A 133,654-nucleotide genomic window follows, 5' to 3' on the forward strand; every position below is an offset into this window, starting at 1 on the left:
TGTTTCATTTTAAAACATTTATCTTACAAAGGAGTTGATTAATCTAACTGCTGAACTATTTATCTGTACATGGAATTGTTTTTTTTTTACTCTTTTTTTTCTAATCTTTACAGGAAAATGCCACGGTTCAGCATCTGATGTGTGGGGACATTTCACTGCAGCTAATGTAGAAGGAAAATCTCTGTACATTTGCAAATACTGTGCCAAATCATATGTGAAGAATGCAACAAAGATGCAGAATCATCTGGCCAAATGCATAAAGTTCCCTCAGCGCTCACAAAAAGCAACCTCTGACAAAAGTCCTCTACTTCTATTCGTGGTGAAAATGATGAATCAGACACCTTATCGATAGCAACAGCTCATGGTCCTCCTGGAATCAGAAGTTTTTTTTACTCAATGGAGGAACGTAGTCAGAGAAATGCTGATGAATGTCTTGCTCGAGCTGTGTATGCAACTTGTTCACCTCTGATGCTCACAGGCAATGTGTATTTTTAAGAGATTTCTGAATGTTCTTCGCCCAGCATACACCCCTCCAACCAGACATGCTTTATCTAGTCATTTGCTGGATGCAGAGTTCAAGTGAAGGTCAAGCAAATCATAGAGAAAGCAGACTGTATTGCAATCATCTCTGATGGGTGGTCGAATGTTCGTGGGCAAGGAATAATTAACTACATCATCTCCACCCTTCAACCAGTATTCTACAAGAGCACAGACACAAGGGACAACAGACACACCGGTCTCTACATTGCAGATGATCTGAAGGCAGTCATCAATGACCTTGGACCACAGAAGGTATTTGCACTGGTGACAGACAATGCTGCGAACATGAAGGCTGCTTGGTCTAAAGTGGAGGACTCCTACCCTCACATCACACTCATTGGCTGTGCTTCTCATGCATTGAATCTGCTCCTCAAGGACATTATGGCACTAAAAATAATGGATACACTCTTCAAGAGAGCCAAGGAAATGGTTTGGTATGTGAAGGGTCATCAAGTTATAGCAGCAATCTACCTCACCAAGCAAAGTGAGCAGAATAAGAGCACCACATTGAAGCTGCCCAACAACACCCATTGGGGTGGTGTTGTCATCATGTTTGACAGTCTCCTGGAGAGGAAGGAGTCTCCAAGAAATGGCCATATCACAGTCTGCCAATATGGACAGCCCCATTAAGAGGATCCTCCTGGATGATGTATTTTGGGAGAGAGTGGTAAGAAGCCTGAAACTGCTGAAACCTATAGCAGTAGCCATTGCACTGATTGAGGGAGACAATGCCATCCTGTCTGATGTTCAAACTCTGCTTGCAGATGTAAGAGAAGAAATCTGTACTGCCCTGCCCACTTCACTGTTGCTCCAAGCAGAGGAAACTGCAGGTCTGAAATACATCAAAAAGCGTGAAGACTTCTGCCTGAAGCTGAAGACCTCCGCCACAGCGTACATGTTGGACCCCAAGTATGCTGGCAAGAGCATCCTGTCTGGTGCAGAGATCAACAAGACCTATGGTGTCATCCCTACCGTGTCTCGCCACCTTGGCCTGGATGAGGGCAAGGTTCTTGTCAGTCTGGTGAAGTACACTTCCAAGCAAGGGCTTTGGGATGGAGATGCAATATATATCCCTCCCAACATATCTCATCAGCCACCTGGTGGAAGGGACTTTGTGGATCTGAGGCTCTTTCCCCCGTTGTCTCCATCATCCTCCAAATCCCACCAACATCAGCTGTCTCAGAGCGCAACTGGTCATTGTTTGGGAACACGCACCCTAAAGCACGTGGTGGCTATCCAGGCAAATTTGAGGCTTTTTGAGAGTGACAGTGAAGATGAGACCTCAGAGTCTGATGTTCAAGAAGTGGACATTGAGGAGGTCCAGGGAGAAGACATGGAAGCCTGAGAGGAAGACAACCAAAGCTTTAGTTTCTAGACTATCATTTTACAGATGTATGTTGAAAAACGTTTTTGGGAGATGGATCATTCAATATTCCCTTTTGTTGTTCAGTGAAATCATCCCATGTTAAGAGTCAACTAATTTAATTAAAGTTCAATTCGGAACTAAATTGTTAATTTCTATTTGAAGGATTTAATAATTTGCAATTATGTCTACTTATGATAAGGTAAAATGTTTATGTTTCTGTCTCCATATGATATGGTAAATATATCCAATGCAAAAAAACATCTACATTGAAATGGTATTAATATTAATTTGCATATATTCCTGTTAATTCCCACGGAAAGTTTCCACCTCTGAATATTCCCCAAAATGTACAACCCTAGGCCTGATCACTGACAACGATGAGACAGCCTATAGGGAGAAGGTCAGAGACCTGGTAGTGTGGTGCCAGGACAACAATCTCTCCCTCAACATGATCAAGACAAAGGTGATTCCCATTCTCAATGACGGGGCTGCAGTGGAGCAGGTTGAGAGCTTCAAGTTCCTTGGTGTCCACATCACCAACAAACTATCATGGTCCAAACACACAAAGACAGTCGTGAAGAGGGCACGACAATGCCTATTCCCCCTCAAGAGACTGAAAAGATTTGGCATGGGTCCTCAGTTCCTCAAAGTTATACAGCTGCACCATCGAGAGCATCCTGACTAGTTTCATCCCCGACTCGTATGGCAACTGCTCGGCCTCCGACAGCAAGACACTACAGAGGGTAGTGTGTACAGCCCAGTACATCACTGGGGCCAAGCTTCCTGACATCCAGGACCTCTATACCAGGCGTTGTCATAGGAAGGACCTAAAAATCGCCAAAGACTCCAGCCACCCGAATCATAAACTGTTCTGTCTGCTACCAACCGACAAGCAGTACCGGAGCGTTATAGCCAAGAAGACTCGAGGCTGTAATCGCTGCCAAAGGTGCTTCAACAAAGTACTGAGTAAAGGGTCTGAATACCTATAAAATGGGATATTTCAGTTTTTTTTATATAAATTAGCAAAAATGTCTAAAAACCTGTTTTTGCTCTGTCATTATGGGATATTTTGTGTCGATTGATGAGTGGGAAAAAATGATTTAATCCATTGTAATGGGAATTTGAATGTTTGTGCTTTTACAATGACCAATTTCTGTGTTCTATTCATGTGCTGTTCTAAAAACCAATTTCTGTGTTCATGCAAGTGGCTGAATGAACGAATCCTCACTATCAGCAGCTGCAATTTGGCAGTATGCCCAGACCTTGTTTTGGGAACGAAAGATACAGTTGAAGTCGGAAGTTTACATACACTTAGTTTGGAGTCATTAAAGCTTGTTTTTCAACCACTCCACAAATGTATTGTTAACAAACTATAGCTCTGGAAAGTCGGTTAGGACATCTACTTTGTGCATGACACAAGTCATTTTTCCAACAATTCTTTACAGACAGATTTCTTCACTTATAATTCATTGTATCACAATTCCAGTGGGTCAGAAGTTTACATACACTAAGTTGACTGTGCCTTTAAACAGCTTGGAACATTCCAGAAAATTATGTCATGGCTTTAGAAGCTTCTGATAGGCTAATTGACATAATTTGAGTCAATTGGAGGTATTTCAAGGCCTACCTTCAAACTCAGTGCCTCTTTGCTTGACATCATAGGAAAATCTAAAGAAATCAGCCAAGACTTCAGAAAAAAAATTGTAGACCCCCAAAAGTCTGGTTCATCCTTGGGAGCAATTTCCAAACGCCTGAAGGTACCACGTTCATCTATACAAACAATAGTACGCAAGTATAAACACCAGGGGACCACGCAGAAGTCATAGCGCTCCCGAAGGAGACGCGTTCTGTCTCCTAGAGATGAACGTACTTTGGTGCAAAAAGTACAAATCAATCCCAGAACAACAGCAAAGGACCCTGTGAAGATGCTGGAGGAAACCGGTACAAAAGTATCTATATCCACAGTAAAACGAGTCCTAAAACGACATAACCTGAAAGGCCGCTCAGCAAGGAAGAAGCCACTGCTCCAAAACAGCCATAAAAAACACAGACAACAGTTTGCAACTGCACATGGGGACAAAGATCATACTGTTTGGAGAAATGTCCTCTGTTATGATGAAACAAAAATTGAACTGTTTGGCCATAATGACCATTGTTATGTTTGGAGGAAAAAGGGGGAGGCTTGCAAGCTGAAGAACACCATCCCAACCGTGAAGCACGGGGGTGGCAGCATCATGTTGTGGGGGTGCTTTGCTGCAGGAGGGACTGGTGCACTTCACAAAATAGATGGCATCATGAGGTGGGAAAATTATGTGGATATATTGAAGCAACATCTCAAGACATCAGTCAGGAAGTTAAAGCTTGATCGCAAATGGGTCTTCCAAATGGACAATGACCCCAAGCATACTTCCAAAGTTGTAGCAAAATGGCTTAAGGACAACAAATTCAAGGTATTGGAGTGGCCATCACAAAGCCCTGACCTCAATCCCATAGAAAAGTTGTGGGCAGAACTGAAAAAGCGTATGCGAGCAAGAAGGCCTACAAACCTGATTCAGTTACACCAGCTCTGTCAGGAGGAATGGGCCAAAATTTACCCAACTTATTTTGGGAAGCTTGTGGACGGCTACCCAAAACTTTTGACCCAAGTTAAACAATTTAAAGGCAATGCTACCAAATACTAATTCAGTGTAAACTTCTGACCCACTGGGAATGCGATGAAAGAAATAAAAGCTGAAATAAATAATTCTCTCTACTATTATCCTGACATTTCACATTCTTAAAATAAAGTGGTGATCCTAACTGACCTAAGACAGGTAATTTGTACTAGGATTAAATGTCAGGAATTGTGAAAAACTGAGTTTAAATGTATTTGGCAAAGGTGTATGTAAACTTCCGACTTCAACTGTATATGTTTCAAGGTCTCAGCTTAGAGAGAAGAAGCCTCGTGAGGTATTGGTCTGTCACATGTTATGAACCAGTATTGGTCAATCACATGAATAAAACAGAACGGTAATGATAAATTAATTATGCTTAATCATGCGAATATAACTTGTCTGTGTAAAGCTGTATATAAGACAACAGCTGGGACTGCCCAAGCAGAGCTCCTGATTGACGTGTACTATGGTGCATTAAGTTGACTTTGAGTGTTCCTGTGTAAGAATTTACACAAAAGCACTTTAGAATAAGGCTGTAACGTAATTTCTTTTTCAAAAAGTCAAGTGGTCTGTATATTTTCAGAATGCACTGTATATATACAGTGGCAAGAAAGAGTATGTGAACCCTTTGGAATTTCCTGGACTTCTGCATAAATTGGTCATAAAATATACTGCTCAAAAAAATAAAGGGAACACTTAAACAACACAATGTAACTCCAAGTCAATCACACTTCTGTGAAATCAAACTGTCCACTTAGGAAGCAACACTGATTGACAATAAATTTCACATGCTGTTGTGCAAATGGAATAGACAACAGGTGGAAATTATAGGCAATTAGCAAGACACCCCAAATAAAGGAGTGGTTCTGCAGGTGGTAACCACACACCACTTCGCAGTTCCTATGCTTCCTGGCTGATGTTTTGGTCACTTTTGAATGCTGGCGGTGCTTTCACTCTAGTGGTAGCATGAGACGGAGTCTACAACCCACACAAGTGGCTCAGGTAGTGCAGCTCATCCAGGATGGCACATCAATGCAAGCTGTGGCAAGAAGGTTTGCTGTGTCTGTCAGCGTAGTGTCCAGAGCATGGAGGCGCTACCAGGAGACAGGCCAGTACATCAGGAGACATGGAGGAGGCCGTAGGAGGGCAACAACCCAGCAGCAGGACCGCTACCTCCGCCGTTGTGCAAGGAGGAGCAGGAGGAGCACTGCCAGAGCCCTGCAAAATGACCTCCAGCAGGCCACAAATGTGCATGTGTCTGCTCAAACGGTCAGAAACAGACTCCATGAGGGTGGTATGAGGGCCCGACGTCCACAGGTGGGGGTTGTGCTTACAGCCCAACACCGTGCAGGACGTTTGGCATTTGCCAGAGAACACCAAGATTGGCAAATTCGCCACTGGCACCCTGTGCTCTTCACAGATGAAAGCAGGTTCACACTGAGCATGTGTGACAGACGTGACAGTCTGGAGACGCCGTGGAGAACGTTCTGCTGCCTGCAACATCCTCCAGCATGAACGGTTTGGCGGTGGGTCAGTCATGGTGTGGGGTGGCATTTGTTTTGGGGGGCCGCACAGCCCTCCATGTGCTCGCCAGAGGTAGCCTGACTGCCATTAGGTACCGAGATGAGATCCTCAGACCCCTTGTGAGACCATATGCTGGTGCGGTTGGCCCTGGATTCCTCCTAATGCAAGACAATGCTAGACCTCATGTGGCTGGAGTGTGTCAGCAGTTACTGCAAGAGGAAGGCATTGATGCTATGGACTGGCCCGCCCATTCCCCAGACCTGAATCAAATTGAGCACATCTGGGACATCATGTCTCGCTCCATCCACCAACGCCACGTTGCACCACAGACTGTCCAGGAGTTGGCGGATGCTTTAGTCCAGGTCTGGGAGGAGATCCCTCAGAAGACCATCCGCCACCTCATCAGGAGCATGCCCAGGTGTTGTAGGGAGGTCATACAGGCACGTGGAGGCCACACACACTACTGAGCCTCATTTTGACTTGTTTTAAGGACATTACATCAAAGTTGGATCAGCCTGTAGTGTGGTTTTCCACTTTAATTTTGAGTGTGACTCCAAATCCAGACCTCCATGGGTTGATAAATTGGATTTCCATTGATTATTTTTGTGTGATTTTGTTGTCAGCACATTCAACTATGTAAAGAAAAAAGTATTTAATAAGATTATTTCATTCATTCAGATCTAGGATGTGTTATTTTAGTGTTCCCTTTATTTTTTTGAGCAGTGTATGATCTGATCATCTAAGTCACGACAATAGACAAACATAGTGTGCTTAAACTAATAACACGCAAACAATTATACGTTTTCATGTCTTTATAGAACACACCGTGTAAACATTGACAGTGCAGGGTGGGAAAAGTATGTGAAACCTTGGATTTAATAACTGGTTGACCATCCTTTGGCAGCAATAAACTCAACCAAATGTTTTCTGTAGTTGTGGATCAGACCTGTACAACGGTCAGGAGGAATTTTGGACCATTCCTCTTTACAAAACTGTTTCAGTTCAGCAATATTCTTGGGATGTCTGGTGTGAACTGCTCTCTTGAGGTCATGCCACAGCATCTCAATCGGGTTGAGGTCAGGACTCTGACTGGGCCACTCCAGAAGGTATATTTTCTTTTGTTGAAGCCATTCTGTTGTTGATTTACTTCTGCGTTTTGAGTCGTTGTCCTGTTACATCACCCAACTTCTGCTGAGCTTCAATTCGCAGACAGACATACATTCTCCTGCATAATGTCTTGATAAACTTGTGAATTCATTTTTCCGTCGTTGATAGCAAGCTGCCCATGCCATGAGGCAGCAAAGCAGCTCCAAACCATGATGCTCCCTTCACCATACTTTACAGTTGGGATGAGGTTTTGATGTTGGTGTGCTGTGCCTTTTTTTCTCCACGCATAGTGTTGTGTGTTCCTTCCAAACAACTCAACTTTAGTTTCATCAGTCCACAGAATATTTTGCCAGTAGCGCTGTGGAACATCCAGATGCTCTTTTGAGAACTTCAGACGTACAGCAATGTTTTTTTGGGACAGCAGTGGCTTCTTCCGTGGTGTCCTCCCATGAACCCCATTCTTGAACCCCATTCTTGTTTAGTGTTTTACGTATCGTAAACTAGTCAAAAGAGATGTTAGCATGTTCCAGAGATTTCTGTAAGTCTTTAGCTGACACTCTAGGATTCTTCTTAACCTCAGTGAGCATTCTGCGCTGTGCTCTTTCAGTCATCTTTGCAGGACGGCCACTCATAGGGAGAGTAGCAACAGTGCTGAACTTTCTCCATTTATAGACAATTTGTTTTACTGTGGACTGATGAACATCAATGCTTTTAGAGATACTTTTGTAACCCTTTCCAGCTTTATGCAAGTCAACAATTCTTAATCTTGGGTCTTCTGAGATCTCTTTTGTTTGCGGCATGGTTCACATCAGGCAATACTCTTCCCAACCTACACTGTGAAATGTTTAAATGATGTATTCAATATAGAGAAAATACAATAATTTGTGTGGTATTAGTTTAAGCAGACTGTGTGTCTGTTGTTGTGACAAATGTTATGAACAATTTATGCAGAAATCCAGATAATTCCAGGGTTCACATACTTTTTCTTGCCACTGTATATATGTATAGTACCAGTCAAAAGTTTGGACACACCTACCCATTCATGGTTAATTTTTTATTTTGTAGAATAGTGAAGACATTAAAACTATGAAATAACACATATGGAATCATGTAGTAACCAAACAAGTGTTTATATTTGAGATTCTTCAAAGTAGCCACCCTTTGCCTTGATGACAGCTTTGCACACTCTTGACATTCTCTCAACCAGCTTCATTAGGTAGTCACCTGGAATACATTTCAATTAAGTATGCCTTGTTAAAAGTTCATTTGTGGAATGTATTTCCTTCTTAATGCGTTTGAGCCATCAGTTGTGTTGTGACAAGGTAGGGGTGGTATACAGAAGATAGCCTTATTAGGTAAAAGACCAAGTCCATATTATGGCAAGAACAGCTCAAATAAGCAAAGACAAAATGAGTCTATCATTAATTTAAGACATGAAGGAATGCGGAAAATGTCAAGAACTTTGAAAGTTTCGCCAAGTGCAGTCGCAAAAACCATCAAGCGCTATGATGAAACTGGCTCTCATGAGGACCGCCACAGGAAAGACCCAGAGTTACCTCTAAGTTCATTAGTTACCAGCCTCAGAAATTGGCAATTAACTGCACCTCAGATTGCACATCACAGAGTAACAGACACATCTCAACATCAACTGTTCAGCGGAGACTGCGTGAATCAGGCCTTCATGGTCGAATTACCTCAAAGAAACCATTACTAAAGGACACCAATAAGAAGAGATTTGCTTGGGCCAAGAAACACGAGCATGGTACAGATTTGCTTTGCTGGTGACAGTCAGTGATTTATTTAAAATTCAAGGCACACTTAATCAGCATGGCTATAACAGCATTCTTCAGCGATACACCATCCCAACTGGTTTGCGCTTAGAGGGACTATCATTTGTTTTTCAACAGGACAATGACCCAAAACACACCTCCAGGCTGTGTAAGGGATATTTGACCGAGAGTGATGGTGCAGCATCAGACCTGGCCTCCACAATCATCCGACCTCAACCCAATTGAGATAGTTTGGGATGAGTTGGAATGCAGAGTGAAGGAAAAGCAGCCAACAAGTGTTCGGCGTGTGTGGGAACTCCTTCAAGACTGTTGGAAAAGCAGTCCTCATGAAGCTTGAGAGTGTGCAAAGCTGTCATCAAGGCATGGGTGGCTACATTGAAGAATCTCATACATTTTTGTTTAACACTTTTTTGGTTACTACAGTACATGATTCTGTGTTATTTTATAGTTTTGATGTCTTCACTATGATTGTACAATGTAGAAAGTAGTAAAATAAAGAAAAAAACCCTTGAATGAGTAGGTGTCTAAACATTTGACTGGTACTGTAAGTACATTACATTTAAGATCAAATTCACATGAAGTTTCACATAGAACATCCCCAGAATACTGCATTGTAAATACAGCATTTATCCAATTGTTTAACTTTGTGACCTGAGGGGAGGGTTTCACAGAACAGGATCCTTTGGTAAATGTACATATAACCTAAAACTGAAATATGGATATCCATGCCATCTAGTGGCCATAAGGAATGAGACCGTGTTGGAATCCATCACTAGAACTGCAATGCATGAACAGACTGGTAAAGTAGATACAAACAGGTTCAGAGGTCTCATCCTTGAAGCAAATATGTGTGTGTGGTAATACAGGACAATGATAATCATTTAATTGCAGACATGCAGATATCTGTATTCATTGCTAGATAGAGTTAAATAATGGATATTAATTGGCGAATCCATCTGAAAACACATGTCCAGATGATCTAGTCCGTAGAACAGTGGTCAGAATAGTTCAGCGGTCAGTCAAAACACTATTTTCTCATTCCTCCTTTTGGCAGCAACACCAAAGCTTGTGCAGATATCTTTATTTTCAGGTAAACTTTCATGATCTTTTGCGTTGGCAAATAAAAAGACATACACATGAAAATAATTACCCTATATCCTTGAAATTCCCACTATGATAATGTGACTGTTTTTTTTAAATGGAACAATCCTAAGGTAAATTGTATAATCTCCCTTCGATTTGTTAATATTAATCAAGTAAATCATTAAAAAAACACATGGACATGTAAAAATATCAAAACAACTTCACATTTTGCAAGTATAATGCAGTTGCAGTCTTGGCATACATAAAATAAATGTAGTTGAAGTCAGAGTGTTCCTGTGTTACCAAGACGTTGCAGAGGACATATATACTGTAGTCAATATAATTTATTTATTATACCTTTCCCTGCTGTCTCTGTTTCAGTCCTGTCTGTAACCAGCACACTGGATCATCTAGACCAGATTCCCTTAGAGAAGGGAACCTCTGCCAACGCTGGTGTCTTGGGCCTCCCACCCCTATGGGGCGTCAGCTCCCACTCAGCCCAGTCAAAACTGGGCTTCCCCCTAACGTCAGGACAGCAGAGTCCCTGCCAATTTCATGCTTATGCACTTGTGTTTTCCTACTAGCACTGACTTTTGCTGATAACTTCTTTGAGGAAAAATGTACTTACTATGACTGTGATATGTAGTTGTCTGACCTAGGTATCTCAAGATGAATGCACTAATAGGCATCTCAAGATGAATGCACTAACTGTAAAGGTGCCTGCATGCTTCCCATCCGAAACAGTTTTATGACTTTTTTCTTTGTTTTGGTCTTTAGCAAGGTTTTTTTGGGGCTGTTCGTGCACACAAACATTTTTCGGTAGCCAAAGTTGGTAACCAAACTTTACGCTCCTTCGTCGGTGATTGGTCAACAGTAGGGATTCTTCAAGGCTGTCATTGTTAATGCTTCATGTCATTCAACTAGAGATGAATTGTTTTCATGCTAATTATTTAACTTGAGAAATACTGCACCAAACATCTTAGATGTAAAGCTGAGCAACTAAGATCTCCTCAGAAAAAAATTTCAAAATTAATGAAACATTTCTTGAGTTATCATTAATTTTGGACTATTTTGAGAAAGTGTATACTGGCTATGGCGTTTCAATATATTTTTTTAAGATCTTTATTTTTTTTACCCCTTTTTCTCCCCAATTGATAGTTACAGTCTTGTCCCATCACTGCAATTCCCATACAGACTCGGGAGAGGTGAAGGTCGAATGCCGTGTGTCCTCCGAAACACGACCCAGCCAAGGCGCTCTGCTTCTTGACACAATGCCTGCTTAACCCGGAAGCCAGCCGCACCAATGTGTCAGAGAAAACACTGTGCACCTGGCAACCGTGTCAGCGTGCATGTTCCCGGACAACCACAGAAGTCGCTAGAGCGTGATGGGACAAGGACATCCCGGCCGGCCAAACCCTCCCCTAACAGGGACAACGCTGGGCCAATTGTGCACCGCCCCATGGGTCTCCCGGTCGCGGCCAGCAGCGACAGAGCATGGACTCGAAACAGGATCTCTAGGGGCACAGCCACTCGGGAGGCCAAGCGAAGGTCTTTTAAGGGAGTATATGAACACTTGTTCTGCTAAGCATCAGCCGAACCAAAGCATGCGGAAGGCTTAAGTCTCTCTGGATAAGAGCGTCTGCTAATTTATATTAAAAAAAATAGGGTAGTATAAACAGTTCCTGGGTCTAAACATAACCAATTAAAAATATAGCCAGCTCAAGCTGACCATCTGACGTTATTATGGTTTGTGAATATGCTAAAGTATTATATTGATTGTTGTAATACATACACTAATATAATGTACATGTGTTTTTATGACTATTGCCTTTTTTCCTAATCATATTCCAGAAAATATCCATGTTCGGGCAGGGCAGTTACATATATCTGCATCGACATACTACATGTACATTAATGCATTCAAAATGTTTGAGAACTTAAACAAAAACACTACAACATCACCATGAAAATCCGATTGTGATCAATGAAAGAGAAAAATCATTCCATATCAACTCTCAATGCTATGCTGTACTTGGCAAATCCACACAGTGCGAAACAAAAGGGTCCCTGGAGTGGTAGGTTGGGGGGGGTGACCTGCCAGACCTCTGGTAGTCGGGTGTACAGTATGTGTCCCATAGACAGCAGAAGGGGAGTTGGCAGACTGGCAGGTCAGGTCCCTTTGCTGATGCCTGTTGTATGGTAGTCACCCTCCTTCATGGTCCCCAGCCACTCAGCTTGTCTTCTGAGCCTCCATGTGCAACATGGGCCACACTCCACATATAAACTGATTCAACACATTGTGGACAAGTGTTAGGTTATTGTTGATATTGTGGTGCCATACAGATGTAGGATCTTAATTTGAAAAACCTTTTGTGTATCATAACCTGAAGGCAGTTCTGATTCTGAATGATCTTCAGGTATGATGAGTATTAGAGAAGGATGGAGGAGGGCTCTCCCAAACCTACTGCCCAACAGTGGGCAGGCATACATACACCCCCGGATGCAGCCGTTATGTATATGAAGGTAGCTATTGTATAGAAATTGCATCCCAAACAATGTCCTTATCGTAACCCTCAGTCCATACCATAGAACTTGAGTTATGCCTGATTCTGAATGTCACACTCCACATACTCAACTATCTTTTCTATTCCCAACATAAATAATCTACTTCTTCAAGAGGAATGTTCAGTATAAATATTGTTGGACTGTACAGGACAACTTAACAACAACGCACTGAAGAGGGGAGATAGCAGAGTCATCTTCTGCTCAAAACCTCACGCTCTCTAGGTGTGGGGTCTTAATTTGATCACCCTGTTGCAAGTAAAACTTGTAGAGCCTACATCTGTATACACAAGCATAGAACTGGGATGTGTTAAAGAACTGGGAGGATGAGAGCACACTGACCTTTACTTTTGCTCTGTGTTTGAGGTAGATTGACCGTATCTGCAGGCTACATGACAACAGAACATATTACATTTTTCAGTAACACATTCTTGTAGAAATCATCTGACCATATCCCTACTCAAGATACCAGTCTGTTCTTAATCTAATTATGTTCTTCAAGCAGAATAAATCAATTTTAGTGGGAACAAATGCAATGAGCAAACAAACACAGTAAAAGCTTTATAAGACTTATAGAATATAGACGGTTCAGTGGATAGTTTACCTGAAGAGTATGTGTAGGTAGGAGCCCAGGCCTGTGAGGATGTGCCACCAGGCATGGAACTGTGTCACCGCCCCAACAACAGGGGGCAGTCTCTGTCTGGTGGATCTAAAGGAGAGTGTGGAGTGGAGAGTTTTACATTTCATTCTGTCTACAAATGTAGAATCTTAATTTTAGACAGTTTGCTACAACAGGTAAATAATCCTGCAGCAACAGGAAATAGTCATTATTATGTGGATTATAAATAATCTGACATTTTTGTAGAGATTGATAAAAAAAATGTTAAAGGAAATTCAAGTCTGAAATTTTAAAGTGGAAATTACAAACTTCAGAAGTCTTTTTAAACCTCAAATACAGGCCAAGTTAAAAACATTTTTGCATTACAGGAAAGTTCTCCTTCAACAGGATGATCAAATTAAGATCCTACATCTAGGGAAATGGATGTCCATATTCTGATGTCAGCGTGTGCAAATTGTTTGTATATTTACCTGAGTGAGTCACATGCCAGATTATCAATGTTCCACAACAGGAACCCCAGCAGGAAGACACTCAGGGAGATGTAACACATAGGTTTGAGCCAGGGGTACACCCTGCAGGTAAAAGACAAAGTCAGATGAGATGTATAAACAATGTTATAACATAGCCCTACTTCAGAGGAGGCTGGTGGGATGAGCTATGGGAGGACAGGTTCATTGTGATGGGTGGAATGGAATCAATGGAATGGTATCAAATGCATCAAACATATGGAAACCACGTTTGACTCCGTTCTATCCATTCTTTTCCAGCCATTACAATGAGCTTGTCCTCCTACAGCTCCTCCCACCAGCCTCCTCTGCCCTACTTCGTATTGTGGTTTCTGAAAACGTTGTCATCCAGAACCACAAATATCTGCATAATAGCAGTATCCAATGGTGAGTGGCTATTATACAATTCAAACTTTGTAAGGATAACAAATGTACTGCTGACCTCTTAGTTATCAGTTAGTTTCCCAAACTACTGAGCCACGATGCTACCACATACCATGTAACTATGAAGATAGAACGCATCACCAAGCAGGCTACAAGTGCACCATACATGACCTAAGGACACAAAAAGAAGAATCTTTAGTGTTGAAAAGCAACCAAATTCAGATCTGTGTCATATTTTACAGTAGCCCTAATTCTGGTGTTTTCACCAGAACAAAGGTGAAATGAAGTATGAGGTGTATAATGCACACGTTTTCAACCAGACTGCTCAACCCCTAAAAAAGGAAAACACTACAGTACAGCATGTACAAGGTTCAAACATGAGGTTGTGCTAAATCCATGCTCAAATAAACACTGCTCTTTTGTGATGGTTGATGAGACGTATAAATGAATGGTCACAGTTGGTGTATTGTATCTAAATGAGTAGCAAATCAAACTACATATATCAGCTTGGTGTGAAACACTAATTAGTTGAAACAATATGCTGACAATATAACGTTCTCCAAAACAGACTGTTGAGGGCATGTTTATGACTAAACGTGTGCCACTGTCATGCCCTGACCATAGAGAGCCTTTTTATTCTCTATTTTGGTTAGGTCGGGGTGTGACTAGGGTGGGTAATCTAGTGTGTGTACTTCTTTGTTGGCCTGGTATGGTTCCCAATCAGAGGCAGCTGTTTATCATTGTCTCTGATTGGGGATCATATTTAGGCAGCCATTTCCCCACTGTGTTTTGTGGGATCTTGTTTCGTTTGTTCCTTTATTGTTTTTTGTATTTGCTGAAGTTTCACTTTATAATAAAGATGTGGAACGCTACGTACGCTGCACCTTGGTCCAGTTCCTACGACGATGTTGACAGCCACCATGGAGCAGTGGGGTTTAGTAGGCTAAGCAGAGAGGGCTCTGAAGTGTAAACAAAGGCTGCTTTGTCACTTTGTTTCTGTTGTTGTCGAGCAACACAGACACTTCTCTAGACTCTCAATATCCACAGCAACACTGGCTATTGTGGTGGTATGCTAGAGAGGAGTTTATATAAGTGTAACCTGGGCATGTAAGATTAGACTAAGCGATAGTCAAAAAGGTGGTGTATGACATGTTGTACGACAAGTGACAACGCTGAAATATATTGTATTGCTGAATACAATTGCACAGAGACATCTGAAGTGACATGCCACAATAGCAATCTAACAGGACCTCATGTCTGGCTGTTTCCACTTTTAGCCAGGGGCAATATTTACTAATGAAACAGTGAAATCTAATACCAAACAAAGAGCATGCTCACTGAAGAGTGCAAATGTACTCTCTCACCTGGTGAAATACTGGCTCTTTCCATTGTAAATACACCTGGGAACAAAATAGAAAAAAAAAGAATGCAGATAGTGACATTAATTATTGACATACAGTAATGGAATGAAAATGGACAGTTAGTCAGGTCCAAAATTATTGGCACCCTTAGTAAAGAAGAGGGAAAAAATACTTTATAATAGAAATAATACAAATACTGAGCTATATTCTATTATACTAATACAGTTGCTCAGAGAAAGATTTTGTTCAACAAGCAAAAAATAAAATTCTAAAATAATCTGCATATGGATCTTTCTTTCGATGCCAAACCCACCACTGGTGTGCGTGGCCAAAGAGCTCTATTTTCATGTTATTTGACCACAACACCAGTTCCAATCCAAGTGCCAATGCATTTTAGCAAACTCCAGGTGTTTACATTTGTTGTTCGCTCTCAATAAAGTATTTTTTCTGGCAACCCTTCCAGAGAGCATGGAGGTGGCGTAAACTTGGTCACCGGAAGATGCATGAAAAAAATTCTGTAATTCTCCAACTTTGGCCCTTTGCCTCCCAAACCATCTTCCTTACTGTACGTGGGGACAAGAGACACTTGCGTCCAATACCAGGAAAGTTTTAAACTTAATCGTTGCCCTAATAGTGGTATAGATGTAGGATTTTAAATATAAACCAGTTTGCTACAGCAGGAAAATAATCCTGCATCAACAGGAAATGTGAATTATTATGTGGATTATAACTAATGAAAAAATGTTGTTGGGGTTGATACATTTTTCATTAGGGCATATCAAGTCTGCCATTTTAAAGTGGAAATTACAAACTTTAGAAGCCTTTTTAAACCTTGAATCCAAAACACGTTTGCATTTCCTGCTGTGCACGAAAATTCGCAGCAATAAAATAGTGATCAAATTAAGATCCTACATCTGTAGTGGTGTGTGTGTGTGTGTGTGTGTGTGTGTGTGTGTGTGTGTGTGTGTGTATGTATGTATGTATGTATGTATGTATGTATGTATGTATGTATGTATGTATGTATGTATGTATGTATATTTATCTGTCTGAGCAAATATATTACAATAATATAATTTTTATCAAGGGCACCAATCATTTTTGACCTGACTGTGGGATTTATGAGACACTCACCACACTGACTGAGACACTGAAGAACAATAACAATGTGATAGGAAATAAACTCAGAGTGTTTTCTTGCTTGAAGCATTCATATCTGTAACAAAACATGAATTCAATTATCATTCCTCTCATGAAACACATTTGTAATTATAGACATACTGTATACAGTAAGGCTTTTGAGAAGGATGGAGAGCAAGATGAAGAAAGATGCCCCAGTTAAAATGGAGGAAATCTAAGTGCCGCTGAATCCATAGACATCAGCTTAGTTACATGGCATCTACAACCACGAGAGACACAATATGTGCTTTCTTAGGGTGGATCAATTTGAGGGTTGGATTCACTTTTCATTGATCACATTACATTTTATATTGCCCTCAAATTACTTTCAGTGAGCTTTTGACCTGGGCTGCTCAATGGCATTGGCACTGTGAAAGCTGAAGAAAGTAAATCCATTATGTCGGGTACTTACAGACAGTAGACAAAGACACAGGTGCTGTAGATCATTGGCAGCTCATCCAGCAACTGTGGGGGGGGTCAGACAGCAGAGACAGAGAGTGATGTATAATGGGATGGTCGGCACGAGCCAAGACAGGACTATTGTTTTCTGTTTACGCTAGTGTCTGACCGAACTGCATGTGCATTTTTCAGGAAATGATGAGGTATCATTTTTTATGTCCTTAACAGCTGAAAAGGTCCATGTGATTATGAGAACACAACTCTTCAATGGTGGATGCATACAGTGTGCTGACGAATCACAATTTATTTTTAGATACTAAAAGTCAGCTCACCTGCATCTCATATTGCAGCGTCATATGGAAGCACCAGGAACCAATGCCAACAGCTGGAACAGAAGAAGAGATCACATCAAACAAACAGCAGGAAGCACAGACATTCAAACCATTCACTCAAATAAACAGGAAGGCATCTTGATGATGTTCTTTTAAAATACTATGAAGTAGGAGTAAGTTCTGTAAGTAGCCTTGGCTTGTACGAGCCGGAACGGCTCATAGGCTCCTGCTCCCATCTCCTGTTTCTGGAGCATGAGGCAGCTTAATGTACAAGTAAATCAAATAAAAATGTATTGGTCGCTTACACAGATTTGCAGATTTTAATCGCAGGTGCCGCGAAATGCTTATGTTTCTAGCACCAACAGTACATTAATATCTAGCAATACAATAACAATACACACAATCAAATTAAGAAAAATAATATTAAGAAATATCAGAGCGAGCAATATATAAAATAAATGGAATGTATAGACAGTATATGAATAGAAAATGTGTGTACAACAGTAGTTATAAGATGAGCCATGACTAGAATACAGTATATACATACTGTACACTTAGTATACAAAAAATTAAGAACACCCGCTCTTTCCATGACATAGGCTGACCAGGTGAATCCAGGTGAAAGCTATCATCCCTTGTCTATGTCACTTGTTAAATCCATTTCAAATCAGTAAAGATGAAGGGGAGAAGACAGGTTAAAGGATTTTTAAGCCTTGAGACAATTGAGACATGGATTGTGTATGTGTGCCATTCAGAGGGTGAATGGGCAAGACAAAACATTTATGTGCCTTTTAATTGGGTATGGTGGTAGGTGCAGGGCGCACAGGTTTGTGTCAAGAACTGCAACGCTGCTGGGTTTTTCACGCTCAACAGTTTCCCGTTGGTATCAAGAATGGTCCATCACCCAAAGGACATCCAGCCAACTGTGGGAAGCAGTGGAGTCAACATTGGCCAGCATCCCTGTGGACACCTTGTAGAGTCCATGCCCCGACAAATTGAGGTTGTTCTGAGGGAAAAAGGGGGAGGTGCAACTCAATATTAGGAAGGTGTTCCTTATGTTTGGTATACCCAGTGGGTAAAATAGTATGAAAAAATTAAAGTAGACCCGTGTTCAATGACTCTAGGTACAAAGGGCAGCAAGTCTATGGTGCAGGGTAGAGTACCAGGTGGTAACCAACTAGTGACAGTGTAAGGTTCAGGGCAGGTTACCAGGCGGAGGCCGACTCGTGATGACTGTTTAACAGTGTGATGGCCTGGAGATAAACAGCTTCTATCAGTCTCTCGGTCCCAGCTTTGATGCACCTGTACTGTCTCTGCCTGGTAGCAGGGTGAATAGGCCGTGGCACGGGTGGCTGAGGTCCTTGATCTTCTTGGCCTTCCTGTGACACCGGGTGCTGTAGGTGTCCTGGTCCTGGAGGACAGGCAGTGTGCCCCCGGTGATGCGTTGGGCTGACCGCACCACCCTCTGGAGAGCCTTGCGGTTGCGGACAATGCAGTTGCCGTACCAGGCAGTAACACAGTCAAACTGAATGATCTCGAAGGTGAATCTGTAGACATTTGTGAGGGTCTTAGGGGCCAAGATGAATTTCTTCAGCCTCCTGAGGTCGAAAAGGCTCTGTTCAGGGCTCTACAGGGCGACCTTATTACTCGCAAATGGCCTAAATATTTTTCTGTGCGAACTGGAATTTTTATTTAGGCGCACCAGTGCCCCAAGAAGAATTAAGGATTCTAGCTTTATTACCTCATATTTTTCATTGAAATCCTCAATTTCTTTGTGTGCGCCTACATTTTCCAACTTAGGCACATGCATGCTCCTTGTAAAAAAGGTCAGCGTAGAGCCCTGCTGTTGTGCTTTCTTCACCACTCTGTCGGTGTGGAGGGACAAGTTTAGGTCCTCAGTGATGTGCACGCGGAAGAACTTGAAGCTTTTGACCCACTCCACTGCAGCTCCATCGATGTGGATGGAGGCGTGTTCTCTCTGCTCTCTCTCATGTAGTCCACAATCAGCTTTTTCGTTTTGTTGACGTTGAGGGAGATATCTCTCTCACGCAGTCTCCTCTGAACAGTTGATGTTGAGATGTGTCTGTTACTTAACCTGTTATGGCTAGGGGGCAGTATTTTCACAGCCGGATAAAAAACATACCCGATTTAATCTGATTATTACTCCTGCCCAGAAACTAGAATATGCATATAATTATTAGCTTTGGATAGAAAACACTCCAAAGTTTCTAAAACTGTTTGAATGGTGTCTGTGAGTTTAACAGAACTCATTTGGCAGGCCAAAACCTGAGAAGATTCCATGCAGGAAGTGGCCTGTCTGACAATTTCTTGCCCTTCTTCATTATCTCTATCCATTACAGAGGATCTCTGCTGTTACGTGACACTTCCTACGGCTCCCATGGGCTCTCAGAAGGCGGCAAAAAGCTGAATCGTGGCTTTGCAGGCTCTGGTTGAAAAAAAGTAGCGCGTTTGGGTAGTGGCTGGTTACAGTACTGTGAGACTCAGGCGCGTGCCCGCGTCGACCCCATGCTGTTTTCTTTCGTCTGTTTACCGTTAACGCAGATTCCCGGTCGGAATATTATCGCTTTTTTACGAGAAAAATGGCATAAAAATTGATTTTAAACAGCGGTTGACATACTTCGAAGTACGGTAATGGAATATTTAGACATCTTTTGTCACGAATTGCGCCATGCTCGTGACCCTTATTTACACTTCGGATAGTGTCTTGAACGCACGAACAAAACGCCGCTATTTGGATATAACGATGGATTATTTTGGACCAAACCAACATTTGTTATTGAAGTAGAAGTCCTGGGAGTGCATTCTGACGAAGACAACAAAGGTAATCAAACTTTTGTAATAGTAAATCGGAGTTTGGTCAGGGCTAAACTTGGTCGGTGTCTAAATGGCTAGCCGTGATGGCTGGGCTATCTACTGAGAATATTGCAAAATGTGCTTTCACCGAAAAGCTATTTTAAAATCGGACATATCGAGTGCATAGAGGAGTTCTGTATCTATAATTCTTAAAATAATTGTTATGTTTTTTGTGAACGTTTATCGTGAGTAATTTAGTAAATTCACCGGATGTTTGCGGGGGGTATGCTAGTTCTGAACGTCACATGCTAATGTAAAAACGCTGGTTTTTGATATAAATATGAACTTGATTGAACAAAACATGCATGCATTGTATAACATAATGTCCTAGGGTTGTCATCTGATGAAGATCATCAAAGGTTAGTGCTGCATTTAGCTGTGGTTTGGGTTTATGTGACATTATATGCTAGCTTGAAAAATGGGTGTCTGATTATTTCTGGCTGGGTACTCTGCTGACATAATCTAATGTTTTGCTTTCGCTGTAAAGCCTTTTTGAAATCGGACAGTGTGGTTAGATTAACGAGAGTCTTGTCTTTAAAATGCTGTAAAATAGTCATATGTTTGAAAAATTGAAGTTTTCGGATTTTAGAGGAGTTTGTATTTCGCGCCACGCCCATCATTGGATATTGGAGCAGGTGTTCCGCTAGCGGAACGTCTAGATGTAAGAGGTTAAACTCTGAAGAATTTATTTGGGCTGCAATCCGAGGTGCAGTTAACCCTAAGGAACTTAACCTCTGCAGCAGAGCTAACTCTGGGTCTTCCTTTCCTGTGGCGGTCCTCATGAGAGCCAGTTTCATAATAGCGCTTGATGGTTTTTGCGACTGCACTTGAAGTTCTTGAAATGTTCTGTATTGACTGACCTTCATGTCTTAAAGTAATGATGGACTGTCATTTCTCTTTGCTTATTTGAGCTGTTCTTGCCATAATATGGACTATTTTACCAAATAGGGCTATCTTCTGTATACCCCCCTACCTTGTCACAACACAACTGATTGGCTCAAACGCATTAAGGAAAGACTTTCCACCATTTAACTTAACGCACACCTGTTAATTGAAATGGATTCCAGGTGACTACCTCATGAAGCTGGTTGAGAAAATGTCAAGAGTGTGCAAAGCTGTCAAGGCAAAGGGTGGCTTTGAAGAATCTCAAATATATTTATGTTTAACACTTTTTTGGTTACTACATGATTCCATATGTTTTATTTCATAGTTAAGGTCTTCACTAGTATTCTGCAATGTAGAAAATAGTAAAAATATAGAAAAACCCTGGAATGAGTATGTTTCCAAACTTTTGACTGGTACTGTATATGTTTGCCCTCAGAACTGCCTAAATTCGTCAGGGCATTGACTCCACAAGGTGTCGAAAGCATTCCACAGGGATGCTGGCCCATGTTGACTCAAACGCTTCCCCCAGTTGTGTCAAGTTGGCTGGATGTTCATTGGGTGGTGGACCACGGGAACCTTTTGAGCGTTTCAAACCCAGCAGCGTTGCAGTTCTTGATACAAACCGGTGCATCTGGCACCTACTACCATATCCCATTCAAAGATCCCATTCAAAGGCACTTGCATTTTTTTGTCTTACCCATTCACACTCTGAATGGCACACATACACAATCCATGTCTCAGTTGTCTCAAGGTTTAAAAATCATTCTTCAACCTGTCTCCTCCCCTTCATCTACACTGATTGACATGGATTTAATAAGTGCCATTAATAAGGGATCATAGCTTTCACCTGGTCAGTCTATATCATGGAAAGAGCAGGTGTTCTTAATGTTTTGTATACTCAGCGTACAGGATCGAACATTCCATTCCAGCTAAACAATGGATATAATGTATAGCGTAAAAATAAAAATACATATCTAAAATGTATTAAATAAAAATCAGAGATCAGTAATATTTTACACACACATGAAGGTACCCATAAGCAACGATTTCTGATGAAAAAACACAAATGGAAAAATTGGTGGATATAGATAGCATTTAGGAAATAAACTCTTCATTTGTATTATAAAATATTAGTAAATCATACTAATAATTCCTGATGTGTATGGAGCACCTACCTGCCAGTCCCAGAAAAGAGTAGACGTAGCGGAACTCTAGGCCGTCTTTATACGTCTGGATGGCACCGTAGATGGGAGGCAGGATCATAATCAGGTTGCTGACAGTGTTCCCTGTACAACAAGATAAACAGAGCAACTGTCAGAGGAAGACGAGACAACATGTAGTGTATGATAGCAAACAGCAACCACAATCATTTGATGTCTGATAGAATTTGTAATAGTGTGTCTCTTAGCAGATGGAAAACTAGAGAAAGAATAGTGTTTACATTCTGTAAGCAGGTCCAATTTATAAAATCAGTAAGATTCAGACTGGTGAAATGAGTTTTTATTTATAAGGCCATTTTATCTATGCTGTCTTCTGTCTCGAAAGGAAAACGCATAAAAGCATGGTCCTTTAATTTCTCAGCCCCCTGGTCTTGGAATTCCTCCAAGCCAACCTAAAACTACAGGACCTGGTGTCCCTGGACGAGGTCAAAGGACAAATAGATGAACAGGTTGTTAAGACATGTAGTTGTTTCTAGATGTCGCTAGTTACTTATGTAAGAAGCATGTTGTTTTACTTCACACACACCACATCGACTGTTTGTTTGCTGTTGTATTTGTGCTGTTGCCAGTGTCTTCTGTCTGTGTTGTCTGTGTTGTCTTCCATAGTTTTTTTTATCCCAGCCTCCGTCCCCACAGGAGGCATTTTGCCTTTTGCCATCATTGTAAATAAGAATTGGTTCTTAATTGACTTGCCTGGTTAAATAAAGGTAACATACTTAATTTGAAGATTTCACAACACCAAGTGATGGTTGATGATCAATGATCAATGATGCTAATGATTAGAATGTTGTTTCAAGTTGGGGCTTATATGCAAGAGGCAAGAGCTCTGAGGGCTAACTCAGTTCTTTGTTCAGTTAACATTGCTACACTGCTGTACTGAATTTGTTGCTTGCTTAGCTGCTGGATACAAAAGTAAAGGATTCTTGAAATCATATTCTTACAAATATATGTACAAGACTAAGGAATATTGGATGTCTGTTGCACAATATTTATGTTTAACATTAGGCTGGTGCCCTACATTAGTAAGTTGTGTTGTACATTAGGCTGACTGACTTCAGGTCAAATAGCATTAGGCATTCCCCAAGGTGCTGTAGTCAGTAAAATGCCAAGAACTTTCCTGTATAACGTTTTCATTAGTTTAACTTTAAGCAAAAGTGAGGAGAATCTCCTGTTTAATGTATTCTGACCTCCCTCGATGCTGCAAGCAGCGCTACTACTGTTCAGCTCTGCTGAGGTTTTGAGAACTGAGATATAGCACATGTATGCCACACAATGAGGGGAAGAAAATTGTGGTTGCCTCTTTGTCTGTCTTCCACATTAGATTTATTGGATGTTGCACATTCCAGGCCTTTTATTCTACAACCTGGGACCCAATTTAAGAGCCAAACCAACCATTGCTTCAAACTCTACTGGTTGTGTGGAGTATCAGTGACATGGTCACTTTAATAATACAGTGTTCTACACATTTATAAGAGCTACGTAAGAGCAAGTGTTCTGTTATCAGAGTATTAGTTCTAGGTTAGATGCTTTTTAATAATGCTTTTTTTTCATTTCAATCTAGTGTTTTCACCTTTCCAAGGTCAAGGAGAGAAGACGAGTGTTGGGTCATTCAGTGTAATGTGGGTCATGTGTGAGTCAGAGACAGCGAGAGAAAACTAAAAGAGCAGTAGTTAAACATAGCTAATTCTGACCCACTTGGCATAGTTCCACCTTAATACACTGTTGCATCATAAAGTGCCTTCTGTAGCAACATATGCATTTTGACATACCAGTTTCGAAAATTGGCATCATTAAAAACATAATAAAGCCAACTGTATTATCATGGAGTTTTGCCATAACAGGACAGTGGGCGTGGGATTCTCCTGTAGGGCAGAGTTTCTCAAACTTTTTGGGGCCAGGGATCTCTTTTGTCAAAGCAAATTCACCAAGGACCCCCTCATAACTCGAGTGGGATAGAACTAGCATAGGAGTTTTACTGCTGCACTTTATCACTCATATCATTCAACAGGGTACCCAAAAGAAAATTACGAATGCTGAGTTGCAGGTTTTTATCTTGCAATGGAATGGAGCTCTTAGTGTTAAAGATAATTATCATGAATAGAAAAATGTTGCGATGCCTGTGTAACATGCTGACTAAACCAGCCCCGCATGTGCGTCCGTGTGTGCCATCGCGTGGATGTTGATTTTGTCCATCCACACCAGACGCGATCATGACACGCAGATTAAAATATCAAAACCAATTGTGAACCAACTATATTAATTTGGGGGCAGGTCGAAATGCACAGGAAACATTTATAGACATTAGCTAGCTAGCTGTTTCTTGCTAGTTTGTCCTGGGAGATGAATATTGAGTTGATATTTTACCTGACATGTATATGGTCCACTTTCTAGCAAGTTTTTTGTAGAATTTTCACCCAGAGTTTATTTTAGGGCTTGGCTACGCAGATGCTCGTTCACACATACAAGTGTGGTTGTGTGGTGTGGTTGAAACCATGATTTATATTAACACTAGATGAAAAGCAGGGGACGCTGTTTTGAAGCTACAGTGCCTCCATCTTGGTACTCCCCCACCAATGTAAAAAGTATTTTAGAAGCTATATAAAATGCATTTTTTAAATATACAAAAACATTTTCCTTAAAGTATATATATTTTTAAGTACTAATGCTAATGTCCACACTACAACAACAAAAATGCTTAAATATATGTACTTTTGTCCTTGAAACATTTTATTTAAATACTGTAGAATTTCAATCATTCCTACAGTGCCTTCAGAAAGTATTCACATCACTTGACTTTTTTCACATTTTGTTGTGTTACAAAGTAGGATTAAAATGTATTTAATTGTCTTTTTTGTCAATGATCGACACAAAATACTCTAATGTCAAAGTGGAAGAAAAATTCAAAAGTTTGATTTTAATTTTTATAAAACACTAATATTTCTTCATTAAATAAGTATTCAACCCCCTTGAGGCAATACATGTTAGAATCACAATTGGCAGTGATTACAGCTGTAAGTCTTTCTGGTTAAGTCTCTAAGTCTTGCTTTCCATACTTGGATTGTGCAACATTTACCCATTGTTCTTTTCAAAATTCTTCAAGCTTTGTCAAATTGGTTGTTGATCATTATTAGACAAACATTTTTCAGGTCTTGCCATATATTTTCAAGTAGATTTAAGTCAAAACTGTAACACGGCCACTCAGGAAATGTCACTGTCTTTTTGGTAAGCAACTCTAGCCTTGTTTTAGGTTATTGTTGTGCTGAAAGGTGAATTAATCTCCCAGTGTCTGGTGGAAAGCAGACTGAATCAGGTTTTCCTCTAGGATTTTGCCTGTGCTTAGCTCCATTCCTTTTTTATCCTGAAAATCTCCCCAGTCCTTAACGATTACAAGCATACCAATAACATGATGCAGCCACCACTCTGCTTGAAAATATGGAGAGTGTTACTCAGTAATGTGTTATATTGGATTTGCTCCAAACATAGCACCTTGTATTCAGGACTAATAGTGAATTGCTTTGCCACATCTTTGGCAGTATTACTTTAGTTCTTTCTCGCAAACAGGATGATTGTTTTGGAATATTTGTATTCTGTCCTTCTTTTCACTCTGTCAATTAGGTTAGAATTATGGAGTAACTACAATGTTGTTTATCCATCCACATGTTTTTCCTATCACAGCCATTAAACACCAACTGTTTTAAAGTCACCATTGGCCTCATGGGGAAATCCCTGAGCAGTTTCCTTCCTCTCTGGCGACTGTGTTAGGAAGGACGCCAGTATCTTTGTAGTGACTGGGTGTATTGATACACCATCCAACCTTCACCATGCACAAAGGGATATTCGATGTCTGCTTTTTCATTTTCCCACATCTACCAATAGGTGCCCTTCTTTGAGAAGCATTGGAAAACCTCCCTGGTCTTTGTGGTTGAATCTGTTTGAAATTCACTGTTCAACTGTGGGACCTTACAGATACTTGTATGTGTGGGGTACAGACATGAGGTAGTCAGTCTAAAATTATGTTAAACACTATTATTGTGTCCATACAACTTATTATGTGGCTTGTTTAGCACATTTTTACTCCTGAACGTATTTAAGCTGCCATAACAAAGGGATTGAATACAGTACTTATTGACTCAAGATATTTCAGCTTCTCATTTTTTTTGCATTTGTAGAACAAAATCAAAAAACATCATTCTACTTTGACATTGTGGATTATTGTGTGTAGGCCAGTGACAAAACCCCTAATTGAATCAATTTTAAATTCCGACTGTAACAATAAAATACGGAAAAAGTCTAGGGGTGTGAATTAGTGATGCGTGGGTTGACTCATAACCCGCAGTCCCCCCAGTTATATCCGCGGGGCTGACGGGTTTAGGGTCATTCAATATTGTTTGGATGAAGGGCGGGTGTGTGGCGGGCAGGTTGAATAAAGAGAAAACAGTACCTTAAAAAATCCATAAATGTATATTTCTTGTGCAATTTATATCTATAGGCTACATTGAGGTTTTGCTTTCATTATTTTAGGCTATCTGGCATTAGTGCGTAAGCCTAAGGTTTAGTGTCAAACTGTATGCAGGCCAAATAGTCCACACGCCTATCGCCAAATGTTTTTGGGAACGGGCAGAAAGAGTTTACGTCAATCCACAGAGGCAAAAGGGAAAATGTCAGAGTTTAATACAATAAGAGAAAAGCTGAAGAGTTGAAAATAAAAGAGGGCCAGAAAAGTAATGTTTGGGAAAGATTTGGTGAAGTGGTAAAAGAGGATGTGTGATAATTGTGATGGCTATACAAACTCGACAGTCACAAGATAGGGAACTGTAGCCTACTGTTCAGATGGGTTAAATGGAAAATGAAATCTAGTCTTTAACCACTCGCTAGCCTTAATATTAACTCCTGCAGAATTAAGTATTTCTTGCAGTACAATTATACACCAAATCTAGGCAAAATGTTTACTTGGGAACATGAGTGGAGAAATATGATTTATTTCTTTCAGCATCTTGAGAGAATGTGAATGCTCAGTTAGATACCATCTGTAGAGGTGCTATCTTTATCAGCAACAAAGCTGATAGTATTTCAACTACATATGCATCCAAGCCAAACTGAAATCTTATCAGAAAGATGTTGGGTCGTTTTCACAGCTTTCTATTTGCTTACAACCAGTCAAACTGACGTAATTTGGAAATTTTGCACAGGAAATATTTCCCTTTGTTGTTAGACTATTGCATTTTCTCCACGGTCCGTAACACCTTTGCTCTGTGAAAGATGACATGGAAAACTGTCAACTAGATTGAAGCATTCATTCATTCTATTAATTTAAGCTATTAATCTGCTGAGCAAGGATTTATTTAGTCTTCTAGGTCAACATATACATCACAGAAGAGAAGCTGCATGTATCTCATTATTGACTAACAATTAGCCTACCAAAAATATCAGAAATATCAGAAATGAATGCAGAAACATATCTAAATCAGACAACAACAATAAATACTGCATCCCCAAGTAAAAAAAATAGTTCCACCATCTTTGTAGCCTACAGAGCATTTTCAATTTTAGAGGGTTGTGGTCAGGTTGTGGATGGGTTTTTAGCAATTGCTGGTGGGTGCAGGTGAACATAAAGCTGACCCTCAGGCGCACCACTAACTAGTGTAAATACTTTCTGAAGGGACTGTATGGAGGACTACTCCTTCTGGGGAATGCCAATATGGCCAACCGGTGGCTTCAAAGCCTCTGATTGGCCAAAGCATATCCAGGGTTTATATACATCATTAGGGTGAAATTATTGAATAGCATGTAGGCTATGTGCGCGCAGCTGGTGAGGTTTGCAACTGAATGCATTCAAATTAAATGTGTCTTCGCATTTAACCCAACCCTCTGAATCAGAGAGGTGCGGGGGACTGCCATTATCGACATCCACAGCGCCCCGGAACAGTGGGTTAACTGCCTTGCTCAGAACGACAGATTTTTACTTTGTCAGCTCTGGGATTCGATCCAGCAACCTTTCGGTTACTGGCCCAACGCTCTAACCACTAGGGTACCTGCCGAAAGAGTCTGTATACTGTCCCAGAATTAAGCTGAAGCTATCTTGTGGCGCATTTCACTGTACACATGCGCAAAGCGCCAAACTAGCGACTTTTTATGTGCCGTATAGATAGCCTTTAACAGTAGCATACTTATAAACAGTTAGGCCTACTTGAAAGAGCGCGGTGCTGCTGCAGGTGCAAGTGAAGTTGTGACTCATTAGCGGGTCTGGCATCGCCATAGGCAAGAAGCACGGTCGAGGTAACGACACTAATGGTAACTTCTACCTTACCGGTATAAAACGTCAAAGCTGTATTTAAATGTAGAGATAAGATGCATGATCTAGCCTTCTGGCGCGAGCGTACGGGAATGGCACCACCGGCATAATGTTTACGCTATTTCTGAGACGGCTTTCCGCACGGATCCACAGCCGTATTTATTGCATTCATTTTTGTTTTCTATTACTAGTTTTGCAATACGCATGGTGTCAGCTGTACTTACAGAATTCTGCGATGTAGAAAGAGACGACATAATTATCCTCACACCAATCTAGCGTTGAGGTTGGCCGCCCCCAGTATCCCAGCCTGTCTGCGGATGGAGCCATGATGGAAAATGATCGGGGAGTTCTGTGTGTTTGCGGTCCAAACAATTAAAAGACACACCCTATCCCCTCAGCCCTCAAATGAGATGGACACTTCTGATGACGTATCATGACGTCTGACGAGTATACACTTACAGGGCGAGGGAGGAAGGAATGATTTTTGTGTGCGTGTGTGATAAGGAGTGCAGAATCTTTAGTACTAACGATTTATGACCGAAAGGCTCCCTCCAACCCCTCAGTTACAACCAATTATATGTATTAACCCTAGATGACTGACAGGGGGTGCTGTTTTGAAGCCACTGCGCCGCCATTTTGGTTCTCCATAGTCAAATATATACCGTACCAGTCAAAAGTTTGGACACACCTACTCTTTCCAGTGTTTTTCTTTATTTTTACTATTTTCTACATTGTAGAATAATAGTGAAGACATCAAAACTATGAAATAACACATATGGAATCATGTACCGGTACCCCCTGTATGTACCGGTACCCCCTGTATATAGCCTCGCTATTGTTATTTTACTGCTGCTCTTTAATTATTTGTTACTTTTATTTCTTATTTTTTACTTATCAATTTTATTTTTACTTAGGAGGTATTTTTCTTAAAACTGCATTGTTGGTTAAGGGCTTGTAAGTAAGCATTTCACTGTAAGGTCTACACCTGTTGTATTCGGTATTTGATTTGATGTAGTAACCAAAAAATTGTTAAACAAATCAAAATATATTTGAGACTCTTCTCCACCCTTTGCTTTTTCCTTTATTTAACTAGGCAAGTCAGTTTTCAATGACAGCCTAGGAACAGTGGGTTACATGCCTGTTCAGGGGCAGAATGACAGATTTGTACCTTGTCAGCTCAGGGATTTGAACTTGCAACCTTTTGGGTACTAGTCCAATGCTCTAACCACTAGGCTACCCTGCCTTGATGAGAACATTGCACACTCTTGGCATTCTCTCAATCAGCTTGAGGTAGTCGAATTTCTGCAAATAAACCAATACTAAAGGATGCCAATAAGAAGAGACTTGCTTGGGCCAAGAAACACAAGCAATGGACATTAGACTGGTGGAAATCTTTCCTTTGGTCTGATGAGTCCAAATTTGAGATTTTTGGTTCCAACCGACGCGTCTTTGTGAGATGCAGAGTATTTGAACGGATGATCTCCACGTGTGGTTCCCACCGTGAAGCATGGCGGAGGAGGTGTGATGGTGTGGGGTTGCTTTGCTGGTGACACTGTCTGTGATTTATTTAGAATTCAAGGCATACTTAACCAGCATGGCTACCACATCATTTCTTTTTCAGCAGGACAAAGCTCTCCACTTCACAGAGACAGCCCGGGTGGCAGTCCATCACTACAGCCACGTAGTGGAGGATGAGCAAGAACCAAACCCTCACACCCAGGAGACTGGACATTGCAAAATGTTTTAATGAATTATGTTTTAATTTAATTAGTTCATTACATTCCTCTTCAAGTATTTCACAAGAGTTTGGTTTTTTAGGAGTCTATGAAGACATACATTATTACGCTTTTTAAACCAGCACTTTTTCTCTTAGAATTAACTGAATGTCAAGTTCAATCAAATGTTCACATGTACAGAGATAATTAACATTAAACGTTTTTATATTTCTGTTGTCAAAGGAGATATGAAATGCTAAGGAAAGTAGGTTTTCAATAGAAATTGTGATATGGTATTTGGTCAGAGTAAATAACTTTATCTGTGAGTGAAGCAGGAGCTTAACCTGATGGTTGTAAATCATACAAGCGTCTGTGTTCATTCATCCATCATATATGCAGCTCTCATAATCTCACATGGAGGGATTACATTTAGAGCCACTAAATCTTTTTTGTTAAAAGAACACATATCAGTCTAATATCATCAATTAACACTAGCAAATATTTTTACTAATATGCTGGCTGTCAATGTATCTTAGGTTGTTTTCAAACGTGGTCCCTTTCAGTTAATTATTTTAACTCAGTCCGGTTTGCTTACTTTTTTGTGTAGTGTGAACACTCCAAATGGAACTTAGACCCCTCAAAAGAGGAAAAAAAACAAACTGAGACAATCGCCAGAGGTGGTCTGAATTCAGTTCGCTTGAATTCCACGGTCGGGTCCCTTTTTTAGCTCCCCAGGTTCGCTTGTCATTATTCCCGTACCACACTAGACTACCGCAACACCATTTCCCCTGCCGTAAACCCTCACATTGGTGCCACAAAAGAGAGAAGTTGATGATGTGCAGGTTCCCTGAAAAAAATGCATGCCGTTTCTAGATATTGATTAGAGATTGTCAAGGATACACAGAAATTCCAAAATGTATGGAGTTTTTAGTTCAGATTATTTGTTTGCCATATGTGATCTATAGCCTAAGAGAGCGTCATAAACTGTTTATTGATAGTGGGGTTTGAATAGTGTGAGAAGAAAACAACATATTTGGAGAGATTCACAACATAGGGTACAAAATCTATTCTAGCTCTTAAAGGGGCAGTAGTCTACTTTGGGTGTACAATTTTCAGTTACAGCATTATTTATTCTCAAGTTATTATTTTGCTATGTATTCTGTTACCAATCAAATGTAAATGTTAATAGTATCTTCTGATTACAATTATTATGTCTCATATTTTAACATGGGTATATCTAGCTGTCCGATAACACATTCTAATTGAATGGCTTGTCCTGCACTTTGTAAAAGCCCAGTGAACTGGCAAAAGAGTTGAGTCCTCATTCAAAGGCAAGGGCAGTGTGAATAAAAAGCACATTAGACATGTGTCATTCTTGTGGCCCTGTGCTCTAGAGAACGTCACACTGCTCAGATGTCTCATGTCAACCAGAGAGGTCACACCTGTCCCAGTCTCTGTTCCTGGAAGGGATCAGCTGTGCAGTGTGTGTGTGTGTGTGTGTGTGTGTGTGTGTGTGTGTGTGTGTGTGTGTGTGTGTGTGTGTGTGTGTGTGTGTGTGTGTGTGTGTGTGTGTGTGTGTGTGTGTGTGTGTGTGTGTGTGTGTGTGCGCTCTGTGGCGTCATGGTGAAATACCTGCCCAGGGGGCAGCATGGGGTACCAGGTGTGGCTGTACAAAGCACAGTTTATTCACTGAAATCTTCCATATACTATAAGCCAACCAACCCTATCTTAACTCTGGGACTTGAATGAGCTCTTCCTAAATTCACCTAGTATTTTTGCATTAGCAATTAAACTACTTTGTGTATTATTTGGTTACATATTAGATCAAAACGTTGGTACACTCAAACTGTTGTAATAATACACACATAGGTCTAAAGGCCTTTTTCCTTTTCTCTTTCAATAGAATATTCCTACTTGGAAACCTTAAACCACACTTGGCAGTGAAATTGCTAGAGAGAACATAAAACAGGAGGGTTTTGTTCTAAATGTTGGGGGGACAGATTTGTTGCCAGCATGACTAAGACAATAACTGCATTTTGGTTTTATTTAGGAAATGGACACAGTATCTTTGTTCACTAATTTTAAGCGCAACCTTATCTTTGACTTTGAAGGGTATAAATTCATTTAATTAATTAACAGACTTATTTGAAACTGAGTGCATATACAGAGTGCATTATCTTGACTGTCCTGACAACATTTCTCCTTTCACAGCCTCTACAGATAGATGTGGAGTAAGCCAGTAATTTACCACAATAGAGGAGACCCGTTGTTATCACCTCATCTACAATTACCTCATCCCTTTCCTTTCTCTGCTCTACCATTCTCCCACCACCACCATTTGATTTCACATGTGTGCACAGCATCACTAATTTAACCTACATCCTGTATCCTTTCTTTAAGGATCAAAAGTTGTGTATGGGCCATTGTATTATCATCTTCACAGATGGATGTTGCTTTTTGGTCATCAAATGAAAGGGAACTGCATTGAGAATTCTGCATTAAATGATTCACTTGACAAAAAACTAAATCCTTTATTGCAACACAGTAGTAATGTAAGCCATGTAGTCTATGGAATCTCTCATGTTCAGATCGTTAGCCTACAACAGGGAATCACAGACAGAAATTTTATGCTTGTGATCACCGATCCGTTACAATGTTTTTGAAATTATATGCTATCCGTTATAGCAGGGGTTCTTAAACTTTTTCAGCCTGGGACCCAAATGAGAAATTATGTGTTTCCCTGGGACCCAAGCTTAGGAAAATATGCAACTATAAGTAAATATTCGTACATTTCATTGTCATTATGCCTAAAAAAAAATGCAATATAGACAAAAACAAATAACAATGAAATACCCATGAATATATTTTCATGTTTATTTTTTCCCCGTTAAAAACACTCTTACATACCTGTCTAGGTTGGAACTGTTGCTGTTAAAATACAATAAATAATTTCATTCTAAACTGGAATAACGGATTAATCACATCACACAGATGTATAACAGAACACACACACACAGGCTTTTTGATCGTGCAACCCAAAGTATTCTGTATACATCTGGCCCTTCTGTGTTAAAAAACCTCCAAACGAGCTTCAACGCCATACAACACTCCTTCCGTGGCCTCCAACTGCTCTTAAATGATGGTAAAACGAAATGCATGCTGTTCAACCAATCGCTGCCCGCACCCGCTCGCCCGACTAGCATCACTACTCTGGACGGTTCTGACTTAGAATATGTGGACAACTATAAATACCTAGGTGTCTGGCTAGACTGTAAACTCTCCTTACAGACTCACACTAAGCATCTCCAATCCCAAATTAAATCTAGAATCAGCTTCCTATTTTGCAACAAAGCCTCCTTCACTCATGCTGCCAAACATACCCTCGTAAAACTGACGTGTTCTGTTATACATCTGCGTGATGTGAATAATCCGTTATTCCAGTTCAGAATGAAATTATTTATTGTATTTTAACAGCATTATCATTTACAAAATAGCCTCCAACACTCTACTTAGCAAATTGGATGCAGTCTATCACAGTGTCATCCGTTTTGTCACCAAAGCCCCATATACTACCTACCACTGCGACCTGTATGCTCTCGTTGGCTAGTCCTCGCTACATATTCGTCGCCAAACTCACTGGCTCCAGGTCATCTATAAGTCCTTGCTAGGTAAAGCTCCGCCTTATCGCAGCTCACTGGTCACCATAGCAACACCCACCCGTAGCACGCGCTCCAGCAGGTATATTTCTTGACTGTACGATTGTTTTATCCCATGTGTAACTCTGTGTTGTTTTTGTCACACTGCTTTGCTTTATCTTGGCCAGGTCGCAGTTGTAAATGAGAACTTGTTCTCAAATGGCCTACCTGGTTAAATAATGGTGAAATAAAATAAATAAAAAGTAAAATGTACAGTAGGCCAGATCATTTTTAATCTTCATCTGTACTGTTTCTTGGGGTTGCTAGTTAGCTTGATTTGGCTAACGTTGGCTATTTGCTGTGTAACGTTATGAGGCCAGGGACTTGTTTGAAAGAGAAACTCACATCTACTACTATGAGAGATAGTACTCCCTTATTTCTGCTTATCGTCACCTGTTCTAAAATGACAACAATGCCTTGCTAGTTGACTTTTCTACTTTCGTAGCACAGTTCCCTGAAGCATTCTGCCCTGTTCTGAAAGAACTCCCTGGGTTTACCGTCATGTTGTGCCTGGATGTGTGGTCAGGACGTGTCGTTTTATTAATTTGTTCGTTTTGAGAGACTCATTACTATGCACTTCCCTACTAAGCACTTCCCCACACGAAACACATTGTGGGCGCTCATCGTTATTTCTCTAAGTTTGTATGAAACCAAGAGAGATAGTAATCGTTGTATTTGCGTTTCATGACGATTGAGCTCAGTCAGAACATGTGGCTAGCTTGAGTCCATTTGATGACAGCAGTGAGTGATGGCGAGTGGGAATAACAAGTCAGTGGCTGACAGCGCATCATCTGCTGCTGAACGACAGCGCATCATTTGCTGCTGAACGACAGCGCATCATCTGCTGCTGAACGACGGCGCATCATCTGCTGCTGAACGACAGCGCATCATCTGCTGCTGAACGACAGCGCATCATCTGCTGCTGAACGACAGCGCATCATCTGCTGCTGAAAGACAGCGCATCATCTGCTGCTGAAAGACAGCGCATCATCTGCTGCTGAACGACAGCGCTGCAGCGTGTGGGTCGCGGAGTGATCTTCAAGAAAACTGCAGAAAAAAGATCCGGTAAACGGCAAAGCACACGGGCATCTTCCTCTACCTCTCCCACTCGCGCAGCTGCCAAACTGAGCAGAGACCGCTGATAAGCAGAGAGCGCACTGAACCGAGAGCGCAGTTGCACTTGGCCAAATCAATTACAGTTATTATTGAAATAATTAGACATTTACGTCGCGACCCACCATTAACAGATGGTCCCTCACCCACTTTGGATCGTGATCATTTGAAAGCAAATTACAGTCTCCTCTATGAATTTGCATATTTCTCCAAAGCTCAGAGTCTGCACACAACTACCAGGACCTAGGATTGATGGAGACACTCCATTTTTTAATGCTGTATCTCTTGACACATTCATTTATGAAAATAGTCATGGCCTACTTCCTGTGCTTGGCCCTCCTATGTTGAAAATAATAAATGGCTCCCTGTCCTCCTGATGTGTACCAAACTCACTAAAAGTGGCAGAAATAAGGCCTCTCTTGAAAAAGCCAAACCTTGAGCCTATATCCTCTACAAATGTATTTAAAAAAGCTTTTGCGCAGCAACTCACTGCCTTCCTGAAGACAAATAATGTATACGAAATGCTTCAGTCTGGTTTTAGACCCCATCATAGCACTGCACTCGTGAAGGTGGTTAATGACCTTTTAATGTTGTCAGACCAAGGCTCTGCATCTGTCCTCGTGCTCCTAGACCTTAGTGCTGCTTTTGACACCATCGATCCTCACATTCTTTGGGAGAGATTGGAAACCCTAATTGGTCTACATGGACACATTCTTGTCTGGTTTAGATCTGTGGATGGTTTGTCCTCTGACAAATCAATAGTAAGTTTCGGTGTTCCTCAAGGTTCTGTTTTAGTATCACTATTGTTTTCACTATATATTCTACCTCTTGGTGTCACGTTCGTCGTAAGAACTGGACCAAGGCGCAGCTTACGTAGCGTTCCACATGTTTATTAAATGAAACTCTCAAAAAACAATAAAGAATAAACGAACACGTGAAGCTATGGAGTGCTCACAGGCAACTACACAAAAACAAAACAAGATCCCACAGAACACAGTGGGGAAATGGCTGCCTAAATATGATCCCCAATCAGAGACAACGATAAACAGCTGCCTCTGATTGGGAACCATACCAGGCTAACATAGAAATAGAACAACCTAGATTACCCACCCTAGTCACACCCCAACCTAACCAACATAGAGAATAAAAGGCACTCTATGGTCAGGGCATGACACTTGGTGATGTCATCCAGAAACACAATGTCAACTTTCACTGCTATGCGGATGACACACAGTTGTACATTTCGCTGAAACATGGTGAAGCCCCAAAATTGCCTACCCTGGAAGCCTGTGTTCCAGATAAGGAAATGGATGGCGGCAAATGTTTTACTTTTAAACTCGGACTAAATAGAGATGCTAGTTCTAGGTCCCAAGAAACAAAGATATCTGCTGTTGCATCTGACAATTCATCTTGATGGTTGTACAGTCATCTCAAATAAAACTGTGAAGGTCCTTGGCGTTACTCTGGACCCTGATCTCTCTTTTGACGAACATATCAGGAATATTTCAAGGACAGCTTTTTTCGCCATCTTCGTAACACTGCAAAAATCTGAAACTTTTTGTCCAAAAATGTTGCAGAAAAGCTAATCCATGCTTTTGTCACTTCTAGATTACTGCAATGCTTTGCTTTCCGGCTACCCGGATAAAGCACAAAATAAACTTCAGTTAGTGCTAAACACAGCTGCTAGAATCTTGACTAGAACCAAACATTTTTGATCATATTACTCCAGTGCTAGCCTCGCTATACTGGCTTCCTGTTATGGCTAGGGCTGATTTCAAGGTTTTACTGCTAACCTACAAAGCATTACATGGGCTTGCTGTCACGAACGTTGTAAGGATTGTGTCACAACATCCGCCGAAGTCGGCCCCTCTCCTTGTTCGGGCGGCGTTCGGCGGTCGACGTCACCGGCTTACTAGTCATCACCAATCGATGTTTCCCTGTTTGTTTTGTTTTGTCTTTATTATACACACCTGTTTATGATTCCCTGATTATGTTCATTATTTAACCCTCTGGCTTCCCTGTTTGTCTTGTCCGTGATTGTTCATGTTTTGTGGTTGTTGGAGGTGTTTCTCCCAACCCTGTTATTTCGCTGTGGGAGAAGTTTATTGTGGTTTTGAGTAAACACGTTTTGTTTGCACTCATTCCTGTGTCCTGCGCCTGACTCCGCTACTTCTCCAAACATATTCGTTACAGATTGGACCAAGGCGCAGCGGGTAAAGTGCTCATCTTCTTAATTTATTTGATGAAAACACTTAAACAAAATAAATGTACGACGAAAAAAAAACAGTTCCATAAGGCGCACAGGCTATACAGAAAATAACCACCCACAAAACACAAGTGAAAAAACAAATAAAACAAATAACCCCTTTACAAATAACCCCCAAACTAAAATAACAAATAACCCCTTTACTGGTCAGGACGTGACACTGACCCTATTATGGGGACTGAGTCACTGGCTTACTAGTGCTCTTCCATGCTGTTCCTAGGAGGGCTGTGTCCCTTGAGTGGGTTGAGTCACTGACGTGATCTTCCTGTCCTTCCTGACGTGATCTTCCGGTTTTGCACCCCCTCGGGCTCGTGTGGTGGAGGAGATCTTTGTGGGCCATAGGACCATGCCTCAGAACTACCTGGCCTGATGACTCCTGGTTGTCCCCAGTCCACCTGATCGTGCTGCTGCTCCAGTTTCAACTGTTCTGCCTGCGGCTATTGGCCCCTTACCTGTTCACCGGAAATTCTACCTTGTGCCGGACCTGCTGTTTTTGATTCTCTCTGAATGCTCGGCTATGAAAAACCAAATGACATTTACTCCTGAGGTACTGACCTGTTTCACCCTCTACAACCACTGCAATTATTATTTGACCCTGCTGGTCATCTATGAACGTTTGAACATCTTGAAGAACAATCTGGCCTTAATGGCCATGTACTCTTATAATCTCCACCCAGAAGAAGATTGGCCACCCCTCAGAGCCTTGTTCCTCTCTAGGTTTCTTAGATTCCTGCCTTTCTTGGGAGTTTTTCCTAGCCACCGTGCTTCTACATCTGCATTGCTTACTGTTTTGGGTTTTAGGCTGGTTTTCTGTACAGCACTTTGTGACATCTGCTGATGTAAAAATAGATAAATACATTTGATTGAATATGATTGATTCAATGGCAACAACTTCTCCCTGGGCGCCAATAGCTTGAATTCCGATTAAGGCAGCCCCCTCTCCGCACCTCTCTGATTCAGAGGGGTTGGGTTAAATGCAGAAGACACATTTCAGTTGAATGCATTCAGTTGTGCAACTGACTAGGTATCCCCCTTCCCTAACATTTTGCCAGTCCCTTCCGTGTAACCACTGTGACTCAAGCAGTGTACCCGTACTGTCTAGCTTCAACCCTTTGTCTTTTCAGATCTTTTTTTGTCAGATTACTTTGGAGCAGAGTTTCGTGGCCTCGTGCCATGGTTGATTAATGCAAAAGTCAGCCTGTGGGACCGACGCTCAACAATACACAGAAATTAACTAAAAATAAGTCCAGGCCCTGAAAAAACACGTTTCATGAGATTGATGTGTGATCATAATTGCATTTTAGCTATTTATATTGTATATGTTTTCATATAGCCTGTACGAGAACCAACTATTTAATAAGTGAAGATGTCAAAAGCATTTTTCATCATTTGAATTTGTATGAAAAAAATACAAACTGGATACATTTTATCCGCATAAAAAAATATATAAATGTAAGCAAAACAATACTTATTCTTGATCTAAGGGAGAAGTCATGGTAGGCCCATTGAGCCCATGGGATGTTACATTTTGTCTGCCTACAATGTAAGCCACTAGATGGAGAGAGATGCCTAAATGATCCCCAGTGCCACATGATTACAGATAGGCAGGCATGCAGCCTATTAGAATTATAAAACACATGGACTTACTGTAGATTTAGCCTTACCCCTTTGACCTACTAAGAAACACTTGCTCTTATACCTGTTTAATAACTCAGTAATGAATTACTACAGTAGCAACATATTTCATGTTAATACACAGGTGTAGGAGCAACTCATTAAATCCCAACAACTGGCTGACCTGATAAACTTACAGAGAGCCGCAGGATGCAAACCTAACTTGGGTCCAATAATATGTGAATGGTCCCATAACACTCAATTGGCCCATGGTGGGAATCCTGTGGGCTTCTTGCCTTGGGCATCCCACTCCATCTGACCAATAATTATCTAAGGCTATGATCTGGACATAGTAGCTGCTACAGACATCTGCATAGTTTGTCACGGTTTGGAGATGTGGCACTGGAGAGTATGACATGCACTGTTATGCAAAGCCACTCACAGTACACACAGTAGATGGTGTTTTAGCATAACATTTGAAAGGTATGAATTTCCTTTGGTAGCACTTCCTTGTGAATTTTCTAAAGTCCTATAGCTGGAATTAATTTTGGCCAATCAGTTGGCAAATCCTATTGGCTCCTGCACTTGACCTCACAAACCCTGCCATTCCATCCTAGTTGTCACCATAAGTTCGCCCTCGAACCAAGTCACATTACAACATTCTTTTGTTTTACCATTTTATTGGAAAAAGAGAAAACTTCTATCTGATACCATTCCATTGTTCCAAGAAAGCATATTTTTTTGTGGCAAAACGTGACAGTGTTGAGACAGGGCTAGGCTGATTAATCAAAAGTCTTCCACAGATATCACCTTTCTTTCTTTCTTTCTTTCTTTCTTTCTTTCTTTCTTTCTTTCTTTCTTTCTTTCTTTCTTTCTTTCTTTCTTTCTTTCTTTCTTTCTTTCTTTCTTTCATTCAGAGGTTAGTTAGCTAAAGATTACAGAGCAGTGCTTTCAGTGCGGATCAGTAAAAAGCCAAACAGAGTAACAAACAGAGGCGCGTCCCCTTGGTCATAGATTAATGTGTTTCGGGGGAGTGAACAATAGGCTAGCACCAGGTAGTAAGATTGTGAAAAAGCTTGTGAAAAAAAATATTTTAATTTAGATATTAAAGATACTGGAACCCACACGAATTTCACAAACTAAAAATGGGATATGTGGTGACGGGTACACGGTAATCATAGCAAAACCTGTAAAGAAAACAGAAACAGTTTACTTGCTCAGCACATTTGAATGACATTATCACACAATTAGTTATTTTTGGAATAAAGAGTATGAATACCCCGACAATAGTAATTTGATGTTGACTTAATCTCAAGTAAACTGTTAGAAACAAATAGTCTGGAATTCAAAGTGAAGTGAAACAATAGTGAAACAGAGTGTGCATTCAGTTGGGATCGCAGACTAACAGGAGAGGAAACCCTGAGAGTAACGCTGATTTTATATTTAAGGCAATAGTCTGGGAGATCATACTTAATGTAAGTATCCATCCTGTGATCTGCCCTTAATTAAAATACTCAAACATGCCACGTGGTGATGGTGATTACTAACTAGCCTGGAATCCAAACTGAATATCGCTCTCTTTTGTGAAATGGGGCGATATTCAGTTTGGATTGCAGGCTTGGTGATGATACCATGTTAAAGTGAAGTTAATGGTTTTTTGGAGTACACAATGCTTTGTTTCTTACAACACAGGACAAAATACACAAAAATATATTTCTGAATCATGCATTGTGAACAACAGGCACGAATGTTGGCACATAGATGATGAAATGGGAATGTACTCTTGAGGTATAAGACGTACAATTCATTTTCTCTCTCTCCTCTCTTTTGCATAGGAAAATACAAACACATACACGCACACACACACAAACGCCTGTGCATACAAAAACACTTCACCTAAGACTCAAAGTTGTTATAATTCATCTCTCATCTTCTCGCCCTTAGGTCGGACCAGTCTGCCGAGGAAGAGGATGGAGTTGGTCTTGGTGTCCTTCACTAGGAAGATGAAGGGATGGTCAGCGTAGAACAACTTGGGGTTTTTCAGTTTATCGGTGCCAAAGATGCTGGTATTGATGGGGTTCCCATCAGTGTCCCACTCCATGGCAGAGGCATGGAAGACGTTGGACAGGTACAGGTCCTTCTTCCCAGAGATGTTGGACAGGTCCGCCTTGGTCTTATCCACAGCCTCTGTCAGACCCAGCTCCCCAAGGTGTTTCTGTGTGTGTGTGTGTGTGTGTGTGTGTGTGTGTGTGTGTGTGTGTGTGTGTGTGTGTGTGTGTGTGTGTGTGTGTGTGTGTGTGTGTGTGTGTGTGTGTGTGTGTGTGTGTGTGTGTGTGTGTGTGTGTGTGTGTGTGTGAGAGAGAGAGAGAGAGACAGAGATAGTGAGAGTTGTAAAGGAGTTCAGCCACCTAAGAGCATCGGGGATGTGTACTGTATAGTTAGTGTATACTAACATACTAACACTAACTTGCATCTCATAAACATTGTGGTTTTCACCAATGACTTGTGCCATGTCTAGGTTTTTCCAGTACCTGGATGTTGTGGCTGACTTCCATGCTGACTTTGGGCAGAGACACAGCCACAGCCGTCTCCTTCAGCTTGCCCATCCAGTCATCCAGCTGCTTGCAGGTCAGCAGCTTCTCCAGCCTCTCCAGGGACTCCACGTGGTAGGGCATGAAGAACACCAGGCTGGATTTTTTATGGGCCAGGGGTATGCTCAGGATTAAAAGCTTATTCACTGTATCCTCGTGGAAACCATAGAGACCTGCAGGTACAGCCAGTATGAGAACAGACTCAGAGACATTTCTAGAGTATTTCTGTACATCTTCCTTCATACTGAATTGAAAACACCCTTGTTCAGTTTAAATATACTGTTTAATATTATGTTGAGGGACATGTTGTATTTGATTTACCTGTGCGGTGCATCATGGGTACACCAACAGTGTGAGAGCGGGACACCAGGAAGCCACGGTTGTCCACCATCTTTTGGTGGAACTGTTCATCCCAATGAGCTGTTCAGATTGAAAGTAAAAGACAATTTACTGTAAATTAGTAAATATGTGAATGGATGAAAAAACAAGGGAAAAGAGAGAAGAGTATATACCAAGTGCTGGTGCTTTGTAAGATCGAACTCACGTTTGAAGAACATGGCGTTGATGATCATGGCCCCATCGGTCCTCTCCACGTCCTTGGTGACCTCGGGCAGCTTGCCGTCGGTGGACTTGGCCGCCCAATCGTTGATGGACTTCACAGCGCTCTTCTTGTCCTTAAAGTTGATCTTAGTGTGGTCATAGTTGTAGTGCTTCTTGCTGCTCTTGACAAAGGCATCTGCAAAGTTGACCGAGCTGGGGCTGTAGATGCGGTTGCTGATCTTCCAGGTGACGTTGCGGGTCTTGGAGTCGCTGACCTCCTCTAGCAGCTCGGCCAGGCCGGCGTGAAGCTGCTCGTCCTTCACCTTGTCAGCACTCAGCACGGTCTTCACCTGGGAGGCGGTGGAGGCCTTGCCCCCGAGGGCCACCAGGCCCAGGGAAGAGGCCACCACCACGGGGGAGATGAGGATGTTCTCCAGGTCCTTCTCCTTGACCATGTTCTGGTAGAGGCTAAAGGCCAGGCTGGCGCTGTTGTTGGCCAGCAGGGTGGCATGGTTACTTAGGACCTTGTCTGCCAAGGCGGCAGTAGCAGCAGAGGCAGCAGTAGCAGCAGAGGCTGCGGTGGCCAGTAAGGCCATGGCTACCAGGTTAGTCACCCACATAGTGTCAGAACGATCATTAAAGACCTGAGAGGGGACATGATAGAGCATCAGCGCAATTACAGAGCAACAGAGTCTCAAATCCTTAGTGTCAGAGGAAAATTAAATTAAATTTGCCCTGGATTTTGAGAACAGAAAACCTTTTGTAGGACTTCTCTCCTTGCTCTCGCCACGAGTTAAGGAGATAACCCACTTCTCCAACCCGTTGCTGAGATTCAAGTGGAATACCACTCTTCCTTTATTCATCCTGGATGATGCAGAATGGACATGCTGTGGTATACTAAGCTTTCATTATGCGGTCTGTAATGTAATTCATTGGTGGAGAATCTGAGGGCAGGTTTGCCCATGCCAAGTTCAAGGCAAGACTCAAGAGCCATGTTTATACTGCAGATGTAGAACACCTACGATATTTCAATCAAGCTCTCGCTTCATCTGGTGGACCAGATTTAGCTGCAGAATCTAAACAAAAGGATTATATGCATCCTCTGAGGCCTGGAATGAGTGACCTTTTAAGCAGGTGCGAGGTTTCAAATGTTTCACTGTCTTTACAGAAAGTTTGATCTTTCAGCTTATTCAGGCTGTCATTTCTGTACTATAGGGATGATGTTTTCAAAGTTTTGTTGGAAGTACAGATGATTTCAATACATTCTCAGTTTGCATTATATCTATTCATCATTTCAAAAACTGACCAATCAGCACTGCCACAGTGTGAGAGAAAGAAAGAAAGTCTATAGGAGGAGGGATATTCAAGTTTACATCATCATTAATATCTGTCTGAACATATGTTTATAAATTACACAGCTCATTTCCCTCTGCGTAATTGATCGGATGCTTTCTCGAGTCTCGACACTCTCTACCACCATGTAAAAAGAGATGCCCCATGGCAGAGCAAACTGTGCGTTAGATCAGAGCACAAATAGTCTGTTGCTGGGTGGGGCCGTTACTAATAAGATAGGCCTACTCTACAGACAAGGCACAGTTCAAAGCAACATTGCCACTCAAATGATAATCACTTTTAATTGATCATCACAACATTTTCACTGTTATGTGATACATTAACTAAGCGTGAACACTGAAGATGGAGGAAAAAGTATGTTTTAGCCTGGCAACTTTTCCATTCAACTGGCCTACAAAATGCTCAACGACATGAAGCCGTATTCTAATGCAGCACTACATTCTCTAAAGGCATTTTATAACCCTAAGCCCAAAATGGAGGGACTTTTCGCATTCCTGGTCAGACATTTTCCTTCAGTTAACACAGTTCAGTGAATATCCCTCCCCCACTCTCACTTCCATCTCACCCCCCTTTAACTTACCAGGCTCTTTCAGCAGTTTTACTCTAGTTTCTCTCTCAGCTCCCACAAGGACAGATCTTCAGCTGGTCTATAAACCGTGGGAAATGAATTTCTGGAAGTTGGGAAAATAAGTATTTCAATGAGGTGCAGTGATTTTCCATGCACAGTAAGCTGAGCTGGGCCCTCCCACTGTATCCCATTACTGTGGAGCAGCTATGAGAGAGGGACTTTCCCCCTCCAGGTCCTAAAGCCTGAGACACACTGAGCACTCATTCACACTGTAGACAGACATCTGGCAGAGTTTCTGTAAAGTTCATAGTTCTGTATTCTAAAATTATGCTAATTTAATATACTGTACACAGTTTTAGACTATGCAACATTATTTACCATAGCCCTACTGCAAGGCTAAAGGCTGAATAATAATCATTTTTAGGGTGTAGAAAGTACTTCGGTATTATAATTGTTATGATTAGTAAAGTTTGCTTTCTAGTTGTGAAGGTTTTACTGTCCACCTCTTCCTCCCAGTGCCACGTCTGCGGCTGTGTCTGTCTGATTTGCGAGACTGGTAGCGTGGGATGCCGGAGGGGGATGTGTCCATTCAATGCCTGGCCATGCCAAATTGTTACACTATGCCCTGGTGTCTAACGGCACATAGTTTGATTCTCTTTTCCCAAAAATGGGCACCATTTTTTCCTCTGTGGACATGCAGTATATCCAATTATTCCTTGTCTAAAAAGCACTCATTTAGGCACTCTAAAACATAGTAGTGTTTCTACTGAGCAGCAATAAAGTTTAGGAAATCACTCAACATGCCACAGTAGCCCAGTGTTTGGTGCCAAGGAATTTGTGACATTGTGTTAGAAATTAGGTCACATTACATTGGCTACGCCTCAGCACTGCTACAGTGAAAAGGCTATGTATAAGAAGCATGTTCTGTTGATTTTTAGATTAATGAACTATTTACATAGATCCAACATTGGTCTGAGGACGAAAAAGTAATCCCACAACATATCTTCAACCTCAACATGAAAAGGATAGCTTTCAGCTACATGTTTAGTGCTTTTGTACTAAACTCAGCAAACAAAGAAACGTCCCTTTTTCAGGACCTTGTCTTTCAAAGATCATTCGTAAAAATCCAAATAACTTCACAGATCTTCATTGTAAAGGGTTTAAACACTGTTTCATGCACCTGTGGAACGGTCGTTAAGACACTAACAGCTTACAGACAGTAAGCAATTAAGGTCACAGTTATGAAAACTTAGGACACTAAAGAGGCCTTTCTACTGACTCTGAAAAACACCAAAAGAAAGATGCCCAGGGTCCCTGCTCATCTGCGTGAACGTGCCTTAGCCATGCTGCAAGGAGGCATGAGGACTGCAGATATGGCCAGGGCAATAAATTGCAATGTCCGTACAGTGAGACGCCTAAGACAGCGCTACAGGTAGACAGGATGGACAGCTGATCATCCTCGCAGTGGCAGACCACGTGTAACAACACCTGCATAGGATCGGTACATCCGAACCTCACACCTGTTGGGCAGGTACAGGATGGCAAGAACAACTGCTCGAGTTACACCAGGAATGCACAATCCCTCCATCAGTGCTCAGACTGTCCGCAATAGGCTGAGAGAGGCAGGACTGAGGGCTTGTAGGCTTGTTGTAAGGCAGGTCCTCACCAGACATCACCGGCAACAATGTCGCCTATGGGCACAAACCCACCGTCGCTGGATCAGACAGGACTGGCAAAAAGTGCTCTTCATTGACGAGTCACGGTTTTGTCTCACCAGGGGTAATGGTCGGATTCGCATTTATCATTGAAAGAAAGAGCGTTACACCGAGGCCTGTACTCTAGAGCGGGATCGATTTGGAGGTGGAGGGTCATGGTCATGGTCTGGGGCGATGTGTCACAGCATCATCGGACTGAGCTTGTTGTCATTGCAGGCAATCTCAACGCTGTGCGTTACAGGGAAGACATCCTCCTCCCTCATGTGGTACCCTTCCTGCAGGCTCATCCTGACATGACCCTCCAGCATGACAATGCCACCAGCCATACTGCTCGTTCTGTGCGTGATTTCCTGCAAGACAGGAATGTCAGTGTTCTGCCATGGCCAGCGAAGAGCCCGGATCTCAATCCCATTGAGCACCTCTGGGACCTGTTGGATCGGAGGGTGAGGGCTTGGGCCATTCCCCCCAGAAATATCCGGGAACTTGCAGGTGCCTTGGTGGAAGAGTGGGGTAACATCTCACAGCAAGAACTGGCAAATCTGGTGCAGTCCATGAGGAGGAGTTGCACTGCAGTTCTTAATGCAGCTGCTGGCCACCCCAGATACTGACTGTTACTTTTGATTTGGACCCCCCCTTTGTTCAGGGACACATTATTCAATTTCTGTTAGTCACATGTCTGTGGAACTTGTTCAGTTTATGTCTCAGTTGTTGAACTTGATGAAACAGACCCTCTTTACATACTGTAATGGTTGATAACATCTTGTGGCTTTTGCTCACATTTCTACACACTCTTACAGTCCGTGATTGGTTTCATTGTGGTAAGGCTGTGTACAGTATATAAAGGGCTATATAGTGCAGTCTCCAACTAACATCTTATAGGCAAAGGGAAACACAATGATCTCTATCATTATTGGATGACTGGATTGTATATACCTTCACATAGAACTTCATAGCTCACTTTGGTTACTGCCTGCAAATTATTGCATGTCAAGATGCATGTAAAAATAGCAACAATAGCAGCATGGGAATCCCATCAACATACAGTAGGGAAAAGGGGCAGGGGAACAGGATGTGCATCCGTCTCCATGTTGTCCAGCTTCCTGTGATGGCCTGCCTTGTTTCCACGTCCAGAAATAACATGTAGCATAGGGGTGGAGACACAGATCATGGAGGGGGGAAAATAAGTATTCAAGAGAAAACAGGTTTCAGCGCCTTAGCTTCACTTACTAAATTAAATTAACTCATTAATAAGGGAGTTTTTTTTAATGTTTTGTGTATCAAATCAAGTAATAGAGCAGGGTTTCCCAAACTTGGTCCTGGGGCCTCCCAGGGGTGCATGTTTTGGTTTTTCCCTAATGCTACTGCGCTGATTAAAATAATCAAAGCTTGATGATGAGTTGGTTATTTGAATCAGAGAATTGACAAACATTTTTTTTTACTTATGCTCTAAACCAGAGTATCCAAAACTCGGTCCTGGGGCCCCACCTGGGTGCACATTTTGCCTTTTGCCCAAGAGACCAAGTTTTGGATACTCTGGTTTAGAGCATGAGTAAAACATTTTTTTGTAAATCCTCTATTTTGAGAATGGCAACTTCCATATGTTAATATAGCTCACAGTTCTCATGTATTGAAGCAGAGGAGCATCCCCAAGAGACACCTTATTCTTGAGCTATAAACTATTTTTCAGCAAACCTTAACTTTTCTCTCAAATCTGACTCTCTGCTGTGAGGAAGCCGGTCACAGTGTGGGGGTATTCTTCTGTTAGTAATGGAATGTTCTAGAAGAAAAAGAAACGCACACCTATTAAGGCGAGGTGCTGGCTAGCGGAGTAGAAAACTTGAAAATAAGGGAGAGCCGCACACTCTAGGAGCTGAGATGCAAAAATGTAATATCCAACGTTTCGACAGCCAAGCTGTCTTCATCAGGGTATGATCACAAACACTGCGAGATGACTCGTTTATATAGTGTCAGAAGACACACAGGTGTCTGTAATCATGGCCAAGTGTGGCCTAATATCATTGGTTAATTCTCAAATATAAAAATGGCATACAAAAAAACAAATGGATAGCATACAATCATAGATTCATTTTAGACTACATTTACATTTTAGTCATTTAGCAGACGCTCTTATCCAGAGCGACTTACAGTAGTGAATGCATACATTTAATTTAAAAAAAATATCCGTACTGGCCTCTGTGTGAATCGAACCCACAACCCTGGCATTGCAAACACCATGCTCTACCAACTGAGCCACACGGGACCCCTACACAAGCTTACAAACAATAACAATGGCAAAGTCACAATAATCACAAGAATGGCTTAAGATCAAAGTCTATGTTGAGACCGAAGGGTACAAGGTTCTTTAAATTAAAGATCCAGGCAGCCTCTCGTTTTAACAATAAATTATCAAGGTCACCCCCTCTCCTACGGAGGGTGACTTGTTCGATGCCAATATAACACAGAGTTTGTGTAGACAATTAGTATCATGCATAAATTATAGGTGTAATTTTCATCATATTGCTTACTCACGTAGCCAGTCCTTTCAGATGGTGTGTCTAGGGACTAGTTTACATTTGGAACTGGACAAATGTAAAGAGAGGCCCTCAAGTTAGCTGTGTGCGATACCGAAGGCAATAGCATCCTCTGGTGGAGGAAAATCATCAAATGAATACAGGAGATGATGATGATTCACCACCCGGGGCTTCCAAGTGCTGGGGAATATTCCTGCAGCCTCAAGCTCTGTATCTCTCTTGACTAGGATTTAGATATATGGGGGTTTTCTCCAGTGAGAGTCACACAATTTCAACCATAGTTTATAAATCTGTAATAAACAGTTAGAAAACAATCAATAAACTTAAAATTAACAGTATAAACTCCTTCTAAATCCCCTTATAAATTAGTGCAGTTAATCTACAGAATAGTGCTCTCAGAGACAGACAGAGACACAGAGAGTGTGTAGACCCACCTAACCTTCTTTGCTCACCAACTTCTGTTACAAGATGAAGTAAATTTATTCCACTTGTCAGTTACAGAAGATTAGAGGTACCTGACACAAACATCTCTCAAGCCAGGGGTTAATCTGTGGCTGTTAGGCCTGGAATAGATCTCCTGCTGGATGTCACTCCCTCCCTGTGCCTGGTGTTGGCTCACTGCCTCAGAGTTGTAACAGGGGTTGGTGCTAGATGGCACCTGCGAAGGGCAGCCATCCTGATTCTTGGAGGTACCATAGACATCATCAAGGAGAACAGTTGAAATGATGAAATAGAGCAGGACATGTCAATGAGGGCTCCCAAGTGGCACAGCAGTCTAAGGCACTGCATCTTAGTGCAAGAGGCATCACTACAGTCCCTAGTTCAAATCCAAACTGTATCACATCTGGCCATGATTGGGAGTCCCATAGGGTGGCACACAATTGGTCCAGTGTTGTTTGAGTTTGGCCGGGGTACGCCATCATTGTAAATAAAAATGTGTTCTTAACTAACTTGCCTAGTTAAATAAAAAAATTATTTCAGCATCCACACCAAATTCACCCTGTAAAAATGACCAGCCGTCATGATTTAGGACTATGATCCAGGGAACCTATGGAAAATAATTGATCATTCAGTTATTGAAAAATGTCCTATACATTGTGCACTTTTATTTACCTATCCAATGTGTGGGCCTTATTCTGATTCATCTGATCATATGTCAGATGCTCATTGTCAGTCACTAGCTGCAACCTGGATCAGGGGTAGACATAACATAGTGAATGTAAATCCGTTACACTCCAAATAGTATATGATATGTTACATTTAATTTGATATGTATTAATTTCTGGATGTCCATCATCCATTGTGTATGATATGGTATGCATTCCAATTCGTATGGTATGTTGCGAATTGCAATTCTTAAAAATATGTTACAAATTACAATCGTACAATATGTTATGATTTAGCAAAACGTATCATATTTTATGAATTCCAATTTGTTGAGGCTAACGTTAGCCAGGTGGCTAGGTGGCTAGCTAGGCTAAGGGTTTTGGGTTAAGGTTAAGGTTAGGCGTTAGGTTAAAGGGTTAAGGTTAGGGTTAGGGGAAGGGTTAGCTAACAAGTAGTTGCAAAGTAGCTAAAAAGTAGTAATTCATTGTAATTAATTCATTACTAATTAGCTAAAATGCTAAAGTCCATGATGAGATTCGAACACACAACCTTTAGGCCCTACTTTTGTTTTGCCTGAAGTAAGTAACCGTCTTATATAACCATACCAAACAAAACATATCATACTATATTGAACAAACATATGAACGCAACATGCAACAATTTCAAAGATTTGGCTGAGGTACAGTTCATATAAGGAAATCAGTCAATTGAAATAAATTCATTAGGCCATAATATATGGATTTCACATGACTGGGCAGGGGCGCAGACATGGGTGGGCCTGGGAGGGCATAGGCCCACCACTTGGAAGCCTGACCCAGCCAATAAGAATATGTTTTTCCCCACAAAAGGGCTTTATTACAGACAGAAATACTCCTCAGTTTCATCAGCTGTCTGGGTGGCTGGTCTCAGACGTTCCCTCAGGTAAAGAAGCCGGATGTGGAGGTCCTAGACTGGCATGGTTACACGTGGTCTGCCGTTGTGATGCTGATTGGACATACTGCCAAATTCTCTAAAATGACATTAGAGGCAGCTTATGGTAGAGAAATGAATATTCAATGGTGGACATTTCTGCAGTCATCATGCCAATTGCACGCTCCATCAAAACTTGAGACATCTGTAGCATTGTGTTGTGTGACAAAACTGCACATTTTAGAGTGGCCTTTTATTGTCCCCAGCACAAGGTGCACCTGTGTAATGATCATGCTGTTTAATCAGCTTCTTGATATGCCACACCTGTCAGGTTGATGGATTATCTTGGCAAAGAAGAAATGCCCACTAACAGGGATGTAGACACATTTTTGCACAACATTTGAGATAAATAAGATTTTTGTGTGTATGGAAATATCTGGGATATTTTCTTTAAGCCATGAAACATGGGACCACAATTTACATGTTGCATTTATATTTTTGTCTAGTATAATTTGACAGTCCCGGATTTATGTTTACTATGTTACGTCTAGCCTATGAGACCAGGCTGCTAGTTTCTAAAGCCCATACCCTGAACCAGTGCCGGGCAGAGGATACATAGCCTTTTCGTAACAGGTCTGTCGGAGCGAAGTGGGTTCACTGCAGCTCCACCCACACCGTGTCAGACGGATTAAGGTTCTATCCTTTTCTGAGAAGTGTGTAAACCTTCGGTGAGTCACAATCCTGTGAGTTATTTTGTTAGAATTCCAATGAAAATTCACTTCGGACATTGTCATTGGAAATTATCATTCTCGGTGCGCCCGCGTCTGTAGTTTATGTACCCTCAATGTTATATTTTATCATTAGATGGTTTGCCGACTTAACCCGAAACCTAATTCTCGCGAACCATAAACTTTAGCGAATTATTTGAAGTCGGACGAACCTGCAATAACTTCAACTAGGGGACAAGTATCGGTGTACTATCACGGGAATATGGCTATGACGGATATATCTAATAGGCTACCTAGTTTTCTAACTTTTGCTTTGGAGAAGATACGCAGTCGTGGAGGGAAGGTGAGTGTTGACATTGTGTGCAAGTTAACGGATTAAATTGAATATAAACCGACCAATATCACACAGCCTACTGTGTGGCTTGCCTTGTTTACCTGCGATCATTTCATGAGACCTAATTTGACATTGATGACCAGACAGTTGTACTGTAGGGGTGATGGCTGTAACACTTCTGGCATTTTTGCCAATTTCTCATAGATTGTTTGAGCTACTACATTCAAAACGTGATAGGAACAGCTTCCATCTGTCTGCTACAAATGGGTATAGGTATCATCTCTCTAAATAAAACAGATCAATTGTGACTTTGTGGAAACATTACCCCACCTTCGGGTCAGTTGAAACGGGGCTTGGGGAAATGTAACAGTTTGAATAAATGCATAAATCACGACATGCAGCGAAATATTGATAGCTTTTATTGAGAACATGAGAACAGCAGAATTAATAAAATAATAATACAATTTATAAAAATGTTTATTTTTACGTTCCATTAACTGGCCCTTCTCAACTAAACTACAACATCTGACAATTAAACAACAACATCTGGACTAAACAATTGAATGTTTGTTGTGTCCCTTATGGAAAAAAACTGAATGAATTCCACATGTGAACACGTGTGATCTTGTGTGATGACGTGATTTTATGTGAAGTTAATGTGATCACGTGAAAACGTGATAACATGTGACATTTCACTTGTGAATACGTGTTTCACATATGAAAACATGTTTTTGGAACACTTCACGTAACATTTCACATATGAAAATGTGTTTTTGGAACACTTCACATGAGATATTGAAGGGATTTGATTATCTGACACAGGTTGCCCCGGCGGGAGGAGATTGCCCCAGTGTAACCGGTGTGAAATAGCTAGCTAGTTAGCAGGGTGCACGCTCATAGCTTTTCAATCGGTGACATCACTCGCTCTGAGACCTTGAAGTAGTTGTTTCCCTTGCTCTGCAAGGGCCGTGGCTTTTGTGGAGCAATAGGTAATGATGCTTTGGGGGATACCTAGTCAGTTGTACAACTGAATGCCTTCAACTGAAATGTGTCTTCCACATTTAACCCAACACCTATGAATCAGAGAAGTGTGGGGGCCTGCCTTAATTGACATCCATGTCTTTGGCACCCAGGGCACAGTGGGGTAACTGCCTTGCTCAGGGGCAGAACAACAGATTTTTACCTCGTCAGCTCAGGGTTTCAATCCAGCAACCTTTCGGTTACTGGCCCAACGCACTAACCACTAGCTTACCTGCCTAGTGTTCAGAGGGTCCCTGGTTTGAGCCCAGGTTGGAGAGGGACAGAAGCAAAACTGTTACATTGATGTTGTTGACCCGGGTCACTGGTTGCTGCAGAAAAGGATGCGGTCAAAGGGGCGGGGGGGTGTAACCGGTGTGAAATGGCTAGCTAGTTAGCGGCGTGTGCGCTAATAGCATTTCAATTGGTGACGTCACTCACTCTGAGACCTTGAAGTAGTTGTTTCCCTTGCTCTGCAAGGGCTGCGGCTTTTGTGGAGTGATGGGTAACGATGCTTTGTGGGAGGTAGTTGTTGATGTGTTAAGAGGGTCCTTGGTTCGAGCCCAGGTTGGTGTGAGGAGAGGGATGGAAGAGACAATGTTACACCAGGTAAAAAGTGATTGCATTCATTTTGGAAAGCCCGTTGCGAAGTTGGCTCAAAACAAAAGTGACGTAGATTAAGCACACACATGTTCTCAAGACATTTGTTTTACCAGTCTTCAGAATGTCACGTGATGGTCCCAGATCGTCCCAAACCATTAATGGTTTGTGGTTTTAAAGTAAGAGGTACGCTGTTACATCTAAAATATAACCCCACCTGGGATTTGGACTCCCAGTTTCTGGATTTTAGGTGTGCTGATCTTTCTGCTGAGCAATAATGTCTGTGGCATTCCACTACACATTCAATGCCTATAAAAAAATCTATGCACAGAGTGCCATCTGCACTGCTCTTTTAGTTATCAGTTAATCTGACTTTATTCTCGTCATTGATTTAATTTACTTATTTCAGCAATTTGAGGGTTTTCTGTATAGTTGTCTAATGTTGTTTTAATGTTACTCCTGAATCACTATGAGAAATACAATATCATAGTTTTTCTTGAGCGTATATTTAACAAAACTGAGATTTAATTTGAAGTCCAAAGTGCAGGAGTACAGGTGTGGTGGCATAGCAGAAATATCATAATGCCGGCAACCAAGAAGTTGTGAGTAATTACTGTATAAAAATACAGTTGAAGTCAGAAGTTTACATACACTTAGGTTGGAGTCGTCAACTTGTTTTTTAACCGCTCTACAAATGTCTTGTTAACAAACTATAGTTTGGCAAGTCGGTTAGGAGATCTACTTTGTGCATGACACAAGTATTTTTTCCAACAATTGTTTACAGACAGATTATTTCACTTAATTCACTGTATCACATTGCCAGTGGGTCAGAAGTTTACATTCACTAAGTTTACTGTTCCTTTAAACAGCTTGGAAAATTCCAGAAAATGATGTCATGGCTTTAGAAGTTTCTGATAGGCTAAATTACATAATTTGAGTCAATTGGAGGTGTACCTGTGGATGTATTTCAAGGCCTACCTTCAAACTTTGCTTGACATCATGGGAAAATCAAAAGAAATCAGTCAAAAACCTGATAAGTTTGGTGAATCTAACGACAAAGCAGGTGATGCCAGCGCAAAAACAAATTTGGTCAAAAAAATTACTTTCTTACCTCAATCAGATTAATGTCATTAAAATCTGCAGAGTCTATCACAGGGGGTTGAGGACAAAACTGACCATGTGCACAGTGAGTCACATGATTCTAGCTTGTCCCTGATTAAACATATTGAGAGTGTTACAACTATCCTGTGTTAGAACCATCCCGATGTCCCCTCATTTATTTAAAACATGTTAATTGGCCTAGGTCAGGTAGCCAACAGTGCCTGACCAGACCTGGACTGTTTAAAAAATGTCCAACCATATTGTGATGTGGATCTCTTCCTATCTTTGTCTTGTGTGTTGGTCAGTATGTATTCAGGTTTAGAGAGAAGGTTGGGATGAGCTCTTAAGTTATCACAGCAGCCAAATGCACCAGGGCAGTTGTAACATCTCAGTCATAGTAACTCTAGGGTCTCTGTTAAATGAAATTCAGTCTTTTTGCATTTGATATTCTGGTAGAGATATTATATAGTCACTGCATTTGTAACAACACTTTCCAGACTCTATTGTATCCTGCTTTTCCCAACACGTCATCATGAGGTTATTATCTGTCAGGTCTGAATCATCATTAATGAATGAATGATTAGGCTGCTACTTGGGAGACTGCATAAATGATCAAATGCTGGCCAAGAGGTTATACAGCTTTGCTACTGAGGAACATCTCATTCAGCCATTAAAAGTCACATCCTCCCACCATCTGATAAAGTCAGGTACATAACAGTGTCAGCAAAAGCTATTTCTGGCACCAGCCACCTCAGTGATGATTGATTTGACATGTATGGGTCATGTCTGAAGCCATGTTTTCACGATGAGGGCAGTAGTAAATGTGTTATGTCCTCCCATCCCTTTGATGAGTAGCTAATGAGAACGTTGCTCAAATCCTATTGTGGGGCAGTGAATTCAGTGAATGAGAGATCCAGGGATGAATAATTAATGTGTGATATATTTTTCATGAGGGAATGAATGAATAATGGAGGAGCTTGGAAATAAGTGACACTGACCGATATAAAGGGCTAATTTTAGACATATCTATGGCTGAAACTCAGTGGATTATTCTATGAATAAGTATGGGCTGATGATTCTAATGACACAGGCAACTTTGTAATGTGCTGTCGTCTGAGAGGCCAATTCTAGAACACTACTATCGTCTGAGAGGCCAATTCTAGAAATTAGAACATAGTGACACTGCCCAGCTGTGGGGAAAACAACATGTGGTTACCTAGGTTACCCCAGTGGCTCACTGCAAAACTTGACCTTTTTCAAGCGCAATTTTCTTGTTTTCTGCTAGTTTTAGTCAATTACAAAACTACATTGAAGAAAAGTACATGTCTAAAGATTATTTTCAACATTGGCTGCTCCCTAGCATTCTCACTACTTAGAAAAACGTAATATTCTAGGGCTCCCCTCGTGCCCCTGTTTAAGATAATGCTAGACCAGAACATTAAAATGGAACTGCCAGCGTTTTAATTACTTTGCCAATATGAAACAAACAGACAATCATAATATCAGTCAAAAAGATCAAAATCCCAGTTTATGCTACAAAACCAACTTTATAAGAGGTTTTAAAAATAGGTTATATTTGACTCAACATTCCATGTTGTACACTAAGGCATTGTTGGCAAAACAGAGGGATGCAGTTCAATGCATGATTTAATATAACTCACCAATACATTTCTTGGTAGTCCAAAAAATATTGCTATCAGGTTGTAAATCCCAGCTGGCCTGGTACATTGTTTGCTGCCTCCATTCGGAAGGCATTGTTTCAGTTTCAATGACACAATATTTTGGACAAAAACTGAGAAATGTAACTAAGGGTGGGAATGTCAATACAATCAAACTAGCAAGGACAATGATCACAAGTTAGTCATAATGTGGCTAATAGGCTAGCATATCTACAGTTGAAGTCGGACGTTTAAATACACTTATGTTGGAGTCATTAACTCGTTTTTCACCCACTCCACAAATTTCTTGTTAACAAACTATAGTTTTGGCAAGTCGAGTAGGGCATCTACTTTGTGCATGACACAAGTCATTTTTCTAACAATTGTTTACAGACAGATTATTTCACTTATAATTCACTGTATCACAATTCCAGTGGGTCAGAAGTTTATATACACTAAGTTGACTGTGCCTCGAAACAGCTTGGAACATTCCAGAAAATTATGTCATGGCTTTAGAAGCTTCTGATAGGCTAATTGACATAATTTGAGTCAATTGAAGGTGTACCTGTGGATGTATTTCAAGGCCTACCTTCAAACTCAGTGCCTCTTTGCTTGACATCATGGGAAAATCAAAAGAAATCAGCCAAGACCTCCACAAGTCTGGTTCATCCTTGGGAACGATTTCCAAACGCCTGAAGGTACCACGTTCATCTGTACAAACAATAGTACTCAAGTATAAACACCATGGGACCACGCAGCCGTCATACCGCTCAAGGAGACGCGTTCTGTCTCCTAGGTATGAACGTACTTTGGTGCGAAAAGTGCAAATCAATCCCAGAACAACAGCAAAGGACCATGTGAAGATGCTGGATGAAACGGGTACAAAAGTATCTATTTCCACAGTAAAACGAGTCCTATATCGACATAAAGCTCTGGATAACAGCGTCTGCTAAATGACTAAAATGTAAAATGTAACCTGAAAGGCCACACAGCAAGGAAGAAGCCACTGCTCCAAAACCGCCATAAAAAAGCCAGACTACGGTTTGCAACTGCACATGGGGACAAAGATCGTACTTTTTGGAGAAATGTCCTCTAGTCTGATGAAACAAATATAGAACTGTTTGGCCATAATGACCATCATTATGTTTGGCGGATAAAGGGGGACACTTGCAAGCCGAAGAACACCATCCCAACCGTGAAGCACAGGGGTGGCAGAATCATGTTGTGGGGGTGCTTTGCTGCAGGAGGGACTGGTGCACTTCACAAAATAGTTGGCATCATGAGGTATGAAAATTATATGGATATATTGAAGCAACATTTCAAGACATCAATCAGGAAGTTAAAGCTTGGTCGCAAATGGGTCTTCCAAATGGACAATGTCCCCAAGCATACTTCCAAAGTTGTGGCAAAATGGCTTAAAGGCAATGCTACCAAATACTAATTGAGTGTATGTGAACTTCTGAAACACTGGGAATATGATGAAAGAAATAAAAGCTGAAATAAATAATTCTCTCTACTATTATTCTGACATTTCACATTCTTAAAATAAAGTGGTGATCCTAACTGACCTAAGACAGGGCATTTTTACTACGATTAAATGTCAGGAATTGTGAAACACCTTATCCAAATACATTTAAATTCAGTTTATGTAAACTTCCGAATTCAACTGTAGGTAATTCCCAAACTTCTAAGAATTTATGAACACTTGAAAATGACCATATGTGACCAACTGCCTTCATTTGTCTTCTGTAGCAAAATTTAAAATTGTGTTTTTTACATTGGATAAAAGTAGAGACTCGGAGCTAGAAAATTGTATATTATACACTACAGTTTAGGAACCATGTGAAAGTAATTCTGCCTTGAAAGTTGATAAACTTCAATGTTTTGGTACCTACTGGAGAGCTCTTCTTTGTCTACACCCATTCAGTATCGTTCACACCCTCTTAAGCTTTAGCTCCATCCATCGCTTTAAGGATTCACATGTGAAGCTATGTACTAAACAACCAAAGATTTCAAGACTAGTGGCTGTCTTATACTGCGGGTGTGTTCGTAAATTTAATCTGGAGTGCCAGAGTGAGCTCTGGGTGTTTTGTAAACTCAGAGCGTTGTCAAATTGTCAGTTCGTAAATTCAGAGCATTTCACTCTCGGAGGAGTAGGGTTGATCCGAGTGTTCTGACCTAACAGCAGTCAAGCCCCCAAGCTAACTTGCTAACGTTGGGTAGCTTGCTAGCTACTCTCCAGACACAAATGAGAGAACAGCTCATTATGACCATATTACACGCCCTAGCAGAGCTGGTTAGTCAGTTTTTATGTTATCCAGAGTGTTGGTGACTGCAAATGTGCTGCTGGCAAAAATTAAATCACCCTTTTTTGCCAACATTTACTGACACTGGCCATATTAAACGGGTGTTGAGCGTTTGTAAATTCGTCAGTTATTCTGTTTTCTGTCACACTAGACCCTGCTAGGTAAAGCCCCGCCTTATCTTAGCTCACTGGTCACCATAGCAGCACCCACCTGTAGCACGTGCTCCAGCAGGTATATCTCTCTGGTCACCCCCAAAGCCAATTCCTCCTTTGGCCACCTCTCCTTCCAGTTCTCTGCTGCCAATGACTGGAACGAACTACCAAAAATATCTGAAACTGGAAACACTTATCTCCCTCACTAGCTTTTAAGCACCAGCTGTCAGAGCAGCTCACTGATCACTGCACCTGTACATAGCCCATCTATAATGTAGCCCAAACAACTACCTCTTCCCCTACTGTATTTTATTTATTTATTTATTTTGCTCCATGGCACCCCATTATTTCTACTTTGCACTTTCTTCCACTGAAAATCTACCATTCCAGTGTTTAATTGCTATTTTGTATTTACTTTGCCACCATGGCCTTTTTTTTGCCTTTACCTCCCTTATCTCACCGCATTTGCTCACATTGTATATAGACTTATTTTTCTACTGTATTATTGACTGTATGTTTGTTTTACTCCATGTGTAACTGTGTTGTTGTATGTGTCGAACTGCTTTGCTTTCTTGGCCAGGTCGCAATTGTAAATGAGAACTTGTTCTCAACTTGCCTACCTGGTTAAATAAAGGTGAAATAAAAAAACACTCAAGAGTGTACTGAAATCAGCGTAGATAGCCCGAGCGAATTTACCAGCTACGTCTATCGATAGTCGTCGCAGTGACATCATAAACATTCTATTGAAATAGTTATTTGCATAGTGGAGTATTTTGTTTAGACATGTAGCTAGCTAAACATCGAAGCATAATCCCAACTCATAAAATTACTAGCCTGCATAAATCTGCAGGTAGCTAACCAACCAGTTTCAATGTAAATGGCTTACATTAGGCTATAACTAGCAATTCAAATAGCTCTGAGATACGAATAATATTAGTACACAGATAATACACGTAACGTTAGCTAGCTAGCTAACAGTACACTAACTTGAAATGAAAACAACTTTCTGGCAAAATTAGAAACGTGTAATATCTGAAAATGTAGCTAACTAGACTCTTTTACCAATATACCTGGATGGACATGTCCCCTCTGTCACAGATGCCATTGTTACCCTTAGTTTGAAGATGTAATCTGGATATTTTTTTTTTTTAATATATACAACAGCCTTCTGTGTGTTCTCTTTTTGACTCTGTCTGCATATTTGCAATCAAATGCCAGAATTTGCTCCATCTCCTTAGGTATCATCCTCCAAAACCCGGTCCTCCAGAAAGTGGAGCGCAACACTTATGCAGTTTATACTACGTGATATCTTTAAAAAAAATCAGCATTAGAAAAGATTACCTTCACATACTGACCAGCTCATATTATAGACAGAACGTGCTACATGGCAGACCAATCCGAACTCATCTCTCGGCATGTCCAGCCCACTCATTAGCTCAGCCACTCATGGCTAGAGGGAAGTTTGATGACTTTTTCCATGACTAAACCAACTAGGTTTTGTCATTTTAACCTGTTGGGGATAGGGGGCAGTATTTGCACGGCCAGATAAAAAACGTACCTGATTTAATCTGGTTATTACTACTGCCCAGAAACTAGAATATGCATATAATTGTTTGATTTGGTTAGAAAACACCCTAAAGTTTCTAAAACTGTTTGAATGGTGTCTGTGAGTATAACAGAACTCATATGGCAGGCAAAAACCTGAGAAGATTCTGTACAGGAAGTGCCCTCTCTGACCATTTCTTGGCCTTCTACACTCTCTTTATTGAAAACAAAGGATCTCTGCTGTAACGTGACACTTCCTAAGGCTCCCATAGGCTCTCAGAAGGCGCCAGAACGTTGAATGATGACTTTGAAGCCCATGGCTGAAAAACAGTAGCGCATTTGGATAGTGGTCGATCTGAGAACAATGAGACGGGTGTGCGCGTGCACGTGAAGAGTCCATTTTAAATTTTTAGTCTTTGAACTGAAAGGACGTCTCCCGGTCGGAATATTATCGCTTTTTTACGAGAAAAATCGCATAAAAATTGATTTTAAACAGCGTTTGACATGCTTCGAAGTACGGTAATGGAATATTTAGAATTTTTTTGTCACGATATGCGCGTCACCGTTCGGATAGTGTCTTGAACGCAAGAACAAAACAGAGGATATTTGAACATAACTATGGATTATTTTGAACCAAAACAACATTTGTGGATGAAGTAGAAGTCCTGGGAGTGCATTCTGACGAAGAACAGCAAAGGTAATCCAATTTTTCTTATTGTAAATCTAAGTTTGGTGAGTACCAAACTTGGTGGGTGTCAAAATAGCTAGCCCGTGATGGCGAGCTATCTACTCAGAATATTGCAAAATGTGTTTTTGTCGAAAAGCTATTTTAAAATCGGACACCGCGATTGCATAAAGGAGTTCTGTATCTATAATTCTTAAAATAATTATGTTTTTCGTGAACGTTTATCGTGAGTAATTTAGTAAATTCACCGGAAGTTTGCGGTGGGTATGCTAGTTTTAAACGTCACATACTAATGTAAAAAGCTGGTTTTTGATATAAATATGAACTTGATTGAACAAAACATGCATGTATTGTATAACATAATGTCCTAGGAGTGTCATCTGATGAAGATCAAAAGTTAGTGCTGCATTTAGCTGTGGTTTTGGTTTTTGTGACATTATATGCTAGCTTGAAAAATGGGTGTCTGATTATTTCTGGCTGGGTACTCTGCTGACATAATCTAATGTTTTGCTTTCGTTGTAAAGCCTTTTTGAAATCGGACAGTGTGGTTAGATTAACGAGAGTCTTGTCTTTTAAAATAGTGTAAAATAGTCATATGTTTGAGAAATTGAAGTAATAGCATTTCTAAGGTATTTGAATATCGCGCCACGGGATTCCACTGGCTGTTGAGTAGGTGGGACGATTTCGTCCCACATACCCTAGAGAGGTTAACAATTGTATTTGTAATTACAGATGGCATACAAGTTTGTTATTAAGGTACATGAAAGTTCACATGTTCCAGAAGGCATTTATGCCAAAAAAACTCATTTGGATTTGAAAAAAATAAGTTTTCTTTCAAATGGCCCTCCTATGAAGTAGTGACGCGCGACATACCCCTAGTTTCCTGAAACGAGTCACATAGCTAAGTGCTCGTTTGTCAGAAATGTTTTAACCTATTCACACGTACCAACAAAAGAGTGTGATCATTCTACAGTGGTCCCTGCAGCGGAAGCTCAGACCGGTTTGATTAGGACGCTTATTTAGATCGTCCAGTTTAGATTGACGCAACAGTCAGCATTTGAGCTAGCCACACTGTTTTTTTTCACAAACATTTTGCACAAACACAGTCCTTATAAAATTATGTCCTGAATGTGTCACACCCTGACCATAGAGAGCCCTTGGTTCTCTATGGTGTAGTAGGTCAGGGCGTGACTAGGGGGTGATCTAGTATATCTATTTCTATGTTGGTGCTAATGTGGATCCCAATTAGAGCCAGCTGTTTATCGTTGCCTCTGATTGGGAACCATATTTAGGTAGCTATTTCCCCACCTGTGTTTTGTGGGATATTGATTGTTTGATAGTGTGTTTGGGCACTACGTCATCATGGTCTTCGTAAGTTTTGTTATTTGGTTTTGTTAGTTTCACTTAAATAAATATGTGGAACTATACTCACGCTGCGCCTTGGTCCGCTCATTTCCAAGACCGTGACAGAATGTGACAAGTTTATTTTTTGATGCCATGTTCAGACTTTCACAGAAGTACCAACAGCATGCACAGTCATCCAAACCGGAAATGTAAGCTACATTAGTCCTAGCGCTAACTGAAGAAATATTGACATAACACTAGCGGTGATATTTAGATAACGCTCAGCTGACAGAAACCACAATATGAATTAGTTAATGGCAATTACTATTTATAATTCATCACATCATGGTTGAGCTCAACATTGATCTAAATAATTGAGTAAAACACTTTCTAGAAATCGAAAGTAATCCAACGATGGGTAGTTTGTGCACGCCGCCATGTTTGTTTTTTGCGTTAACCAAGGATAATAAAAGGAGACAAGTTGAGTTGTCTGTTTCCAGTACGCGTGTTGAAGGGGGTGTGTCATCTACAATCATTCCCTTCCCTTCATTCACTTCCGGAAGTTTATCACCTCATAACATCTTTGGTCTGTCAGACTTTTACGTGATACCCAGAATGCATTGTATAATGTCAACAAACACAGCTGGCAAATAGATTAGCATTAGCTCATTATGATCAGTACAACCTTCAAAAAAGTATTTTACACACATCATAGGTGTCCGTTACAATCTATGTAATAATTGTCACCAGTACTTGAAAACATGCGAATAAAACTGTAAATATATTATGCTCCGTACATACATACATACATAATTCATGCTACAGTAGAAACGACAGCATGATATACAGAAAATAAGGCACTTACTTTGATAGGAAAGCACACTTGTCCAAAGTTATTATTTGTAAGGAAAACAACAATGGTGGTGGCAAAGCGAGCACCAGCCAGAAAATGTGCCAGTTCGTGCAAGTCTGCATACTTGATGTGTGGACAAAATGGGTAAGGGCTGTCCTCGAAGACGGAAAGCCTCAAACATAAATTGTCCGCAACAGTGAAATGGGCTACTTCTATGTGAATTCATGAGGAGGCGGAACACACCTCAATTCAAACTGTTGTTAGAAAATACAACTTGTTAGAAAATAATTTGAAATTGACATGTTGAAACAGCCTATAGATAATTAGCAGGCAGTACGTGTTAATTGTCCTGTTGCGTAACAATCACATTTTGGAACAGTGAATGCATTCTGACATCACGTACATAAAACAACTCACGCTGGGGCGACCGTTAGAGATATTTGGAACTCACGTATGAAAAGGTTAAAAAGTGTAATATTCTTCCTGGGGGAGTATATGAACAGATTTTTATAAGATTTCATGTTGCTAAAATGCTGTCAGTTCCACTTTAAGTGGGCCAAGACCATCAACACCAACAAACAGACTATACAGCTACAAGTAGTGAGTGGAGTTACAAATGGACTGTATTTAACAAGTTAAATATCTTACCTGTGATGAAATGTTTTCCACACACATAGCTTCGTGTAGCCTACTTGGACACCGAGTCCCCACATTTCCCACTCTCCCACACTGAATAACCTGAAGCCACAGGGCTCTTCTTGCAAGCTCTATTTCCCTACGTGGGAGCATTGCGAACCGTAGGTCGGGATTATTTACCTGGCTACATGTACAACACAGCAGCTTTTCTGCATTTTTTGTTATTTCTGTATAAAATCAATGACGAAGTTGCCTCTTTTACAATGGAGGTCAATGGGGGAAATTATTGCGTGAATATTGACTGGGACTATTGTTTGAGGCCAATTCTAGCAAACTGCTATCGTCTTAGAGGCCATTTATAAAATACTGATATCGTTTGAGAGGATGGTTCTTAAATGTCTGAGAAGCTAATTCTAGAACAGATTGTAAAGGAGGAGAAACACCCAGAGAGACAACCAGAGTCTTCTTAGGTAGTTGTGGGCTGCCTCTCAAATAATCATAACAGATTTCCTCTCCGTGTCTCCCCTCCATCTGCACTCTGGACAGAAGAAAATAAGTTCCTCTACTGTAAGGCTTTCACTCGGCTTGTCTTCTCATACTGGTGCAGGTGGAGAAAGGAGACAACCACTTTAAATGATTGAGATGCAGCCGTGGTGGTAGGTAGCTTCAAGGAAGGCAGACTCAAAAAGGAGATGAGAAGAGGAAGCCACTTTAGATGATTCAGATGCCACCATGATATTTTTCACCAGGGAAGGCAGACTCAGAGGAAAGACACATAATGACACCCCAACAGGAAGGAAGCCCTGTCTCTTCACTTAAGTCCCTCTGGCTGTGGACATATAAAACCACAAACTGCTGAGGAGGCTGTCGAGGAAAATATGTCACAGGACGTTTAGGGGCCAGTCAGTTGGGTGGCTCTTCTGCATGGTTATTATAAGTTGCTAGGATGACGTTAAAACAACTGGTGATAGAGACACTCAGGTCAGTAGACCGAGAACCAGACTGACATCTCCATCCCTCACAGGTGGAACTAGACATTGCCTTATGATAGAGTGTGTTGTTGATAGGTTGTCTGTCAATCAATGTCCCACTTCCGGCATTAAATTGCCACGGATTATGGAAGTTTGGTTTATTTATTCCAGGAGAAATAGGAAAACTACCATTGCACGGCAGCCCACACCTGCAACTGTTGCTCTAGTTTTTAACAATTTATTAAACTTACAACTAATTCTACACCCCTTTCTCTGTTATTTGCCAGTTGTTTTGTGATACACACCACCCTGTCTCCTGTCTTGGTTCAGGTTGTTTTGCTTTTCTCTGTTTGCCCCTCGTCCACTTGTTCCTCAGTACCCACTGGGCACAGACATCAATTCGATGTCTATTTCACGTTGATTCAATGTAATTTTGTTGAAATGTCGTGGAAACAACGTTGATTCAACAAGTGTGTGCCCAGTGGGTAGCTACAGAAAGGTGCCAGTTATGAAACTCCCTGCAGCGATCCTTTAAAGGCCTTCGAAGTCTTACTACCAGAGATTTTTTTTCCTGCCCAGGGTCAATGTTACATTCCAAATACCTTGAAAGGCTTTGTTATAGGTTTTGTTCCAGTTAACTGCATCAACCATTGGCAGTTTGATATGTTAAACCACAAGGAGTGCTTGAACTTATTGCAAAAAATAACTTAGTCTCTGTTTAAGGCAGTTTGATTGATTGTAAGGTATGAGTGTTTTTTCAGCTGACAATTCATCCCTCTAGCACTTGTCCTTCTGTCTATTTGACACCTATTCAGAAGAAAAAGTAAGGCCTTTACTTTTGTGTTCAACTATTCATTTGAATGGAACATCCTAACAGACAAATATTTAGCCTGTCATCAGATTTCTTGTTCTGAAAAGCCACAGTGTGTCAATAGGGGGGTGACCTGACCTGGGTAAAATCTTTCCCTTGTGATGGAAGGCTGAGCAGCCCTGCGTGGCCCTCCCCTGGGGGCCCGTCCGGGATGTGGACTCTGGCAGGGTGCCCACGGCCCAGCTCCCCCCAGCATGGTGGGTCACTCTGGGCTAGGTCTCCAGGAAGTATCTCCCCTGGGCTGGGGTGTTCCCATACAAGTCAAACAATGAATTAACAGCGATTGGACCGACGCAGATCTGCATGATCTGATGCTCAAGCATTTCTTTCTCTGTCTGAGCCTTGTAAATCACTGGTGACCTAAATTCATATAACAAACAATATGTCCCCAATTAGTCCCCAGAGAGAGGTGGAATATGGTACATGGCCTGGGATAGAGATGTAACCTCTAAAGAGGACATGATAGTAGGGATGTAAAGGTCATGTATCATGATGGAGACAAGGCAGTGAGTTATCCGGTTTAGTTATGTTTAATAACTCTTATATTAACATGCAGTCCACAGAACTACTATCTGTTAGTCCTCATTGCTTGGTTAGTCTTATTAGTTTAGTCCGCTAGGTCAGTCACATCTGGTTATGATGATGACACGCATAACCAATGATGGAATTTTGGATGACAGTTATTGGTCAGCCAAATGACCATGGTCACCAGAGTGCGAATTACGGGGAGCCCAGGGGGTCTCAGACCCCCTGAATGAGACATGAGACCGCCTAAATGCAACAAAGTCAAACTAATGCTAATTTAACCATTCTCCTATTTGTTTCTCATACAATTTGAGACGAGGCAATGAAGAGTCGTCTCTAGGTCCTGATTGGCTTGCTCCGACTGGCCGTTAGATTGGGGATGAAACCCGAAGGACAGGCTGGCTGATGACCCAATGAGGGTGCAGAGCGCCTTCCAGAATCGGGATGAGAACTGAAGACCATGTCAACTGGAAGTCCATGGATCTGGAAAATGTGCTGGACCATGAGTTAGGCCGTCTCCTTGGCTGAGGTTAACTTGGGAAGGGGAATGAAATGGGTGGCTTTGGAAAACCTATCCACTACCGTAAGGATGGTGGTGTTGCCATCGGACGGAGGGAGACCAGTGACAAAGTCCAGGGATATATGGGACCAGGGGCGGTGAGGAAGGAGGCCTGCCGCAGCTTGCCGTGGAGTCTTACTCTGTGCACACACAATGCAGGCAACGATGAACGTGGAGACATCTGGAACCATGGTGGGGCACCAAAACCGTCGGAGGAGGAAAGCCAGGGTCCGGTGGTAGCCGGAATGGCAGGTGAGGTTAGAGGAATAAGCCCAGGGCGGTAGATGATCAAATTAAAACGAGTGAATAACCGAGCCCAATGAGCCTGCCTTGAGTGGAGGCGCTTGGTGGTGTGGAGATATTCCAGATTCTTTTGGTCGGTCCACACTAAGAATGGATGTTCTGCCCCTTCTAGCCAGTGTGTCCATTCCTCCAGTCATCTTGACCTCAAGAAGTTCCCAATTTCCATGGAAATTGTAGTTCCGTGGGATTGTTGTAGTTCTTCTCAGCGGGATTAAGACAATGGGAGAGGAAGGGTCAGGGATGCAGCTTTTGATCCTGGGCAGAACGCTGGGAAAGGACGGCCCCCACTCCAACGTCCGATGTGTCGACCTGCACCACGAACTGACGGGACGGGTCCAGATGGATTAAGATGGGCACTGTGGTGAATAGATGTTTGAGATCCGAAAACGCCTGGTCAGCAGCTGGGGACCACGTGAACGAAACCTTGAGTGAGGTGAGTGCAGGGAGGGGGAAGCCAGGGTGCTGTAACCCCAGATGTAGCGGCGGTAGAAATGAGCAAACTCCAAGAAGCTTTGAAGCTACACTCTGGAGGTGGCTTGGGGTCACTCCACCACCGCTCTCACCTTGTTAGGATCCATCTGAATGTCCCCTGCAGCGATGACGTATCCCAGAAAAGAAATGGTGGAGCGATGGAATTCACATTTTCAGCTTTAACAAACAGCTGGTTCTCCAGGAGGCGCTGGAGGACTTGTCAGACGTGGAGAACATGCTCTTGAGCCGAACTGGAAAAGATTAGGATGTCATCGAGGTAGACATACACAAACCGTTTCAACATGTCATGAAGCACGTCATTGACCAGGTCCTGGAACACTGCGGGAGCATTGGTCAGTCCGAATGGCATAACTAGGTACTCATAGTGCCCGCTAGCTGTGTTAAAGGCTGTCTTCCACTCGTCTCCTTCCCGTATCCGAACCAGATGCTAGGCATTCTGAAGGTCCAACTTCGAGATAATGGTCGCCCCCTGGAGAGGCTTGAAAGCCGAGGAGAAGTGGTAAAGGGTAACGTTTCTTTACCGTGATGTCATTAAGCCCCCTTTGGTCAATTCTTCTTGTCCTTCTTCTCCACAAAGAGAACCCTGCCCCAGCTGGGGAGGAGGAAGGGCGAATGAACCCTGCAGCCAGAGAGTCCTCAATGTACACTTCCATGGTCTTGGTCTCCGGACCAGACAAGAAATAAAGCCGCCCCTGAGGTGGTGTAGTACTCAGGAGGAGGTCAATGGTGCAGTCGTAGGGTTGATGCAGAGAAAGAAATGTGGTGCGGGCCTTGTTGAAAACCTCCCGGAGGTCCTGGTACTCTGCGGGAACGCTGAGAGGTCTGAGGCTTTTCCCAAGCCCGCAGGAGAATGCCCATGGGCAGGCTGCACCGCCTTGAGGCAATGTGCGTGACCGATTGGGCTCCAACCCAGGATAGAACCTGTAGCCCAGTTGATCAGGGGGTTGTGCCCCTGGAGCCATGACAATCCCAAAACCATGAGGAGACTCAATGAGTAGAAACTGCATGGACTCACTATGGTTACCTGACACTCACAGGTTGATGGCAACCGTATTGTGAGTGACCCTACCAATAGAGCGTCCGTCCAATGCTCTGGCGTCCATGGGAATGGAGAGGGGTTGTGTGGAGATGCCCAGCTTTAACACCAGGGTAGCGTCCATGATGCTCCTGTCGGCCCCAGAGTCCATGAGCACCCAGAGAGATTTAGAGAGGAGTGCGAGTAATAGGAGATGGGAGACTCCCTGTATGGCCCACAGCTTACCTACGTCATGAAATCCTCCAGACTAAGGCAAACGGTGGATTGTTGCTCCCACACCACCCTAGCCCAGGCGAGCACCCTCCCGGGCATCAGCGTTATAAGATACGCTATCTTCGAATGATCCAAAGCAAACAAAGATGGCTGTAGCTCGAAGATGAGGGAGCACTGGGAGAGAAACGCCCGGCAGGTTCCAGGATCCCCAGCGTAGTGCTCCTGGAGGAGGTAAGCGGGATTCTCGGGAAACTGGGGTAGGCTGGGGAGAAGCACCTCTGGTAGAGGGGTTACTGGGAGTCTGGAAGGTTTCTGTTGTGGCTTGCTGCCTAGTATATAGTCCACAGAATTGTTCCAACAATGCATGGAAGGCATGGTCATGGCGTTCCGCCAAGATATGGAGTCCCTCCACAAGGTTATGCAGTAACTCCTCATGTCTTCCAATGGTGGCTCCTTGGAGGGAGACAGTGTTGCGGAGCTTGTCTGAGTCTGCTGGGTCAGTCATGGCCAGTTCGTACTATAACTACTCAGGATATGACCCAGATGCAGACCCCGGAGGCAGATAGTTTGGTTATTAGAATATTTATTATACAAAGCGGCAGGCAAAGGGCAGGTTGAGGGCAGGCAAAGGTTTGTAATCCAAGGCAGAGTCCATCAGGGACAGAACGGCAGGCAGGCTCAGAAAAGTCGGAACCGGGAAGACTAGAAAACAATAACTGGAGAAATGGGAAATACGCTTGTAAGACCTGACAAAACAAGATGAACTGGCAAAAGACAAACAGAAAACGCAGGTATAAATACACAGGGGATAAAATGGGGACGAATAGGAGACACCTGGTGGGGGATGGAGACAAGCACAAGACAGATGAAACAGATCAGGGTGTGACGAAAAGCGGATTTATGTGATTTTCAAGATTTCTTTTGGCCATTTTAGTTGTGATTACAAACCTTATCAAAACATTTACATTTACAAAACATATAGACCTATGGACTAGGCTACATGAGGTGTACGACTATGATTCGAAAAAGTCACACAAAAAGTGATACTTTATCATTCACAAGTGATTGTCACCCATCAGACTATTCTTGATTTAATCTTGTCTTTACATATACTAAATAATATATGTGTGAAATTTGTTTTGATTTAAAATGGGCCATTTTCATGCACCTGTCTCGAAACGGGCAGTGGGGAAAAAAATGCATGTCATCTATGCACTTAATAAATAGCGAATGGAGGAAGCTTTTCCCGTGATTTATTTTCATGCCAGCGAGGCAGGCTATACTCCTGTTGTAAATATATACTCCTGTTGTAAAGATAAGCAATGTGATTAATATTAGGAAAGTTGAGAAATAAATATAGTAGGCCTAGCCTATAGAAAGCTAATGAGATCTTCCTCTATTTAGAAGAGGGCATCACTCTTTTCTCTCGCAATTGCCAAGCCTATGGAAATGTTGCACAACATGAGATCATTGGCTCTCATGAAGTTTGAATTGATTTTAAATTTCATTTGCATTGATGTCAGAGTGATTAGAGGGACAATAGAGTGCTGAGAACCAGGCAGTTAGCAAGTTTGGTAGGCTACTAATGACCATTAGCAGCATCAGAGCTTGGAGAAGCCTAATTACCGTGACTAAACGGTCACATGGAATTTGACTGCCTTCATGACTCGTCACCGCCGGTGTGGCGGTAATACGGTCACTGCAAAAGCCCTATACATGTCCTGCTTTTACTTCTTGCTTTGCTCCTATGGGTACAGTCGCAATGGCCGGCAGTCCACCCATTATGCCATCATTGTCTTGAATGAGAACACCCGTTCTATTCAATGAAGGGAATCGATTAATCTGGCCTGGGCGCCCAGGTAGGTGTGTTTTACTCCATGTGAAAATTTGGAACCGGGCTGCCTCCCAGGCATGAGCCAGCACATGGAGTCATGAGTAGGATTCTGTTTGAAGTTCTCAACTGCATAATCCTCACGTCCTCGTCTCTTTCTCAAAACACATTGGATGAGAAAGCGAGAAGTCCTCTGGCTTTCTCATTCAATGTGTTTTGAGAAGGAGAGAGGATGCAAATTGGGATCTTCCCTTTGTTTTACATAACCCCACGGTTCTCAGACCTTCTAGCTAGAGTGCTACTGTCCTATTGTTTTTCAATCCAACCCTAATCAACATCACCTGTTAGAGTGAAACCTACAAGACGGCTACTCCCCAGGAACATGTTTGTAAATCTCTCGTCTGAGTGACAGTGTGAATGGCATAGTAACTGTGTAATTGTTGTTTTATAATAACATTAAATTGTTTATAAAGAATTATTGAATTACAATGTTATTTCTTCAAAATTTCCTCAACTTCCTGGCTGTTGGGGTCAGTGTGGTTGGATGTAATTGCTGCCACCACAGAAGCTGGGAGTACCCGTCGTTGACCTTGACCTAGATGTTCTCCCCTCAGCATCCACTCCAGGGTGATCCGATAAGAGACCAGTCTGTATTGTCTCTAGAGAAACAGAAAATAAATACATGACAATGTTATGTACAACAATCAAGAAAATAAATAGGTCTAGGCCTGTACAACATAAAATATAACAGGCTCAGGGATCATTAATCATGTTAATTTATAAGCCGTATTGATGATGGCACATACATTTTAGGTAATTTAGCAGATGCTCTTATCCAGAGCAACTAACAGGAACAGTTAGGATTAAATGCCTTGCTCATGGGCACATAGGCAGATTGTTCACTCTGTCGGCTAGGGATTTGAACCAGCAATCATTCGGGTACTGGCTCAAAATTCTAACTGATAGGCTACATGCCACAATACTATTGATGTCTCTCTTTGTCGGTACAGTATGTACAGTATAGCCAACTCATTGTTCTAAGGGTTTTAGTGGTCAGCTGTTTTACTTTCTCTTTTGTGTGGGTTTACAGGCTAATTAGGATATTATTGGTATAAAAGCTAGACTGGCAATTGCAAGTAACATGTTCTTCTCTACAAGCACTATTGACTTTATACTTCTTACACTGTTTGGTAATAATAATTGTTTATGTAGACCCAGATTGTGAACTGTGCGTCCTATACATTCTATTTCTATGGCGCGCATCCTAGCCAGCATGTCATCATTGCTAAACAAACTTGAAGGGGACTACAGTAGCCAGTTAAATTATGGGGTGTAGGCAGGATAATCGAAAATACAGTTGGAAGAGTGTCATTAGGTAGGATATTTTTATTTATTTTCATCTTAGAGTAATATAAATATCCTCTGGGGCAATGTTCCCTCAAAAAATGTTTCTGCACTGAGCAAATTTCAGGTCTGCTGAGCGCAAACTTGAATGTTGTGAAAATTCTGTGCAACTTCTGGCGCGTGTTTACTTGTGAACACTGAGGCTGTACCCACTTTAATTTCCAGTTATTTGATCATAGTGTAAGTGGTCTACCATAAAAAAAACAATGGAGAAAATGTATCCCATAACATTTTAACATTAAAATAACTGTTCTATCATTCAGCCTACAGTAGCTGAAAGTGTGTGGGGTTCAATGTAGGCTTACATTCAGCAATAAAACAGGCCTTCTTTAGACTAGTTGAGTATCTGGAGCATCAGCATTTGTGGGTTCGATTACAGGCTCAAAATGGCCAGAAACAAAGCACTTTCTTCTGAAACTCGACAGTCTGTTCTTGTTCTGAGAAATGAAGGCTATTCCATGCGAGAAATTGCCAAGAAACGGAAGATCTCGTACAACGCTGTGTACTACTCCCTTCACAGGACAGCGCAAACTGGCTCTAATCAGAATAGAAAGAGTGGGAGGCCCCGGTGCACAACTGAGCAAGAGGACAAGTACATTGGAGTGTCTCGTTTGAGAAACAGACGGCTCACAAGTCCTCAACTGGCAGCTTAATTAAATAGTACCTGCAAACACCAGTCTCAACGTCAACAGTGAAGAGGCGACTCCGGGCTGCTGGCATTGAGGACCTTGACAAATTCTCTGGTCTGATTAAACCAAGATTGAACTCTTTTGCCTGAATGCCAAGAGTCACATCTGGGGGAAACCTGGCACCATCCCTACGGTGAAGCATGGTGGTGGCAGCATCAAGCTGCGGGGAGGTTTTTCAGTGGCAGGGACGGAAGACTAGTCAGGATCGAGGAAAAGATGAACCGAGCAAAGTACAGAGAGATCCTTGATGAAAACCTGCTTCAGAACACTCAGGACATCCAACTGGGGTGACCTTCCAATAGGACAACGACCCTAAGCACACAGCGAAACAGTTCATTCAGCCTAATTTACTGCCTTTAAAAAAATTTAAAAAACATAGCTGATATGGCTGACTTGCTTAAACAAATGTGGTTTCTACTGACAATTGAGATGGACAAACTATGGCATAAGATGACGACGAGCGCATAAGAGGCAATCCATCATTTTGAAATGTACAGCGACAATTCAGAACATAGACTGTTCTTATAGTATTCTCCCATGTACACAAAGTCAGACCCGTAGGACAAATAAGGGGCATATAAACAGACAAAGAAAGCTCTTACAATATTCAATGATTATATTTCTCTAAAACAGGCTATAGGCTACATGTGCACCACCAAGTCAGAACAGTAGAGGGGGAAAGGGACCAAATTATTAGGGTGAGGTACATGGGCTACTAACAGCTTACTACACAACATACACTTAGTATTACTTGCTTAGCTACAGTATACATATCTCCCTGGCATATTACATAATATATGCAGCAGCATACAATACATTTTTGGACTCACTTTGTGCTGTGCTCACTTGAAGAGGAAGTTGGTGCGGCGGTCCCTCTTGTGGCCAAATTTTGTCATCAAAGTCTGGCATTCTCTGGATTTATGGTGCTTTCAAGACAACTGGGAACTCTGGGGGGGGAAAAAACAAGGTTGAATCATGACGTCAGTGATCTTCAGGTCGGCGTTCTAGAAAGAGGCCCGAGTTCCCGACTTGGAATTCCGAGTTGGATGACCGATCAAAACTTATTTTCCCAGCCGGATCTCATTTTTTTTCCAGAGTTCCCAGTTGTCTTGAACTCACTAAAGTCTGATATTTCCCAGGACCGAGTTTCCAGTTGTTTTGAACGCGGCAGAAGTCATGGGCCACCTTTTCTGGCCCATGGTGTGTTGCGAGTGAATATTTATCCTTTTAAGCTTGGAAAAGAGACCCTTAAACCCAGACATGGACCACACACCCTCTCTACTGAATAGCAGGCTAGTGACTGCTTTGCAAAGCTTGCAGTTAGCCACTGATTCCTTCCAAACCACTCCTTGTTGAATTTGCCATTTACAACTTGTTGTGTAATGTTAATATGCAATAGCCGATGAGCACCGATATGTTTTATCTATAATTTGGCCAGGAGATTGTCGACTTGACTCATGATAATGACTGCTTTCTAAGATTTTGAAAGTATGATGTTGACATGATCAGTCCAATCAAAGCTACGATAGATATAATGTGATTTGAAGTCTTTTTATCTGTGGCCAATAACCTTGAGCCTTCTTTGATGGGCACTTTTTTTTACCCACTTTTTCTTCCCAATTGCAATCTTGTCTCATCACTGCAACTCCACAATGGGCTCAGGAGAGGCGAAGGTCGAGTCACGCATCCTCCGAAACATGACCCGCCAAACCACACTTCTTAACCCAGAAGCCAGCCACACCAGTGTGTCTGAGGAAACACCATTCAACTGAAGTCAGACTGCAGGTGCCCAGCCTGCCACAAGGAGTCGCTAGAGCGCGATAAGCCAAGTGAAGCCCCCCACCCACCCACCCAAACCCACTGCTAACCCAGACTTACAGTATTCGTTTATGGTCCCCCATGGGAATCAAATCCACAACCCTGGCATTGCAAGTGCCATGCTCTACCAATTGAGCCACACAGGACCTATGGGAACAGATGAAGAAGTCCTTTAGGTTCTAGATAGCACCTTTTTTCTAAGCGCGTGCACCTTCCAGCCACTCACATCTTCAATCTCACTCTCTCTCTCTGTTTCTCCATTCTGAGAATCTGTCTGTTAGGAGATAAGAATCAGGGGAAAATGTACTGCTCTCTTTGTCTGGGAAGATTACCCAGGAAATGGACTCTTGTCACTGTTCTATGTCCTCATGTGACAGCCATTCACTGAGGGAACACTGACGCTCACCCGGTCCGCTGGTGTGATTAAAAAGACCAATCAATATTTCCGTGCTTATCTCATTTAGGTTGGCATGGTAAATCAACAGAGTAGAGGAGATAGTGGAAATGTAGCTGTTGGCAATGATTGATAACGTTAGTTCTCATGTAGAATTGATTTTCATCTTGAGGTCGAGAAAAACTAAGAGGATGTTGCTGATGTTGCTGATGTTTAGAGCTGCGACGATAACCGGGAAAGTATCGACACCGACCATACCAGGCTCCTCAGAGGAGGAAGGGAAGGACCATCCTACTCAGTGAATTTCATTAAAATATAAATATTTAAACATTAAAAAGGTTTTTCGATAAAACTATATCTTCAGATGTCACCAAATAGCTGCTAAAAACACAGTTTTGCAATGAAGGTCTACAGTAGCCTCAACAGCAATCTCTGGGGTAACACCATGGTGTATCTAGAGGACAGCTAGTTTCCATCCTCTTCTGGGTATGTTGACTTCAACACAAAACCTAGGGTTAACTAACTTTAGCCACCGTTTGCTAAAAATCTATGGAAGTGATGGGGGCATGTGAGCACATTTTCTTTATTTCTGAATCACTTTTAAGTACTATCAAACCAAATATGGAGTTGATTTGAACTGATTTCAGGCAATTTGGACTTCATTTTATATAACATGATCACAAGCCCCCATCACCTCCATAGATTTTTAGCTAGCAGTGGCTAAAGTTAGCTAGTGTTTTCTAATGGCTGTTTAAAGGCAACTGAACCATGGATTGCAGTTTCTTCTGGCCCATAGACTACTTTCAGGGTGAGGAATATGTAAAATAGTGAACTACTCATTTAACATTTTAGTTTCGCTATAGTATTTTTCTTATTGAATGATGTGACAACTCGACAATGTAGCTTCTCTGCCTTATTAGTAATATGTTGTGTGGACGACATCACTGATGTTGGAAGTGTTCATACTGTAGTTTTTTGTTAGGGTTCCCAGACAACCAGATGGTCACAGACAAATTGTATCTGTGTTAGCCAGCCACATGCAATCTCCAGCTGTGAGACCTGTTTTTATTTCACCGCCTAGAAGATATAATGGACCAAAAGTGCAATCATGTTCTGTTTTAGAAGTAATCAATACTTTTATTGAGTGTTGGAAAGTGTATCATGTGGTTTGGCGTAGGCTCTTGTGACAGCCTCAGCTAATTTGGTTCTGGGTGCCGAGTTAATAATAATTGATGGGAAGGCTGAAACTTGAAATTGTTCACTCATTTACTATGGGACTAGGCTGCTTTACCCAGCTTTATATTCATCATGTGAGTATGTTTTACCTGCCATCTCTGCTATGTCAAGGGACCTCTCCAGTTTCTTGTTTGTTTGTTGCTCATAAATATTTGAGTGGTGTTTGTGTACTGTAACTACTAACTCCTGGAGGTGTGCTCTGGTTACAGTTTAATACTTCTGGTCTATGGCTTCTTGGCTAATTTGGCTGTGCGTCCAACTGCAGCTAGAAAGATAACTAAAGGTCACTGGTTCACAAAATCGACTCTGTAGACAATTGACCCTTTTTTTGTGTCTATGTAATATGAAGCCATGAGAAAGGTTCATACTACAGTAGTTGCATTGAGCCACTTTCAAAGGTATTGTTTACGGTAATGTTGTATACTGCTTTTTAAATGATTGTCAAGATGAACATGTTGAACCAAAGAGTAATACAACAAACGAAGGACAGTCATTGACTCCAGAACAGAAATGTTTGACATTTTAGGAAATGTTTCCATCTTCAATGAAAATAACTCTCTTTGGATTTTAAAACATTTTCATTTTACCTTTATTTAACCAGGTAGGCTAGTTGAGAACAAGTTCTCATTTACAACTGCGACCTGGCCAAGGTAAAGCAAAGCAGTGCGACACAAACAACAACACAGAGTTACACATGGAATAAACAAACATATACAGTCAATAACACAATAGAGAAAAAAAAGTCTATATACAGTGTGTGCAAATGTATTTATTTAATTTTTTATTTCTGTTTTTATTTCACCTTTTATTTAACAGGTAGGCTAGTTGAGAACAAGTTCTCATTTGCAACTGCAACCTGGCCAAGTTGAAGCAAAGCAGTTCGACACATACAACAGAGTTTTACACATGGAATAAACAAACATACAATCAATAATACAGTAGAAAGGTCTATATAGAGCATGTGCAAATGCGGTAGGATAAGGGAGGTAAAGGCAATAAATAGGCCATGGTGGTGAAGTAATTACAGTATAGCAATTAAACACTGGAATGGTAGAATGTGCAGAAGATGAATGTGCAAGTAGAGATAGTGGGTTGCAAAGGAGCAAGATAAATAAATACAGTATGGGGATGAAGTAGTTGGATGGGCTATTTACAGATGGGCTATGTGCAGTGATGTGTGAGCTGCTCTGACAGCTGGTGCTTAAAGTTAGTGAGGGAGATAAGAGTCTCCAGCTTTAGTGATTTTTTGTTGTTGTTGTTGTTGCAGTTTGTTCCAGTCATTGGCAGCAGAGAACTGGAAGGAGAGGCGGCCAAAGGAAGAATTGGCTTTTGGGGGTGACCAGTGAGATATACCTGCTGGAGCGCGTGCTACGAGTGGGTGGTGCTATGGTGACCAGTGAGCTGAGATAAGGCGGGGCTTTACTTAGCAGAGACTTGTAGGTGACCTGGAGCCAGTGGGTTTGGCGACGAGTATGAAGCGAGGGCCAGCCAACAAGAGTGTTCAGGTCGCAGTAGTGGGTAGTATAGGGGGCTTAAGTGACAAAATGGATGGCACTGTGATAGACTGCATCCAGTTTGTTGAGTAGAGTGTTGGAGGCTATTTCGTAAATTACATCGCTGAAGTCGAGGATCGGTAGGATGGTCAGTTTTACGAGGGTATGTTTGGCAGCATGAGTGAAGGAGGCTTTGTTGCGAAATAGGAAGCCGATTCTAGATTTCATTTTGGATTGGAGATGTTTGATGTGAGTCTGGAAGGAGAGCTTACAGTCTAACCAGACACCTATGTATTTGTAGTTGTCCACATTCTAAGTCAGAACCGTCCAGAGTAGTGATGCTGGACGGGCGGGCAGGTGCGGGCAGCGATCGGTTGAATAGAATGCATTTAGTTTTACTTGCATTTAAGAGCAGTTGGAGGCCACGTAAGGAGAGTTGCATGGCGTTGAAGCTCGTCTGGAGGTTAGTTAACAGAGTGTCCAAAGAAGGGCCAGAAGTATACAGAATGGTGTTGTCTGCGTAGAGGTGGATCAGAGAATCACCAGCAGCAAGAGCAACATCATTGATGTATACAGAGAAAAGAGTCGGCCCGAGAATTGAACCATGTGGCTCCCCCATAGAGACTGCCAGAGGTCCGGTCAACAGGCCGTCCGATTTGACACACTGAACTCTGTCTGAGAAGTAGTTGGTGAACCAGGCAAGGCAGTCATTTGAGAAACCAAGGCTGTTGAGAATGTCTGACGATGAGAATGCAGTGATTGACAGAGTCGAAAGCCTTGGCCAGGTCGATGAATACAGCTGCACAGTATTGTCTCTTATCGATGGCGGTTATGATATCGTTTCGGACCTTGAGCGTGGCTGAGGTGCACCCATGACCAGCTTGGAAACCAGATTGCATTGCGGAGAAGGTACGGTGGGATTCGAAATGGTTGGTGATCTGGCTTTTTGTTAACTTGGCTTTCAAAGACCTTAGAAAGGCAGGGTAGGATAGATATAGGTCTGTAGAAGTTTGGGTCTAGAGTGTCACCCACTTTGAAGAGGGAGATGACCGTGACAGTTTTCCAAGAGGACATTTTTAAACACAACCAAGACAACCAATATTTTGGGAAGGATGAAGTGAATGGGAGCTGGACGTGCTGGGCCTCTTTCTCGGGTATACTGTTATTTTAACAGGCCGTTGTGAAATATGCTGATGTGTGCTTGGTTGCCAAGAGAAGTCTTGGGCGATATACCATATACCGGTGTATGTGAAATACAGACGGTATGATTTTCAATACCGTCCCACTAAAGGGGCCCACTAAAGCTCTAAGCCCCCCCGTGTGTTATGCCACTCCTTATAACTAGATGTGCCAAATAAGTTATCTGCAGCTCAGGGGTCCAGCTACGTATTTGGTTTTCTAACTTGCTAGCTAAGTGGCTAGATGACATTATTAAGCTTCTTGGTTATAACAGACAATCAATTCCCTCCTGGATCAACATCCCTGCTGTCTAATATTTGTTTTGTGCGTGCAGCAAACTAAGTGTAGCCTTTCAAGATATTTGTATAACTTTATGAGCTGGGTTGTCTGTCCTTGAAATGTGTTTGTTTGCTTGCGCTTCTTAGCATTTAGCTAGTGTCCGCTATGGGAATTGTCTAGTAATTTGTTGGGACCCCAACCCCCCCAGTGCATTCGGAAAGTATTCAGACCCCTTCACTCCTGTTTGCATTGATTATCCTTGATGTTTCTACAACTTGGAGTCCACCTGTGGTAAATTCAATTGATTGGACATGATTTGGAAAGGCACACACCTGTCGGTATAAGGTCCTGCAATTGACAGTGCATGTCAGAGCAAAAACCAAGCCATGCGATTGAAGGAATTGTCCATAGAGCTCCGAGACAGGATTGTGTCGAGGTACAGATCTGGGAAAGGGTACCAAAGCATTTCTGCTGCATTAAAGGTCCCCAAGAACACAGTGATTGAACTCTTTGGCCTGAATGCCAAGCGTCACACCTGGAGGAAACCTGGCACCATCCCTATAGTGAAGCATGGGGGTGGCAGCATCATGCTGTAGGGGTGTTTTTCAGAGGCAGGGACTGGGAGACTACAGGACAACGACCCTTAACAAACAGCCAAGACAACGCAGGAGTGGCTTTGGGACAAGTCTCTGAATGTCCTTGAGTGGCCCAGCCAGAGCCTGGACTTAAACCCGATCAAACATCTCTGGAGAGGCCTGAAAATATCTGTGCAGTGACACTCCTTATCCAACCTGAAAAACAGTTCTTGCTTCATCATTATGGGGTATTGTGTCTAGCTTTATGAGGGAAAAAAATATTTAATCAATTTTAGAAGAAGGCTGTAACATAACAAATTGTGGAAAACATGAAGGGTCTGAATACTTTCCGAATTGGGGGGGGTGTATATATATATAATTTCATACCATTCCTGTACCATAATGGGTATACAGTATTACCGTCAGTGCACACAAGGGGCGCTATATATATATAATACTGTATACCCATTATTGTACAGGAATGATATATATATATATAAAATACTGTATACCCGGTATGAAAATCAGGATACCGCCCAACCCTAGCAGAGAGAGCAACCGATCCACAACCCGACTACCCCTTACATGACTAAGTCACAGTATTCATGCAGGTTTTGTAGGGTTTTGGTTGTTCCTCACAACGATCACCATGGAGTTCAGTTAATGAAAAGACAGGCACCATGTTGAGTAACTGGAAAATGTAATAAATGGTCTTCTACACAAACACTCTGACAACAAATTCCTTTTGGCCTATCTTCAAGTTATAATATTTTCACATTTTCCTTCTACTTTCTCCTCTCAAAATGATTTCTCCAGTCTTGAATTATCTTCAATATGTTTCTGACTCCTGTCTTTTTTCCCTGCAGTGTTCCCTGTTCAGTGTGGGATGCTAGCGGACCGGTGGCGAGCCGAGGCTGAAGGAGCATGGTGAAGCACCAACCCTTGCAGCAGGTCTATGAGAAGCAGCTGTGCTTGTCCTTCCTCACTGGGATTTATGGTTGCCGCTGGAAACGCTACCAGCGTTCCCATGACAACAGCTCCAAGGTGAGAGTAAAGACTTCTGCAAATGTCACAAGATGTTCTGTTGTGGACAAATTATGGGTGTATTGGTATGTTCTATTCTCATACCAATCAATGGAATATCTGAGAGTTAGATTGTCCTGACCTTTAATTGCACCTGCTGGCAACATTCCTGGACTTGTTATGGAGGACCACTCTTGTCCTCAATCAGTCAAATGACTTATTATTAAAGGGAGTGATATACAGAGAGACCTGTTGTCTCCTCTCATCGCCATGGGGCACAGACTGGGGAAAGCTAGGCCTCAGTATCAAATTCCAAAGGAACTGATGCCCTTTCACTCACCTAATCAAACTGAGACAAACTGATGCCCCTTTAAGGAGTAAAACATCTATAACCCGTACTGAATGACTGTAAGACATAATATCTATTTACCCACATGGATTGAGGCCAAAACAGGGGATCTGTGCTAATGATGCATGGCTGGAAAGCCTGCGTTAATAAAGCTTGCATTAATAACTAGGCTTTGAGCTCAATAGAAAACGCTTCGGATCTCCTCATCGGACATTTACTGAGAGCATGAGACCGCAAATCATCAATGATAATGATGAGTTACCGATATAGGGATTGATACACCTTCACAAGCAGTGTGTGTGTGTGTGTGTGTGTGTGTGTGTGTCTCTGTACAGAATGTAGAACAAAAGTCGGCTAGCCTGTTTATTAGGCTGTTATTAGCACTACTGCAGCACCTGATTTAGCTCCCTGTACCAAAGTGAAGTGGAATCACTATGTTTAAACCAGAATGATCTTTCATGAACTGGTTACCGTCTGATATGTTTTTATGGTCCGGCTACTTAGTGTAAGCAATGAAAAGCTTGGCAAACGTCAGCAGCTGTGTTGAGCTAAATGATGAAACCAGCCTTGCTCTCAGTGGACAGTTTTTTACAAAACTTTGCTTAGCTTTTATTTTAGGCCACTGTCATGAAAGTAGGTATTTGGGCAGTGTAGGGCTAGGAGCAGTGAGTGGCTTTGGCAACAGTAGTAAAAATGTCACTACACAACAGAAGTCTGTTAATTGAAGAACTGTCTTGTTCAGATCACGAGTGACAGATGAATTTCCAACACTGATAGTGAGGCTTGTTTGTAAGCAAAAAAATCCAGGAGACGTATCACCTGCAGGGAAAGAACAATGAAATAGTTTTGGGGACTTATATACAGTAACCTGACACGTGTGAGATTGAGCACAACAATATCAGTCAGCCTGCCAGGCAAGAGCCTGCCTGAATGACCCCTACCTTTAGATATATGCTTCCTGGAGAGAAATGACATATTATAAGCCTTATAATAAGACATTATAGTTCATAGGTGCTTATAACAAGTAATAAAGTGTTATACCTGTCAGCTTTCTGTAAAATGTTACCATGTACTGTATTTTCTTGTCTAGAAGGGGGCAGAGTGTAGAGTGAGTCGTGTGCATTGCTATAGAGGTCAGTGTGTACTATCAGACAGACAGACAGACAGACAGACAGCTTTATTATAGCTACTGCCCTTGTTAAATTGTTACATTTATCCAATAGCATACTTTAAAAATGTAATATTATTAAATGTAACTCAAATGACATTTTCTGTAAATAGTGGTCTGTAAAACTTTGCTCACTGGGAGGTATTAGGTTTATGGCAGGCATTGGTAGCCATAAGCTTGTTGTTGAAGTCAATGGGGGTGTTTTAATATAATGCTTCTACCCAGACTCCCAGCTGTGTGTGATGCAGACTGGAGTATCAGAGCCGCTCCTGCTGTTCTTAACTTGTCATTGGACTACAAAAACCCAGTATGTTGTCCATAAATTAGGCCAGTTAGTAGGGAAAGTGTGAGTGGGGCAGTAATGAGGTGCTGACCAAGAGGAAAAATACAAACACACAGCTGCACACCTGCTTTCCCTCTCTCTATTTACAAAGCACACACACACACACACACACACACACACACACACACACACACACACACACACACACCGTGCACACTCATGCACACAGACATTCATATCATCCAAATACACATCAATGAGAATCACATGTACATCCCTATCTCTCTGGCTCTTATTATTAGTTCATTCTGCTATTGACTTGACCATTGAGATAGTGCTACTGTGATTCCCAGGCCTGAGTTGACCCTCCTGTGTTTGCATATCATTGCTTTCTCTTCTGGTACTTAGTGGTATTACTTTGAGTGGTAGGTTGGTATTTCTCAGAAACGGGTTACCTCTGTCCTGCTCTTCAAGCCCATAGAGAACTTAGTAATTAATGACCTAGAAATGCTTTCGCTCAAGACTAGCAAACCATAAAGCAGCCCATGCTGAACAAGTTCCATTTCCAGCTGGAGTTGGATTCATAGCTCCATCAGTTGTCATTGAGACACAAATTATATTTGTCCTATTTTTATGTACATATTTTCATGTAGTACCATGCACCTGATATGGCAAAATCCATAGGATAATAAGTGTGCATAGTACTGTATCATACAGAAGTGAGATGTGCACGTCTGTCTGAGGAGGTTTGCCGGAAATGATAGGCAGTCATACTGTTTCTCTGACTTGGCTACTTCATTGTGATTAATCAGTGTTCTTCTCAATAGATGAAACGGTGTGGCAGGGCAGCACTGTCTATCACGGGTTATAATTAGCAGGCTGTGACGATGTTAGAGAGGGAAGGAGAATGAAGCCGAGGCACAGTCTGGAGGAGGAAATGATGGGATTAGAAGGACGTCAGGATTAGACGTCATCAGCTTGGTGACAATGACACCGTGCTAAAGACTGACTTCCTGTATCCTCGATAGTGTGGTTGGTTATGGTTGTGTCTGAAATGGCCCTACTATACTGTAAAATGACTTCCACTGTGACTGGCTGTGCACTGGGCTGGTTGATGTATCTCACATATCGGCAAAAAAAGACTACACCTGGAGAGGTGAAAAGATGCCTGCAAAATTATTCATTTCGACTCGGCATAGGGATACTTCCTGTTTGCCCAATATGACTGGGGGTACCTAAGGACCAGAGTTGAGAAACAGTGAAATGTGCTAATGTGCACTTTGTGTTTGTCCAGTAGGAGAGTGTTTTCAGTGAAACTTAAGAGTTAACTCTGAGCCCCATCACCCCTCTATTGATAAACCAGTAACCACAGATGGTCTATGGAGCTCAGGGAGAAGAACCAGGCTGGGGTCACTGGTTGGACTTCATGGTTTTCAGGAACTACTGTGTGGATATATCTACCCCCTTGGGTTTTAAAGGTGTGTGAGAGGTATGATCACCCACTGTAATGTGTTGTCTGCGAAAGGTGCAGAAAATATTGGATGACATGGGTCCCATAATGCTTGGCGAAAAACCAAACACTTCATTCCACAGTAAGAACCATATACCAACAGTCACCCATTGTGGTGGAAGTGTGATGTTTTGGGGATGCTTTGCTACCTCACGACCTGGACGACTTGCCTTAATAGAAGGAATCATGTATTTTGCTCTGTATCAGAGAATTCTACAGGAGAATGTCAGGCCATCTGTCTGTGAGCTGAAGCTGAAGCGCAGCTGGGTCATGCAGCAAGACAATGATCCAAAACACACAATCAAGTCAACATGAACATGGTTAAAAAGCAATAATGTGAAGTTTTGGAATAGCCTAGTCAAAGTCCAGACCTAATCCCCACTAACGTTGTCAGGACTTGAAACGAGCAGTTCATGCTTGAAAACCCACAAATGTTGCTGAGTTAAAGCAGTTGTGCATGGAAGGGTTGGCCAAAATTCCTCCCCAGCGATGTGAGAGACTGATCAACAACTACAGGAAGTGTTTGGTTGGAGTCATTGCAGGTAAAGGTGGCACAACATCCAGTTGAGTGTCAGGTGGTAATTACTTTTCACACAGGGGTGTTTGGTGTTTCATAACTTTGTTTATGAAATAAGTTTGTAATTGTTATTTGTTCACTCAAGTTTCTTTTTTTAATGTGATATTAAATTTTGGTTGGAGATCTGATTAATGTTCAATATAAAAAATATACCACAGTAGAGAAACTTATGTAGTGGACAAATACTTTTTTCACAGCACTGTACAGACACACACACACACACACACACACACACACACACACACACACACACACACACACACACACACACACACACACACACAGAGAGTCTTGTGAAAGCTGTGAAGTATTGTGTGAGACCAGGTAATTGACTGCCTCAACAGAAGTAGTGTGCTGGTTACCTCAGAAACCAGACTTCATTAAAACAGCAGCCCTCTACTCTCCTATTGTCCCCTATGCATTAAGTCTAACCAGCAGAAGGTGAGGCCTCACTGATGAGATTCCTAGCCTTTCCTCTGAGTGCAGTGTAAGTGTTAATGTGGTATTCCCCTCTTAACTACCACGTGTCTACACATTATCGCCAGGCCTCTAATAATAGACTGTAGATGTGGAAGAGATGCAGCACTAGTCTGGCCAGCATGAGATAAAGCTGATCAGTGGTCAACTCCACCTGGCTGTGGTCTGACATGGGCCACATTCAGTACGCAAACGTTGTAAAACGTGGCAGATAGAGATTTCATGAATACAGATAACATTATTCCATATTCTTCATAATTACTTATTTACATTTTAGTAATTTACCAGATGCTTTTATCCAGAGTAACTTACAGTTAGTGCATTCATCTTAAGATAGCTAGGTGAGACAACCACATGTCACAGTAAGTACATTTCCCCTCAATAAAATAATTAGAATTGGGAAATGTGCTATTTCGCAACCTTGTTCCCTTTCTGCATGCGCCCCTGACCTGTTTTACCCCCCTCAATCCAGTCAATTACAATGGGGGAGTGCCTGGTAATCTGACCAAACTTTCAAGCCAGTCATGCCAGAGGACAGATGAAAGGTGGAAGTTATGTTATCAATCAAAGGGGAAATTCATAAAAATGTATTTTTGTTTTGTTTTAAGAGGTAATTTGTTTTAGACTTGTTTTACTCGTTGTGTGATTGTTTAAGCTGAAAGTTGTGGAACGTTATGTTAAGTGTTTATAGAAAGTACATTTCTTCATTCTGTTGTGTGTTCACCAGTGGGAATGTGCATGGTTCATCATCTTGTGCAGCACCTTCTCCCTGCTCCTCTTCTGGGCTTACTTCTGGTTGGAGGCCCACAATGACTACAACCAATTCAACTGGTGAGTGTAAGTTACTCCTTACCAGAGTGGCTGTGAGCTGAGTTTGCACCATTGTTTCTGTCCTCCAGAAGCAGTCTCTCTTTTGAGCAGTTTTCAATCAGTAATTTAATGTGTGCATATTTCACTATCTCCTATCAGGGCTGGTCCTCTTCTTAAGACACTGGCTCACCTTCCCCACCCTCTGTCTCTCTTTCTCAGGTTACTATACAACCGTTCTGGGGAATGGAAGGACGGCACTGTCCCCATTCTCGCAACCACCGCAGTTGGCTTTAGTTACATAACATTTTTAATGGTGAGTAAGTTTCATGTTTGGTTAAATGCCTGTACACACAGTACAACACATGTTGCTGCTGCAGGTTCAGTAAGATCTAACCTGATTGTGGCTCTGTTTCTATCCAGATTTTAGCACTCTGTCATATTTCACTGGGACAGCAACTGAACCTCTACTGGATCCACAAGGTAGGCCTTCAAATGAACTCTGACCTACTGATGAGGAAATGAATACCATGTTACTGTTAGCCCTGCATAGGAATGTGTAGAACAAATCAAACTGTTGATGTGTTGGTCCCCACAGATTGGTGTGTTGGCTGCCTTGATCACCACTGTCAGTGGTGTGGTCTCCATCAGTGATGTGTGGGGGGACGAATGGGACATCATTCTTATATCGCTACAGGTCTACATCTCTATTTGTTGGTTTCTCTCTCTCTCTCTGTGTGTGTGTGTGTGTGAGAACAAGGTTATAAAACTCCTGTCTTCCTGTGTTGTAATTCAGTCCACAGGTCCTTTCCTGCACATAGGAGCTCTGGCTGCTGTCACAGCGCTGGGTTGGCTGGTTGCTGGACATGTGATCCGTGCAGGGAGAACCAGTAAGTGTTGGATTTTGATTGGTTTTCACTGTAACTCAGGATACCAATAATACCAATATTATTACATTACTTCATGATTTTTATCATTATAACCATAAAGATGTTTGATAATGAACAATGATTGCAGCAGCAGTCAGAAATCTGGGACCTAATGTCCTCACTCTATGGTCTTCCTCCTTCCCAGAGTTCCACATGATTGTGCTGCTTGTCTACCTAAGTGTCCTGCTGGTCCTCTACATGGCTCCCCTTGCCATCACCTCACCCTGCATCATGGACAGGAACAGCCTCAAACCTCGACCTGATGTCATTGGAAGACGGGGGGCTCCAATGGTGAGTCCGTGTCCCCCTACAGAAACATCTTCTTGTCCCCTACTCTCTAGCCGCTTCATGTAGATCCTAAGGAATCTCCACATGTAGTCGGCTGCTAACCTATTTCCTATTTCTTTAAAGCTGAAATAATTTGCCTTTCCAACACTAGCTCAAATGACTGCCATCAAATTCTAACAACCCATGATAACCCATTGTACCTCCTGTCTCTCTCTGTCCCCGTCTGTGTGTGTGTCCTGTGCTGTGCTGTAGCTAGCTCCAGAGAACACCCTGATGTCCTTCAACAAGGCCCTGCAACAGGGGGTCAGCTCCCTGGAGGCCGACGTCTCCATCAGGTACCCAACCATACTCTACCAGCCAATAACCTAACCCCACCCTACCACCTTAATGTTAGGAGTAATGAGTTCTCTACAGTAGACCGGTAACGACGGGTGGGCCTTTCTGTAGTGAAGCCATAGCAACATTCACAGCGTGTAAAAGGTTATGGAGAAAATCTAAACACCCCCATTCTGACCCTGCCTTTGACGTAGTCAACTTGTTTTAAGACCATTTTAATCTCACATCCATTTCTTTTCACTAGTGCATTATAGCCTGTTATTACAGGCCCATTTTAATACTCCAATTGCCACAGAACCTCTTTATTTTATTTATAAAAGCAGTGACATAAATGACATAAGTGTTACTGGTTCAGTGATGTCAGTCTGTGGTCCCAACTCTCCTCTACAGTCTGGACGGGGTGCCCTTCCTGATGCGAGACCGCACTCTGAGAAGGACCACTAACATCGCCAAGGTCTTTCCAGACAAACAGCACGAGGACGCCTCTCTCTTCAATTGGACAGAGATTCGCTCTCTAAATGCGGGGCAGTGGTTTTTGGAGGTACCTCTCTCCCCCCTCTGTCTCTCTCTCCCTCTCACTGGGTATATGTCTCTCTCCCTCCTTGTATTGCTCTTTCTCTTAGTCTCTCCCCTTCTCTAGTCTACCCTTCCCTCTCCCACACCAAGTATATTTTTTCACTCCACTTTGCATCACTTCATCAAATAAAACACCTCTCTTCCCTCTCTCTCCAGAGCGACCCCTACTGGACGGTTGGGTCTCTGACAGGGAGGGACCGGAACCGAATGGGGAACCTAACAGTGTGTAGCCTGGTAGAGATGCTCCGCCTGACAGCCAGGGCCAACCGCTCAGCCCTGTTAAACCTCCATAGACCTCCCCCAGAACACCCACACTACAAGACCTGGATCATGGACACCCTGTGGGCCGTCCAGAGGTCTGGGATATCACAGAAGAGGGTGAGGAGGACTTTCTGTGTATCTATCTGTCACTGAGTCCTTAGCAACATTGGTAGAGATGTGTAAATCAAAAAGCAGGTCCAGACTCTTACCCTGTGTCTTGTGCCCTGTGTTCTTTTAGGTGACGTGGACCCCGGACACAGACAGGGGCCGTGTCAGGGGGTTACAGCAGACCTCCTTAGAGAAACTGTCAGTGGAGGAGCTCAGACACAGGGGCATCAGCAGCCTCACCTTGCGCTACTCACAGGCCAGTAACAAGGACATTCAGTAAGACATACTACTGTTACACTCAAACTCTAACCCTAACCATTCACCTGCTGGGATTGTCCAAAATGTTATCTGGGAGGTCCAATCATGTAATCTAAAAAGTCCTAGAATCTCATCTTAATCCCTAACCTCACCCTGCGTTTTGGTTACTCACAGGCCAGCATGTCCAATAACTATTTATCTTTGTAGGGACTTCCTGGTGAACAACATGAGTGTGATGGTGTACCCGGTGAATGAGCCGTGGCTCTACTCAGTGCTGTGGTGCAGCGGAGTGCCTTCTGTCTCCTCCGACGCCCCCCAGGTCCTCCGCAAGGTGCCCTACCCCATCTGGCTCATGGTAAGAATCTCCTTCTACACCTCTTCATTGCAATAACTACACTTTTAGTACAGTATAGACGTATGGAAGATACCCATGAGTGTAACAGTCAATTTTCTATGACTGGGTACCCCTTTTAACTGCTACAGTACAGAGGCAAGGCAACACAGAGAGGCTGGGGACCGCAGGGGAGAGTACAGATAGTGACTAGGGAACAGCAGAATAGCTGGGTAAGAGTGAAGTGAGGCATGGGGACACAGCAGCAGACCCAAGGACACAGCTCGAGACTAGGACTTAAAACTCAAGTAGTTTCATTCATGTTCTGATCGTCATCGCATGTTCATCATGATGAGAGGTACAGTATATTTGTGGTGATGCTGCGATCTAGTGGTGGATGTTGGTTCTGAACAGCTGTTCTTGTTTACAGAGCCCATATGAATACTGCTTAGTCTGGATCACCTCAGATCTTGTCTCCATCGCCATAGTTACAGGAATATTCATCTTTCAAAAGTAAGTACCCATTTTCCATTACGATCAAACTGAATCTCCTTTCATTTAGCTGTGAATGGTTGTGTATTTGCAGCATACCCCTCACCCTCACACTTTTGAGTATTTCCAGAGTATTGCAATAACAATGCAAAGTTCTCTACTACACTGATCCCCGATGAAAGCTGGGTGCACACACTTCAGTGATATGTCTGCTCTGCTCCATTGTCTAGTCTGATGTACTAAGTGTTTCTCAGGACTGTTGTGTAAAATGTAAAGGTCTGTGTGTTCTGAACTTTGTGTTGCGTAGCCTTCTGCTTCTAAACTGACGCTTCTGCTCTTTCCCTTTCACTGCCCTGTCTCTCTTCTCCTCATCTGGCAATTTCTCTCCTTCTGTTTGTCCATATCATATTTATTTCTTATGTCCTCTTTCATTCCCTCCTCTCTCTCGTTCTTCCCTATTTGTCCTCTGTTCTGACTGATTTTGTTCTGCCTGATCTGCATGCTCCGTTTCTCTGCTGCACTCTGGCGTCTGTCAGCTATCACTTGATCAGGTAACTGGGGTGACTCCCATGGCCCATGTTGCTTTGTTGTTTTCTGTCCTTGTGCTTTACTTGTGTCTGAAGCTCTAACGCTTGTACTCAGTTACACTGTTTCATTTAGATATGTATTCATCGATATGTATTTATCAATATGTATTCATCATTTGACTATGTTTATATTGACTCTAAATGTGTCTCTGACGGTGTGCTGTCGCCCTGTCAGATGGAGGATGAGTGGCATGCAGAACTACAACCCAGAGCAGATCATGCTGAGTGCTGTGACTCGCCGGCCCAGCCGAGACGTCAACATCATGAAAGAGAAACTCATATTCTCCGGTACGTAATAAATCAAATATAATATAGGCATTTAGCAGACACTTTTATCCAAAGCAACTGACAGAACTGTTGGAAGTTGACACGGAAACATACAGTATAATCAGTATGTAGCCCATGCATGTATCAAACCCACAACCCTGATGTTGCCAGCACTATTCTCCAACCAACCCACTGAACCAAATAAAGAATGGAAAAGAGTTAGGGTCAAAGTTGAACTCTTCTTTTTTTTCTCCTTTTTTAGAGGTAAGCAATGGAGTAACCAATACAGATGAACATTTATATCCAGAGAATGGCTATGACATTGGGCAGTACAAGTGAGCTGTGTCTGTATACCTGGAGAATGGCCAGGACAATGGGCAGTTCAGATGAATTGTCTCTATATCCTGAGAATTGCCATGCAATGCGCAGTACAGATGAGTTGTCTCTGTACCTGTTTGAGCTGGTTGTGCCAACTACACTTATGACGGCATCACACGGAGACTGCAACAGACAGAATCACAATGGCTGCTACTTTAAACTTAGATGTTTCCGCCAACATGTTAGAACTTTGAACTTCTAAAAGTTCTGAATATTCAATGTTTTGAAGACTGTTGATCTACTTACTGGAGTGACCTTTTTAAAAGTTGTATTTCAAGCTCTGAAGGATCATGGGATGTTTTTTCTTCTCAACTGTACATTTTTGTAAATCTGACTTTTTGTTTTTCAGTTATTTTCTTTTCCCTCTGAGAGGATTGTCATGGTTTGGTGTTCTACATAGTATGTTATTATAAGACTGAATTCACTCTCATGATGAGTAGTGTGTGTCCTTCACACATCGATAGGAGGACACATTTTGCATCACTGGGAATGTACACTGTTCTTGCATTGTGGTTATACAGGTATGCACATGAAGGGCATTCAATAGTCAACATAGTCCATGCTGCAATCATATTTTCTCTGCCTATTCTTTCTGCCATGATTGGTTTGCTTTAGGTTGAAGTTATTATATCCTTATCTCTTCACGTGGCTGCCTTTTTGTAAAGTAGTTTCTGGTATGTTACAAAAAGAGTCTGTTGCGGGGGCAGTGTGTTTCAGTACTTATATTGTTATATGACACAACTCCTATAAATAGTATTTCAGGAACAGTACCAGTCAAAAGTTTGGACACACCTACAGTACTCATTTCAGGGTTAGTCTTTATTCTACAATGTAGAAAATAGTAAAAAATAATCAAAACTATTAAATAACACATATGGAATCATGTAGTAACCAAAAAAGTGTTAAACAGATCAAATATATTTTACATTTGAGATTCTTCAAAGTAGCCACCCTTTTCCTTGACAGCTTTTTGCATCTCTTGGGATTCTCTCAACCAGCTTCATGAGGTAGTCACTTGGAATGCATTTCAATTAATAGGTGTGCCTGGTTAAAAGTTAATTTGTGGAATTTCTTTCCTTAATGCATTTTAGCCAATCAGTTGTGTTGTGACAAGGTAGGGGTGGTATACGGAAGATAGCCCTATTTGGTAAAAGACCAAGTCCATATTATGCCATGAACAGCTCAAATAAGCAAAGGGAAATGACCATCCATTATTACTTTAAGACATGAAAGTCAGTCAATCCGGAAAATTTCAAGAACTTTGAAAATTTCTTCAAGTGCAGTCTCAAAAACCATCAAGTGCTATGATGACTGGCTTTCATGAGGACCTCTGCTGCAGAGGATAAGTTCATTAGAGTTACCAGCCTCAGAAATTGCAGACCAAGTAAGTGCTTCACAGATTTAAAGTAACAGACACATCTCAACATCAACTGTTCAGAGGAGACTGCATGAAATAGGCCTTCATGGTCGAATTGCTGCAAAGAAACCACTACTAAAGGACACCAATAAGAAGAGACTTGCGCTGTCTTTGTGAGACGCGAAGTAGGTGAACGGATAATCTCTCCATGTGTGGTTCCCACTGTAAAGCATGGAGGAGGAGGTGTGATGGTGCTTTGCTGGTGACACTGTCAATGATTTATTTAGAATTCAAGGCACACTTAACCAGCATAGCTACCACAGCATTCTGCAGCGATACGCCATCCCATCTGATCTGCACTTAGTCCCACTATCATTTGTTTTTCATCTGGACAATGACCCAACACACCTCCAGGCTGTGTAAGGGATATTTGACCAAGAAGGAGAGTGATGGAGTGCTGCATCAGATGATCAGGCCTCCACAATCCCCCGACCTCAACCCAATTGAGATGGTTTGGGAAGAGTTGGACTGCAGAGTGAAGGAAAAGTGCTCAGCATATGTGGGAACTCCTTCAAGACTTGGAAAAGCATTCCAGGTGAAGCAGGTTTGAGAGAATGCCAAGCGTGTGCAAAGCTGTCATCAAGGCAAAGGGTGGCTACTTTGAAGAATCTATAATATAAAATATGTTTATTTGTTTAACACTTTTTTTGGTTAGTACATGTTTCCATATGTGTTATTTAATAGTTTTGATGTCTTCACTATCATTCTACAATGTAGAAAATAGTCCAAATAAAGAAAACCCCTTGAATGAGTACGTGTGTCAGAACTTTTGACTTGAACTATATGTGGATCATATGTGGAAATAAAGCAATAGGTGTCCCTTTATCTTGGGAAAACATGACCGTGTAGTTGTACATCATATACTATGGATATTTTTGTATGTAATTTTACCTCTGTGCAAATGTACTTACTGTCATTTTTAAAGTGTTTTCTAGTCAATATTAAACCCCATAATTGTGTGAGTTGGCAAAACCAGTATATTTTTAAATTGCAGTGTTTCACAGATCTGTTCCTTAAGAGTCCTGATTGTGCTATTAAAAACATTTCTCCATTCATTATAAATGGCGTACTGCTAATAACAGAATGATCAAATCTGTTCAGTTTAGGATTATACATTTAGGAATAAATAGGCCTGTGTTGGATTAGGCCCAATCCAGGATATATGGTGTTCACTGAGGGATTTGGACAACACTTCCACCATGTGGACTCCTGCTCTGAAGTAAGGGTGGAGTGATGTACCTCTTAGATTTCCATCTGAAATCAGTGACTTGCTTAAATAAAGAATGTAAATGTATCCAGTGTGCTTATTTCATGCCTATGCAAATGTTAATAAATGACTGTATTATGAAGAATTTTTACCAACCAATTGTAGGCCTATATTGGTACATCTGCTGGTTGTTCTTCCTGATGACAATTCAGAAGAAAAACAATGTATCCCCTTGTGCCATTCTCACCAGAAATGATTTAACAGCTGCAGAAAATTATAATACTTTATTTTTGGAAAAATATTGCATTTCTTAGTCGTTTCATTAATACATTGGTAAAACAATTGCTAGAATGAAAGAGAGCTTTCAAAAAACTGTCAGTAAGCTGCTGACTCTCAAATCACTTTAACAAAATGTTCAATAATATAAATCTGAGATGCAGTAGAAAAATGCTTTAAACCCTCATTTAATATCTCCCTCTTCCACATGCACCTCTGAAAATGTAATGTTGACATTGCACATTGTGCTAAAAACAAAGCCTAGCCTACTGCAATGATTTCACAGGTCCAATGACAGGATGACTCACGAGACTTGAGGAATAACTGTAAAGGCTTGGGATACATCATCAACAATTACAAACCAGCACCCAAGCCAACTCAGGAAATGCCTGGTCTGCCTTTGGTGTACAGTAGATGGCGACTAGGCACAGACATCAGTTCAACGTCTAGTTTTGATTTACATTTGGTTGAGTTGTCAACTAATGTGAATTTAACGTGAAATCAACATTGTCATTGGATTTAGGTTAAAAGTTGATTCACCGTCATCACAGATTTTTTTGGGGTTGAAATTACGTGGAAATAGTGGGTACATGCATAACAACCGCAATGCCAGCCACAGGCTACTGATACTGAATGCAGTATGAAAGCAAAGAGGAGTGCTCTTGTCCTACGTAAAGGGTCTTTCGCATGAGACAATTGTTGCATGGATCCACATCAATCATTTTTCTGAAAGGCCCTTAGGGGTGTCTATCTGCTGGTGGCGGTTAGGTCTGAGCCATGGGAGGATGATGGTTCAGTGCTGGCACGTGGATGTCTGTCTCCTCCTTGCTGTTGTCTGAGCAGTCAGAAGGCATGTAGCAGCCAGAGTCTCTGGGGCAGTTCAGGTCAGCTTTAATACTCTCAGTTGGGGACTTGGCTTCCTGGTTTAACTCTCCCTCCTGACCATCACCTGGAATGGAACAGACATGAGGGCTTAGAGAGCTTATAGTGGTCTATTTAAATGTTATGTCCACAAATCTGATATGCTCCCACAATATCAGAGTTGCAGAAATAACTTTTTTTTATAGTTTCCCTTTTCTCTCAAGCACTGAAATAGTATGTCTATTGCAGCTAGTATGTTTCAATTTTTATGTAGGCTGTTGAATCTCTGAGTCCGAGCCCTTGTTACTTTTGGTTACTGCAGCTAAAAGTGAAGTTCAAAAGATCCAAAGTGTTTGCATAAGATTGAAAAACAAGATATATGGGCTAGTGCAACGCCCAAACCACAGTGGCTTCTGAAAATGACATTTCCTGTTAGTAGCTTGTCTTGTCTTGCATCACTCAATGTTATGTTTCTTGACTACCACTCAGCCTTTCCTTTCATGTCCTTCTAGCAACTGACTCTTAAGGTATTAGCAGTGTAACACATCTTCTTTATCTAGCTATGGCCAGGACAAGATGGCTGATACCCTGTTATTTACACTCACTGAGATGCACTCAATTAATGTTGTATTCTGAAGTTCACTTCTTGCAAGTTCACTTCTTGCAGTGATATTACTTCGTTATAATAGACAGTTTGCCAATTTAGCAGTATTGTTATAATGGTTTTAAACTGTGATTGGTAACTGTCGTGAGCCGTTTGCTGTAACTGTCCTGAATTGTTTATTGTAACTCTTTTGAACCGTGTGTGGTAACTGTCCTGAATAATTGGTTGTGACTGTATTGAACTATGTGTGGTAACTGTCCTGTTGTGTTCTCTGTGCTGTAAGTGGTGGTTATCCAGTTATCAATAGCCTCTTTATCTGTGTCCATGATACCACGGCCCTGATACAGAACTTCCTCCGCTGACGGTATACCCTTCCTTATCCGCTTCACATCTAAAACCAGGCCTTTGGCAATCTAAATACAGTAAATATGCTTAGAGGGAATTATGATCTCCTCCACACCTACTGTTTTTGTCAGAACTAGCAACTCTGGAGCGCCTCACATAAAATAGTTTGGATTGTTATTGGTTTAAATTGGCAATGTTGATGCCAGAAGGCCCAGGTGTTGTCTTAAGTGCCTTTGCATCCCACCTGGAAATCAAAGTAGGGAAAAGACTGCCCTGACTCACTTTGGGGTTCTTGGAGGCAATCGACGGCAGCCATCAGACGATGTCTGTGTTCAGAATCAGTCACATTGAGTTCCACCAGATGCTGCTCCTTCAGCTCCCTCAGGTCATCTACTGTCTGGTACCCATTAAGGAGCAGGGAAGAGGCATACTCCTACAACACAGAGAAACAATACCAATCGGTAAGCAAGCCATCATGTTACAATAAAAACATCTCAATCCTGTCTGTCATCACATCAGAAATGTATGGTTCACTAAAGATGCAATTTATAGTTTTTTTTAAGAATGCAGGAAACAAATTTGTTTGAGAGCGATTGTTTGTGACAGCAGGTTTGAGGAGAGAGACAGAGAAGAGAGTGAGAGAGAGAGACAAGGAGAGAGAGTCAGTTTACCTCCAAATTGAGGCGCTCTAGGAGTTCCTGTAGCGTTTTGGGCCGGGGTCTCCTGCTCCTCCTGTGTGTCATCTTCTGAGGCGGTTCAGGAACCTTCTCTACTATGAGGTCTACGTAGATAAACTTAAAGTTTCCCACCTTGTTGTTCAGCATGCCTGTCCATATCCCCATAGGAGGCTTGCTGATGATCTCAATCACATCCCCTACCTGAAAGAAGAAATTGGCATTTTACTTGAGCAATGCATGTATTAGGTCTTCACAAGCTACTTTGCAAGACATTGGCTCTATCTCAACTGCTTAAAAGTCCACGAGGATGTGCTGAAGGACAGGTTTGACAATTCAGTCAGGTGGTTCAGTCAGGTAGGTTACCTTAAGTTTGAGTGATTCAGTGTCGTAGGGACTGGGGACAAAGTCAGTGTGGACCCGGGCTCTGCCACAGAACTGGCCTGTGTAGGAAAGGGGCAGCTCCTCATCCAGCCTCAGACTGTCTCTGTTACTGGAGCCATCTGACCCACTGGTAACCCCACCTAGGGCACAGCACAGTTGGATTGGTAGGAGACAGACATCATGTTAGCTTCACAACAACCTTTACAAACACAGGGCCGAATGTGTTACGGTGAGCATTGTGGGTGTTGTTATACATCATGCTACATAGCGAGGTCATTTTTTTACTCCTTAATGTGGTTGATTTCACAGGAGGTTGGTGGCACCTTAATTGCGGAGGACAGGCCTGTGGTAATAGCTGGAGCGGAAAAAGGGGAATGGTATCAAATCCATTAAACACATGGTTGTCAGGTGTTTGATGCCATTCCATTCGCACCGTTCCGGCCATTATTATGAGCCGTTCTCCCCTCAGCAGCCTCCTATGATTGATGCTGGTCTAACAGTAGTCTACTTAACAATTATAATATTAAGTTACAGTTTGATGGTTATGGCGGTGAATTAAATATTGACCGTTTAGACTTTTGACTGTGATTATGTTTGTCGGGCATCCTTTGTTGGGTAAATCAAGGTCCAACAACATGCCTTAGCAGATGAAACTACACACTTGATTTTTATCAACTGCAGAGTAAACTAAAATTGCATTAGTAAAGAGAGTGAATATGTTTAATCCCGTAAGGTGTTGGCTGTGTGCTTACTGGAGGAGCTTTGTCCACTATTGAGACTGTAGAGGCTTTCCAGAGAGTGGCTGGACTTTCTGTGTCCTTTTGGAAATGAATGGACGCTGTAAACAACATCCCCTTCTCCTTCTTCATCTCTCTCCGTCTCGTCGCACTACCAGTAAAAAAACAACAGAACAGGTCACGTTTTATTATTTTCTTTGCCCTCCTTTTCTCCTTATGCCGTCACTCCCCATCTCATCTCCGCTCACAGCATGGCGGTTGAGGAGGAAGGAAAAGAGAAAGCTAAACTAATCAGAGGGCCGGGTCGGGGCAGGGTTCTAAGATGTTCCGTGTGCCAAACCGGCTCAGTATCCCAGGTAGTTTGTGCAAGAACTCAGAGGAGCTTCTCTCCTCTCTCTGAGTCCTTAATCCACACAGAGCTGCCTTGCCATTTATAACTGAGACTTGACATAGGCAGGAGCTGTGTGTAATCCCCCTATACCTGCTCCGTAGGCTCTGACTGTACCTCCCTTGTTCTCTTTGTGAGAGAAGAGTTGTGTCTTTTTAGCTTCGCAAATAATTTGGTTATCAGGTGACGTGTTAATGAATCTTTGTCCTGTACTGACCAGTGTTTGGACATGTTGGTCTCTGGACTAAAAGCCTAGCCTAATTTGTTCGTCATCATTTATAATCCTCCTTTCTTTACTTCCTGAGGAGCCATGCACTGTATTATCACTGTATTCTATTACCACTCTATGATCACTATATTGTCATTCTGTACTATTCACTTCCAAGGTTCCTGTTCTGTTGGTTTTATATTGTTCATTTATGTGGACTTGATCCATTCCCATAATTTGTGTGGTCTTACTGTACATTTCCTAAATACCAGCCTATACTTCTGCATTCAGACATCAGCTTTCTTTTAGTTAAACTTTCATTTCACACATTTGGCTTTTATCAGAGATCTGTGGTACACTGAATGTCAAAAAATACAGTTGAGGTTGGGGGCGTTGTCGGTTTTGTTTGCAAAGTAAAGAAAAACTGTACAATGGTAATTGCAATTTAAAAATTGAAGTGCAATATTGATTTTGTTTTAATAGATGTTGTTACCTTAAAAATATTCAAACTAAAAAATAAAGAAAAGAAAGCACAGTTGATCTGTTTGCCACAACGTGCTTCGTCTCACTCACCATTTCCTCTGACAGGGCTTTAGCGTACTGCCTGCCCATCCTCTTCCTCATCGTCAGTGAGATGGCTTTCATCTTCTTGCCTATACCTCCTGATCTGGTCTGGTCACCACTATTAACCTGCTCTCCCTCTGCAGACTGCACACATATCAACATACACTTGTTTGTTACATAGTTGAAATGCTTAAACTACGATACAGCAACATAATTTAAAAAGATGAGTCAGCCCTGCTGGCTTGAAACATGAATCAGTTTATTTTGGAAAAATAAATACAAATCTACTAATGTTGAAACAATTAGGGCTGGGACAATAACCGTACTGTGTTACCGCCGATTATGGATGAAGACGAATCAACCCCCCCCAAAAAAAAAACAGACGTCGTAACCATTTGAAACCATTGTTTTTTTGTTTGTGGAACAATCTCAAGACAGGACGGCCGGGCATTCATGCGGTTTCTGCGGTAACATGAACTCTTTACAATGTGATGAAACTTTGTTGCTCCTTGCTGACAAAAGCAAGGTGTTTTAGCAAACTAGTCTTTGGTTGCCTAGGCAAAGCCCCCTTCACTTCAGCAGCAGCACACATGGAAATAGAATGAATAGAACGGGATGGGAATTTGACTGGCAAACTCATGGTTACACTCGCAATGGCTGCCTGGTATTGTGATGCTATAATTTCCATGGTAATTTAAACTCAGCAAAAAAAGAAACGCCCCTTTTTCAGGACCCTGTCTCTCAAAGATAATTTGTAAAAATCCAAATAACTTCACAGATCTTCATTGTAAAGGGTTTAAACACTGTTTCCCATGCTTGTTCAATTAATTAATCAATGAACATGCACCTGTGGAACGGCCATTAAGACCAATTAAGGTCGCAGTTATGAAACTTAGGACACTAAAGAGGCCTTTCTACTGACTCTGAAAAACACCAAAAGAAAGATGCCCAGGGTCCCTGCTCATCTGCGTGAATGTACCTTAGGCATGCTGCAAGGAGGCATGAGGACTGCAGATGTGGCCAGGGCAATAAATTGCAATGTCCGTACTGTGAGACGCCTAAAACAGCGCTACAGGGAGACAGGACGGACAGCTGATCGTCCTCGCAGTGGCAGACCACGTGTAACAACACCCGCACAGGATCGGTACATCCGAGCATCACACCTGCAGGACAGGTACAGGATGGCAAAAACAACTGCCCGAGTTACACCAGGAACGCACAATCCCTCCATCAGTGCTCAGACTGTCCGCAATAGGCTGAGAGAGGCTGGACTCTCCGTCGCTGGACCAGACAGGACTGGTAAAAAAGTGCTCTTCACTGACGAGTCACGGTTTTGTCTCACCAGGGGTGATGGTCGGATTCACGTTTATCGTCGAAGGAATGAGCATTACACCGAGGCCTGTACTCTGGAGCGGGATCGATTTAGATGTGGAGGGTCCATCATGGTCTGGGGTGGTGTGTCACAGCATCATCGGACTGAGCTTGTCATTGCAGGCAATCTCAACGCTGTGCGTTACAGGGAGGACATCCTCCTCCCTCATGTGGTACCCTTCCGGCAGGCTCATCCTGACATTACCCTCCAGCATGACAATGCCACCAGCCATACTGCTCGTTCTATATGTGATTTCCTGCAAGACAGGAATGTCAGTGTTCTGCCATGGCTAGCAAAGAGCCCGGATCTCAATCCCATTGAGCACGTCTGGGACCTGTTGGATCGGAGGGTGAGGGCTAGGGCCATTCCCCCCCAGAAATGTCCGGGTACTTGCAGGTGCCTTGGTGGAAGAGTGGGGTAACATCTCACAGCAAGAACTGGCAAATCTGGTGCAGTCCATGAGGAGGAGATGCACTGCAGTACTTAATGCAGCTGGTGGCCACACCAGATACTGACTGTTACTTTTGATTTTGACCCCCACTTTGTTCTGGGACACATTATTCCGTTTCTTAATCACATGTCTGTGGCACTTGTTCAGTTTATGTCTCAGTTGTTGAATCTTATGTTCATACAAATATTTACACATGTTAAATTAGCTGAAAATAAACGCAGTTGACAGTGAGAGGATGTTTCTTTTTTTGCTGAGTTTGGAATGTTAATTTAATTTATGTGGCTCATGCAATGGAATGTATTTTTATTATACAACGGGTGGATCTAATACTGATGATTGTTTAAAAAAAATCGCATTCCAGTCGGTGTTTATTCCACAAATTACCACCCGCTAAAGCTATGACATTAAAATGCCTATTTACTCTGTTCCATCTCACTGTGCAATCCACTGTCTCATCAGTCCAGCCAGGCAATTCTCCACTATAAAAAGCATCTAGACATTATCTCCCATTTCTTTTAGACTAGCATTTGGTTTTCAACTGCGGAGATTTGTGTTAACCTTGCTGTATGTCTCTTCGACATTTGCAACATTGTTTACATTTTGAAATTCGATCTTCAGCAGTCCCATAGTAATGAAGGTGTAGGGAGTCGGGACGAGACAGAGGCAGACAGACAGCTTTTCTCAGCTCGTCGAACTCATGAATCAGCTGGCATCATTTTTATGGATATATAAATGTCAATAGAAAACAGGTGAAACTAAATGAAATGCAGCTAGTTTGTAGTCTTTCCAGCTTCAGTTTGAAGTGATTGTGTTAGCTGTGTTGATGGCTAGCTCATCTGAACAAGAGTGTCTTGACGAGAGAGCACATTTTCTATGCAGGCGAAATCGCGCATTATTAGCTCATTGTTATGGCTGTATCCAAATAAATGTCACTAGAAAACAGCTCAAACAAACACAAATGCAGCTACTTTGCTGTTATTCTGGCTGCACTGTTTGACGTGACTGTAAGTTAGCAGTAGTTGGCTAGCTAGCAAGCAAGGGTTATAAGAACTGTTAGGGTTGAACTGGCTATTTGTATGCATAACTTATATAATATACTGGGGAAGCTATGCTACAATGTTAAGTATATAAACTATGGATAAATCAACTGCTGAAGACCAGAAGAACTACAACCGGCAACAGGAAGTGCGTCACGACGCTGGGACCAGCCTGCACGCCGACGATAGGAGGAGCACGTTTAAACCACGCTCCTCCTCCCTCTGACAGGCCAGCATTGGGCGGGAACTATCTCTGTCAGAGTATAAAAGAGAGAACAATAGAATGTGATGCTCTCTTCTCTGTTTGCCCTGCGAGGTAAAACAGCAGACCGTATATATACGAACCACCCATTTACCACACACGTGTTTGCATTAATTAAAGTACAAATAAATCAGAAGTTACTATGTGCTGACTATTTTGTTCTGATACCAGAAACTAACTGTCGCAACTTTAACAGAACGTTGCCAGCCAGTATGGCAATGGAACATTTAGAAAGAACGACTGGGTCGCGTCCATAGATACAGAACAAAAAGGACTTAACTACTCTGTCAATCGAACCAATAGAACGAACGACCAGTCGGCTTGGGTAGCAACCTTCAATTTATGTCAGGACTATATCTTGTGGGAGGATGAAATAGTATGAATAAATTCATCAAAATAATGTTTTTTTATGAAAATGTGAATCATTATTTGAATATGTTGATATAACTCATTGTATAAAAGTGATAATGCCCTCGAAGCCGGTGTTTGATGGATATATTGGCACGGTTTGCCAACACCCGTGCCAATATATCCTCCAAACACCGGCTTTTCGGGCATTATCACCTAAGTACTACAAGACCATGGTGCTTGCCTACGGAGCTGTGAGGGGAACGGCACCTCCGTACCTTCAGGCTCTGATCAGCCCCTACACCCAAACAAGGGCACTCCGTTCATCCACCTCTGGCCTGCTCGCCTCCCTACCTCTGAGGAAGCACAGTTCCCGCTCAGCCCAGTCAAAACTGTTCGCTGCTCTGGCACCCCAATGGTGGAACAAGCTCCCTCACGACGCCAGGACAGCGGAGTCAATCACCACCTTCCGGAGACACCTGAAACCCCACCTCTTCAAGGAATACCTGGGATAGGATAAAGTAATCCTTCTAACCCCCCCCTTAAAAGATTTAGATGCACTATTGTAAAGTGGTTGTTCCACTGGATATTATAAGGTGAATGCACCAATTTGTAAGTCGCTCTGGATAAGAGCGTCTGCTAAATGACTTAAATGTAAATGTAAGTAATTGTCAGTTGAGTTTAAATCCAAAACATTTCTGCACATATTGATGGGTACACTTCCTGCTATTACTTACTGCTTTATTTCTATGGGCAGAGATACTTAGAAAGGAGGAGATAGGAATCCCAGTGGCCAATGAATGGAGACACGTATAACGCCCCACCCTGCAGACTGTCGACCAATCGCGTTCATGTTGTGGATATGAGTCGAGAAACCTGCCTATTTTCTTTGAAAGTACGTAATGTCACGATTTCAAAGCTCTACGATATTACAGAGAACAAGTTAATTATTTCACATCTCGGAAAAGATTCGTAATGTTGTACTTCTTGTTCAAGTAATTCATGCTAATGCTGTTTTTTTAGTTTAGCGTCCAATTGACTCCCATTCTTGAAGGAGTGATCTCCTTGTCCCATAATCACCCATAATGCACCGCGTGGCCCATTGACGACACATGGGAACGAACACAATTGGTGTTAATACGATTCGAGTGAGATTCCCCTCTTCTCTAAATTATCTCTGCTATTGGTACGCTTGCAATGGCCGCCAGTCCACCCATTATGCCATCATTGACTTGAATGACTCCCATTCGATTCTATTTCTATGGCAGCACATGCGGTCATGAGCGGAGGAGAGGAGAAAATGTTTAAAAAAAATGCTATTCAAACGGCTATAACGGTGACCACGGTCATTTGGCTGACAAATAACCGCAATCCAAAATTCCAAGACCGTCACATCCATAGAAACAATTAAGAAAGTTTACAGTGTCACTTATAAGGAATTACTTGTTGAAGTAGCCGACAAAATCAGACAGATGCTTCACGTACCAAAGCACCTCCATTTTCCTCTGGCTTCACTGGGTCTGGTTGGTGTCTGAGTGAGTCAAATCGGCCAAAGCTGGTGGAGCGCTGGGTGAGATGAGAGATTAACTTTACAGATTAAAACGTGTTTGAGATGGTAACAGCAGGACACATGTTGTCTGGCTGTCGTGTTTATGTTGAACTCAAAGCAGCACAATACAAACAAAGTCATGTCTGTAGTAGGCCTATACCTTGTAAACCATACATCTAACCTGGCTGTTCCTCTGGTCATGTATTTACATAGTACTGTCTGTATTACCACCAGGCTCCATTATGGCATTTCATGAGATTTCTCTTAATCTTTTTTGTACTTATTGTGTCTTATGTTGCATTTGACTAAGATTGGATTTGATGATATAACTGCAGGTTCAGTTTGAACTCTGGAGATGTATTTTCTAAAGCTGCCAAACTAAACTCTGTCTTTGTAGTATTGTTGTTTTGTACTACTACTACTACTATTGATATCATGAGTATTATGAGTACTTCTGTATGGTAATGGGTGAGTACTGAGTGGTGTTCAGCTTCACTACAGCTAATGAGGTTTGTATCAGTTATGGTCGGCTGTTTGCCATAAAGTGATGTAATGTAAATCTCTTATACTAAATCCAATGTAATACATTGAATATTATAGTATTTCATATCATTCTTGTGCTACATTTTTTTGTGTGTGTTGTATTCCTGTTATATAATAGCGTTATTGTTATGGCTTTTACTATTCTAGTACATCCTGCTGTTCGCCCTTAAACCTGTCATCTGCTCATCTGCACTATGCTAATTGAAAGATAATAATCTGCATAAACGTCATAAGAAATGTGACTGTGTGAAAAGCAATGGTCCGTTGTTCACTGGCGGCCCATTAGATTAGTTTTAGTGGTCATTCTGAGGCTCTCATCCAACATCTGTTACATTAAACCCTGGCTCGTGGCCCCGCAATGATCATCTGACCGTTAGTGAACCGTGAACCTTGGCCGGCTGCAGTCACTGTCACCTACTGGGGAAAGCGAATGATTTCTAACAGAAATAATGGTCAAATAACAAGAGCAACAAATGCTAGTATTGCTTTTATAATGAACTCAAACTTTTGAGTGAATCTTCATTTTCAATATCCTGAGTTACTGCTGAAATACAGCCTAATGTTTGGCAAATATGCTTTAGAACTTTTCCTTTTATTTGAAATTACAACAAGTACTTTTAAGTTAGAAAATGTTTAAACAAAATGCCCAGCCATATAAAATGTTGTTTTTTGTTATTACAGCAGCAAATCGAAAAGCACATTTTACACAAAAAAAACCAGACTTTTAAATCATCTCACCTTTGGTTTTGTCTTGCTCTTCGTGTCTTTGTTTGAGACATTTGACGTTTTCCTCTGAAGCATAGTGCTGAATCTGAATAACTGCTGGTCAGTTTCTTTGTTGTTGATAAAAAACAACTGTGCTGTTGCTTATTTAACCAATCATCATATCAACAACCTACTATACTGCAACAGTTGTGCAGAGCAGCTACATTTCCTCTAAGGCAGCCAGGATGTGACTATATCTACACAGTCTGTTTTTCTGTGATGAAAGACATGCATGTTGTACTTTTAGGTGGGAGGTGGTAAAGTCTGGTCAACAAGCTACAGACACTGAATAATCCTCAGTGCACCCAGAAAGCCTCATTGATGACTGCTGGATTGGGGTTGTAATAATGTGAGTAATTCATTTTTTGCCATAACTGCAATTGTTTAAGGTCGAAAGACTTTTCAGACTATGTCACAAACTGTTGTCTTCATAGTTTTTTGGTAGTTCACTGTAACCAGTAAAATTACTTATGAGGAAGTGGCCAAGTGACTGGTGAGCACAGGAAGGGGTGAATTACCACAAAGCCTGTATATTGCAGTTTCCGTTCTATTACCTTAATAAGCTTGTTCTTTTTTAAATAAATACCAAATCGAAATTTGCCTGTGTAGGGGAAAGTGTGCCCAACAAAGCAATCATTTCTCAGGAAACACCAGTCCCACAGCTTCCCTCAATACCTCTGTCAGACCTGTATGTATGATCCTTTAAGAGAACCGTATCTTACCGTGGATTCTGAGATGTCCAGATCTGTGATCGAGCGGATGACCCGTTGGTGTGAGAACACTGGCGGCGTCTGTTTGCTGTCCAGTTCCTGGACCAGACTCTCAAAGCGGTCCCAAGCTGTTGCTCGGGGCAGGGTGAAGTCAAAGCCATAGTTCCGAGGCTCGCCTGGGGGCCGGTGGCAGGTGTGGTAGGGGACATCCCAGGGTGGAGGGAATTCTGTGAGGCCCCAGTGGTGGTGGTGAACCCCAGTGCTCCAAGGTCCTTCCACAGCTTTCCCATTGGTCTCCTTAGTCTGCTGCTTCTGTGGCGCTGGTGGGTCAGCCTTCGAGGACTTCTTCTCTGTCTTCTTCCCCAGCCCGATGCAGGTGATGACAGGACTTTCGTTACTGAACACAGAATCTGCCAAGTGACCTGGACAAGAAGAGAAATAAAGGGCTTTTTAGTCCTATTCATTCATAGATACGTAATTTATTCTTTAAAGAATAATAAAATCATCAGCTTTCAATTGTTAACGAGAGTTGCCCCTATTATTCTAGGGTTTTGTATTCATAGGATTTGTTGTGTATCAAGCAGGCAGGCAGCTCTGTCTTTGAATTTGGAGCCAAGGTGCATCCATTAGAACTCACAATTGCTGTCAGTCTTTCCATCATCTAGTCCCATCTGGCTTCCCTTCTTCACTTTCACTAGCCTCTGGAACCTCTTCAGCTTTCCCTTAGATTCAGCCATGTCAGCTTCCGCATCCCCAGTCTGCAGCAGAATAATATGGGTAGGTAGGCTATCAGTGTCCATAATATCAGTGTGCATTATGTAATGCCTAGTACTCTCAAGTTGTCAAGTGAAAACTTCACATGCCATGTTTTTGTCTTATTTTTATTTGTCTTTAGTTTTGCACTGGTTATAGAGTCAACAAGAAGATTAAAGTGGAGGAGTGTCTGTGATATGGCCGCCGCCACAGACACACACCTGACGTCTCCTACCCTGAGTTCACAGCCTACCTCTTCCTCACCCCAACCACCCTGACAAACCTGGCCAGCAGAGCAGTAGGTCTAACTGTATCACATGGTGTCTTCCCAGTCACCTGAGGACGTTGGTTGATCTATTAGTTGTAATTCAACTGGCGGGATGAAGGATGAGGGAATGGATGGACCGGGACATTTTTAAACCTCACCAAAATAAAATGCAAAGGTACAATTCACTCAATTATTATTATTTTTAAATGTAACCTTTATTTAACTAGGCAAGTCAGTTAAGAACAAATTCTTATTTACAATGACGGCCTACACCGGCCAAACCCTGACGACGCTGGACCAATTGTGCGCAACCCAATGGGACTCCCAATCACAGCCGGTTGTGATACAGCCTGGATTCGAACCAGGGTGTCTGTAGTGACGCCTCTAGCACTGAGATGCAATGCCTTAGACCTCTGCGCCACTCGGGAGCCCAATAAAAACATATATGCCAGCACCAGCAACGGTTATTGTGCCAAAATCTCAAATAGAACCAAATACAGAAGAACCATATAAACGGACACAACATGTAATAACCCATGTGTGCTCACATTCCCCTTGCCGGTTCCTGGGTATACTATATGTAGAGAAAGAAGCACAGAGAGGGCTTGCTACATCCTTTCTGGTCTCACAAACAAACATAAAGTCACATGTCCTGACACACACAAAGATCCACGTGCCACATCCAGACAAACACACTAACACACACAGACCGATCCACGTGCCACATCCAGACAAACACACTAACACACACAGACCGATCCGCGTGCCACATCCAGACAAACACACTAACACACACAGACCGATCCACGTGCCACATCCAGACAAACACACTAACACACACAGACCAATCCACGTGCCACATCCAGACAAACACACTAACACACACAGACCGATCCACGTGCCACATCCAGACAAACACACTAACACACACAGACCGATCCACGTGCCACATCCAGACAAACACACTAACACACACAGACCGATCCACGTGCCACATCCAGACAAACACACACACACACAGACCGATCCACGTGCCACATCCAGACAAACACACTAACACAGAGAGACCGATCCGCGTGCAGCTCAGGGGCCATGTGGGTGAGGGATTACCATTTCCATGCTCTGCCATCTGCACTGCATTACTAATAATTATCACTGTGCTGCTAAAGTGATTGCTGCCTGCTTGTCCCACAGGAGATTGTGCTAATGCCATAGTGCATTGTTCTTCTCTCCAATGTACAATTACTGTGTCGTCTATTGTAGCATACGGTCAGTATTTAGCACTGCATGAAACAAGAGAGTATTTCTTGTATTTATTGTGTATATCTTTCAGATAAATACTGAAAATGTATTAAGGTACACCATCAGTTTCAATGGGCATGAGGTCTCTGGCTGCCCCTGCTGACGATAACACTCACCATGTTCTGCTGATGGATGTCAGGGGGCTCATAGTTTGGGTTCCAGGCCTCGAAGTTCACCCCCTGCATAAACAAAATAACAATACACGTTTAATGAGTTACTTATATCCTCAATGCTTTTAGTGAAAACCAGGGTTAGGCCTAATGTTCAACATGGCACTACATAAAAGACAATTTATATATCATTCATTATGTTGGTAAATTAGTCTACATCAGACTTAATCATAAGATTTCATCACTGTTCACAAATTGATCTCTATTCCCAAATGTATCTCAACTCACAATAGACCTACTGGCTCCCAAACGTGACATGCATGTGTATTTCTATGTGCGATCACTGAACATTTTGCCGGGATGGAGGAACCAGACACATGCAAACAAACATGGAGCTCTCCAAATAAAATTGGAAATTGACAGAAAAGTCTTAAATGAAATGAAATATTCCAAAACGTATTTCTCACAAGTGTATCGTGGTTTGTGAGCTCTGGAAACGGGTCGGCGTCAAGAATGAGAGTGATAAATGAATGTGACAGGCCTACTGATAATACATTCCGTGAATAATAATAAATTATCCAAACACTATCGTTCTAGATTACTGAGAAATGGCGGGGATTAACGGTAAATTTAGCGGCAATCGCAGGAATTGATAAACGGATCATTCACATTTAATAAAACAATTAATGCACCCGAATTGGCGAGAAACAAAGAACACATTTGTGCTAAGAGGATAGGAGCCTAGCGTGGACTTCACCACAACCATCACCAAGTCCTTAAATATTTGCGGCTGTAGTAGGCCTAATGTAGGCTACGGTGCTAATTATCAAGGGACTAGATTACTTTCTCTGTATTTCAAGATGACCCAAAATGTTTACACAACCAAAAAGCTCTGTGTCAGGGGAATTCATTAGTAAAATGATCGAGCATTTCAATCAGGAAGTGATTATATCTCAAACAGAAAGTGAAAAACAAGGGCCATACGTTTTACAGATTTATGTGTGATTGGGAGGGCATTAGAGAATTTACAAAAAGCCTGTCGGAAATTCAAAATGTGACTTTTACCTAGAGATTATTGCATGTGTACCCAATATCCTATACTGATGAAATGAGCAAGGCCAGGTGATTTGGGCTCACCTGTTTGGGTAAATTAAACTAATGCTGCTCATTTCAGGGGAAAAGTGTTTATCTAGTTGCCTTTGTCATTTGAAAAGTGAAGTCCAATATCTCTAATCGAATTTGTGGTATCGTGCTAGCCTACAATTGATATTTTGTCCAACAGTTGATGAGGATGATGATGAGGTTGATGATGAGGATGATGATGATGATATGTATAGTATTACCTGAGTTGTGGGCTCTTTTTCTCTTCTTTCAGAGTTCAGCTGCTCCACTCTGTCCTCTACCGCCAGCACGCTTCTCTGACAAGGACCTTGACCCATCTCTGAGGAACCACAGGCAAGAATGCAAGGTTAGACCACTTCTTTGGTACTCAGTAGGTTGTTGTCAGCAACACACACACACACACACACACACACACACACACACACACACACACACACACACACACACACACACACACACACACACACACACACACCACAATCTTGACTTGTTTGGTTGTAGATTTGCAGGTGTAGGGTTACCTACTGTAACTATGCCTCATGAACCAGAATCCAAAGGAAACTGTCTGGGCCCGCCTCAGTTCGTTTTTTACATTCAACATAATCCCTCATCATAAAACACCGTGATAGGTTTTTTCCTTCCTCACTGACTTTGGAAAAGCATGGGGAGCATCAGTAGGTCTGTCTGTATCTGTCATCATTAACTAAATCCTACAAGTCTGTCTCACACACATAGTGTCTCTCTCGGGCCTTAGCAAGCATACCCTAAATGAAACATGAGGTTTATGTTCTTTGGCTGACATATGTTTCTGGCCGTTTACCTTCGTTGTGATTATTCTTGATGTGAACAAAATCTTGCTTCTCTCTGGGTGACTGCCAGTAGACATTAGTGTCTGTGTTATCTGCAATAGAGGGGTCAGGGGAAGAAAACCGAGGCCATTAAGGTCTCTATATTAGTGGCAGCAAGGCTAAGAGAGCCAAGTGAAATCAAATAGAGTACAGAAGCCAGTAGGTCTAGCACGGCCAAGTAGGTTACTAATACTGAGTGCAGCATTGTGTGCACACTATACAGCTCCAAATAAATTGGAGAGCAGGATCAAAGCAAAGTTAGTAAGAAGCCTGTGATTTTACGCTCACTCAAACACATCTGAGTACGTCAATTATTTTTTTTGTACTAACCTATGGTTTCATTGTCCGATGTTGACGTTGTTGGTACATGTGATCTGAAATTACAAATTAAAATAAATTCCGGTCAATGTTGAGGTTGTCTTTACAAGTTGTCTCCAGCAGAGCATTCACTCAATACGCAGACATTTTGTCAATGTTGTTGTTTAACCATATTAGTTAAATGTCACTAATAGTCTATGATGATGACATATTAGTTATGGCTCTAACAACACCTCAGGAGAAGTCTGGTGCTAGGGTTGCAATGTGAACACATGAAACACACAATACTAACTGGATTTTATCTTTCAACAACAATGAAGTGCTTGATAAGATTTGTCATAACACAACTGTTTGATTCACTCACAATCAAAAATTACACAAGTCATTTCCACAGTACAATTCTACATTTTGACCCATCTCCTTGCATGCAATAGCAATGTTTTGAACAGTATGGGTCTGTGTCATTCTGTAAACCATTTTTACATTTACCTTTATGTCATTTAGCAGACGCTCTTATCCAGAGCGACTTACAAATTGGTGCATTCACCTTATGATATCCAGTGGAACAACCACTTTACAATAGACCACTAGCCTAAATATAAATTCTGGGAAATCCAAATCCAAGGTACTGTATTTACAACAACATTCTGTGAAATGTGGCTATAAATCACATCTTTTATCTTACATTTTAGACTTACATGCAATAAATGAATACATGCAATAAATGTAAATGGGAAAGAATATTAAAAATCCCAACTCTTGTCGCAAATAATCTAATCCTAATCCCACCCAACTCTCATGAAATTGCACCATAACACCTAATACACACCATTGATCTAATATCATAGTTAAACACAACCACAGGCTAGCTATAGGCTCCATGTTTACAACTGTAAACATGTTTTATGTTCCACCTACGTCAGTAAATGGACTGGGCTTGCCAATTTGTTTGTGGATCTTTGGAGAGAAGTACATCTTTAAGAAAAGAGTTCCATCTTTAATTGTTTACTACAGTAGAATTAAGTGAAGGAGATCAGGTAGACTGCTTGTAATTTGTCAAATATATAGAAAAATACTTCAGCTTTCAGTGTGTAATTGCTTGAAATAACATTACAAATAAACATCCCTAGGAACCCCCTTGAACTTCAACATCTATTGGGTCATTTAAAAAAATCCAATCCTCGGTCAAAGCAGACTATGAACTATGACCTTGTTCCGATATGAAAATTATGGAATAGGTGCCCTCTAATGGACTTGAGCAATGGACCAAGGTCCAAACAGACAGCTCCCTGGAAGCTTAGAGAGTGAAGGCCACCATGAAAGGACAGCAACATTAACAGTGGACCTGCTGAGAACTCCTGATTAACTCATTATCTCCTTGAGGTATACAGTAAGCAGCACGCCTTAGTATCCATTTCAGGGGTTAACTAAGCCCCTCACTCTTTCTTTAACCAAAGCATTTATTGACTGACAGCCGTAAACAATACAACAATACAAACTTCCATACCTTCTCTTCTTCTTTTTCAAATGGGATTTGTGAGCCTCGGACAGCTCCTGGGAAGAAAATAAATGTAATGTAACACTGCATTGAACTGGCACACATAATGTATAGCACAAGTAGGCCATCTCCAAATACCCTGATTAAACTTAGAGACTGATATAGGCTTACACAGAAAAGTTGGTCTTCAGGCACCCATCCAATGACCTGAAGTTTCAGCAGCAGATTGCAGTCACAGGTCACCAGCAGTGTCTGACTGGTTTGTTATTGTTGGAGACTAACATCAGTGTGTTGGAATCTGTTGGCCTGATATGAGGTATGAGGTCTACTTTAGGTCCCGCTTTATCTGGATAGTCACCTATAGATTATCTATAAATGCTCAATCTAGAAACTGAAACTGTGTTGATGTGCAACAATTTTCTAGGGTTAGGGAGTACATTAGTTAGTGTATTGATATTTTGTTAAATATTTGGTAGAACTCACTGTGGGTATACATGGATCTGAGCCTCTCCACTTGGCCCTGTCCCTCAGAGAAGGGCTGCTGTGTCGGCTGTTGTGTCGACTGGGAACTCTACAACTGTCTTCTTGGATGACTGGGTGTTTGTTGAGAGCAGGCTCATACAGGCTGTCCGTCGAGCCCTCCTAGACCAGAGGAAAGAGAGCAACATGATCAGGGACAGGAAAGACATAAAACAGTATATAAGACATAAAACAGTATAAGAATCCCTGCTGTAATTCTCAAACTTTTGGGAGTCGGGGATGTCTTTTGTGATAGCAAATTCATCAGGGACCCCCTCATAACTCGAGTGAAAGAAAAATAGCATACAAGGAGTTTTACTATGACTTCAGCAGTGCATGGCCGAACAAACCAAGTTTCGGGCCTTGGGAAGTAACATTTTAAAGGCCCACCTCTTTGCATCAGAGCGAGAATTTTGCAGAGAGATTTTTTGTTGTTTCAGCTTTAAAGATTATATCCTGCGATTCTACACATTTTGTCATTTTAAAGCTTAAATTACAGTGTATTTATGTAAAACAAAAAGTAAATAAAACTTTTTGGGGGAATACAAGAAGTATTAAGTTGAAAAATGTATAATGGAGTACTATGGATACCAATATCCCTGTGAGCCTCCCAGGCCTATGTTGCCCAGGGTTATGAAGATACATTATAGATGAATTATATTTCATTGTATTGTATTGTATTGTATTGTATTACACCCTCTACATTTATTCCATAGATCCCTTGGCCAGAATTCGTTATATCTGTTGTTAGTGATATTAATGTAAAAAAATTATAATGTTCATTATTTTATTTATTTTTATATTTTGTATGTTTTCAGATCTGGCTGCAGATCCCCTCGGCGGACCCCAGTTTGAGAACCCCTGTGTTCTCAATAGACTATTCCATAGGGTATTGTTTATGTACTCAATGGTCAAAATTCACGCTTTGCCAAGTTTCGTGACTTGTTACTGTGTTATATTGGTTGTCATAAGCATGAGGTGATGATAGAAAACAGTCAAATCTTTAAGTTGCAGTGCCACACTTTTTCTTTCTGATCTTAACACACAAGCCATTTCACCAAGTTCACTGTCTAGTTGCAAGTTCTATAAGTGTTATTTGGATAGGAATGACATGCTGGAGTCTCCCAATCAGGGGGAATGCGGCTAGCCAGGTCAGGTTAGGAGACTTGATAAAATACATCTGATTACAGTATGGCACACAGTAAGACACGGTCCTTCTGACCTTTGACCCTTGAGTGGGTTTGAGCACTGCTCTAGTACTATAATTTTTGTATTCATATTCGGGGTTGGTTAGTCTCGGAAACCCCTAAAGTCTGTTATGAATCCCTATGGTGTGCTAAACCAACCCAGTTACCTGTGTCTTAAATCCTACCTTGGGTTACAGTCAGACCTGCTGTAAAAGTCAAGTCCTGAAGTGTGTAGTGTACATAACATGCCAACAACAAATGAAGTAGCTGCATTGACACTTTACACAGTGAGCATAGGGGATTAAATGTTGACTCTGGGGTGATTACTTTGGCCTAATCCATGAATAGGACATGTTCCTCTCTACATAACCTGGTGATCCGTGATCTGTTCTAAGGAGCTCCATGTCGACCACATTCACCCAGTAATCCCAAACAGGCTAAAAACATTTATGCAAAAAACATGAACTTTTTCTTATTTTTAAAGGTATTTTAAATGTTACATCTAATGTCCATTCTATAAAAAAATGTAAGGCTTTTTTTTTCTTAAATGTGGGCTATTGTTACAGGTTTCTAACCAGTTTTGGGAGACTCATCCAGGATGTATATAGGGAAAATGGACTCTCTAACTGTGTCCTAACCACTTTCATAACCCCCCTCAACAGTATTCAAAGAATACTATTTTAAACTTTTCTTCAAAGTTCAAGTTACATTACAAAGGAAATGTTAAATTCAAAAGCATCATACTGTCTTGCTTGACTCTTTGTCAACCTCTAAAAGTATGTATTTGAATAGAAACCTACTTTGTCAAAAAAACATTGTATTTTAGGACCAATTAATAAAACATTTGCCGCTTCATCAATTCAGAACATTGAAGCCTCCTATTAAAATTATCTGTCTGCTCTAAAACCCGACGTGACAAACAACTACAATACACAAATGTCTTTCGATAACTTCCTAAAGCATAGTACGACTGAAAGCTCAATCTCCTTTATGTCTCCTTCTGAGAGAGTCCATGTCAGATCCCTGTCAACAGCAATAACATCTCTGTGCTACCTATCCTTTCCCTGATTGAGCAATCTGCCAGATTATGAGAGGGACTGGACAGGGAACGCAGAGACAAGACAGTCTGTCCTGGCGACAGGAATGTGGTCAATTCCATTTTAATTAATTCAATTCAGGAAGTAAACATCCACAACCCTGTCTGAGATGTAGAGTTTTTGAGACACCAAAAAAAGAATAAAAAATACAAGAAAGAGAAGGTTCATTAAAGCAAGCGTGTGTCTTACCAGAGAGAAGCAGAATAGGTTCATATTTCAGATGCTGTGCCTCCCTCCACCTCTGGCCACAGACAATGGAAAACAGTAGAGACAAGCTGACTGCTGGGGACTCTAGGACACACAAACACACACATGCACACACACACCCACAAACACACACCCCTATATACACATGCCCAAACACACAGCTCCTGCGCTCCGCAGGCTGTCTACAGCCCTGCGGCTTAGTACCAGTTTAAAATCCCTCTCATAATCCAATAGAAGCAGTGAACCATTACTGTCCAAGACAGCCCTCACAAACAGGCAGGCCACCCATAATCACACTCTCAGCAGGCAGGCGCTGGCTCAGGCTGGCTAACTGCACACAACAAACAAATAGTGCTACAGCTCACGCTGCTTTTGTTATGGGATGTTTTTGTCATTACTGGGATTTTGACGTGATGGGGTTGTGATCTTTTAGTCAGGCTTTAGTGATATATGTGAAAGTGTTAAGATGGTTACTTTTGCCAATTAAAAAAAATTATAATATTCCCGAGTGACACTTAGCAAAGGTATTTTATTCATAAATTATATTTGACAATTTATAGAAAAAAAACAGTATTTACATTTGTTGCAATATTATACCCTTCTTGAGGGCACAAAACATTTAAATAATCTAGAAAATATTTTCCCCACCCAAACATTGCAGGCCTGTTAATTATTTTTTATTTTTTTTACATATAAAGTTAATTGGTATGTGTATGCAACTGGGCAAACCCAGACATTAAATCCGTCTTTTGTATAATCTCTTATAAACCCTGATAATTCTTCATGTTTTAGATTTCAGTTGTTCAATAGTTATAGTGGACAATGTTAGCAGACACACGCAGCAGACATGTCATGCACTACGCTGAATATAAAACGAAATAACAACATAAAAGACTAAAAGCATAAGATATGATACCACCATTTTCAATCCACTCAGATAAACTGTCCACATCTTTCTTAAACAAATCCCGTCAATCTCTAAATACAATTGTCAGCATTAAAGTGATATTATTTCTCCATTCCAAGGACAGATATGACACATCTGTTTTCAATCACTAGGCTATATGGCTCATTTACTCTAAGCAGAGGTTCCATAGAGGATTGCCCTCAGAAAAATAACATTATTCTTATTATTATTGATGTGAGGCTCAGGGTTAATCCTCTGTGAATCCTTCCTCTCCCTGTCCTCTACTATACTTCTGCTCCATCACTAACAACTTCTCTATTCTTGGGCACATGTGTTTTGAATTTCTTGTCTGCATCCCTCCTATTCTCTTGTCCACATCTGCCTCAAGTCACTGTCTTCTCAGGCAAGGGAATGGGTGTACAGTATATGTTGTCAGACCTATTTGAACCCAGATCTGTATGTGTTTACAGGGCATCTACTCTGGCCATCACTCACCCCTTTGACTTTAATCCAGACATTAACACCGTTTTTCATCTGGCTATGACAGGGTCACTGCAACAGAATTAGGTCTGAAATATTTAAAACAACATGTCTTGCTGTCAGCACTGATAACACACACACTGAGTGTAGATGAAGGGGAAGAGATGGGTTAAAGAAGGAGTTTTAAGCCTTGAGACAATTGAGACATGGATTGTGTATGTGTGCCATTCAGAAGGTGAATGGGCAAGACAAAAGATTTAAGCGCCTTTGAACGGGGTGTGGTGGTAGGATCCAGGCGCCCCGGTTTGTGTCAAGAACTGCAACGCTGCTGCATTTTTCAAGCTCAACAGTTTCCCGTGTGTATCAAGAATGATCCACCACCCAAAGGACATTCAGCAAACTTGACACAACTGTGGGAAGCAAAGGAGTCAACATACTCTAGGCCAGCATCCCTTGGAATGCTTTCGACACCTAGTAGAGTTCATGCCCCAACAAATTGAGGCTGTCCTGATGGAAAAAAGGGGGGGGGGGAGGGTGCAACACAATATTAGGATGGTGTCCTTAATATTTTGTACACACACTATATGTATGATAACCCAGCAAAACGGGAACATTCCCAGAACATTAGCTAAGATTCCCATTAAGTTCTAGATAGGGTATTTTCTAACATTTGGATGATAACATCACAAAAACATACCAATAATGTTTTTGATAATGAACATTTTTATTTTATTTGTTTTATCTCTTAAATGAAATATCCTTGGAATGTTCTCCTAACATTCACAATCAGGATGCACAAAACATTCCTTTGAAGTAGCAAGAATTTTGATAGAACAGCCTTTCTGAGTTCTTTAAAGGTTCCCAGAACATTAAATTACAGTGCCTTCAGAAAGTATTCATACCCCTTGACCTTTTCCAGATATTGTTGTGTTACAGCCTGAATTAGAAATTGATTAAATATGTTTTTCTCTCTCACCAATCTCCACACAATACCGATAATGACAAAGTGAAAACATGTTTTTATACATTTTTGCAAACGTATTGAAAATGAAATACAGAAATATCTCATCTACATTGGTATTAACACCCCTGAGTCAATACATGTTAGAATCACCTTTGGCAGTGATTACAGCTGTGAGTCTTTCTGGGTAGAGTAAGTCTCTAAGAGCTTTGCACACCTGGATTGTACAATATTTTCACATTATTCTTGAAAAACTTCTTCAAGCTCTGTCAAGTTGTTTGCTAATCATTGCTAGACAGCCATTTCAAGTTTTTCCATAGCTTTTCAAGCCTATTTAAGTCAAACCTGTAACTAGGCCACACGGGAACATTCAATTTAGTCTTGGTAAGCAACTTCAATGTATATTTGGCCTTGTATTTTATGTTATTGTCCTGCTGAAAGGTGAATTTTTCTCCCAGTGTCTGTTGGAAAGTAAACTGAACCAGATTTTCCTCTCTGATTTTGCCTGTGCTTAGCTCTATTCTGTTTATTTTTATCCTAAAAAAGCTCCCTTACCAATGACAAGCATACCCATAACATGATGCAGCCACCACCATGCTTGAAATTATGAAGAGTGGCATTCAGTGATGTGTTGTGTTGGATTTGCCCGAAGCATAAAGCTTTGTATTCAGGACAAAAAGTTAATTTCCTTGCCACATTTTTTGTGGTTTTTACTTTATTGCCTTACTGCAAACAGGATGCATGTTTTTGAATATTTTTATTCTGTACAGATTTCCTTCTTTTCACTCTGTCATTTAGGCTAGTATTGTGAAGTAACTACAATGTTGTTGATCCATCCTCAGTTTTCTCCTATCACAACCCTTAAACTCTGCAACTGTTTTAAAGTCACCATTGGCCTCATGATGAAATCTTTGAACAGTTTTCTTCCTCTCCGGCACCTGAATTAGGAAGGACGCCTGTATCTTTGTAGAGACTGGGTGTAACTTCATCAAAGGGATATTCAATGTGTGCTTTTTTATTTTTACCCATCTACCAATAGGTGACCTTCTGTGCAAGGCATTGGAAACCTCCCTGGTCTTTGTGGTTGAATCTGTGTTTGAAATTCACTGTTTGACTGAGTAACCTTACAGCTAATTGTATGTGTGGAGTACAGAGATTAGGTAGACATTCAAAAATCATGGTAAAAACTATTATTGCACACAGAGTCCATGCAACTTATTATGTGACTTGTTAAGCAAATTTTTACTCCTGAACTTTAGACTTGCCATAACAAAGGGGTTGAATACTTATTGACTCAAGACATTTCAGCTCTTAAACTTTGTATTCATTTGTAAACATTTCTATAAACATAATTCCACTTTCACATTATGGAGTATTGTGTGTAGGCCAGTAACACAAAATCGCAATTTAATCCATTTTAAATTCAGGCTGTAACATCAGGAATTCCATGCTTCTTTTTTTAGCCTTCTACATAACTAACCCAGGGAAATACTGGTAAGTGGGTTATTCACCATCACTCACCCATCGTCTTTATATGCTGCATACTTCTGGGCCCATATTTACAAGGTACTTTCAGATAATGAAAAATAAGACAGGGGCGACCATATCAAGTGTCTCAAAGTTGGAATTATATTAGGTGTGTTTTTTAGCAGTCAACTTTTACACAATGTTAAACATTTTTACAGTTAGTCTAAATTTGCATCTCTGACTGGATTTATAAATCTGGATGAAATAAAGACATCCTCTCTTTTGGTAGAGTATGCTTTAAGGAGATACACATTTCTATGCTGAGAATGTTATAGTAATAGTCGGTCAAACTTAAATATAACATTAACGAAATGTTTTTGAGATGTTCTGAGGACCTCCAAGACAAGGTTAATTGTACATTGCGTGAACATGAATGGATGCTATAAACAACATAAATACAGACTATTTGAGATATTGTTGAACATTGTGCAACCTATGTGAATATCACAAGAATATTCTTGTAACATCCTAAACTCCCATAACATAATTAAATGTTATGGGAACCTTTAAAGAACTTAGACCAGGTGTTCTCTGTCAACATTTTGTATTCTTTTTTATTTAACCTTTATTTAACCAGGTAGGCCAGTTGAGAACAAGTGTGTGCAAATGTAGACGAGTAAGGAGGTAGGCAATAAATAGGCCATAGAGGCTAAAATAATTACAATTTAGCATTAATACTTGAGTGATAGATGTGCAGACAATGATGTGCAAGTATAGATACTGGGGTGCAAAAGAGCAAGGAGGTAAGTAATAATATGAGGATGAGGTAGTTGGGTGTGCTATTTACAGATTGGCTGTGTACAGGTACAGGGATCGGTAAGCTGCTCTGACAGCTAATGCTTAAAGTTAGAGAGGGATATATAAGTCTCCAGCTTCACAGATTTTTGCAATTCGTTCCAGTCATTGGCAGCAGAGAACTGGAAGGAAAGGCGGCCAAAGGAAGTGTTGGCTTTGGGGATGACCAGTGAAATATACCTGCTGGAGTGTGTGCTATGGGTGGGTGTTGCTATGGTGACCAGTGAGCTGAGATAAGGTGGGGCTTTACCTAGCAAAGACATAGATGACCTGGAGCCAGTGGGTTTGGCAACGGATATGTAGTGAGGGCCAGCCAACGAGAGCATACAGGTTGCAGTGGTATATGAGGCTTTGGTGACAAAATGGATGGCACTATGATAGACTACATCCAGTTTGCTGAGCAGAGTGTTGGAGGCTATTTTGTAAATTACATCGCCGATGTCAAGGATCGGTAGGATAGTCAGTTTTACGAGGGTATGTTTGGCGGCATGAGTGAAGGAGGCTTTGTTGCGAAGTAGGAAGCCAATTCTAGATTTCATTTTGGATTGGAGATGCTTAAGTCTGGAAGGAGAGTTTACAGTCTAGCCAGACACCTAGGTATTTGTAGTTGTCCACATATTCTAAGTCAGAACTGTCCAGAGTAGTGATGCTAGTGGGACGGAAGGGTGCGGGCAGCAATTGGTTGAAGAGCATACACTTAGTTTTACTAGCATTTAAAATGAGTTGGAGGCAACGGAAGGAGTGTTGGTTGGCATTTAAGCTTGTTTGGAGGTTTGTTAGCACAGTGTCAAAAGAAGGGCCAGATGTATACAGAATGGTGTTGTCTGCGTAGAGGTGGATCAGAGAATCACTAGCAGCAAGAGCGACATCATTGATCTATACAGAGAAAAGAGTCGGCCCGAGAATTGAACCCTGTGTCGCCCCCATAGAGACCGCCAGAGGTCCGGACAACAGGCCCTCCGATTTGACACACTGAACTCTGTCTGAGAGTCATTTGAGAAACCAAGGCTATTGAGTCTGCCGATAAGAATGCGGTGATTGACAGAGTCGAAAGCCTTGGCCAGGTCGATGAAGACGGCTGCACAGTACTGTTTTTTATCGATGGCGGTTATGATATTGTTTAGGACCTTGAGCGTGGCTGAGGTGCACCCATGACCAGCTCGGAAACCAGATTGCATAGTGGAGAAGGTACGGTGGGATTCGAAATGGTCGGTGATCTGTTTATTAACTTGGCTTTCGAAGATTTTAGAAAGGCAGGGCAGGATGGATATAGGTCTATAACAGTTTGGGTCTAGAGTGTCTCCCCCTTTGAAGAGGGGGATGACATTATATGAATGTCCTTTGCAAACTAACTTAAACATTGCATGAATGTCATCAAAACTGAGCAGATTTTGTGTTTTGGGAACCCATCACTTGTAATGTACCCACACTGTTCCCACAACCTAATTACATGTTCTGGGAACCTTTAAAGAACAGACAAAATGTGTTCTGGGAACATTCTTGAAACATCAGGTGAATGTTTTTTGCAACCTAAAAGAAACATTGTAGAATCATCTGCACAACTTGACAGTTTTTGGGTTCTGGGAACATATCGTTTGTGATATCCCACAATGTTCTCACCAGACAGTTCTTACAACTTAATGAAACATTCTGGAACCTTTTAAAGAACAGATGACAAGTGTTCTTGTAACATCAGGTTAGTGTTTTGTGCACCCTAAAATAAACATTGTAGAATTGTCTGCACAACTGGACAGTTTATTTTGTGATGTCCCCACATTTTTCCCACCAGACTGTTCCCACAACCTAATGAAACATTCTGGGAGTCTTTAAAGAACAGATTAGGGGCCTCCCGAGTGGCGCATGGGTCCAAAGCACTGCATTGCAGTGCTAGAGGCGTCACTACAGATCCGGGTTTGATCCCGGGTTGTGTCGCAGCCACCCGTGACTGGGAGACCCATGACGTGGCGCACAATTGGCCCAGCGTCGTCCTGGTTAGGGGACGGTTTGGCTGGCAGGGATGTCCTTGTCCCATCGCGACCTTGTGGCGCCGGGCGTATGCACGCTGACTTCGTTCACCAGCTGTATGGTGTTTCCTCCGACACATTGGTGCTGCTGGCTTCTGGGATTAGCAAGCATGTGTCAAGAAGCAGTGCGGCTTGGCGTGTCGTGTTTTGGAGGACGCGTGGCTCTCGACCTTTGCCTCTCCCGAGTCCGTACGGGAGTTTCAGTGATGGGACAAGACTAACTACCAATTGGATATCATGAAAAAGGGGTAACAGTACCCCCACAATTGTTTTTAATATAGAACAGATTAAATGTGTTCTAGAAAACAGTTTTGCAACATCAGGTGAATGTTTTATATAAACATTCTATAATCGTCAGCACGTCTGGACGACCTAAAGAATGAGTACTTTCACAGAACCAATTTTGGTTTGCTGGGAAGTTGCTTGAGACCTGGAGACTTGCAGTAGCTCCTGAACTGGTGCCTAGGCTTAAGCTCAGCGGGCTAATGTAATGTGTGATATAGCAGTTATATACCTTATGTCACCTTTTTCCACTCATGCATAATGCATGCATTTGTCAAGGTTCAGAGAGATAGCCGTATCGCTTGTAAATCCATTGGAGCTGTGTATGACTCCTTCAGCTGAGCGTTGCATGTCTGTCTGTGTGTCGCGGCCTTCACGCTACGCTCCTTCTGCATGGGGGGGCTGGATTTAGATTAGTGTGCTGGAGCAAGACTCAAACTCCTTTGTCATCACTCTCACACAAATAGCAGCAGCTTTGCTCACTGCACGGCAAGATACTGTAAGATATGCTGTCTATTGCGTGGTATATGATAATGTTATTGGATTAAAAGTTGTTTTTAACAGAATAGGTAACATTTCTACAAGATGTCGAAAGCGTTCCACAGTGATGCTGGCTCATGTTGACTCCAATGCTTCCCACAGTTGTGTCAAGTTGTCTGGATGTGATTTGGGTGGTGGACCATTCTTGAAACACACGAGAAGCTGTTGAGCATAAAAAACCAAGCAGCGTTGCAGTTCTTAACACAAACCGGTGCGCCAGGCAAATACTACCACACCCCGTTCAAACGCACTTAAGTCTTTTATCTTTCCCATTCACCTTCTGAATGGCACACAAAGACAATCCATTTCTCAATTGTGTCAAGGCTTAAAAATACTTCTTTAACCTGTCTCTTCCCCTTCATCTACACTGGTTTAAGTGGATTTAACAATTAACATCAATAAGGGATTCAAGTGGTCAGTCTATGTCATGGAAAGAGCAGGTGTTCTTAATGTTTTGTTAACTCAGTGTATATAAAGTGCATTCGGAAAGTATTCAGACCCTTAACTTTTTCCACATTTTGTTACGTTACAGCCTGATTCTAAAACTACGCACAATACCCCATAATGACAAAGCAAAAACAGTTTTTTAGACAGGTGTGTGCCTTTGCAAATCATGTTCAGTCAACTGAATTCACCACAGGTGGACTCCAAACAAGTTGTAGAAACATCTCAAGGATGATCAATGGAAACAGGATGCAGCTGAGCTCAATTTCGAGTCTCATAGCAAAGGGTCTGAATACTTATGTAAATAAGGTATTTCTGTTTTTTATTAGCAAATATATTAAAAATAAAAAAACATACCTTGTTTACATAAGTATTCAGACCCTTTGTTTTGAGACTCAAAATTGAGCTCAGCTGCATCCTGTTTCCATTGATCATCCTTGAGATGTTTCTACAACTTGATTGGAGTCCACCTGTGGTAAATTCAATTGGTTAGACATGATTTTGGAAAGGCACTCTCCTGTCTATATAAAGCAATGAGATCGAAAGAATTGTCCGTAGAGCTCCGAGACAGGATTGTGTTGAGGCAAAGATCTGGGGAAGTGTACCAAAAAATGTATGCAGCTTTGAAGGTCCCCAAGAACACAGTAGCATCCATCATTCTTAAATGGAAGAAGTTAGGAACCAAGACTCTTCCTAGAGCTGGCCGCTCAGCCAAACTGAGCAATCGGTGAAGGGCCTTGTCAGGGAGGTGACCAAAAACCCGATGGTCACTCTGTCAGAGCTCCAGAGTTCCTCTGTGGAGATGGGAGAACTTTCCAGAAGGACAACCATCTTTGCAGCACTCCACCATTCAGGCTTTTTTGGTAGAGTGGCTAGACAGAAGACACTCCTCAGTAATGGGCATATGACAGCCCACTTGGAGTTTGCCAAAAGGCACCTAAAGGACTAAGACCATGAGAAACAAGATTCTCTGGTCTGATAAAACCAAGGTTGAATACTTTGGCCTGAATGCCAAGCATCACATCTGGAGGAAACCTGGCACCATCCCTACGGTGAAGCATGGTGGTGGCAGCATCATGCTGTGGGGATGTATTTCAGTGGCAGGGACTCAGGGACTGAGGGAAAGATGAACAGAGCAAAGTACAGAGAATTCTTGATGAAAAAAAAATGCTTCAGAGCGCTCAGGACCTCAGACTTGGGTGAAGGTTCACCTTCCAACAGGACAACGACCCTAAGCACACAACCAAGACAATGCAGGACTGGTTTCGGTACAAGTCTCTGAATGTCCTTGAGTGGGCCAGCCAGAGCCTCGACTTGAACCCGATCTAACATCTCTGGAGAGACCTGAAAACAGCTCTGCAACAACGCTCCGCATGCAACCTGACAGAGCTTGAGAGGATCTGCAGAAGAATGGGAGAAACTCGTCAAATACAGGTATACCAAGCTTGTAGTGTCATACCCAAGAAGTCTCAAGGCTGTAATCGCTGCCAAAGGGCCTTCAACAAAGTACAGAGTAAAGGGTCTAAATACTTATGTAAATGTGATTTTTCAGTTGTTTTTTTTATACATTTGCAAAACTTTCTAATATCCTGTTTTTGCTTTGTCATTAAGGGGTCTGAATACTTTCCAAATGCACTGTAGCATGTCAGATACAAAGAAAATACACCCATCCATTGGTCAGCTAACAGTACTGCAATGAAAATCCAATTTATAAACCCAATATTGACTATGTTTTCTGTTGTGACTACTGATTAGGCTAGTATACAGCTGAGGAGTGCAGTTCATATGGTAGGTTAGTTATTAAAACCCATTCATTACTATAACACCACACTCTGAGCATTGCAGACTGACAGTGTGCTGCTGTCCGGCAGTTAGCTACCATTGGTTCAAACAGACTAATCCCTGGTACAGTATGTTTGACATGGATAGAGTTGCTAGAATACATGGTCAAATCCTGATCTGATGTTTTGCCAATGATCATATCGGTGTTACTCATCTGCTGCAGCTAATTTGATTCATGAATCTAATGGGACAGCTGGGATGAGGAGGTGGCTAGTTCACTGGAAACACATAGATGTATCATGTCTCATCAGCTTTATCCAGTTATTCACTACAGTTGAGATCCAATAAGCAGGCCAGGAGAATTAGCAAATTATATGAATTCAACCGTATATCAATTACCCCAAGTGACTTTACTTACACACTTAACTTGTGTGTGTGCTCTGTCACCTCTTATACAGCATGATTTCCTAAAAGGACTTTACATTTCAAATAGATTTTGAAATGCTGTTAGCAGTGGGTTGAAATCATGTTGAATTGGACTGGGTAGGTGCCATTGCAGTGCCCTCTACTGGGAGTTCTACCCCTGCTCCACACTGCATGTTGGTGTCTGTTTTTAATGTTCTCCTCAAGATGGCAGTGTTATACCTACTGCTTTTCAGCAGATCTGAACTGTCACATGTCTCAGTGAAAACACAGGGGGATATGGGTTTAATGTCTGTTGTTGGCAATAATCCACCTTCACTATGACTGATGTAATCCACATCTTGTCACTTGCAAAACACTGTGGTATTGAGAGAAGTATTTTTGTTTGGAATCAAATCAACTGTTTACGTCAATCATTTTAAACGGTCAGGTGTGATTTTTGTTGCGACGTTAAGTGGGTGAATTTTGAATTGTTTTATTTTGTCAGGCTCAACTAAGCTTTCTACTAACGTCAGAGGATAACTAAATCTCTATTGAAATGTAAAACTAAAATAGCTTTAATGAGTTCTTACTATTCCCCTTGCTATTTAAAATTCAATGAAATATTCCTTGGAAATATTTCAGTATATTGATACTCGCAATATACCCATGAACTGTCAACATTGAAATATTTCATTAGAACTACAAATTCACCATATCGTATGTTGTCCCAAATGGTGATGTTGGTGAGACTGAGGTGGAACAAGGAGACAACTGTTCATTTACACTGCAGCCTTCGTTCATTCGTTGAGAAGGATGGAGACCAAACTTCCAACCCCCCATTACCCAGCATTCCTTCTCTGACCTACAGGGCACTTGGGATCTTAACCCAGGGGTTATGACCTTGTGACCTTTTGAACATTTGACGCCCTCTAGTCAAAAAGTTAAACAGTTTGTCTCCCTGGAATGGCTGACCTCTCATCCCCTTGTCCGGTGAAGGTATGTGAGTACGCTGACCCCTTGCGACCTTTCATTAGCTCTTTTTATTACCCTGCTTCCTCACAGCTGCCTCTTCAGCATGTCGGGGGAGGGGGGGAGGGAGAGGGAGAGAGCAGGGGAAAGCCTAAAATAGCAGGGTAAGGAGAGGGATGAAAAAGAAGCGGGGAGAGATAGCAAACAGGTAAGATAGATTGGCATTCTGTTTTGCGTTGACTGAGAACGTCACCTTTAAATAGCTTAACTGTCCTTGAGGCTGGACCTCCATATCTGATCTCCGTTCTCCTTGGGAGTTGTAGTTCAGATGACTTACGTAGGACACAAAACAGATCCCATGTCAAACATAGTTCAAGATAAGCTTTTGTTAGGAGGGGGAAAACTATTTGTGACTTTACGGTATGAGTGATATTGGAGTTGACCATTTGAATGTTACAGCTAAAGGGCATTGCTCCATGTATGAATAAGGTATTTGGATGTTGCAGTCTTATGAGGTTATAGGTGGATGTGAATGCCTTCCAACAGTTGTAATTCAGTGTTTTGCTCCCATTGTTACGCACGCCTCTAGAAAGAGGGAACGCAACACCCTGCTACAACTCAACTCTGTGGTGTGAAAGAGGTATGGGACTGTAGGTGTGAGTAAGGATGACAAAAGGCAGAGAATTACCGTTTACAAGGAATTTATTCCGTTACACGGTAGTTTGGGGGAAAAAGGGCTGGACGGAACCAAAGCATAGAAAGTAAATATCAACGCCCCCTCTCCTACCTTACCTGCCTATCCACCTAACTAGCACCACCTGGTGCACTAACCAAAATACAGGGGATGGTCCACCCAGGTCTTAGCTAGTGCGCATAGACAGTGAATACTATTGGGTTATGTATGCCCACAGGCCTCTTGCCTAAGCACTCCCTAGGTGCCTTCCCTGGGAACCATTAAACTATTTCACAAAAAAACAAAAAACACAGGATATCAAATAAGCTCTGTCTGACTGAGCAACAAACTAACACAGAACATACCAAGGCTGCTCCCAGCAACAACTAACATTGTACATACCAAAACTGCCTGTCTCACTCTCAGCAACAACCGACATATGATATAGCCATCAGCCTTATCTCTCAGCAATCATCTCTCTTCTGAGCAACAGAACACTGGCTTATATTGCTTCAGAAGGAGTCTGTAATTGAAGACAGCTGCGTCCTGACGGAGGGGGCGGGGTCAGCTCTCCAATCATCAATGGGGGCCGACCAATCAGATTCTGGTGGAGAATTTCAGGAAGCCATTTCCTGAAACACACACTCACAAATACACAAACTGCAACACAGAAACTGGGGAATGTAACACCCATTTTGTTAGAAATATAGTTATATTCGCTATGGCAGCTGTGTAAGAAGCACCTTTCCTTGTTCTGAACATTGTGATCATAGTATTCTGACTTTCTAGTTCTACAAACACATTTCTGTTCTCTATTTTTTACACAAACAAGGACAGCTTGACATTCAGCCATTCCCATGTCAGACAGTACTGCGACATCCAGCGCGATGAGACAACTGAATGTATTTCACTAAAACCTCTCGCAGCTAAACCTGACCTGTGGTTAGGATGGCGCATTCACATCTGCAAGGTGGCGTGCCTTGTTAATTGTCACTTGACGTGAGACAAGGTTGACAATCACGTGTGTCAGAGATGTGTGTGTGTGTGTGTGTTAAAGCATATACACAAGCATGCATGCGTGTGTATGTTTATGTGTCATTGGGGGTGGGGTGTTTATCAGCAGCTTTTGTAGCTAAGTAAGATCAGGCTGACATTGCCTCCATTCAATGCCATGCCACAGGGCACGTGGGTGGCACAATCTATGTCATTTCCATCTGAAATGTCACTCACAGTCGACCCGTTACCATTTCCTTGACCCTGTCCTAAGGGCCACATTCACCCTCCAACCTTACAGTAATGAAGTAAAAGAGAGGACAGCCTTACTTAGTTTCATTAAGGCACCACAGGCTGAAATGACATTATAAATTTAGATTTTTGCGGGTATTTTGGTCCTTTATTATTAGTGTCTAAAAATGTAAATGTCAAAAACTTGATGTAAATTTTGATTTTCTTATGTTTATCCTACTACCGTCATAAAACTGTAATTCATTTTAACACATTCAAATGGACATAAATCCATAATATCTATGCTCACTACATGTACGCTGAACAAAAATATAAACGCAACATGTAAAGTGTTGGTCCAATGTTTCATGAGCTGAAATAAAAACTCCCAGACATTTTCCATACGCACAAAAATATTATTATTTGTTTATATACCTGTTAGTGGGCATTTCTCCTTTGCCAAGATAATCCATCCACCGGACAGGTGTGGCATATCAAGAAGCTGATTAAACAGTATGATCTTTACATAGGTGTACCTTGTGCTGGGGACAATAAAAGGCCCCTTCAAATGGTGTAGTTTTGTTGCACAACACAATGGCACAGATGTCTCAAGTTTTGAGGGAACGTGCAATTGGCACGCTGACTGCAGGAATGTCCACCAGAGCTGTTGCCAGAGAATTGAATGTTCATTTCTGTACCATAAGCTGCCTCCAACGTTGTTTTAGAGAATTGGACAATACGTCCAACCGGCCTCACAACTGCAGACCACGTGTTACCACACCAGCCCAGGACCTCCACATCCGGCTCCTTCACCTGCGAGATCATCTGAGGTGGGGTGGTGGGATGCTGAGGAGTATTTCTGTCTGTAATAAAGCCCTTTTGTGGGGAAAAACTTATTCTGATTGGCTGGGCCTAGCTCCCCAGTGGGTGGGCCTGGCTGCTAAGTGGGTGGCTGCACCCCTGCCCAGTCATGTGAAATCCATAGATTAGGGCCTAATGAATTTATTTAAATTGACTGATTTCCTTATATGAACTGTAACTCAGTAAAATCTTTGAAATAGATGAGTGTTGCGTTTTATATTTTTGTTCAGTATAATCATACAGAATTTAAAAGCCCATTTCATAGAGAATGTTACAAACTGGACTATATGTAGTAACTTACCTTGAAGAGATTGGGTCTAAATACGCGTTTGGCGATTAGTAGCCTAAATTCATTGTACTTCTCTTTAACTGCCATTTCCCAAAAGTCAGACACTTCCCACAGCCAACTCATTTATCTCAGCTTCATAAGCATCTGCATTCACCAAATTGTGTGAGTTATCCTTAGATATATTTTCCAGACATGTATAGAAGGAATTGTTGATATGTTGTCAAATTTTGATTATAGATAACATTTTCTTTGGAAATATGCGCCAAAGATGCAGCTTTAGTATTTTACAGATAGAAAGATGAAAAAAGTATATATCCACAATCTGCTCTATACAAGTCCGTTCCTGGAGTCTCTTAACAAAATGAAACCAAAATCTATAGGTTGACTTTATACAGTGTCCAGAAAAATGTATTTGTGATATGTGCAATTATGTGCATATTTAAGGAGATATTGCCTCAATATTTCAGAAAAGTTGTAGTACAAATAAGTATCATATTGGTGTGTATATTCAACTAGTAAAATTCATTATGATATGATTAAGGGGGAAAAAATACTCTATTAGGGTGTGGTGCCCCGCCGTATTAAGCCAGTTTATTTGCTTTGCATATTTTACTGTGACACCTAAGAACATTAAAGACATTGATACAATGCATGCATGCATTTGTGTGTGCCAATGTGTGCCTGCCTGCTTCAGTGTGTGTGTATGCCTGAGTGTGTGTGCATGTTGATGTGTGCTCACCAGTTTTCATGATGGCTCCACTGTGACCTTTGATCCCGCATGACCCTGGGGTCGTGAGGTGCCCTTTCATTCCCAGAGATGTGGCGACAGCCAGGCTAATTACACACAGTGGGCCTGGGAGGACTGTAAAACGACTAATGTCTCAGGATGACAAAGCACCTTAGTGTCTAGTGTTCTGTTAGTGGTGTTCTTGTTGCCTTCATTATTTATTAATGAATACCTCCGTATGTGTGTGTGTGTGTGTGTGCGCGTAACTAAAAGCATAACATCTAATATTTATAAAAAATGACACATTAAAATCCATCATTATAACTCACTAGAAAATGATCACAAGCTGTCAAGTTGGATTTGTTTTGGGATCACCATGTAGGAGGGGTGAATGGCTGGGTATTGATGTTTTTCTAATTATCATTGTAAGCCAGGCTAAATATAATGCTCTGTCAATGTCCTCACTTTCACACACAGTAGGTCCATGAATGGTTTGGGATCAGCAGACATTTTTGTTTTAATGACATATTATGAGATGTTCCTAGAGAATAATTAAAAAACAGTGTTTATTGATGCTCACCACTGTATCTTCTGTCATAGATAAAAAATAAAATAAAAAACACCTCCTCCTACTATGTCTAAAAATAGAGAATGAAAGTAGTCAAAAAACAAACAAAAAAACGATTTATAATCGGTTTGTGACCCATTTCAGACGCAGTGTAAGCCCCATTGTTTGGAATAATAAAATAACATATTTCCCCCGGCGCGTAAATATCTACAAAGCCTCAATCACTGACAAAGGGGTTTGTTATTATGGGACCGGGAGGAAATTAGGAGCACAAGGGCGTACGGCACCCAATTCCCTCCAAAAGTGATGTTTGTTGTGCCACGGATGTGATCCCAGTTCTAATTTTGAGAGTCCCACCCATGTGTGTCGCGCCGTCGTAGTGCTGCCTTCCTGCTTATCTCTCTCCAGAAGAGGGACATTGTCATTGTCACCATGTATGTTTTAATAGGATAGCAAAATAAACCTGTTTTCTGGTTAGCAATTACTCATTCTTCTGGCCTGGTGTAAATTAGGAAAAGCTGCATAAAAGAGGCTTTGTAAACAGGGTCTCAAATTAAGGGGTTGCTTCCCTTGTATTACTGTGACGTACAGTATATACAGCCTTGCCTCTGCTCAGGCTCTGTCGATTACCCGTACCCCCATGGGCCACTCACTCTTCCAGAGCAGGCAGCAATGCTTTTAGCTAGCCACTTTCTATCTTGCCAGTCAGTCCTACTACCAATCACTTCCCAGTGGGTCTCTCTGAACAGTCTCTACAACCAGCACCATCTCCTTTCAGTTATCTGAGCTAGTGAAAGAGTATATTCTGTATATGTTCTGTTGGGTCTAATGAATTAGCTGCCTGACTGTTTTCTATGTGGAGGTTATATGGTTGGTTGTCATGACTTGACAAGCCCTTCCTATCCACTCCATCGCGAACCACATGACACAGGAAACTCTTAATGATTTACATTTACATTTTAGTCATTTAGCAGACGCTCTTATCCAGAGCGACTTACAGTAGTGAATGCATACATTTCATACAATTTCATACATTTTTTTTTGCTGATCTTAGTTGTCACAGCACTGACTGACCAAACTATTCATACTGTACAGTGGGATTATGAAATAATATCACTGGTTAGTTCATTGCTCTCTGGACTTCGAATTCACGATGGATGTGGTATGTTAATTGTATCATCTCCTATGTTTATTTGTCACGTTGGTGTAGTACAGTGGACCAATCATGTTTGCTATCCAAAGGGCCATGGTCATTGTATTATAAGGTGCAAAGCGTCACACTTGTTTTTATTGTCATAGAAGGGTGAGGATCTTTATTGCATTATAGGCGGAGCACATCCAAAGGCCGCAGGGGGGCGGGAGTGAGGGGAAAGGTGATGGCCCCGTTGGTTGTGATGCTGGCTGACATCTTCCTCAGCTCAGAGGTGTTACAGCCAACAAATAGCAGGTCTGTCTGCTGTCAGCCTGTATGCCACCCAGGGGCCCTGGCCCCAGCCTCTGACCCCACCACCTGACGCTTCACACTGTGACAGCACAAAGCCACCCCCTTCCAGACCCTCCTGACTCCAGGGGCTCACTCAGCCACAGACCCTCAATGCACCAGGAGCCGTCATGGCGGATAAGGAGCGGTAAAGTCGTTATTTTGCTTAAGGTTTAATGAAAGGTCAGGAGGCATTATCACCCCCAGGAGAATTACTCAACCTACTGTGTTCCTCCTCACCAAGCCAATAACAGAAAAACAAACTTGTGGAAGGAGGGGAGAAATAGAGGTGGGGGTTGGAACAGGTGGAGAGGTTGAAGAAATCTATAGATATGGGGGGTGAGAGAGTAATGAGTAGTGGATGGGTGCTTGGGACTGTCAGGGTAAAGGGGGGGGGGGGGCTGAGGGGAAAGAGAGGGAAAGGGGGGTAATTTAAGACATCTTGCCCTTGCAGCACCTCATCACATTCAGAGTTTTTTATCCATGCTTCCTGGACTTTCACTGGCTTTTCCGCTTCAGTTGGCTCACAGCAGACAATGTGATCGGTGTGTCCCTGCCTGCCTGAGCTGTGCATTGGGGAATGGAATGAAGAGTGTTCCGGTCTTTAGTTAAAATGTCAATTGTGCATGAACCTCCTCAAGGTCAACACCCTAATGAGAATCCTCCAGGGACCACAGTAATTATCGAGTAACAATGCAACGCAAGGCCAGGGAGAAAAAAATATGATTATTCAAATCAAATCAAATTGTATTTGTCACATGCATTGTATACTACAGGTGTAGACCAACAGTGAAATGCTTACTTACCTAACAATGCAGAGAGAAAAAAATAATAATAACATAATTTTTTTTTATACACTGAGTGTACAAAACATTGAGGACCCCCCCCCCCGCCAATGATTCCCACAGTTGTGTCAAGTTGGCTGGATGTCCCTTGAGTGGTGGACCATTTTTTATCTTATTTTTTATTTTACCTTTATTTAACTAGGCAAGTCAATTAAGAACAAATACTTATTTTCAATGACGGCCTAGGAACAGTGGGTTAACTGCCTTGTTGTCACGCCCTGACCTTAGAGACGTTTATTTTCCTCTAGTTTGGTTAGGTCAGGGTGTGATGTGGGGTGGGCAATCTAGTTTTTCTATTTCTTTGTTTTGGGCTGAGTGTGGTTTCCAATCAGAGGCAGCTGTCCATCGTTGTCTCTGATTGGGTACCATACTTAGGCAGCCCTTTTTCCCTCCTTGAGTTGTGGGATCTTGTTTTTGTGTAGCTGCCTTGGAGCAGCCCCAGAACGTCACGTTTCTGTTTATCCTGTTTATTGTTTTGGTGAGTTTCACTTCAAAATAAAGGATGTGGAATTACCGGCACGCTGCGCCTTGGCTTATTTATGACAGGGAGTTTGAGGACAGTGACCGTGACAGAAGGTCCCACCACAAGAAAGCCAAGCAGCGTGCGCTTACTGGGAAGACGAGCTGGACCGGGGAGAACCAACATCAAGGGAAGCTCGAGAGGCATCCCCAATTTTTTTGGGGGGGGCACACCGGGAATTTGGCAGAGTCAGGGTGGAGACCTGAGCCAACTCTCCGTGCTTACCGTGGGGAGCGAGTGACGAGGCAAGCACCGTGTTATGCGGTGATGCGCAGTGTGTCGCCAGTGCGCACTCACAGGCTGGTGCGATCTGTGCCCGCGCCCTGCAGTTGTCGAGCTGGGTTGAGCATCCAGCAAAGACGGGTTGTGCCAGCCATACGCTCCAGACCTCCATTGCGCCTCCACGGCCCAGTATATCCTGCGCAGTTCTGCGCACTGTGTCGCCGGTGCGCCTGCACAGCCCAGTTCGTCCTGTGCCAGCGCTCCGCCCTTGCCGGGCTAAAGTAAACATCCAGCCAGGACGGGTTGTGCCAGCCCTAAGTTCCAGACCTCCAGTGCGCCTCCATGGCCCAGTATACTCTGTGCCAGCTCTGCACACCCGGTCTCCAGTGCGTCTCCTCACTCATGACTGCACAGCCAGGCATAACTCCAACACCATCATTAAGTTTGCCGATGACACAACAGTGGTAGGCCTGATCACCGACAACGATGAGACAGCCTATAGGGAGGAGGTCAGAGACCTGACCGTGTGGTGCAAGGACAACAACCTCTCCCTCAACGTGACCAAGACAAAGGAGATGATTGTGGACTACAGGAAAAGGAGGACCGAGCACGCCCCCATTCTCATCGACGGGGCTGCAGTGGAGCAGGTTGAGAGCTTCAAGTTCCTTGGCGTCCACATCACCAACAAACTAACATGGTCCAAGCACACCAAGACAGTTGTGAAGAGGGCACGACAAAATCTATTCCCCCTCAGGAGACTGAAAATATTTGGCATGGGTCCTCAGATCTTCTATAGGTTTTACAGCTGCACCGTCGAGAGCATCCTGACGGCTTGCATCACTGCCTGGTATGGCAACTGCTCGGCCTCCGACTGCAAGGCACTACAGAGGGTAGTGCGAATGGCCCAGTACATCACCGGCGCCAAGCTTCCTGCCATCCAGGACCTCTATACCAGGCGGTGTCAGAGGAAGGCCC

General features: G+C 41.9%; 5 protein-coding genes and 1 long non-coding RNA gene across 11 annotated transcripts; 2 read left to right on the plus strand and 4 right to left on the minus strand.

Annotated features, from left to right (window-relative positions):
* Positions 1–10,023: 10,023 nt before the first annotated feature.
* LOC106603557 (alkaline ceramidase 3) lies at positions 10,024–29,129 on the minus strand. The gene is made up of 11 exons (XM_014197404.2): positions 28,899–29,129; positions 22,338–22,448; positions 17,404–17,456; positions 17,085–17,137; positions 16,628–16,709; positions 15,500–15,535; positions 14,248–14,306; positions 13,716–13,817; positions 13,231–13,335; positions 12,969–13,014; positions 10,024–12,348 (listed from the first exon to the last, which is right to left on the minus strand). Exons 1-11 carry the CDS (start codon positions 28,999–29,001, stop codon positions 12,295–12,297), a joined length of 804 nt encoding a protein of 267 aa, XP_014052879.1. The 5' UTR covers positions 29,002–29,129; the 3' UTR covers positions 10,024–12,294.
* Positions 29,130–39,887: 10,758 nt separating this feature from the next.
* serpinh1a (serpin peptidase inhibitor, clade H (heat shock protein 47), member 1a) lies at positions 39,888–44,368 on the minus strand. Of its 2 annotated transcripts, XM_014197051.2 has the most exons (6): positions 44,142–44,368; positions 42,213–42,852; positions 41,990–42,088; positions 41,609–41,841; positions 40,974–41,292; positions 39,888–40,264 (listed from the first exon to the last, which is right to left on the minus strand). In XM_014197051.2, exons 2-5 carry the CDS (start codon positions 42,826–42,828, stop codon positions 40,990–40,992), a joined length of 1,251 nt encoding a protein of 416 aa, XP_014052526.2. In that variant the 5' UTR covers positions 42,829–42,852; positions 44,142–44,368; the 3' UTR covers positions 39,888–40,264; positions 40,974–40,989.
* A 6,616-nt stretch (positions 44,369–50,984) lies between these two features.
* Positions 50,985–91,157, plus strand: LOC106603555 (glycerophosphodiester phosphodiesterase domain-containing protein 5). 2 transcript variants are annotated; one of them, XM_014197402.2, is made up of 16 exons: positions 50,985–51,119; positions 80,085–80,262; positions 85,333–85,436; positions 85,635–85,728; positions 85,836–85,895; positions 86,011–86,109; positions 86,209–86,302; positions 86,487–86,632; positions 86,882–86,964; positions 87,356–87,506; positions 87,698–87,919; positions 88,041–88,186; positions 88,376–88,523; positions 88,930–89,012; positions 89,754–89,866; positions 90,108–91,157. In XM_014197402.2, the coding sequence occupies exons 2-16, from the start codon at positions 80,143–80,145 to the stop codon at positions 90,182–90,184; spliced, it is 1,740 nt and encodes a 579-aa protein (XP_014052877.1). In that variant the 5' UTR covers positions 50,985–51,119; positions 80,085–80,142; the 3' UTR covers positions 90,185–91,157. The 2 variants fall into 2 exon arrangements, with proteins under 2 accessions (XP_014052877.1, XP_014052876.1); XM_014197401.2 differs by having other exon boundaries at positions 50,988–51,462; positions 90,108–91,156.
* A 1,959-nt stretch (positions 91,158–93,116) lies between these two features.
* Positions 93,117–104,457, minus strand: samsn1b (SAM domain, SH3 domain and nuclear localisation signals 1b). Of its 2 annotated transcripts, XM_045717104.1 has the most exons (8): positions 104,189–104,457; positions 102,844–102,924; positions 97,898–98,032; positions 96,744–96,879; positions 95,974–96,131; positions 95,605–95,811; positions 95,216–95,366; positions 93,117–94,072 (listed from the first exon to the last, which is right to left on the minus strand). In XM_045717104.1, exons 1-8 carry the CDS (start codon positions 104,249–104,251, stop codon positions 93,888–93,890), a joined length of 1,116 nt encoding a protein of 371 aa, XP_045573060.1. In that variant the 5' UTR covers positions 104,252–104,457; the 3' UTR covers positions 93,117–93,887. The 2 variants fall into 2 exon arrangements, with proteins under 2 accessions (XP_045573060.1, XP_045573061.1); XM_045717105.1 differs by lacking the exon at positions 102,844–102,924 and having other exon boundaries at positions 104,189–104,387.
* Positions 104,408–113,713, plus strand: LOC106603554 (uncharacterized). Of its 2 annotated transcripts, XR_001328438.2 has the most exons (5): positions 104,450–104,564; positions 105,624–105,702; positions 105,821–106,121; positions 108,734–108,826; positions 112,482–113,713. It is a non-coding gene; the product is annotated as an uncharacterized lncRNA (long non-coding RNA). The 2 variants fall into 2 exon arrangements; XR_001328439.2 differs by lacking the exon at positions 105,624–105,702 and having other exon boundaries at positions 104,408–104,564.
* LOC106603553 (SAM domain, SH3 domain and nuclear localisation signals 1b) lies at positions 104,596–114,435 on the minus strand. Of its 2 annotated transcripts, XM_045717102.1 has the most exons (10): positions 114,137–114,435; positions 111,628–111,786; positions 111,154–111,200; positions 110,565–110,621; positions 109,659–109,702; positions 109,301–109,381; positions 108,702–108,799; positions 107,365–107,427; positions 105,563–105,683; positions 104,596–105,347 (listed from the first exon to the last, which is right to left on the minus strand). In XM_045717102.1, the coding sequence occupies exons 1-10, from the start codon at positions 114,158–114,160 to the stop codon at positions 104,896–104,898; spliced, it is 1,146 nt and encodes a 381-aa protein (XP_045573058.1). In that variant the 5' UTR covers positions 114,161–114,435; the 3' UTR covers positions 104,596–104,895. The 2 variants fall into 2 exon arrangements, with proteins under 2 accessions (XP_045573058.1, XP_014052873.2); XM_014197398.2 differs by lacking the exon at positions 110,565–110,621 and having other exon boundaries at positions 104,603–105,347.
* Positions 114,436–133,654: the final 19,219 nt, after the last annotated feature.

This window comes from Salmo salar, chromosome ssa04 (genome assembly GCF_905237065.1).
Source record: "Salmo salar chromosome ssa04, Ssal_v3.1, whole genome shotgun sequence".
Classification (NCBI taxonomy): Eukaryota; Metazoa; Chordata; class Actinopteri; order Salmoniformes; family Salmonidae; genus Salmo; species Salmo salar.

Coding starts and splice junctions, on each gene's coding strand:
- LOC106603557 (XM_014197404.2), bottom strand. CDS start 29,001: ATGGCTCCATCCGCAGACAGGCTGGGATACTGGGGGCGGCCAACCTCA. Junction 16,710..17,084: donor TGTGTCTTTGTCTACTGTCT/GTAAGTACCCGA, acceptor GTTTTGTTACAG/ATATGAATGCTTCAAGCAAG. Junction 12,349..12,968: donor AACACAGAGCAAAAGTAAAG/GTCAGTGTGCTC, acceptor GTGTTGAATCAG/TTTATATGTGGAGTGTGGCC.
- serpinh1a (XM_014197051.2), bottom strand. CDS start 42,828: ATGTGGGTGACTAACCTGGTAGCCATGGCCTTACTGGCCACCGCAGCC. Junction 42,089..42,212: donor CAACGCCATGTTCTTCAAAC/GTGAGTTCGATC, acceptor CAATCTGAACAG/CTCATTGGGATGAACAGTTC. Junction 41,293..41,608: donor AAGTCAGCCACAACATCCAG/GTACTGGAAAAA, acceptor ACACACACACAG/AAACACCTTGGGGAGCTGGG.
- LOC106603555 (XM_014197402.2), top strand. CDS start 80,143: ATGGTGAAGCACCAACCCTTGCAGCAGGTCTATGAGAAGCAGCTGTGC. Junction 86,303..86,486: donor GATCCGTGCAGGGAGAACCA/GTAAGTGTTGGA, acceptor CCTCCTTCCCAG/AGTTCCACATGATTGTGCTG. Junction 87,507..87,697: donor CGGGGCAGTGGTTTTTGGAG/GTACCTCTCTCC, acceptor CTCTCTCTCCAG/AGCGACCCCTACTGGACGGT.
- samsn1b (XM_045717104.1), bottom strand. CDS start 104,251: ATGCTTCAGAGGAAAACGTCAAATGTCTCAAACAAAGACACGAAGAGC. Junction 98,033..102,843: donor AGGAAAATGGAGGTGCTTTG/GTACGTGAAGCA, acceptor ATATGTGTGCAG/TCTGCAGAGGGAGAGCAGGT. Junction 96,880..97,897: donor AAGCCCTGTCAGAGGAAATG/GTGAGTGAGACG, acceptor TTTTACTGGTAG/TGCGACGAGACGGAGAGAGA.
- LOC106603553 (XM_045717102.1), bottom strand. CDS start 114,160: ATGAACCTATTCTGCTTCTCTCTG. Junction 111,787..114,136: donor ACCTATTCTGCTTCTCTCTG/GTAAGACACACG, acceptor CCTCTGGTCTAG/GAGGGCTCGACGGACAGCCT. Junction 109,703..110,564: donor AGCCCAGTCCATTTACTGAC/GTAGGTGGAACA, acceptor TTGTAATTTCAG/ATCACATGTACCAACAACGT.